This window comes from Arachis stenosperma, chromosome 8 (genome assembly GCF_014773155.1).
Source record: "Arachis stenosperma cultivar V10309 chromosome 8, arast.V10309.gnm1.PFL2, whole genome shotgun sequence".
Classification (NCBI taxonomy): Eukaryota; Viridiplantae; Streptophyta; class Magnoliopsida; order Fabales; family Fabaceae; genus Arachis; species Arachis stenosperma.
The window spans coordinates 48325896-48468962 of NC_080384.1; the positions used below are offsets into that span (position 1 = coordinate 48325896).

The window sequence follows — 143067 nt, forward strand, 5'->3', positions numbered from 1 at the left end:
GATAAAAACATCTTATGTAAAATATACTAAATAAAGGAAGTTTTTCTCCAGAAAGGTACGCCTTTATCCTAATTTCTTAGTTATGAATTATTTAGAAAGTTTAGAATTAACAGAAGAATCTGATTATTATAGATTAACTGCTTTATTAGATAATGAAAAACAGGTTGTTCTAAAAACAGAATTAAATCTCAAATCAAATGAAAATTTCAATAAACAAAATCTTTTAAAAGAAGTTTTTAATAGAAAAAATATAATATACTATGAAAAAATTCAACTTGAAGCCCTATAAAGATAAAATCCGCCAATGGAGAACTTGAAATAGCTTTGATAAATGATGAAGAATTGAATAAACAGATTGAGAAAATTAAGGATCAACAAAAAAGATCTAAAATTGGATGGATTCATATTAGTACTATACAAGTCTTAATCAAATCTACATATATGAAAGGAATTAATTCACCAATAAGCTTAGCAATCTGTGATAAAAGAATTACTGATGACCCAATAGATCAAATAATTAGAATTGTTCATGGAAACTTGGCAAACGTAAATGTTAAATTCAATGCCCATCTTGGATATGCTATACCTTTATCAACTGAAAACCTTGGAAGATCTATAAGTTTGGCTTATAAATTTCATAGAAAGAATCTAATGGAACAAGACGATGAACCTTTTTCAATTACATATGCAATAAATTATGCTTTAACAAATAGCCATCATAGTATAATATTTAAAAACAGAGAAAGAATTTATGTTGATGAATTATTTCAGAAAATTGTAAAAACAGAAATACCAAAATATAAAGCTATTGAAAACCCAGTTCTATTATTAAAAGAACCATCAGAAAAATTAGTTTCATCGAATTTTCAAATAAGAGAATCTAAAATTAATAGCCCTTTAAGTTTATCCAAGTTAAAGATTAAAGAAGAAAATTATGAAATAAAAGAATTAACAAAAATGGTCGAAAAATTAAATGAAACCCTAAACATTAAATTATGACAATAAATAAAGAAAAAATATATGTAACTTATCAAGACAAGAAACAAGAGCTCTTTGAAAGAGAAAATCGGTTGAATTATTTACAGTTTTCTGAAATAAATCAAAGAGCATTTGAAGCTCTAAAAATAATTTATGACAAGTTAAAAAGAGAAGTCGAAGAACTAGAAAAATTAATAGAATCTCTAGAAAATAGTGATGAATCGATGATAGAATTTGCAGAAATTCTAAGATAAATAATGAAGTATACAAAGATTGAAAGACCAGAAAATAAAATAAATAGGAAGAGGGCGAAAAAATTAAAAAGTAAAATAAAGGAGTATATAAGGGAATAAATAATCTTCAGATAGAAATTAATGACCTTATAATAAAAAGGATAGAAATAAGAATAAATATAAACAAGTTGGAGTTAAACTTAAAAAATTTATAAATGCCTGAAAAATCATATTATGACTTAAAAGAATTAAAGCTGTTAAAAGAAAAAATGGAAAATGAAGTTGAAAAATTAAAAAGATATTTAGAAACAACAGAAAGTGTAGAAACAAAAGAAGTTTTTGAGGATTTAAGAAATTATATTAAAGAAAAAGACAAACAGATAAAAGATTTTATATACAATAATCCATGCAAAAAAGAATATTATAAACTAAAACAAGATTGAAAAATCAGAATTATAAATACTAGTAATACGGTCAATACTTTTTATTATGAATTGGCAAATTATTCGAAGAGTTAATAAAAATTTCGAAAAAGAAATTAAAAGAAAAGACGCCTTTTAAAAATAGGTATCAGAGCCAAGTTAACGATTAAGGGTAATACTTTCTCTTTAAGCAACACTTTTAATGACACGCTTTTTCAGCCACAAAAGGACAAAAATCTGTACAGACACATCTGTACACTAGATGGCCCCTTTTGTTAAATAAGGGGTGAATAATTAGAATATGCAGTTATATACGAAATTTTATTTTTGTATATTGAATTATAAGTAGTAAAATTTTTAAAAATAATCTAAACTAAATGTTAAACATTGTTGTGGGTATTTATAAGACGTCAATAATATTTTTTTTTTATATAATTAAAATAATATTTTTTTACATTAAAATTATCCAATATCTAAAAATTTTAGCCGTTATATACTCTAGAAACTTGAGTTCATGGTTTCTTTCTGGTCACCATAATCATAAAAGCAACTCTGCAATTGGTCAACCAATTTTTTTTCTGGTATTTGAACCAAACTAACAATTACGACCAGCCCGTACGTAGCCGCAATTTTTGAAAAAAGGAGAAAAAAAATAAAAACAAATGTAAGTAAATGTTCAATTTTTTGTTCATAAAGTTGTAGACATCATTTTGTAAACACTTTTATCAATTTTTATTTGTACCGTAATTTGACAATATTTTTTTATTAGCTATTTTGACAATCATTAGTGGCATCAATCATGCATGCTTAGGATATTCAAATGTAAATTATAGCAGAAATAATTGGGATATTGCTTTATATATAGATAAACAAATGTATCTAAACATGTACGTTGCATTGACTTTGACAACATTTTTAGTAGTTGCATATGCATAATCCTTTTCTAATTAACAAAGATACCGTTATCTTATAACTAATAAAGGAATGGCAATTCTTTGATGCTAGTTTGTACCTTCGAATTAAACCCTGCAAAAAAGTTTACAAATAACAATTATAAATATTAAAGCTCCTATATACAATAATTTAGCGATACGTTAAAAATCACTTAAACCAATTATTTAAATAATTAAAAATTGATTAAAAATTTTTAAAATGTGAAAGAACGTTTTGTTCGAAAAGAACATTTAATCAACAAATTATAATACAATCAAACGAGATATATAAGAAAACTCCCTCCACTCATTAGACAAAAAGAAAACGAGTAGAGAAGCCTGAAGAACATAGAGTTTTTAATATCATATTTTTTAAAGCTAAAGCTAATAGAGTTTGTACCAAATACCAACCTTATCCCCCAAAAAAATCTTAGAGAAATCTTAAGTCATACATCATTATTAAATATTTGAATATTGAATTTCTACATCTAACCTTGAGATATTGCCAACAACTCAGCAAAACAAGATCAACACGGAACAAAGACATAGTAATACTAATACTAATATGGTGGTTAATTTAAATAAAAATATTTTTATATAAAAAATAATAATTAAAAGATTTATACGTATTAAAATAATAAAAATATTTATAAAATTGTACAGTATTTTTAACTATTATTTTTATATACGGAGTTTTTTATAATATTTAACCTAATTACTTAAAGATAAGGTTAATTGAACTAACTGTTGAAATTCAATGTTGATCAAAGAAGCAGAGGCATTTGCAATGGCCTGGAATGCAGTGGTGGAGAGGACCATGGAAGTTCCATCCCTGGAAGGCCTAGAGACCGTTGATTGTGCGCGATCGACGATCTTGATCTGGATCAACTGGCCAGGAATGCAGGTTCTAGGTGCGGCTGCACTGATGCACCTCACCTGATACTGCCTACCACATGCAGCACCATTGTCCCATATGCCTTCTCCTGCTGATGCAAACATGTTGCTCGATGGAAACTCTGATGCGTCTTTACCGTAACATGCTGTGGCTGACCACATACACCCATCAGATCCTTTTCATCATTAAAAAGGGAAATTAAATGGGAGAGTGGAACTTACGTAAAAAGGGAGGACCGTAGTGAGAAGCAGTGCCAACATCACAATGAGAGAAGTGAATGAAAATTGATAAGAAAAAAACGAGGGCCTGGAAGGATAGAAGATGAACAGAAACCTTGTGCTTGTGCATAGGCGGCATAGCTGATGAAATAATGCTGTGAAACCATTTAAGATATCAGTTATAGAATAATTGTTATCTCTGTATCTAGAAGCTAGAATTGTATATCAATAATTAATACTTCGTTTTTAACGTCAAGGAAGAGTAAAATAATAGGAGAGAATATAAATAAGGAGAATGCCGTAAAATGTCTTTTTGTAAATATATTTATGTGTTCCATTATTATTTGATGTATTAATGAATAGATTATTTTTGAATTTCTTAATAAACTAGAATAAAATCGAATTTTTTATAACAATAATAATAAACTTGTTCATACCCTGGCCCAATGTTAAGGGCCCAAGTCCAATCGAAAGGCCTGATCCAATAGATTAAGCCTAGCAAAGCACCCACCTCCATTCAAGAGGTCGGTGTCAACCCCGACTTGGTACGAAGAAGTCGGTTGTGAGATTAGCTGGCAGATAAATACTCATTCAAATGGGTAACCGCCCCTGAAATCTCTCTAACCACTTCATAAAGCCATATCTTAACCTCCCTAAGATAATGGGACGGTTATTATCCTAAAGATACGGCACTACTCCAACGGTGGTTATTGGCTCACCACTATAAGTACACTGACACACCTCAGGTATTCCTAAGTCCAATACTCTCTAAGACCTGCTTGCACCCTTGCTAACTTAAGCATCGGAGTGTCCTTGCAGGTACCACCCCCCATTCCCACGCGAGCACAAGTCGGAAGGAGTTTCCCGAGTTGCGGACACACCCGAAAATCACTTCCATCACACACTTGGGCCGCCAAACGCCGTCCGTATTATTAATCTCCGGTTACCTACCGTAACATTGGCGCCGTTGCCGGGGACCCGAGAGATCATTCAACGATGGCGGATAGATCCCACGAAGAAGGCCATGCGGAAATAGATTCTGAGCAAGAGAATCTAGACGTAGGCCATGGCAATGAAGACAATGATCAACACCGAGAGGGTACCTCCGGAGTAAAGAATCCGAAGGTAAATTCCTCAGATGGACGTGAATCAGAAAAAGGCGGACCGTCTCATGTAACCGAACTAATGAGTTTGGTTCATAGTCGCCTGGAACAATTGGAACAAGAGCGGGAGAGGCAAAAGGAAACCGAAAGGTACCTTAAAGAGGAGATGGAACGACGAAAAGAGTTAGAAAGAAAACTCTTACAGCTAGAATCCTCCCTCAAAAACTCCCGCGATGAAGGAGAAGATCGACTCCCGGGAGGAGAAGATCCCTTCAGTGAGGACATAATGAGGGCGAAAGTTCCAGGGAACTTTAAAAGCCCTGATATGGACCTCTATGATGGAACTACGGATCCAAAGCATCATCTTAGCAACTTCAAAAGTCGGATGTATCTGGCTGATGCCTCCGACGCTACGAGATGCAAGGCCTTCCCGACCACTTTATCGAAAGCAGCAATGAAGTGGTTCGATAGCCTCCCCCCGAGATCCATTACTAGTTTTGAAGACCTCTCAAGGAAATTCTTGATGAGGTTCTCAATTCAGAAGGATAAAGTAAAACATGCACCGAGCCTCCTGGGAGTGAAACAGGAGGTCGGAGAGTCTTTACGAGCCTATATGGAAAGGTTCAATAAGGCATGTTTAGAAATCCAAGACCTGCCCACAGAGGCAGTAATAATGGGGTTAGTCAATGGACTTAGAGAAGGCCCCTTCTCACAGTCCATATCCAAAAGACACCCCGTTTCTCTGAGTGATGTACAAGAAAGGGCTGAAAAGTACATCAACATGGAAGAGAATGCAAAGTTAAGAGACCCGAGTTCACGACCTGGACCTGCTCCCTCCTCTAGAGAGAGGGAAAGGGAAGTCAGGAAGAAGGAAGAACCCGGTCTCGAAAGGCCCAGAAAGTATCACTCTTATACTCCTCTAAAGACTTCTATAGTGGATGTATACAGAGAGATCTGCAACACTGAAAGGCTGCCACCCCCAAGACCTATTAAAAATAAAAAAGGGGGAAGTCGCAGCGAATATTGCGAGTACCATAAGATATATGGTCACTCCACCAACGACTGTTACGACCTCAAAAATGTGATAGAAAAGCTGGCTAGAGAAGGTCGGCTTGATAGATATCTCATGGAGAGGTCGGACACCCATGGAAAGAGAAAGCGAGATGACATGGACAGAAGAGATCCGCCACCACAGACCCCTGAGAGGCACATCCACATGATCTCAGGAGGATTTGCGGGAGGTGGAGTCACCAAATCTTCTCGCAAAAGACATCTCAAAAGAGTCTATCAGGTCGGGGATGAGACGCCCGACCTCCCCACAATATCATTCACAAAAGAGGATGGGCAAGGGATAATCCCCGGGCACGACGATCCCGTGGTGATAACCATGATCCTAGCCAACGCCAACCTCCACAGAACCCTAGTAGACCAAGGGAGCTCGGCGGACATCCTATTCAAGCCCGCCTTCGACAAACTAGGGTTAGACGAGAAAGAGCTGAGAGCCTACCCCGACACCCTATATGGGTTAGGGGATACGCCAATAAAGCCACTAGGATTTTTACCCCTTCACACAACTTTTGGAAAAGGGGAAAAATCGAGAACTCTAAGCATAGACTTCATAGTCATCGATGAAGGGTCAGCCTACAATGCCCTAATTGGCAGGACTACCCTTAATCGTCTTGGAGCAGTGGTATCAACTCCTCACCTCTGCATGAAATTCCCAACTCCAGGAGGAATAGCCACGGTGAGGGGAGATCAAAATTGGCAAGGAAGTGCTATAATGAAAGTCTGAATCTGAGAGGGAAGGGCAAAGAAGTCCACACCATAGAGCTAGGCGGCACAAGAACCAGAGAAGAGCTACGACCTCAACCGGGGGGAAAAATCGAGGAGATACAAATCGGGGAGGAGGAAGGAAAGAATACCTACATAGGAGCCAACCTAGGGGAAACCCTGAAACAAAGGTTGGGTGAACTCCTAAGAGCCAATTCCGACCTCTTCGCCTGGAAGGCCTCCGACATGCCCGGGATTGATTCCGAGCTCATGTCCCATAGGCTCTCGGTTTATCCAGGATCCCGACCTGTACAGCAAAGAAGGCGCAAACTCAGCCCAGAGAGGGCCTCCATAGTAGAAGAGCAAGTACAGGCGCTCCTGGAAGCCGGCTTTATCAGAGAGGTCAAATACCCAACATGGCTAGCAAATGTGGTGCTAGTCAAAAAGCAAAATGGTAAATGGAGAATGTGCGTCGACTACACCGACTTGAATAAGGCCTGTCCTAAGGACCCTTATCCTCTACCGAGTATTGACACCCTGGTAGACTCCAGCTCAGGGTACCAATACTTATCATTCATGGACGCCTACTCGGGATATAGCCAAATCCCGATGCATGAACCCGACCAAGAGAAAACATCGTTCATCACACCAAAAGCCAACTATTGTTACGTGGTCATGCCATTCGGATTAAAGAATGCAGGAGCCACGTACCAAAGGCTGATGAACAAAGTGTTTTCCCCCCATCTAGGGAGCTTAATGGAGGTGTACGTCGACAACATGTTAGTAAAAACCAAGCAAGAAGTCGACCTCTTAACCGACCTCTCACAAGTCTTCAACACTATAAGGTTGCATGGGATGAGACTAAATCCCGCAAAATGCGCCTTCGCAGTAGAAGCAGGAAAATTTCTAGGGTTCATGCTAACACAAAGAGGGATTGAGGCCAATCCCGACAAGTGCAGAGCCATCCTAGAAATGAAAAGTCCGACTTGTTTGAGAGAGGTTCAACAGCTCAACGGCCGACTTGCAGCCCTCTCCAGGTTTTTGGCAGGATCAGCACTAAAATCCCTTCCATTATTCTCCCTATTAAGGAAGGGATGCCAGTTTGAATGGACTCCGGAATGTGAGGAGGCGTTCCAAGAGTTCAAAAAATTCTTGAGCCAACCTCCCATCTTAACCCGACCAGCACCGGGAAAAGACCTCGTCCTATACTTATCCGTCGCAAACAGGGCTGTCTCATCAGCCCTGATCAGAGAAGACGAGGTCGGGCAACACCCGGTCTATTTTACCAGCAAGGTTCTACAAGGTCCTGAACTAAGGTACCACAAACTAGAGAAGTTTGCTTACTCCTTAGTAATAGCCTCAAGAAGGCTAAGACCTTACTTCCAGGCTCACACAATAAGAGTCCGTACGAACCAGCCCATGAAGCAAATCCTTCAAAAGACGGATGTTGCAGGGAGAATGGTTCAATGGGCGATAGAGCTCTCCGAGTTCGATTTGAGATACGAAACTCGGACTGCAATTAAAGCCCAGTGCCTCGCCGACTTCATCGCAGAATACGCAGGTGAACAAGAGGAAAAACCAACTACATGGGAACTCTATGTAGACGGGTCCTCCAACAAAACAGGGAGCGGCGCAGGCATAATATTGGTAGATGGAAAAGGAACCCAGTTAGAGGTCTCCTTAAAATTTGAATTTCCAGCTTCAAACAATCAGGCAGAATATGAAGCCTTGATTGCAGGATTAAAGCTAGCAGAAGAAGTTGGCGCCACAAAGGTGACAATCTATAGCGACTCACAAGTGGTGACTTCCCAAATAAGTGGGGAATATCAGGCAAAGGACCCCAATATGAAGAATACTTGGAAAAAACCTTGGAACACCTTGGGCACTTTGCGGAAACCGAGATCAAACACATAACTCGGGATCTAAATAGCAGAGCTGACGCCCTGTCCAAGTTAGCAAGTACCAAACCCGGAGGGAACAACAGAAGCCTGATTCAAGAGACCCTACAAGAGCCCTCGGTATCAAAAGCAGAAGATGAACGAGAGGTTCTTGAGGTAGTCGGCCTAAACCTCGGATGGATGAATCCCTTAGTCGAATACCTAAAATTCGACATCCTCCCCAAAGAGGAGAAAGAGGCTAAAAAGATCCGAAGGGAAGCACAACATTATACTTTGGTGAGAAATGTCCTTTACAGAAGAGGGATATCAACACCATTGCTGAAGTGCGTACCGACCTCAAGAACCACCGAGGTGTTGGAAGAAGTACACAATGGGATTTGCGGAAACCATCTCGGAGCAAGGTCGCTAGCCATAAAAGTAATCCGAGCAGGATTCTATTGGCCGACCTTGCAGAAAGATGCTACCGACTTTGTGAAAAAATGCCAGCCATGCTAGATGCATGCAAATTTCCACGTAGCTCCACCAGAAGAGCTCATTAGTATAACTTCCCCCTGGCCCTTTGCAAAATGGGGGATGGACCTGTTAGGTCCTTTTCCCCAAGCACCAGGGCAAGTTAAATACTTAATCGTGGGAATAGATTACTTCACAAAGTGGATAGAAGCAGAACCATTAGCCACTATCACTGCTCAAAGAAGTCGCAGGTTCCTCTACAAAAACATCATCACAAGGTATGGGATACCTTATTCCATCACCACAGATAATGGAACCCAATTCACCGACGCCACCTTCAGAAACCTGGTAGCCAGCATGAAAATCAAGCATCAATTCACCTCGGTAGAACACCCACAAGCCAATGGGCAAGCCGAGGCAGCTAACAAGGTCATACTGGCAGGTTTGAAGAAAAGATTACAGGAAGCAAAGGGAGCTTGGGCCGAAGAGCTCCCTCAAGTACTGTGGGCTTATAGGACAACTCCCCAATCCGCCACAGGAGAAACACCTTTTCGACTAGTGTACGGCGTAGAAGCCATGATTCCCATAGAAATCAGTGAGCAAAGCCCAAGAGTAATTCTCCATGATGAGGTCGGAAATGTACAGGGGCACAAAGAGGAGCTCGACTTGCTCCCCGAAGTCCGAGAGAACGCCCAGATAAGAGAAGCAGCATTAAAGCAAAGAATGGCTACCAGATACAACAAAAAAGTCATTCGAAGAACATTTGCTGAAGACGACTTGGTCCTAATCAGAAACGACATTGGAGTCAACAAGTCGGGGGAAGGAAAGCTCGCCGCCAATTGGAAAGGGCCATACAAAATCAAAGAAGTGTTAGGGAAAGGTTATTATAAAGTAACCGACCTGGATGGCACTGAGTTACCAAGGTCGTGGCATGCTTGTAATATGAAAAGGTACTACAGCTAGAAGCGAACTCTACTCCCTGATGTACTCTTTTCCCAGCTTCATGATTTTTTCCCAAAAAAGGGTTTTTTCTGGAGAGGGGTTTTTAACGAGGCATCATAGTAGAGGCTAAGGGAAATATACTGTCAAGACCCTTAGTAGCAAAAAGGTACCTTCCCGATTAATAAAGATCTTTTTCATTAATATATTTCTCTTAAATATCCTTCTCTATTTTTATATAAGTCTTTCTACGAAACGCGCCGACTTAAGCTCGACAAAGCGTGAAAATCCCATGAATCGGCCTAGATGGTCGTCAGGATAAAACGACGAGGTACAAGTCGGTGTAAAGAGGTTATACAAGTCGATCGTAAAAACTCGTGAACTAACACGACTCATAAGTCGGAAAGTGATCCCGAGTAGAGAAACTCGGAAAGCTTCGATCCACAGATCGGAACATAACACCGAGTAGAAGAAAAACGCATCGCAAAAATAACCTAAGTCATAAAACTCACCAAAGCAAAGTTGAGTATAAAGGATAAACAAAAGAGATTGAGAAACCTAGAAGAAGTTTAAAGGTTGCATACGAGCCTTTGCACGAAAAGGCTCGAGAAAACAATGCAAGCTAACAAAAGGTTTTTTCCGAAAAGATCAAACATATCCAAAACAGAAAAGCATGCATACGCGCAAAGTAACTTAAACCCTTATTCAAAAAGGGGCACCCACTTTGATTAGAAAACCCTTATCCAAAAAAGGAAATTTATTTTGTTTAAACCCTTATCCCAAAAAAGGGCAACAAACAGAATACTTTGTTTACGGCCTCAAAAGGCCAAGAAGCAAATTGTTCAAACACCACCAGCAAATAAATAGAAGTTTAAAAAAGGGGGGACCCACAGGCCGGGCCCCCATATAACCATAAAATTAAAGAAGTCATTTTTTGGAATCACCACCACCATGAGGAACATCACCAGGGCTGGAAGGAGGAGCTAAAGAGGAAGTCGGAGCAGGAGTAGAAGAACTCGGAGCATCTTTGGAATGAGGAGGAGACTCTATAATCCTCTGCCCCCGAGTCTTTAGGTCTGACTCTGAAAGGACCTCGGGAACAGGAGGATCAACAATGGCGCCATCAATCACCACTTTGTCAGGATGTAATGGAGAAAGATCCAAGTCGGGGGCTATAACCCTGACCTGCTCTAGGAAAATTCTCCAAGACTCCTCGGCGCCATCGGCGATAGAGTCCTCCAAGTCAGCATAAGCAGTCCGAGAGTTCAGCAAATCCTTCTTCACCTCCACCATATCTTTAAATAGGCTTTGGTAACTCTCCTGGGCTGCCTTCCTTAAATTTACCTCCATAGTACATTGGGCTCGCAGCTCGCTCTCCTTCTTCCGGAGGTCGTCTCTCTCCTTCCTTAACTTATCCCTCTCCTCCTTTAACTCCTTCTGATGTTTTTCAAACATAAGAAGCCTCTCCTCCAGCTCCTCGACCTTTGGGGAAGTCCCCAGAGAGCTAAGAGGAGTCTTCTCAAACATGTCCAAAAGTTTGCCACAAACTCCCGCCGCCCTAAAACTTTCTTCGGTCAGAGTGGCAAGGTGTTTCCGAACAGAAACATCATCCATATTGATAAGTGGATAGATGTTCTTTCGGACGAAGGCAAGAGCCTCCGCCCTAACACCACCTTCCCAAGAAGGGCCAGACTCTGAAGTCTTGCGCTTCTTACTCTCTGGCTCGGAGAACGGTTGGGCAGAAGGGAGTGGTCGAGCCAAATTTGAGGAGGAGGAAATAACAATAGGCTGAGAGGGAGTACCCACATTTCTAGGAGGAGGAGGAGGAGGAGGAGAGACGACCGCCTTGGAACCCCCGGACCTGGCTCGAGACTTTGCCTTGGCTTCCTGCACCCTCTGGTAGGACTCTTGAGCATTTTTCTTTGCCATATCTACAAAAGAAACAACCAAGTTACAAGTCGGTAAAATACAAGTCGGTAAAATACAAGTCGGTGAAATACAACTCGGAAATAGGAAATGCATGCGCTACCTATGCAAGATTGAACAAATACCGACGTCCCCTGGAGGATTTTTCTCGTATCCAAGTATGGGGCCTTCCCCCATGCTTCTCGGAAAAACCCTACAATGGCCGCCTTCACCTCGTCTAGGTCATCTAGACCAATTTTTTCACAAGGGGTGGCCGGCAGCCAATAAAGGGGAAAGCGGGGGGATGAATGCTCGTCCAGAAAAAAGGGGTGGTGACCCTCTACAGCTTGAACCTTGAAGAAGAAGTTTTTGAAGTCGTGGAAGGATTCATCAAAAAGGGTGAAAATCCTCCGACCTTGAATGGCTCGGAAGGATACCCATTGTTGCTTATTATTTAGCCCACTAAAGGGCTTAGTCATATGGAAAAGATAAAGAAGATTCTCAAGGAAGTCGGGAAGTCCAGAGCGTGGCTTATAAACTGGTAGATCTTCAAGAAACCCCAGGAATTGGGATGGAGTTGAGTAGGGGCAACCTTACAGTGGTGCAGAACGGATATCTCAAATCCGAGAAAGGAAGAAAAACACCCAAACGGGTGATCATGCATTCATACATAAAGAAAAAGTGAGGGGTCGCCTCATCAACTCTCCCAAAGCAGACCCGGTCTTCAGGACCCGGGATTATCAATTCATATTTGGGCTCGTCCTCGTCCGAAGTACAGAGCCTATGGTGAGTACGAAGGTGGTGACGAACTCAGCGTCGACCAACGGTTCCTCCCCAAGGACCGTATCGTCAACCCACTGAGAAAGAATGTCTACAGAAGCCATTTTTTATGTAAAGAAAAGTGGCAGAAAACCTACAAAAGGGAAAAAGGAAAAAAGAAAATCAAAAAACAAGGCCACTAAGAAGAAAGATTCGAAACTAGAATCTACGGGTCAACCTATCTACTCGCCAAACAAATCATGCAAACAAAAATGACATGGGAAAAGCAGAACTAACCTTTAGCCGAAAATGAAGGTTGGAGAGAACTGAAGTCTTCAAACACAAGAATGCAACACAAATAGGATAAGGAGAAGTTTGAAAGATTGCAGAAACGGAAAATGGAAAGAGAGGGAAAGTATTTATAAATAGGCTAAGGGGCATAATGGTAAAAACGAGGCAGTCATTAATGCGACTGCACCGTTACCAAAGTCCTCAATCCCTAAATGATCCCTCAACGGACACGACGCTTGAATTGACGTAACTGTCAGAAACCAAAAGTCGCGAAAATCACGTCGGTTCTCACCATCCGTATTCTTTCAAACAAGTCGACTACGAACCCGAGTTGAATACTTGAACCCAAACTTTAAAGAAAATTTGGGCTCAAGTAGGGGCACTGTTCATACCCTGGCCCAATGTTAAGGGCCCAGGTCCAATCGAAAGGCCTGATCCAATAGATTAAGCCTAGCAAAGCACCCACCTCCATTCAAGAGGTCGGTGTCAACCCCGACTTGGTACGAAGAAGTCGGTTGTGAGATTAGCTGGCAGATAAATACTCATTCAAATGGGTAACCGCCCCTGAAATCTCTCTAACCACTTCATAAAGCCATATCTTAACCTCCCTAAGATAATGGGACGGTTATTATCCTAAAGATACGGCACTACTCCAACGGTGGTTATTGACTCACCACTATAAGTACACTGACACACCTCAGGTATTCCTAAGTTCAATACTCTCTAAGACCTGCTTGCACCCTTGCTAACTTAAGCATCGGAGTGTCCTTGCAGGTACCACCCCCCATTCCCACGCGAGCACAAGTCGGAAGGAGTTTCCCGAGTTGCGGACACACCCGAAAATCACTTCCATCACACACTTGGGCCGCCAAACGCCGTCCGTATTATTAATCTCCGGTTACCTACCGTAACAAAACTCAATTATAATCAGATTGGTCGAACTAACCAATTTACATAATTCATTGAACTATGGATTTTTTTAAAAACAAATATTAGGGATATATTTATCTTTTTATTAAAAAAATTTAAATATGATTCGATTTAAATTGTGTAAATCGATCGGATCAAATCGGGTCTAATAATTATAATGCGGATAATTAAATTTATTACAGTTGTTATAATAAACCGATTTTGTTCTAGTTTATTAAAAAATAAATTATTAACCGATTTAATAAGGATGTCCAATAATATCATAATACATCTAAATGTTTAAAAAAAAGATATTTTTAATATTTTTATAGAAGTGATCTCCTATAAATAATTAAGTATAGCTGTTTCGAAAGAAATTTGTTACAATAGGCTTTTTGCATTTTCTTCTAGTGGCTAACTATTTGTATTTGCCAATTTCTTACTTTATTATGTGTTTTGTTGTCTTTCGAATTTAGTTGTTTTTCAGTTTTTCCCGTGTTTTCTTGAAAAATTTCATATCTAAATTATTATTATTCCTAATTTTATTTTAAATCAATACATTTTTAAAGAAAAAATTGTCGTCTTATTTCTTATTTAAATTTAATATTGTAAAAATCGAACTTGATATATATTTTAAAAATCGTATCGAATTAATCGATGCTAAATCAATGGTGTTATATGATTAAGTCATCTTAATATTAAGTTCAACAAAATTGATCTAATGATAATTTATTAACATGATAAAACTAATTAAAAAAAATAAAAATACATAAACAACTTGATTAAACTTAATTTAAAAAATAACTTACCGTTTGTAGCATTTTCTCAATAAACCATAATGCTACTTCAAACAAAGCATACAGATAGCCATCTAAGTATATCACCTGTCATGCCTTTTTTTTATTGTGTATCTAATTAAATCATGAATGTGTATCAATTTTATTAATTAAATAATAAAAAACTGATATATGAATATATCTAAAAGCTACAACCAATTTATTAGACAGTGGTTGTTTACAGAGACAGGACACTGATACAGGAATATAAAAATATAAAATTGTGTTTAGCAAAAGAGATATAAAAAGAGACAATGTGTCTAAAAATACTAAATTAATGTATTTGTATCTATCCTGATAAAAAGGATACGGAGACACTAACAAAAAACACAACTTATTTTTTATTTTTTTCATTATTTTTGTTAATTTTTTATAAATATATTTTTTATTATTATATTTTTCATCTCAAATTTTTTTAATGAAAAAAATGAGAATAAATTAAATTTTTTTTAATTTATTTTAATTTATCAACAAACAGAATACAAAAATATAAAATTTTGTATTTTTGTCCATTAATATCTTATCTCATTCTATTCTTAAAAATAAATATAACCTTATAAAAATGACGGATTCGAATGTGCTCTTCGGTTAAAAAAAACTGTGAAGTCTAAGATTTTCACATTCCTTCCGTGACCCACCTGTCTCAACTCTCAACTAAAAACAAAGTCAACCCTAAAAGAAGGTCAAAGAATTTGTCGGCCAATTCAATGCCAACCAGGCAACCATTACGGACACCATTATTCAAGCCAATCACATGTATCCCTTTTTAATAAGGAATGAATTTCAATATGGATTTGGACCCTACCCTAACCCTACCCGCGAGTTGAAAATTTCATTAAAATTTTACCCTATTTTATTCGCGAGTTGAGAATCTCTCAACTCTAATCCTACCCGTACCCTAAAATTCTAAATCCTACCCTACCCTACTCTACCCGCAGAAATATCAAATTTTTTCAAAATAAATATAAAATTCAATTATTTCGAATTTTATACGTATTAATAACATAAAAAATAAAAAACTAATGCTCTAAATTATTAAATTAACTAACTAATTTAGTGGTTGCTTATTTATTATAAGTCATTACATAAAAAAGGTTGTGGGTTCAAGTCTCACTTCCTTCACTATATAGAGAAATTTTTATAAAATATGTGTTATATGTGAGGTGCGGATAGGGTAGGGTACGGGTTACCCTACCCTACCCGCAGGCATATCCGGACCGTACCCTACCCTATCCGAACGGGTTGGACCGGATTGGGTACCCGCGGGTAGGGTATGAATTGCCAGCCTTACCCTTAAAGTGCAGATAGCAAAATCCTTATAATTTTTAAAGTAATTAGTTCTGTTATGCAAATTAAAATTATATAAAATTAAAAACTTTGTTTGCATATATAAGATAAATTAAAGAATTTTAAAAATTTATTAAAATAATATTTTTATATAAAATTAAAGTTCTGGTTGCTTTTTTTACAATTAAATTTTTAGCATCCTAAGATTGTCAAACAGTATAAAAGGAAAAAAAAATCTCCGTTAAATTATCTTGCAAAAGAATTGCCTTGAAGTAAGCAAGGATAGGCGTATATAATGCAGCAATTTAAGGACATACTTTCAACTAGAAAAAGAAAATTAGGCACACAATAATCAATTATCCAATTCAAAATACTTATGCAAAGGACAAATTTTAGTATAGTTTTCTTTAGGGTGTTCACCATCCAAATCAATTCAATTAAAACAATTAGTCACCAAAAAAATTCAATTAAAACAATTCATGTAATTTACAGTAATTAATTTTTTTTTACTAAAAACATTGGCCACCTAACATTATTTGAACTAGAAAAAGGTCAAACCCAAAATGAGTTAGATTGAATTGAGTTTTGTTGCTAAGTGCTAACAAATTGTATATATTGGATTGAATTTTGAGAATTAAAGCAATTATATTCAATCCAAACTGAATTATATGATATAATTATTAGGTAAAATATATTTTTCTAGCTCTAAAGCTTCCGAAAATTTTAAATATGTTTCGGTTATAATTTTAGATATTAAAGTATTTTTAAAATTTTTCAAAAACTTTAGAAATCGAAAAATATTTTTTAACCTATCATTATTTTAGCATGAAACTTATATTAATTAAACTTAGTCTCACATTTTATCTTCTAAACCTTAATTAAAATTTTAATTTATTTAAAAAAAATGATCAAGCCGATTTTGCTGTCCTTTGGATTGAATTAAATTCGATTAAAAGTTTTAAATAATATATATTTTTTTAACTTAAAAAACAATTCAAATCACACCACAAAAGTTTCCACTTTCCGGCTATGTCCCCTAATACTAGGAAGGGGACGGATTTGGTGTGCCGAACCGCTTTGGCACACCAATGCACATGATGTTTATGTTTGGCTGATTGGTGCGTCATTTGAGGATGGCCGTCGGATCTCTCTGTTTTTTTAATCCAATGGTACAGATTATTCTTTCTCTTTCCTCCTATGATTGGTTAGTAGTGTAGGTGTGTCAGAGAGATTAGTTTACAAATTTAACTTTGTAGGTGGTTATTTTTGTTACAATTAAAAATTAGTTGGGTTTATATAGAATTAATTTATCATGTTTTAAGAATTAAATTAATGGCTGTTTAGTGAGTCTGTTTATTATTAACCCGGGACAAATATTATTACGTTGAAATAAAATGTTGGTGATTATCAATTAATATTAAATTATTTTTAATTTCTAAAATTTTTTGTGTATAAAACTTATATTTACCGTCCAAGACTATAATATCAATACTTTTAAAGGAAAAAAAATCTATTATGTTTTTTTAGTTTTTACAGATTAAAATTTTATTGTATTTTTTTATATTAGTAGATTATAGGATAAGTATGTTTTGGTCCCTCCGTTGAGGTCGGAATCGAACCCGTCCCCGATGTATATTTTGATTTAAAATCGTCCTTAACGTGTTTTTTTCGTATTAAAATCGTCTTTTTTAATTTTTATTCCTAAATTACCCTTCCTTTTTAATAAAAAAAAAAAAAAAAAAACACACACACACAGACCCCACCCCCCCCCCCCCCTCCCCACCCTCACCCACCCTCACCCTCACCTCCCCTCCCCTTCCCTTCCCTTCCCTTCCCTTCCCGTCTCCCTTCCACCACCATCCACCCCCCACCCCACCTCACCCCCGGTAACACACACACACACAGTCCCCACCCCCCCTCCCTCCCCTCGTCTCCCTTTCCCCCCTCCCCCACCCCGTCTCCTCTTCCCACCCCCACCCCCGTCTCCTTCCCGCCCCCACCCACCCCCGGTCTCCTCTCCCGTCTCCCTTTCTGCCACCCCCACCCTACCCTACCCCCGGTCTCCCCTTCCCCCCTCCCCCACCCCCGGTCTCCCCTTCCACCACCATCCACCCAACCCTCACAACCACAACCACAACCACCAAAACCACCAACCACCACCACCAAGACCACCAAAAAGCAGGAAACAACACCACAACCACAACCACAACCACCACCAACCACCACCCCACCAAACAGAACAGAACAAACCAAACAAAAAAAACAAAAAAGCAGAAACAAGGCGTGAGGCAGCAGAAGCGAGGCGGAGGCGGCGATGTGAGGCGGCGAGGCGGAGGCGGCGAGGCGTGAGGTGGCAGAAGGGAGACGGGAGGGAGACCGGGGGTGTGGGGGTGGGGGAGACCGGGGTGGGTGGGGGAAGGGGAGACGGGAAGGGGAGGGTGAGGGTGTGAGGGTGGGGGTGGGGTGTGGGGGAAAAAATTAAGTGATCACCTCAAAACATAAACAAAGAAATATAATAGAAAGCAAAAATAGATTATAAAGAATAGAGAGCAAAAAAAAAATAAAAAATAACCCTACTTTATATGAATTTGTAAAAAGAACCCAGGAAAAACATTAAATTTTATTTTGGCGCTTCCTGGCTCACCGATGCGCCAAACACCAAAATGGCGTTTTGGTGCGCTAACTGGGGCAGCGTACCGAATCCGTCCCCTACTAGGAAAAGGGTATTTAACAAGTGAAGTATGAATTGGACAAATCGCCTATTGTTTTGTGTCGTTGGAAAATTCTATTTGATCTCTAACGGCATATATATGCTAACAAAAGATGCAGCCGTCTTCTAGAGTAATCGAAAACTGAGCTGTAGTCTTTTCTTTAATTTATTTAAGACAAAAAAAAAAACTGAGTTGTTGTTCTTTTCAACAAATATGGTTAATGATTTAAAATACATTGACATAGTCTAAATTAAATTAAAGATCTTAAATGCAGGCAACGGCCCGCTTGTAGTTGGAAGTTGAGACCTGCATGCATGCCACCACTCTTATTATCAAATCGAAAATATTTGATAATAAAAAAATTAATAAAAAATAATTATAATTTATTTATTTAATATTTATTAATTTTAACAATAATTAATAAAAATTAAATAAAATAAGTTTTGACTTTTTTTTATTTTTCTAACATTATCGTTTCTAAATATACCTAATACTATAATTACTTAATTAGCATGAGTTTAATTAATATGTGTTTTACAAGAATAAGTAAAATTTAAGGGTTAAGTACGATTTTGGTTCCTACTATAGAAATCGAAAATTTATTTTGTTTCTAATCTTTTTTTCGCTATAAAATAGTCTCAAAGATTTTAATTTGTTTTAAAATCATTCTTTTTATCAAATTTTTTATTTTTATTATTAAATTATTCCTAACTAAAAAAATTATAAAATTAAAAAAAAAGAAAAAAAAGAAAGGGACGAGGGGGGAGAAAGAGAATTGGGGACGGGGTTATTTCCAGAGAAGAGGGAAAAGAAAAAGAAGGAGAAAAGAAAAGGTCGCCGTCGCCGAAGCTGCTCTACGGGCGCCGCCGCCTTCGCCACAGCCGCTCCTCCTTTCTAATGTATTTATTGTGTATTTATTAATATAAAAGATTTAAAAATTTCTACTAACAATAACCTTAATATATGCGCTAAGAAGGATACCTCATAGGTCATAGCTAAACCCAATTAGTATTATTAGCACAATAAAGTATCAGAGAGAACATTAGTTAAAAAAAGAAAAAGATTTATAAAGAAATCAATGTAAGAGTCATGAAACTAAAACTAAAAGTTTAAAGATTTATTTTTATATTATATGTTTTTTTTATGTTGAATTTTTTTTTTATTTTGGATAAAAGGTCAAAAATATATATCAAAATAAGTCAAACATAAATTTTTAGGTAATAAAAATTCTAATATTATGTCATAAAACTATTTATTTATAAAATTTAAATTAATAAAAAATATATAAATAATTATATTTGTAATGTAGGTAAGATAAAATTATAAAATTAACCAAAACTGGCATAATTTAATGTAGAAAAAAAAGCATAAAATTATCTCTAACATAGTTTTTATTTGGTTTTAACAGCAGTTTTAAATTGCCTCTAAATAATTTTGCGACACATGACCAACCGCAGCCGAATGAGGTGTTATTAAATTGTTTGTTGGTGATTTTCAGCGATTGCTGAAATAACTGCCACAAAATGATCCAAAAGGTCCATAAAATTACAAAATATATATTAATTAATATATATAATTGGTTGAACTACCTTAATTGAACCTCAATTCAATAGAATTTTTAAATATTTAAACTTTTTAGTTTTATATATAAGTTGGTGAATAACCGGTATAATTTTCCTGTGCTTGATTCATTGACACATATATGTATTTTATATTTTCATCCGTACATATATATGTATCGTTTTTTCTATGCTTAATTTCGTTGATACAATATCTATTCTATATTTTCATCATCATACAATAAAGAGAAGATATATATGATACATTCATTTAAAAAAAAAAGAGCCCTACACGTACCTGATTATTGGTGGTTATGTATATGATGTGATGCCTTCAAATTTATGAGACTTGAGAGGAATACAATCAAATCGCCATTCACAAAATTTTCCATGAAGAACAAGGCATTAAATAGTAATGGATAGAATAGAAGGATAGTGATTCAAGGTTTATGAGAAGTAACTGAAAAGCAATTGACTCAATTAATTTTTGGTCATTTCTTGTGTTATTAGGTTAAATTCGGCGTAAAGAAACAATTAATGTATATGAACTCCCTACGTATTTTAAAAAGAACAAGTGTACACAATCAACCTCTTTTAACAAATGATTACTTATTGAACTCCTTTGAAGCAACCTTCTCGTCAATAAATAAAACATGAATTCTAATAGTCTACTATAATGGCTATGATGATTATATAAGTATTGTTAAAATTAAAATGATATTTTTTTATATTTTAGTAACATTTTTGTTTAAGTAACACTATTTAAAAAATGTTGTTTAACAATAAAAAATATATATTTTTTAATTTTAGCCATACTTTCTAAAATATTATAGTCATAGTAGTCATTGTAATATAATTATATTAAAATAATCCTAAATAAAAATAAAAATTTCATGTTACTAATTAATAACTATACTGTCAATAAATTAAAATATTAAATATTATTTATTAAATTTATTAAATATTGTTTCAAACTATAGACTTAGAGTTTGTTTGGGTGAGTTTTTAAAAAAAGATCTTTTATTGAGTTATCTTTTTTTAAAATATCTTATGAAAAAGTAAAAGTAATTTTATGAAAAAGTAAAAGTAATTTTATGTTTGAGTATCTCATGCAAAAAATCTTTTTATCTATCAATTATGTTTGGGTATAACAATATAAAAGTATTTTTTGTTTATTTATTACATGAAAAACATATTTTTTTTAAGAGAAAAAGATCTTAAAAAAAAAGATGTAAATAACAATTTCTCAAAAAAGATGTTTTTTTATTTTTCTAGTATTTTTACTTTTAGATGTTTTTTTATTTTTCTAGTATTTTTACTTTTACTATTAGAAATTTGCCAAACATATTAAAAATTAAAAAAATTTTATTAAAAAAACTTTTTTTTATCAAAATAATGGCACCCAAATAAATATTTAGCCACGAGAGAAAAAAAACATAAAAGGAAAAGCATGCTAAGAGATGAGAGAAAAGTTGGAGAAAATAAGAACTAAATTATTATTAAGGAGGAATCTTAGCCTCTCTAATACAGTAACAAATATCTAACTTTCTAACTTAACGAAGAAGCTTAGCTAATCCTAACAAACTTGGAACTAATAACTAAAATCAAATGTTGTCATCTGTCAACACTAAGCTAATAACAAATTATAAGCTTATATATATACACACTATATGTTAATAGCCCTCCTTAAACTAGCTCTGTACAAATTATACATACCTAATTTAGCACAAAGCTCTAAAAAGGGGTCCAAGATAAATTAATCTCCAAAAAAGTGTTTATACGGCTTGGCATCATCCAAAGAATTTTGACAAGTGCAAGAAGTAGTTCATAAGGGTGCTTGCTGGTATAGCATCCACTAGCCCAGAGTCTTTCAATAGGTCAATAGTGTACTTCTTTAATAGAGAGCTCTATTTTGTTTTCTTGCCACTTTCATGCCTAAAAAAATTTGAGATCTCTCAAATTTGAGCAATCTAATTTCTTCTTAAAATTTAGATTTCTTCTAAATAATCTCTTGCAAGGACTAAGTCATCTATGTATATGAGAATGCATGTGAATTCAGAATTAGTGGACTTTGTAAACAATGAATGGTCTATTGTCCCATCTGACTTGTATTTTGTTTTAAGATTCCATTTGTATTCGATTGCTTTCTTTCTCTTTGGCAATGTAGTGATCTTCTAGGTTTTGTTATCTTCTAATGCCTTCAATTATGATTTTATGGCATCTTTCTAGCAATCATAAATGATAATTTCTTCATAATTTGTTGATATTATGATGAAAAAATTTTTAGACACATTCTAATTAAGGCCGGCAAGTTTAAATAACTGTTGCATTGTAAACATTTCCAAGGGCCATACATAACCATTTGGAAGAAAATTGTTAATGTCATTAGCACTAAAATCAAATACACTTTATCTCAAATTTTAAATCCATAGAAATGAAGATGAAACAAGAAGAGAAGTTATCATATCCCAACACCTTACCGAGAGAGTATATGAAAGGAATAATGAATTGAGTTTAAAGTTAGATGAAAAAACAAATAATAAACTATATCATTTCTTATTTCTAAAATGTGAATAAAACATAATCCATTTGTTCAAAGAATACTATTTTCGATCTAGTTTTGGATCCTTACACTAAATACAAGGGAGTGGCATGGACTAAATAAAACTGGAAAAAAAAATCGGCAGCCTAATCAACATGAAAAAAAAAAAGAAAATCTACAACAACAAGAGCTGAGCAACAAGCAACAAGCAACAACATCAAAGCCTAACTTTTGAACCAGTTTTAATAATTTTGATAGTAATAACAAAAGAGTTTCAGAATCACTAACTACAAGAAGTGTCACATTCATAATTGCGATTTAAACAAACAATTCTAGCGTGTGGCATTACATTCTGTTTCTGTCTCACCATTATAAATTCCAAAGTATAAAGTGAGGCCAATAAAAAATACTTTTGTACATTAAAAATTAATTATTAAATTAATTATTATATATTTATATATAAGATAAATTATTATTTTGGTCTTTTATATTTAGATTAAATTTTAATTTAGTTTTTAACGTTTTAAATATCTTATTTCTCTCCCAAAATTTTTAAAATAGTTTAATATTGTCCTGCCGTTAAATTTGACACTAATAATTATGGAATGAGTAACGTAAATATTAATAAGGTTAATAATTAATACCTATCTTCTTCCATGTATCAGAAAAACATAAGCAAGATTTTCTTGAAATACTTTTTTCTCTCAATTTTTTTTTGGTACAAAATTTAAAATTCTAACCATCCATCATCAACGCTTTAAAATCAAAGGAAAATTTTATATTGATATTCATTGGTGGATTAATATTACTTACATATTAAAATCGAATACTATTAACTTTTCAATACGCAAATTGTTTGTGTCAAATTTAATAGTGAGACAATATTAAACTTGCTTAAAACTTTTTTTTTAATTGAAATAGGACATTTTAAAGTTTTTAAAATTGAAATAAAATATTTAAAACATTCGGAACCAAATTAAAATTCAGTCTTATTGAGTTTAAAGTAAAACAATAATAATTATTTGATAATGATAAAATATTATTGGTTGTATTAAAAGTCCAAAAATATTTATAGTATGTGATTATTGTGCAAAAAAATAAAATGCAACTAAATGAGTCCAAATTCCATTGCAAACAATCTCTTCTCCCTTCGGCCCCATAATTCACGTGTTGTGCCCACAAAATAAGGATAAAAATATGTTTTACAAGCTAAATAACATGTTTAGAAGTAAGTTTAGACAAAATGAAAAACTGATTCACCAAGCTTTAACATTAAAAAGGAAAAAGAGAAAAAAAAGTCAAATGTTAGAGCCAAAAGAAAAATCAAAATCAGATTTGGTACAGAAGTTAATCAAAGAAGTTAAGTTACTATCTTTGTGCAATCATTCTTTAACTTATTGAAGTTAACATTTTTTTTTGCAGCACATTTTCTAGTAAGAAGAAGAAAATAGAGGTTATTTTTCTCTGCTGCAAATCAAATGACACAATTAAAATTTGAAGCTAAAAAATGAATCAATGGTACAGATCTTTAAAGTCAAAAGAAAAGGAAAAAAGAGAAGTAACTAGGTCAGAATTTAAGCTAATTCTACTAACCATAAAACTCTAATGCAACCACATCTCTTTTATGCATCTCAGCTATAATTTTTTGGGAAGAAGATAAAGTCAAAGGTGATCTACTTGTTCAAAATCGGTATCCTCACTAAACTCAAGTTTTGGAAATTTTATCCTTATAAAAAAGGTGGATATTATCATAAAGATTTTATAATAAAGTTTTGCAATTCACTCATTGGAATGTATGGCAAGTTTGGTCACATTGATTCTGCAGTCAAGTTGTTTGAGAAAACGCCTCTTCCAGACTTGGTTTCTTGGAATTCAATGGTTGGCGCGTATTTGATAGTCCAACAATATTTCACCTCTTTGAAGTGGTTTAGGACGATGCTCCAGGCTGGGATTCGCCCCAATAAGTCCAGCTTAATCAATGCGCTGGAGGCATGTTCTCACTGTTTTTATAATTTATGGGGAAGAGAAGTGCATTGCTATGAGCTCAAGATGGGTTTTGAATCAAATGTTATGGTCCAGACATCGCTTCCTGACATGTACAGCAAGTGTAGGTTATTAAGTTATGTAGAGAGGGTTTTCGATAGTATATATTCGAGGAACATTGTTGCTTGGAATGCAATGATTGGTGCTTATGCTCTGAACGGTCAACCAATTCAGGCTTTTGATTCTTTGGAGAATATACTCAAGGATGATAAATTGACTGTTGATACTGTCACACTCATAAACCTGCTTCCTTCTTGTGCACAACTAGGAGCTGTTTTGCAGGGTAAGACTATCCGTGGACTTGCCATAAGGAAAGGCTCTCTATCTCATCCGGTATTGAAAACAGCTCTGCTCGACATGTATGGCGAGTTTGAAATACTGAAGTTGGTAGAAGTAACCTTCGATCAAATGATCCGTCATGAGAATTCACCCTCCTCCTTTGTATCGAAGTACTAGATCCATAACTGTCGTGCGATGCCTGTGACAAACTGCCACCACAACCACCATTTCCTATCTCCATCCAGTCAGCCAGCCAGGGATTACGGCTCCTACTTACCTCTACTGCCACCAAAAGTGTTCACGGTGATGTATTTATCGTTCAAATTGGGATTATAGTTTATCCACTCCAAGGACTAATTTGACGTCTTAAACAAGACTTATCTTGTCATCAACAACATGCTACAGCCTGACATTTCCCACCTTGGCAGTTAACGGCCCACGTCAGCAGACGTTTGCCAACTCAGCTACGGAGATGACGGAAGGACGAACGTGATCAGGTAAGGTATCTTTGGAGGACGATTTTGATTAATTTTGACTTTCGGGGACGAAAATGGAGATCGATGTATCTTTCAGGGACGAAATTGACTATTAACTCACAATTAAAACTTGGAGGCAAAGAATGAATCAATGGTGCAGATCTTTGAAGTCAAAAGAAAAGGAAAAAAGAGAAGTAGTTAGGTCAGAATTTAAGCCAACTCTGCTAGCCATAAAACTCTAATGCAACCACATCTCTTTTCTGCATCTCTGCTCTAATTTTTTGGGAAGAAGATAAAGTCAAAGGTGATCTACTTGTTCAAAATCGGTATCCTCACTAAACTCAAGTTTTGGAAGTTTTAACCTTATAAAAAAGGTGGATACTATCATAAAGATTTTATAATTGTCTTCATATAAAAATATTTTCTTTTGACCTTTGGATGATGAATTGTATGGTTAGATTGATATGTTCCAAAAGTGTTGTCTTTGTGTAAAGTGTGGCTAAATAAATAAATCACATTTTTTAACAAAGCATCTTCATGAAAAGATGTTTTTGCCATCTTCATTTGAGTAGTTACCTATAAAAAAAGGTAAATGGCTAAAAATTGAAACAAAGAGAGTAAGCACACTTTTTAGGTCTTTATAGCACTTTAGTTATACCTTCTCCTTTATGCTTTTACATTGAAATTTCTGTTATTCAATTTTATCTTTATTTCAATCAATGAAAAAAGATAAATTTGTGAAGTATCAGTACAAGTCATTACGAGAAAAGATAAAGAGAATAAATTTGGAGAAAAGCCAAATATTATGTCAATCTTTTTTGTTATCATTTATGTTTTGTTTTCATGAATTTGAGAAGTTTTCTTTGCTAAATTAGGTGAGCACTTAGTGTTGAGAGTCTATGGACTGAACTTAGCCAAATCAAACTTTGTTAGAACTTTGGTTTGTCCTTAATAGGATTAGATAGGATCCTTGAAAATTGGTGATTGTAATCTTTAAAATAGATAGTAGAAATTCTACCATAGTTATAGTAGAGACTAAATGTAGGCCACATTGCATATAGTGGTTGAATCATGATATATAATTGTGTTATTTTATCTTCTCTACTTTTTTTTATTTGCTCGTTATGAGATAAAATGAAATTATCTCCTACTTAATTAACTTCACAAACAACATAGCAACACATAGTATTAATTTTTCTTTTTTGCTTTGTTCCTGTTTCATTTGTTGAGAGACAAAATAAAATTATTTTCTGCATAATCAATAGTACAGATATCACAATAATTTTATCTTAAATTCTGTTTGAAATTTAAAATATACAAAATTAAAAGTAATCATAGATTCAACCCCTTTCTCTAGTCATTAAAAATCTTTAAATTTAAACATTAGAAACTAAATAATATTTTATCCTTATATATAAATATATATTATTTAATTTATTTTAATATGTATTTTATATTTTTATAATTTAATAATTAATTTTTTATATACATAAAATATGAGTAAATCTAATAATATGTATTATACAAGAGCATCTAATTAGTAAAAATGATAAAATATCATTTATTTATTTTATCTTTTTTTTTTATAAAATTTAAGAATAAAAAAATACAAAAAACACAAAAACAAATCAAACACATATTTATATTTGAATGTGAAAATTGTTAATTATTATTAATAGAAATAATGTTTATTTCATGGTTGTAGATTCATAGAGTAACATATTAGTAAACAAAAATCAAACACCAAAGTAACTGCTTAAGAAAAATTAGGGATCAATCTAGAATTTACTTAGCAAGGTAAAATCTTGATGAGTTGTGACACTATGCAGAAACAATGACTCCGTGGAAAGCATACATGCTTAGATTTCTTAGCTCATTGCCATTTGTTAGTTAATGGCAAGTGCCGTTCACTATTATTCCCTGCCTTCCATCTTCAAATCTCTCTCTCTCTCATCAAAATCTCAATCAACCAAAACAAGAATTTCATTCTCTTCTTCTTTTGCTTCATCCCTAACTATTACTTCATGGTTCCCCTTAATCTGAAACTGTGAACTGTGATCGTTTTTTCCTCTTTCTCTTATGGATATGGCTACTGCACCTGCGACACACTGTTCCTTTGGAATTCCCATTCACTCGCATGCCGCTTCTTCTTCTTCTTTCCCTAACAGATTGGACTGTTCCTCTTCCTCCCGCTTCCCTCTTCATCTAGAACTTTCTACGATTTCCATCTTCCCTCGTTCTTCTTCTCCTCTAAAGGTAACTTTTTTTTTTTGTATTTCCTTATTCTCAATTCTAAATGTAATTGCTGACTTGCACGCTACAATTAAAGTAAACAAGAAAAAAAATGTCTTTCCTTTGAGTTTTAGTTAATGCACCTCAAATTCATATCCCTAACTGCTTAAGGAAGTGCCTATGCTAATTAACTTAGTTTTCAGGTAAGAATTCAGTTACTAGGTAAGAATATATTGTTAGGATTCATTTTATTATGCAAATTATGGAGTGCATCATTCAAGCTGTGAAGTTGGTGATATCTGCGGGTTTGAAATGTCATGATATGGGACATAGGAACTGAATTCAATCTGTATGAGTTGAATTCTTAAATTTGGTCACATTTGACATAATAGACAGATTAGATTAGGAAACCTTTAACTTCAGTCTTCAAGAGTATTTAAACTGCTTACATTAGTTTGATTGACCTTAAAAGTTATTAACTACTTACTATAGTACATGAAAAAAGCATCGGAACATTCTTAAACTAATCATATGAAGTGTAACTCTTATATATACCACGGAGGAAGAGTGGGAAGAGTGATTCTTTCTCCATTTTAATCTATCACCACAAAATAATTAAAGAAGAGAGATAAATGACTAGTTGTCAAACAATGTAGAGTAAGAATTTTGTATTCTATAGAAGATGATAAGTTTTGGATAAGAAATTACCTATGTTATTGGATGGAGGGAGTTTAACCTAGTAAATTACATGATTGAATTCAATTCCTTGTTTTGATCCAGCTTATGGAGAATTGAATAATCTATTTTTACTATTATACCCTTCATTAATAAAAACATTGAAGAAATGCCTTACAGGCAGCTCATTGGAAATTTAGAATAACTTCTATATATAAACTAATTCTATATTGTCACCTTCCTATGCCATTCTTGTTAAACTAGTTTAATATAACTGAAAGGCGACATGATACTTTCTTGTATTTTTATTGTATGACAAATGTCGTTGCATAGATATTATTATCTAATATTATGATTAAAGTTGTAAGAGTGTTTCAAAGAAGGGAGGCAAGTCTAATTAGCTGTGTTCTGGATGAGTGAGTGATATCTGATATGTTCTGGATGTAGGGATCAATGGATCGAGTATGTGCACGGCCTGATATTGATGATTTCTACTGGGAGAAGATTTCAACACCCATACTTGACACAATTGAAAATCCTATTTGCTTGAAAAACTTATCTCTTAAGGTTAGCTATAAGATCTTAGAAAATTTATCTTTAGAATATTGGTTTTGCAATGTTCGTACTTGTCTTTTTTGACATATCGGAGCTAAATAATTCTCTTCTCAGGAACTGAAACAACTAGCTGGGGAGCTCCGTCTGGAGTTGTCTTCAATTATGTCGAGTACACAAATACCATTGAGTGCAAGCATAGCTGCAGTGGAGCTGACGATTGCAATGCACCATGTTTTTCATGCTCCAGTAGACAAGATATTATGGGATGTCGGCGAACAAGTAAGGTTTTAATTTATATGAGGGGAAAAAAAAAAGAAATGCTGATGTCCCATTCTTATTTTACTTTTTCCCACTTGCCTTTTGAGGGTGGAAAGGAGAATGCAGATCACAAATTTTGCTACTTGGAGTTAAATTTGTAACTAAACAATGAATAATCATTTTTCCCCCTTTCTTTCTATGAAAGCCAATGAATGGCCTCTTTTGGATAATGTAGCCTATTCATCATTTGCGTGCAGACGTATGCACATAAGATTCTTACAGGAAGACGATCTCTCATGTACACAATGAGACAAAAGAATGGTATCTCTGGTTTTACTTCTCGATTTGAGAGTGAATATGATGCATTTGGTGCAGGTCATGGATGCAACAGTATTTCTGCTGGACTAGGTAGTTTGTATGTCCTTTTTCAGCTTTTTCCATATTTTATTGGTTTTCTTGCTGTTCTGAGTATAAATATGTAGTTGGGTTAATAAAATACTTGTTTCCTATGAAATTAAAAGTTTCGTAGGTAAATTAATTGGTACTCAAACTTGTATCTGGTATATTTTATTTTAGGCATGGCTGTTGCACGAGATATGAAGGGGAGGCGAGAACGCATAGTAACAGTAATCAGCAATTTGACAACAATGGCCGGTCAAGTGTACGAGGCAATGAGCAATGCAGGATATTTGGACTCAAATTTGGTGGTAGTTTTGAATGACAGCCGGCATTCCCTACTCCCTAAAGTTGATGAGGGCCCAAAGACATCCATCAATGCCCTCTCTAGTACCTTGAGCAAGCTCCAGTCCAGTAAATCTTTCCGAAGATTTAGAGAAGCTGCTAAGGCATGACTTGTTTTCTCTTCCTTTGTTTTGAAAAGAATGCTATATATTTTCATTCATTGTGCTACTTGCCAGCATGCAGGGTTTATATGGCAATGACATCGCTTTTTACTTCAAAATGATCCTACTAGGGAAAGCATTATACTCTCAAATAATTGATATGTTTAATATGCTCTTCCTTTCAGGCTTCAATTTCAGTGTCTTAATTCCCTTTGCTTTAGACTCTCGTTATGTTTAAGTATATGGTAATTTGTATTCATTGTCCCAGGGTGTCACAAAACGAATTGGTAGAGGTATGCATGAATGGGCAGCAAAAGTTGACGAATATGCCCGTGGGTTGATTGGCCCATTAGGTTCTACTCTCTTTGATGAGCTTGGTCTGTACTACATAGGCCCAGTGGATGGTAATAATATTGAAGATCTAGTTTGTGTTCTGCAAGAAGTTGCTTCGCTCGATTCAATGGGTCCTGTCTTGGTTCATGTTATAACTGATGATAATCAGGGAGTAGAAAACAATAAAAGAAGTGATATAACCGACGGGCAGGAAGATGGTATGCATTAGTAGGGATCTTTTCTTGTGGTAATTTTTGGATCATCGTTAAGCCTGACAGCTTATCTTTGCCACTATGAGTGCACGTTCTAGTTCCCTTGTTCATCTTTCTCATTTTTCTTTTCCCTAGTTGATTTCACATCCTTAATTGGTTCAAAATGAACAAATATCGCATACAACAACAAATGAACAACCACAAGATAGACTATCGACATAAATCGATGGAATCTAAAAGTTCAGTAAAATCATCTAAAAGTGAAGATTTTTTAATGGTTTCTTCTAAATATTTCTTAAGATTTCCTTTAAGTGGATCCACCAAAATCTTTCCAAGCTGTTTCCTGATATGGGCTGTAACCAGCATTGAAATTGTTTATTTTCTTATCTGAGTTCAGCTTAGTATGATTTGAACAGCATATAGTTGTAAAACCATGTTCCTAATGGAAGAAAATTATAAAATTCTGTTCTTTATAGCTTTACTGTGTTATTTGTCTTGAAATTTTAGATCATACATGATTTTGCTGAAGAGGTTTTAATGAATTGCCTATGTTGACATTTCAGATTCTATAAAATCAAATTTTTTACATTATGATGTTCGGCAACGGACATATGGGGATTGCTTTGTGGAGACTCTGGTTTCAGAAGCCGAGAAAGACAAAGATATTGTAGTTGTTAATACAGGAACCATGATGGAGCCATCACTAGAGCTGTTTCGGGAAAAATTTCCCGATAGGTTTTTTGATGTGGGAATGGCCGAGCAACATGCAGTCACCTTTGCTTCTGGCTTGTCATGTGGTGGATTGAAGCCTTTCTGTGTTATACCTTCTTCCTTTCTACAAAGGGCATATGACCAGGTCAGTCCTTATTAACTACCCTAATAGCCAATTAGCCATTATCTGTTGTTGTAGACAATCAGAATTGTCTTGGGGAAAAACATATTTCTGGTTGAAATTAGTTAAGTTTTCACGGTTTGAAAAAAAATAAAATAAAAACTTTGGAACATTGAACTTGGACTATATCAAGAAATGTTTTGAAATCTAGAGCATTATGATTATTGTTACTATTAAATTTATTAATACTGTCACAAGTGAGATAGGGAGAGGACAGTGGTAATTGCACTGTATATCTGGTACATGCTTCGGCTTCCAAATTATAAGGAGTGAAGGGAATTTTACTTCATGAACCTTGAGCCATTAGTCGGTGACCTATGGCACTATTTTTGTTGTGTGAGAGTAACTATGCTTCATATATTTGTATAGGACATCGAATAATGCAAATGTCTGGGTAAAACCAAAAGGTACATTACCTTACCAGTTACCAGTAATGTGCTAAAGGAATGGTTAGTGCACATTGCATATTATATATAAGTAATCAGTATTTTAACATGTTAGTTACATATGGTATGCAGGTTGTCCATGATGTAGATCAACAGAAAATTCCGGTACGCTTTGTCATCACAAGTGCAGGATTGGTGGGCTCTGATGGTCCTCTCCAATGTGGGGCATTTGACATAACCTTTATGTCATGCTTACCGAACATGATTGTTATGGCACCGTCTGATGAAATCGAACTCGTGCACATGGTGGCTACTGCTATTCATGTCAATGATCGGCCGATTTGCTTTCGGTATCCCAGGGGTGCTCTTGTTGGGAGAGACCAAACTATATGTGATGGAGTCCCCATTGAGGTAATCAGTGACACCCTATTTTCTTTATCCATTGTGACTTGTGCCAAATCTCATTACCTGACATTAAACCTGAGGAAGCATCATTCATTTTCACACTGCAAAATTATTTCTTGAACTATAAGATAATGTGATATCTTCCTTCTTTAATTTTGGAGTGATTAATAATTTTTCACAGATTGGAGAAGGAAGAGTTCTTCTTGAAGGTAAAGATGTTGCTTTACTGGGATATGGATCAATGGTTCAGAACTGCCTTAAGGCTCATACACTTCTTGCAAAGCTTGGCATTGAGGTCACTGTTGCTGATGCAAGGTTTTGCAAGCCCCTTGACATCAAGCTTCTGAGGCAGCTCTGTAAGCATCATTCGTTCCTGATTACTGTCGAGGAAGGATCTATTGGAGGATTCGGTTCTCATGTTGCACAGTTCATTGCACTTGATGGACTGCTTGATGGAAGCATTAAGGTACTACAACTTTTATTATATTTGACAGCTGTGAATTAATTGTGTTAAGTACCTAAGCAAAGTGGGGATCACATTAAAAGCTAGCAGATATCCAGGTAGTAGCCACTCGGCTATAGGTTATCAGTATTCAGTATTCACCTTAATCTAGCCTATTGGTAGCCATTTTCATACCGCCAACAACCAAGCTCGGATACTATTTTTAAGTACCTGGAAAAAGGAGGAACCAAACTTTAAAAACTAGCTGTTAAGAGAAAAGACTACTTTCCTTAAATACATCATCAAGCATCCCATGATAGCCAAGTCCTTAGTAGTTTAATTTTGGTTATTGGGCTTTGTGGCCAACTTTTACTAACCACGTAGCCAATAGGTCCCTGTATCTTTGAAAAACCTCCTTAATTTAAAGATCATTTTGTAATTTTACATGTATTTGTTGCATTTTAAAATATCTAGGCTGGACATATTATATGGTGAGGTATATATGACTAAATTTTTTTTGGACCATTTTTATTATTTTCTGTTTCTTATTCTCTCTATCAACTCTTTCCAGTGGCGACCAATAGTCTTACCGGATAGTTATATTGAGCATGCATCACCAAACGAGCAGCTTCAGCAGGCGGGGTTAACCGGACATCACATTGCCGCCACAACATTGAGTTTGCTTGGCCGTACCCGCGAAGCTCTCCAATTCATGTGTTCTTGACCTCCATACTTGTCATTCATTTCTGACTATGATAAAGGGATATCCGATGGTTGCATCGAATAATGTTGAAAGCAAGGCTCTATTTCAGGTTTATTGATCTCTTTTGTACTTGTAATCTTGTGAGGTTTTACTTTACATGTATGATGATAGAAATAAACCACGAATGCCATTTGTAAAATGTATAGAATGCATGTCAAATAGGATGAGAAAAAGGTCATGTAAAGTGTAACAATCTAACCAATCAAGATTGAGAGTTTTTTTACAAAATTGGCTTGTTTAATATAACTGTATAAGTAGGTTAAGGCTTTTATTTTCTCTTCTTTTTTGTCCCCCTTAATATTGAGGAATGAGACTAATCATTTCTCATAATCTTCTAATTGGAGTTCTCCACTAATCTAATTAAGAACTTAGGGTTATAATGTGTTATCATGATGTGTAAGGCTATTTATTACCTCAGCAAATCCTTATAGGTGAAAGGAATTCTTCCCCCCCATCGCTAATTCTATGGTTAAAACATAAGGATAATAAAATGTGATTAACAGGCTAGTCATGAATATTGCCAAATATTGCCATAGGTTATTATTTCTTCCAACTTTTAACAATGCATTTTCTTTAAAAGTGGTCTTTAAAATAATTATTTTATAAAAACAATAACATAATTATATACTAAAAAATATTGAAAAATTACATAGATACTTTCATATTAGAGGATAATATCATATCATCACTGTCTAAAACAATGATTTTATGTTTCTATATATAATTACATATTATACTTCTAACTAACTTTTCTAATTTTATTGACATTAGAATATAATTGCTTTTGTTAATTTATCATTTTTTAGTAAGACAAAAGAAAGTAAGAATTAAGTTAGTTGTTAATTCGTATAAAATACGTGTTTTGGACCAAAACCAAAGAATGCGTAAACCAAAAAATACATATTCTAGTCAGTCATATAATTTTTTTTGAAATAACATGTTTATATATTATAAAATTTAGCAATATTAAATTAATATAAAAAATTGTATAATTCAAATTAAAAACTTAAAAATATTTATAAAAATATTTGTATTTAAGCAATATGTAAACACTAGAAGAGAAGTACAGTTTGAAAAATAGTAAGAATTTTGAATTTGACAACATTAAATTGGCCCAAGAATAATTTGCGTCCTTTAATTTCAGAAGTTAAATTTAAAAACCATTTGAATCACTCCTAATGATAATATAATAGTAACACTAAAACAAATTGTGTTATAACATATATTACTAACTGACACATCATCACTATATTATACATTCTATTATACTTTTGCTGAATTATGTTCTGGCAAATGGCACAGTATATCCTCATTATCACGGAAAATACTAGACAAATTAATTCAAACTCAACGACACTCTGACCAACCAAAATAGGAAGACTTGTGCCAATAAGTTGTGATTCAGAGGCATTTATGATTTGTCTCCCTCTCTGGATAGGATTGGGCATGTCTTGAACATAATTAACTTTTAATCTTTTATGCTTAGAAAGCTAGGATAACATGAAATCGAAAATTATGAAATATAACTCAATTGTATAAATTCAAATTTTAAGACTTGACATCTCTCTATAAATCAACCATATTTTTAATAAATTTAAAAAACGAAAAAATAAACATCAACTCTTTCATCTCTCCTTTATATATACAATTAAAAAACAGATATAAAGTTATATATTACCTATCATATTTAATGAAATATTATAAGAGAAAATTACAAAATAAAATTAAACAACTATCATAAATAAATATGGAATATTTTTTTCATAAAAAATACTAGAAACGTTTCTTAATTAATATTTTCATTATCTTTAATTGTAAACCTGATAACTAAATAGTAAATCTAAAATCTAATATAAAAAGTACAATGTATATTTTAATTCCTTATAAAATTCTGAATTTTAAGTAAAATTCCAATTTCAAAAGGCAACGAAATAAAAGTCTAGATATTGCAGATGTTCTAATTCCAATTTCAAATTTCTTTATAAACCTTCTAATAAAGTACTTCTGTAAAATGAATATCACTCTCTTCTAATCAAAAAATAATTTTACACTTTATCAGCAGGTACACCAAACCGGCACAAAACTGGTGACCAATGGCTTCTAGTCCTCTTACCTGATTGATAATTGGTCTGGTTTTCACAACTACGGAAACAACGAAAATAAAACTACAAAATTTCATGTTATCTATAAGCCATATACATCTATTAAGCAATGGCTTTCTTCTTTGGTTTTGATCTTTGCTTTTGTTTCTTATATTGTTCATATAGCTGTAGTGATAGTGTAGTCTTATCCAACTCCTTTCTCAACCTTTCATTCTCCCTGATGTCGCGAAGAAGCGTAAAATGGGAACTGAGTTTCTCATGCAACTCATCCTCATTGAATGAACTTGAAATGACTGATGCAGAACCAATGGAGGGTGATGTTGCAGGAGCATTTGTTCTTCTCTTCTTGTTATTCAATTTTATAGTGCCACTATGTTGCGGGAAAGTTAATTCCTGATCAAGAGACATTTCCATTAAAGCTAGTGTAGGAGAGGTTTTTGAGAGAATGACTTGATTCTGTGCAACACTCATGCTTGATATACCAGAGGCCATTGTTGATATAGAAGGATGATAATGCTTGGACAAAAGATTGAGTTCCCAAAGCACAGAAGCAAGAGCTCCACTTAAATTGGGATCCGTGGAATATGGTTGATATTTCTGCACATCAAAGAGGGAAAGAAAGGGGACACAGTTTAAGTCTCACACATCATTGTAGGTGTTCAATTCATAGATACTTAAAATAAGTGGAGCCGCAATTACTTTGGTACTCTTAGGAAATTAGATGGTAAATTTACTCTGTCTTATATATTATAGCATAATAAATCTAACTATATATGTATTTAATACATGAAATAAATTTCTTTACATGTATCAAGTTTGAATTAAACTCTAGGTAATTTAACTTATCGCAATTCCATTTTCATGGAACTAACTATTTGCGTAATTCTAAAGTATATTTGATGCATGTTTCAAAAGCTTATTTTTATCCAAAAATTTTAGCTATGTAATGGATTGGTTAAATGTAAGATTATTTCGAGTGTTAAAGGTGCGCAAAACAAATCTCTCATGCAATAACACATAATAGAAGATAATTTACCCTTTAGTTTCAGAAAGGTACCCGTGTAATTGCCTATATTTTTTTCTCAATGATTAACATTCCTTTCATGGATACTTCAAAATTTTATAAGACTACAGCGGGAGAAGCCATAATATGGTGACTATAGGTGATTTAAAAACTGTGAAACACAGAAGAAATGAACTTAATAAGCTTACTGGGATTGTTCCAGAAACTGAGCCCCCTCCAGTGTCATTTTCCAACAGATTTCTGCACTTCACATTCTTTTGAAGGAGATGCCTTACTGTGACCAATGCTGAAACAGGTTCAAATGAAAATCACATATCAAGTTGCTTTTTCTTTTATTTTATATCTCATTTTCACACCTTTTTTTTTGGGTTATGAGAATATTAAAACTTACCAGCCATGGACTCAGCAGATCCAAAGCACAGCGACAATGTAGCCAAACGCTTTATGAATGCAGCAGTCTTTTGCATGTCATGTTGCTTATCTTCACACAACATTATCTTCAAAGCTTCTGCTAACACCTCTCCTTGATCTCTATTTCATATACATGAAACATGAGTCAAATAGAACAACATATTAAAAAGCACGCAGAAAAATGAAGAAAAACAATTCATGGTTGTACAACAGAAATTGGACGTTGAAAGGGCCGAGCAGCTCAGTGTACAGGACACCCACTGGTGTCGTCATAGAAAAGGTCAATGCATTTCTAGGATTTGAACCAATGACTTCCAGGCCATAGGGGAGGAGGGGGACGAGAAAAATAAATAGTAATTTCAGTAGCGGATAAAGACTTCAACACTAATGAAACCAACTCATTCAAAATAGCTAGTTATTAAGCAGAGACCAAGGAATTCTTCAAACCATTAACAGTATGATTTAGTATTATGATTTTCCAAATTTATACGAAGACTCGTGCAAGCAAATCGACAGACATGCACATATGAAAAAGTACATCAATATCAGTATCCATGAACTACTGATGAAATACCCTATCTTGCAAGTGATAATTTTCATAATAGTGATAGTCAAATTCACCTTCCAGGCCTGTATTCAAGTATAAGACGGTAAAGATGGATGAAGAAGTCTTGCAAATCAACATTCAGAGCATCAAGATTATTCCTCATCACTTTAAAAGCAACAATGCAACATTGGAGACGTTCGGTCACAGTCAAAAATTTAGGACACTTCTCAGAACTGTTGCCAGAGTTACTACCATCAGAAGCAAGTACTTTGAGATGGTTCATTAGGTCCCCCATGAAGTCGAGGTCAATCAAATGTGAAAACTTTCCCAGTCCTTTGAGACAAGGAGCAAACAATGGGTGGGATTCCACTGCAGCAGATGATGCCCCAGTATTTACTTCAGGCCTGAAAAAGAAAGTGAAGAAATTATGATCCATATGAACAGAATATGACCAGCAACCACCCCAAAAATTTAATACAACATAAGAGAAAAATAAACACTGCAAAAGAAAAAGAATGGAAGTTTTTTAATTAGAAAAATAAAGCAAAGAAAATTGTAAAATATAACAATACATCAAAACTAGCAAAAAGATATACAAAGCATCAAGTTTAAACTGACATATCACTATGTTTGGATACTAAAGGGGAGTCTTGATGCTTTTCTGAGCATCATATGCAAGAAATGCTCACACACAACCCTACGTGCATACACGTATGCTTGCACAACTGAGCAAAGAATCTTCACAGGCTCACAGTGAAGTTCCCCTACAGAGGACCAGCTGCTGGCAGGGGCATATGGTACTCCTCAGCACAAGTGCAAGAAACACAGGAAAGTTCAAGTAAATAAATTTTCAAAAGATAAATAAATAAAAATAAATTGTTTGTATACCTTTTCTATGTTCTCTTTCTTATATTACACTCCTCAAACACATCTAGATGTCTCAAGATTGAAGTTTTTTAATAATCAATATTTTTTCAAGAAAAACAAGTTTCTTTTCCTCATTTTAAAAATTAAATAATAAAAAAATATCGTCACACCCTATCAATCCAATAACCGATTTTGCCTCACTGTAATACAAATACACAAACATATTATATAAATACAAACCTGGTTGCTATAAAATGCATCGTGTGCTTCAAAATGCGAAAATATGTCTCAAACACGGCAGAGAGTGTTTCAGATTGCATTTGTCTCCTCTCCATAACATCTGGGGCAAACGATGCAGCCTTGTACTCAGCTTCAACCTATAGAAAGCATCAATTCAATCTTATCTCAAACAATAACCAGAACAATCATAATATGTGATTTATTTATAAAAATTACCTCCTCTTTTGTCTTAGAGATCATTTCATGCTTACTTCTCTTTCTATCATTATCTGGCAACTGATTTGATGCCTCCATGTTTTTTCTCTTCTTATTTTTCTTGTTTTTAAATTTCTGATCCTCGTCTTTCTTCTCAGTCTTCCCAAGATCCTCATCGAATGAAAGAGACAAAAACACCTGAAGAATTATAAAACAACAAACATCACTCGACAGCTTTGTGCTGAATGAAAAACCTTCCACAAAAAATTTAATGAGTTCTGCAAAGAGCATTTATGATTCTATCACTCTATCAGTTTATAAAGAGCAGCATCAACTTATTAGAGAAAGAGAAAATTGACGACGAACAAAATTCAAACACAATAGAAGTAAAGGAATTAGCAACTCCCATAAGAAACAAAACCCATACCTCAACAGAATCAGGATGCAACTGACAATTATTAGCCTTGACAAGATCGGCAATCAATCGAACAGCCTCTACAGTAGCCTCACCACCATGTTTACCCTCATTTGTAAACAATGATTTAACTGTAGAGCAACAAAGTTTCCTGTTAAATAGAAACAAGGAAATTTTATCAGATAGATAGGAAACATAAAAGTCAAAAACACACACACCCCCACAGAAAATAGATTATTAGCAATAAAATGAATTAGCAGAAATAGTATCTTTCTAAAAGAAGATATTATGGGAAGCTTTTGAAGACAAGAATAGGTAAAACAATTATAGGCTAAACTCACCATTTTTTGAGAAATTGAAATTAGAAAGGTGCTTCGCATTCCAGAAGAATCCAAATATAATATAGAATAGCTCACAGCAAACATACAACTGTACCTTATGGCCTCATTAGTAGAGCTTATGTTTCTGACAGTAGCATCCAACAGGTTTTCCCTGAAGTTGAAATGAGGATGTATGTCGAGCAATGTACAAATACAACGTACTGCTACAAGTTGAAATAAGGGCTTCTTTTCTAAGTACATCAGCCTTTGCAGGTATGCCTGGCAACATAATAAAAAATATAAAAAAACATTTTAGTGGCATAAATATCAAACCACATTAATATCTATATAGTACTTCTAAATAAATATCCTAAATATTTTTACCACTGGGAAAAGTAGGTTCCAGAAGCAACAATGCAAGCATTAGAAGTAAAGTAATATCTGATAGTAAACTTTCTTTCATCTTAATTAGGTAATCATAGTAAACTAAATCGCACTCAAATGTGAATATGAACCTTGTATGCCGAAAGTAGAGTTGATTCATAGTAACGCATCTTTCTCACAGTCTTTGAAACCTTCATTTCCAGTTCTTTCTCAGTAGGAAGCCTTATTCGATAGCTGAGAAATCACACAAAAGTGGAGCATATATTAAGCAAAAAAGCATTAGTGTGGAAGCAGACAAAATACAGATGTTCACTACATATAAACAATGCAATGTTAGATAGAGCTATTAGGCATACCCAGGGACAATATCTTTAAATACAGCCAAGAGTGACAGAAGTCCAAGTTTAACAATGGTAGGATCATTGTCTTTAGATATCTGTAGCATATCCTTCAGAAATTTAATATTGGACTCAGGGTCTGTAAGTAATGCATTTCCCAACTCTGCAAGTTTACACTTCTTAGATTCAAAAACCTCCTCAGTTGTAAGATCTTCTTTTACCTCAGCCTGAATAAATATGACATAACATAGCAAATATCACTCGTTAATCCCAAATAGTAGCATGGAGCAGCTGACACCCAAACCAAAAATAAGCCAACTAAAATTCATGGTGTAGACTCTAAGCATGCAATCAACATCAGTATAGTGCATATCTAACTAGACAATATAGTGCCCTAACGAAATTTAAACTTCTTAAGACTTGCATAACTGGCCCAACAGCTTTGTTTTTGGGGTAAGCCAATGAAGACAAATAAAGGAAAGCAAAAGAAAGGTTTCATCACCAGAAAAAAATAATCCACCTGCACACATAAAAGAAACCCTAACTAAGAGGGCAGAGGACATCAGCAGTTTAGAATGAGCAGAAGCAAGAAGCCTGCTAAAATGAAAAAACAGTTGTAGAGAAGGAGAGGAGGCTGTGACTGAGGAAGAGACAAACAAATGAGAAAACCCTATACTGAAGCTTGATATGGGGCAAAATCACCACACAGTCCTCAATAATCTTCAGAGACAATGGGAAACAGTGGCTTTTGTTGCCACCCATGGATCACAGTGCAACCATGGAACTGAAGAGAGGCATTTAAGATGCCTTTGTCAATTTTGTCTGCAACGACACAATGCCCCAGCATTGTGGCAGCACAAAATGCCACAATTGACAACTATGTAAAGAATTTTACGCACAACGCTGAGTTCAATGAAAAAGGTGGCACCACATGTGAATATATAAAATTTATAACCAATACAAAGAAAAGCAATTACTTTTTTTTCAAACAAACATGATTGTTAAGTGGCGTGAGACGACTATTAGACATTGGAAAGAGATAACTTTAGTGCCTTACTACTAGTGATATTCAGAAAGACAGATCACTTACAAGAAAAATGTTCAGAATCAAACAAGTAGATCTACAATATATTATATAATTATAAATGCATTAGCACTAAATAAGGTCGACCAAGTGGAAGAAAATCAGAATATTGATAAAATAACTGGTTGTTGGCCATTTATTACTTTTAGTTAATTCCATAGGCCTCCTTTCTCAATTCCATTGAAAATTTGATACAACAGTATAACAATAATATATAAATAAATAAGATATGGAACTCTTAAACCACAAAAGGAGTTAAAATTGAGAATATTAGGATGACTGAGCAAATACCAGTACAGTGGCTTGTGGTGTTTGTTCCACTTCTGCTTTTGGCACCTCTTTCCCTTGCTTTTTCCCCTCCTTCCTCAACTTCTTAAGTTTGGCTCTCTTTTCAGCCTTAGTTAGCTTCACCAGACTTTTTCTATCATTTACATCCTCTCCCGTTTCCTCTTCACTTGGACCATTTTGTGATTCTGCCTTTGTAGCTGCAAAATGCAAGAACAAAATCAATTACAAAATTGTTCAAACAAAAAGACAGAAAAAGCACCGTTAAGTGACCACAATGCACCTAATTTACATGAAAGGGGTTCTAGATACCTGTCCGGTAATGGAGTTGTCCATCCAAAGACTTGATTGGAAGAACATCAACTCGGTCAACCTGTATTCCTGTTTCTTCTTTTTCCTTCTTGAGAGCATTCTTTCGCAGCCGTTTCTCATAAAGTTTCTCCAAAGCATCATCTTTAGCATCAGCAACTCGAGTAACATGCCTTAGTAATCACAAAAAACAAAAGTCACAGCCTAAGTAAAAATGTAGCAGCTCAAGCCATAAAACTCAAAATGCAAAAGCAATAACCTAACGGTCAGAAAAATTCTCCCAAGTTAACAACCTAAAGCTTATTATTTAACCAAAGATAACTGCTCAAAATTCTCGATTTTTAGTTGTGCCATAAGAAATTGCAAAAGTTCGAAATAGTCATGCACTTGAGTAATGAAGTTTTAGGGTTCCCATGGAGGAAATTCCAATAAACAAAGGTACAAAAGCAAGCATTGTAAGTATGGGAAAGGAGGAGATTTGGAAGAAAGAAACGTACTTGGTGATTGATTGCGTGTCAAGGGTGGAGAATAAGGAAGCGTAACCGCGATTCTCATTGACGAACTGGAGGTCCTCATCGGAGACCTCGACCTCGTCGTCGGGAATCTCCGGCGGGAGGTCCGGTGGAAGAACTATCTTCTCCTTCTGCTTCTTCTTCCCCATTACGGTTGCGTTGCGTTGACCGCGTTGAGGGTGATAAACAGATAGGACTTGGAACTTGGAAGGATAGTGAAAGGGTTTTCCTAGGGTTTAAAACTGGGTTTTAGTATTTGTTTTTACGATAATGCCCTTGCTCAAAGAGAATAAGGTATGATTCAATTTGGACCAAACTTTGCACAATCATATGCTTGTTTAATTTCCAGCAAATCAGCCAATATATCATTCACTAGACCCATCACAATATTTATTTACAAATAAAGATGTTTCAAAAATTCAATGTCAACAAATCAGCGAATCTATTTTCATTCGTATACTTGCTTTTACAACACTAAAACTAAATATGTAGTTCCTTTTGCTTCCTTTGCCTTCTATGATGCATAAATTGTGTATTCACTAGCTTTCTCATTTGTATAAGAGAAAAAGACAAATAAATTTTTAATTTTATAATTCAAAAACATATAAGTTCTTAACTAATTAAAAATATAAAAATGTCCTTTATTTTTTAAAATGCGATACATTTAGGTTTTTTTATCTAAAATATATATGAACAAATAGGTCTTCCGAAAAAATTTAGATGTTTCGCGTTTTAAAAAGTGAAAGACGTCTTTAAATTTTTAATTGGTTAAAAACTTATTTGTTTTCTAAATAAATAAAAGATTAAGGACCTATTTGTTTTATTTATTTTCCTTGTCTTTTTTGTTTAAAAAATCAGATAAGTTTGTATACAATTAAACATTTCATACCAACCACATAAGTTATAACTTTGCCATTTAATACCAACCACAGAAGTTATAACTTTGCACCTCCCCCACCAACTTTGGCATAACAATATTCAATCTATTAGCCAAAACCTTTAACACTACTTTGTAACGTATCATTTTGAGGTCTGTAATCTTTGAGCTCATTTGCTTCGTCAAATTTCTTAGCCAGTGCCACCTATGTTACGGTTACTTTTCCTTGGTAATTTACCGTTTACAAAGAAACTGGGTACCTCTTGAAAAATGAAGTTGAACCCATCTAATAGTGGTGTCTTAGTTGATTCACAATCCCAAACAATTTCTTTTATCTCTTTATTACCTGGTATAACTTCCCAGCTGAAGGCCTTCTTGTTTTGAAACTTGTTTAACATTCCATTTTGGATGAAGCATCTAATAAAGAGCTTCTTCCTCTTCTCTTCCTTTTCTTTTTAGCATTTCACTGGAAACGGTTTTTTCCCCCTTCTTGTATTGAAACTTGGAGTTCCAACATAGATTATTTCGATTGTACTAGTTATTTATATATACATGAAAAGTTTTATTCATTGGAAAGTTGTGGTTTGATCATTTTTGTATCATTTGTATTAATATTTCCATATTTTACCAAATTATAGTTTCAAGAGTCTAATCTAGCATAGTATTTGACACAATTAAGCACAGGTTTGTTGTTAGAATTAAGTACAATCCTCCCCCTCACCCCCCAAAAATCCCCAACAAAAATAATAATTAGGATAGTTTGCTTTTTGATATAGAACACAAAAAGAATGACAATATGGAACATGTGATATAGATGAAGCATCCACAAAAACAAGTTTGTGAATCACAGGGATGTCCTTGCGAGTTTACCAATCAATGGTTTTGAAGAACCAATGAAAATTTGATTGTGCGCTTAAACTTGAAAGCAAAATTCAAATAGATACACATCAACATTCCGCTCCAGTGTATTGAAGAAACATTCACATATGAATATGATAATTCTCAAACACAAAATTTGAAACTTGTTATAATGTAAATTTATCTATAGCTCAGATTGTGAAGTGCATAAAGCATAACCACCCAAAAACAAAACTTCTAATACCACATTGCCTCATTGACTCAACTCCATAGCAATTTGGTTTATTACATACATACCAATCATTTAAGTGCCAGACAAATTCCCTTGCAGAGATACATAGACAAAACTAGTTTCAATTTACAAATATTCCCTCATAAAGCAAATTTTCTACACTCCATTACTAGCTGCCATTGACAACCCATTTGCTTCTATCAACTTCTCTATAATCTTCTTTAATGCAGGAGCGCTCACGACACAATCTTTATCAGCAAAGCAGGACCTGCCTTCTTCAGCTGCCTTACAAAGTTGCGGATCTAGTGGAACCCTACCGAGAAAAGGCACCCCCATTTCATTGCACATTTTCAGTGCGCCACCACCACTACTATCGAAAACTTCACTGCATGCCATCAAATTCAGCATTTCCGGTGCTTTTTCTCTCATGTATCCCAATATCCATTCCGTAACATCTTTCTGCTCACCATTATCCGTCAACTTCATGAACTTAAAATCCATTAGGGGCTGGCACAGGCCACTCATATTCTCTACTACCCCAAGAACTTTCACTCCAACTTTCTTGCAGAAATTCACCTCTTTTCTCACATCAATAAGAGAGACTTGCTGAGGAGTGGTGACTATAATTGCACCATCTACTCCAGTTGCATCAAGGCATTGAACAATTGAAATGTGCTCATCTGAGGTACCAGGAGGAGCATCAACAACAAGGAAATCAAGCTCACCCCAATAGACGTCTTTCAAAAACTGCTTAATAAGCCCATTTTTGCGGGGGCCTCTCCATATAACGGCATCATCAGGATTTGGAAGCATGAATCCAATTGACATGACACCGAGGTTGGACTCCACATAGACAGGAGACCACCCAAGGTTGCTCTGATGTATATCTTGACGTTCTAGACCGAGCATCTTAGGGATGCTTGGACCACAAATGTCAATGTCAAGAAGACCCACTTGAAAGTCCATTGCTGCTAAAGCAAATGCCAGCTGGGCGGAAAATGTGCTCTTGCCTACTCCTCCTTTTCCTGACAAGACCAATATTTTATGCTTCACAGTAGCCATTCTTTCTGCGATAGCAACTAGGTCTGCAGAAACAAACATAGAAGGTGACAAAAGGTCTTAATGGTACTAAAATCAGCAGAAAAAGTAAATCTATAACAAGAATGAAAGAAAAAAAATCTAAGTTCCTACTTTCAGTCAATAATTCAATATGACCTATAATCAAAACCAAGAGTCTTGCAAACAATGTATAAAGCCCAAAAGAACTCTCACCACCAGAAAAAAAAATGTATCACTATTATGCATAAAATAGAGGGTCCAAAAAAGACATCTTTGGGATAACAATAAGTTGTTTTAGCATTGAGACACACTTCTAAGTTCTAACACCACTCTTATCCATATGTTCTCTCTTTCTTTCCCCTGTTAAGCTAAGATGTGTCCACTATATGCATTAGATTGATGGTCTTTGTGATTTGCGTGTTTAGAGTCATGACTTTTGATTATTAATAATTTTTTTCCCATCTTTTGAGTGTTTATTTTCTGTGCTATCTGCTGCATTAGTCATCTTGCTATCTTCTATCCAGAATTAACCACTATGGGGTAAATGAGGAATTGGGTAACCACAGACTTCTAGAATCTTCTAATACATCAAGACTGAGGCAATCTTATTGTGAGGATTATTAGTCGGTAGAATATATAGGATGTTCAAGTCAACAAGGCGGCAATCATGAAAACAAATTTCAATTGACCTAACCCCTTTTTAACTACAGAAAAACCATATTGAGAAACCCAAACTGTAAATCCTTCACAAAGCAGTCATCCTATACCATCAAACATCCAACAAAATAAAAGCTCCACCAAGACACCCAACACTTAATGAACCAGGATAGGGTAAAAAAAAATAGTTTCCTTAACTGACCCAAAAAATAAAAATCAAACATTTGATTCGGGTTTAAGTCATGACTCTCGAAGGAAATCATGAATTAGGTCCCTTCCATGTCACAGAATGGAATTCCCTACCAACTCACCCATATAAGAAATAACAACAGTGGGGTAAGCAAAGATAGAAATGATAACACTTAATGCGTGCAAGTACTTTTAAGCTCACAACAAGACATTGAGAAATAATTCTTAGGAAACCTGGAACTAGGAAAGTTATGACCTAGTAGTCCTTCATTACATTGAGTTGCAGTAATATTATATGCAGGAGAGGGCAGCTGCACATAATGCATAATACACCTTAGCTACACTACATACAAGCCTACCTCACTAAAATCTTAGCTGATTATCTAATAATAACAATCCCAAATTCCAGAATTATTAGGGAATGGTTCTTGAACATGCTCTATATAAATCTCCATCATATAATTAGTGAATATGAGTGTGAGAGAAAGTACCCGGGTCAGGTCCTTTGGGAGCGGTGGCACAAATTTGTTGATTGGGGCATCCTTCACATGCATCAGATTTTCCTGCAGATTCTGACTGAGGACCTGGACAATCTGTAAACGCCACAATAACTTTTTCAATTATTTAAAAAAAAAAAAAAGAAGAAAACAAGCACAGCAATACTCCAAAACATAGAAAGAGTATATGAATATGAGCATACGCTCGTTGGCATTTTCAGGAATATCTCCGTTGTCCATGGAAGCTATTCTCTTCTCTTATGTGGAGAAACCCTGTAGAATGAAAAGAAGTTAAAACTGTTTAATTAACTCCAAAACAGAAAGAGAAGTTAGATAATTAGATGGAATATGTATTAATTAAAACATAAGTGAGAGTCTACAAAGCAACAATCCCAAAATTAGATAAGTTAGATAATTGAGAATAAAGGTGTATCTAATTAAAGACCTCAAATAGCGGAAGCATAAAAAAAATCCCAAAATTATTATAATTAAGAAAAAAAATTGAATTTCCCTAAAATCTAGAAATAAGGACAAAGGAAATTACTAAGTTCTAATCAAGGTTATGAAAACCAAACCAATCATTGAACTGCTCTAACTACTGATTTTCTAGTTCAATGGTTCAACTAGTTCAACTATGGTTCAACTGAAGTAACAAAATTATAATAAAATAATATATAAAATATAAATAAACACGCAAAACATAACTATATTCTAATATAAACCTTAAAATTAATCCAAATTAAAAGTTCTACATCAACCAAAGTGTTATAATCTCATCCAAGTCCAACACAAAAGTCAAATCATCACCGATTAGGCTTGAAAATTAATTAATAAACTGCCCAAACCTACATCAATAAAACCATATACTATAGAAAGAAGCAACAAATATAAATTGATAAATGCTTGAATCTTGATGTATATAGTAACAAAACAATTTTAATCCAATTTCTATAGAATACCAGTACAGCATTCAAAGGGGTAAGGGCTAGAGAAAACAATAATAGATTTGAAGATTTATCGGTTTTCTTTCCTCAATAATGAAATACCACCAAGTGAAATCAAATTATAAGAAGAAATGCAGCTGTACAAGACAAGACAGCCACACAAGTACTGCACAACCACCGAATAATATGTATACATAGGATCTATAGCAGCTTATATCTTCCACAACTGGATAATTAGGGGATTTCGTCAAGAATTACATTCATAAATTTCAACTTTTCAGCTGGTAGGGTTAACACTAAGATGCTTATCAACAATAGGAAAAACATAATAATAGGAATAAAATCAAGTAGCAACATGGTCCGAGCACCAAGTGAAAAATCAACAAGCCTGAAAATGAAGGATGGTAGGTTTAACTATTCCTGTATTATTAACAAATTGGCAATTATTAACAAATCATAAAGAACAATAACAGCAACAACTACAAGAGCTGAACAATTAATAGCAAAAAATTTAATTAAACAATCAGGAACAATAACAGCAAATAAATTCAATAACTACAGGAACTGAACATCTATGCAATTAACAAGAAGAATCAGCAACAACAAAAACAACAAAGTACTAACAGAGGCTGAAGAAGAAGAATTAGCAACAACAAGAACAATTAACAGAGGCCGAAGAAGTGGGAAGGGGAGGAGGTTCAAACTAATCACCACGAAACTAGTACCCGTATGAGCCTTTTCTTACTTGGATGGGCAACACAACAACTAACAGAGGCTGAAGAAGAAGAATCAGCAACAGTAACAACAAGAATCATTACCAGAGGCTGAAGAAGAGAGCCTGAGGGAAGCACTGCTGGAGGCGACGCGACGTGAAGAGGACTACGAAGACAAGGCGATGAGCGCGACGGAGGAAGACCACGGCAGGAGACGAGCGCGACGATCGGCTGGACCAGATGGGATGGCCGTAGCTGGAGAAGAAGGGGATGACGGTCGCCGGAGGCTGGAGGCTGGAGGCTGGAGGCTGGAGGATTTGAGTTCAGGGTTCTAGACTTCTCGGGAGACGGAAGAGAAGGATGTGATTTTAGGTATCTATTTGGGTTCGTTTGGATTTAAATTTTTTTCTTAATTTCTGTTTTTTTTTTTTTTGTCCTGAACGATCAAAAACGGCATCGTTTAGGGGAATTTTCAAAACCGGACGGTTCGGTCCAAACTAAAGTAAAATAGTGGTCTTTTAGATTCACTCGATTGTCTGATTCAAGGTTCATTTTTTTTTGGTGACTTGATTCAAGGTTCATTTAGATAAGTTCTTAATTTTTTTTTAATTACTTTTAAGTTTTAACTAAGTTGATTCGTTTTTATTAGGAGGGTCACTTTGTCATTTTAAAAAATAGAAAGATTTAGTTTAGTCTTTAATTTATGAAAAGGTATAATATTAAATTTAAGATAATTTTTAAAATTAAATTATAATTTTAAAAAAAAATTAGTTTAGTGTTTATAGAAAAATTAAAAAAATTTATTTTTCTCATAATAAAAATTTTTATTATTCTTTTTTAAAAATAAATACTTTTAAATTTAAATTAAATACAAAATAATTTATAAAATAAATTATTTTAATATAAATATTTATTATTTAAATTATTTAAAAATAATTAATTAAACTGATTATTTAAATTAGATCTTAATCTTTGATGTTTTAATTTTTTCGCTTTCTCATTCTCATTGTCATTTTTTTTAATGATAAAAAATTTTTAGCTCACATTTTTTTATTACGGATAAGGACGGTGTGCAATTCAACTATACTTGGCCATGTGATGTATAATTAGACTATTTTATTACTTTATACAAAGATTTAAAAAAATATTAAATCAGATTATTCATATTTTTTATTGTGATTTTTTTATTTTAAAGTTCGAAAATCGTATGGTACTCCAATTTTTATTGTTAAAATTAGGTCTTATTTTTTCATTTTAACGTATTTGTACTTGTATTTAAAGTTTTCAAGAAATAAAAATGCTTTTAAAAATATTTAACGCAAAACTTTTTTAAATTTATCTTATATTATTAAAAAAATTATAATATAATCTTTTATATTAATGTTTAAATTTAATTTTTATATTTATATTATTATGATTATTTTATTTTAAAAAATACCTTATCAAACATAATTATAATACTTGTATTTAGTAAAAATTATTTTTAATTTCATTCTACAAATGTAGGTGACATAGGTTTTATACATCTGTCACCTTTCAATAAAAGCCAACTTAAATACCTTTCAAATAAATTATTACTAATTCATGCTTCTAAGCTTATCAAACTGCTACCCTAGAAATATACTATAACCTGAATATGCTTAATTTGTAAACAGGAACAAATCATAGGGTTAAAAAAACATACATAAATTCAATTATTTTATTTATTCATTAAAACGGCAAGTTATGGAATTTAAGAATAAATTACAATTCAACCATAGTATAATATAAAAAATGAAAAATTAATGTTAGGATAAACATGAAACCAACTTTCTATGATAAAAAAAAATACCTCTCATATGCAAACTTAGATAAGGGATAAATTGACAAACACCCACCTGAAACATCCATCATAGGATAAATTATTTTTTTCTTTATAAAAATTATACGCAGACAATTTGTCTCGGTTGAATTTATCATATGCCAAAAGAATATTATTTTTTAAGATGTACAAATTAAGGATGCTATTTAGATGTCTAGCAAAATTATTCCATCACCAAATGAGATTATGAACAGTATAGTTTAGGACTTTCCAACTCCGTACTCCTTCATTATTCAAATAGTACAAGCAGTTATGTTATCATAAGCAGGTTGAAAATTCCTAGAAAGAAAATTTTTGAAAATTTAGGGTTTGATTGAATAGGTTTATAAGTGATTTTTTTTAATTTTTAATTTATAAAAAAGTATAACATTAATGTCTGGTATAATTTTTAAAATAAAATTATAACTTTTTAAAAAATTATTTTGGTGTTTAAGAAAAAACTAAAAAAAATGATTTTTTTATAATAAAAAGTGTTTTATTATTTTTTCTTAAAATAAATATTTTTAGAATTAAAAAATTAAATATAAAATAATTTATTTATAAACTATTTTTAATATAAATATTTATTATTTAAACTATTTTTTTAAAAATAACTTAATTAAATTTTTTACCCAAATTCAATCCTAAAGAAAGATACAAATGATAGGATGATGAGTACCATTGTTTTTAGGTAGGCATTATGGATCAAAGTACTCGAATGGTCTAAATGGGTCATCATGGTCCCATTATTGCTAGGATCATGCGCTATCCATTAAGAATGTTATTCATATATGTACCGCGCTATAACACTATAGTTGGGTTAGTAAAATTTTTACTTTTTAAAAATAATTTATAAAAATTATCTTTTAAAAAATGAGTTTTTAAAACTGTAGTATTTACATTTGATAAAATTAAATTAAAAATAATTTTTAATAAGTATGAATACTATAATTATATTTGATAAAATAGTTTTTAAAATTTATAAAAATTATAATAAATATGTTTATAATTATAACAAAAAATAATTTTTTTAATTTTTTAAAATTTTATATAATATTTTAAAATAAAATAATTTAAAATAAAAATTTATTTATATATTGATTTATCTTTACAAATCACAAGAAATAAGACACATATCTCAAATAAATTATTTTTATGATTATATATATATATATATATATATATATATATATATATATTGTTATTATAATTTTGACTAATATTCATGCAAAAAAATTTTTTGATTGGTTTTCATAAACCAAGTCAATCTTTTCACATTTTAAAGAACAGATAAAAAACAAATAACATCATAGATCTACTGAAAAAATACAAAAATAACGCAAAAAAAAATATAAATAGATAGAAGTTCATACCTAATATGTGATAGAGATGTATTTGTGTTAAAATTTGTGAAGATTAGGTTAAAAAATAAAAAATATATAAAACTGTGTTAGAATTTATGAAGGTTAGGATGAGAAGTTAGAAATATACTAGAATTTCAATGGCAATATAGTAATGAAAAATATATTAAAAAATAAATAAAATTTAATAAGTACAAGCCAATTTTAAAAAGCTGGTGCTTTCAAAAGCACCCTTAATTCTTAAAAACTGTAAATACAAATATTTAAACTTTTTAATTTAACAAATACAAAATGAGATATTTCAAGTACCTCTTAAAATAATTTACCAAATCAAACTTATCTATAATATAAAAACAGTTATTACCATTTAATACGATGAGAAGTGCATTTTTGTTTTTAACTTAACTAAACTTATTAAAAATATTAATTAAAATATCACTCTATCCTTAGTCATAACCATTCAATATGTATTATATATCATAAAGAAATTATATTCTACTTCAATTTAGAATCCAAAATTATCTTACTAAATTAGAGGTTAGAGTACGTACTCAAGTTCATGAAAACAGTATATTGGATTTTATCTTAGTAAGATAGGCTTCACATGAAAGATCATTTGTATTTGAAAAGTATTAACTTTCAAAATTTAGAATAATTATAATAAATATAAATAATAAAATTTAATATCAAAATAAAATCATAATAATTAATTAAAAATAAATATAGATATTTATTAATATATAAAATTATATTAAATTTTTTAATTTTAATAAATATAAATTAATTTTTAAAATACGTTCTTAAATATTTTTCAAAATATTCTACAAATATAAATACATAAATTTTTTTACCAAGCACTAATTAAAATATTTACAATTTTGACAAATATATATACTATAAATTTTATAAAATTATCTTTTAAAAATTAATTTTTATAAACTACTTAACTATATTGCCTATGTAGCTTTTTTTATATAGAGATGTATAATTGGACCATCCCATTATTTTGCACGAAAAATTTCAAAAATAAAAATAAAAAAAATTAAAAAATTTATTTTTTTGTATTTTTTTTTATTTCAAAGTATAAAAATTGTATAGTCTGATTTTTCTTCCTAAAACTATCAAAAACTTAGAGGTCTAATTTTTAGATTTTAAATCAAATAGTACTATTGCGAGTCGAAATCTACCGAACCAAATCTAAATACTTTTTCAGTAAAACTATTACCAATCATGTCTTAATATGTCCACTTTTAACCTATCATGAATATTGTGAATTTGCAAAGAGGAACAACAATCATAGGTTAAAAAAGCATACATAAATTGAATTATTTTATTTAATAATTAGAACAGCAAGTTATGGAATCTAAGAACAAATTGCAATTTAACCATAATATAATATAAAAAACCAAAAATTAATATTAGGGTAAACATAAACCAAACTTTCATAACAAACATGAAAATACCTCCCAAAAAGTTTAATATTATAAAAATATTTATAATAAAATAATAATTTAAATACAAAATACTAAAACAAATAAATTTAAATATATAGAATAAAATCGTAAAACAAATCCAAATAAATAAATGTACATTAAATTAATATTAAATTTTTTAGATTTTATTTTATTCATCTATTATATGTAAATATTTATATTTATAAATAATAATTAATTATCCATTATCGACTTTTAATTCATTAACATAGTACATGATAAATTTATTATCCTCTTCAAGAGTATTCTCACTTTTAATTCTAGCCAAATATTCAATCACATTTAAAATAGATTAAAACAAAGATTATTTGTTGTCAATAAAAATTTGTTAAGAAAAAATACAAACGAAATTATCAATGAATTAAATAAATTTATCATTGAATATTTTTTTAAATAACAAATTTACCAACTAAATAGGTGTAATTCAACTCAAAATCATTGAGAGTGTCAAAACTCACAAAGCTAAATCTATATTGTAGAATAGTTGACGATCCCACCATAATCAATAATTAAAAAGAATAACTTAAAATTTAAAAAATAACAATTTAAGCTAAACAATCTAAGCAAATAACTTGAAATTAAAAAATAATAGCAAATAATAATTTATAATTTATAAATAAAATTTTAAAAAATTCTAGTGAACAACCTAAGCAAATAATTTATAATTTTTAAAAATTTATATTAACGACACCTAAGCAAATAATTAGTTCAACAATATTAAAAACTAAATATCTAACAATCTAAGAAAGGGTATTAAAATTTAAAAAAGTAACAATATAAGCAAATAATAAGTTATAATTTATAAATAAAATTTAAAAAATTTATAGAGACGACACCTAAATAAATAATTAGTTTAACAATTTTAAAAATTAAATACCCAAAAAATGTATTTAAAATTTCAAAAGGTAACAACCTAAACAAATAATAAGTTATAATTTATAAATAAAATTTTAAAAATTTTTAGTAATGACACCTAAGTAAATAAATTTTCAAACTCAATGTATGAACACCATATCAGCATAAGAGCTCACTATTTATATTTCTATTAAAAACTAAATATCCAAAAACGTATGTAAAAATTCAAAAAGTAACAACCTAAATAAATAATAAGATATAATTTATAAATAAAATTTTAAAAATTTCTAGTGACAACACCTAAACAAATAAATTTTTAAACTCAATGTATTAGCGTCACATTAGCATAATTATATTACTATAAAGATAATTATTTAACAAAAGTAATAAACATTATTATTTTTGGATGCATTTTGGATGTGTTAAAAATGATTTAGTGAGCAATATTGTAATTTTGGATGTGTTAAAAAAATTATGTTAAGAAAATATAAGCACTAATTTTGGATGCCTATCAACAATATTTTATGTGTTATCTTATTATTTTTTATGTGTTAAAAAATTATTTGTATTAAAAAAATATAAACACAAACTTAAATAAATTTTGGATGTGTACCAAAATATTTTGTGTTAAAAAATTAAAATAATATAATATTAAATTTAAAGACCGAATGAAAAATAATATTTAAAGAAAATAATACTATCAAAAATAATTTTTTTCGATTCTAAATGTGGTATATAATTATTTAATAAGTGTAGTAAACACAATTACTTTTGGATGAATTTTGGATGTGTTAAAAAATTATTTAGTGAGTAATTTTATAATTTTAGATGTGTTAAAAAATAATTTATGTTAAAAAATATTAGTACAAATTTTAAATGTGTATCAAAAATATTTTTCGTATTATCTTATTATTTTAGATGTGTTAAAAAATCATTTGTATTAAAAAAAATATAAACACAAATTTTAAATGTGTACCAAAATATTATGTGTGTTATTTTATTATTTTAAATGTGTTATGAATATATATAAAATAATAAATAATTAATTTGATTATTAATTATTATAATGATATTTTTTTTGCTCAAGAATAAAATTAACATTTACTAGTAAAGAAAGATACACGGCGATCAAAAAGAAAAAAGGTTGAAAATTGAAATAAAGAGGCTGAAAAGAGCTCACCGTAAATAAGAAATAAAAATAATAAATGAAAAAAATGCTACTTAAATTAAAAGAAGGTTTAATTATTTTATTAGTCTTTATAATTTTGTGAAATTTTTAATTAGGTTTCTGTATTTTTTTTTTAATTGTGTCTTTGTACCAAATTTTTTTTAACTGGGTCTTTACATTTTTTTCTTTTATTTTGATCTCTGCACTAATTTTTTTTAAATTGGATCCTATAAAATTAAGCTAATTACTATCAAGAGATACTTAATTGAAAAAAAAATAGTACAGGAATCTAATTAATAGAAAAAAATATATAAGGACCAAATTAAAAATTTTGTAAAATTATAAGAATCAACAGAGTAATTAAATCTTAAAAGAATAATTTTGTTAGACAATCAATAGGGGTCTAGTTAATAATAAGTTAACAAGCATTTTTGTAATGTATTTTATACTAATTAATTGTTATTAATTAATTATTATTAATTATGAATTTGAATCTCTAAATTTTAAATTTTATTTTAGAAGTAAAATATAATTTTTTATCATTTATTTTATAGGTAAAATAAAAAAAATATAAAAAATTATTTAAGAGTGAAAAATTATATTTTATTTTTAAAATAAAAATTTAAAATTTAAAAAATATAAATTTACTAATTATAATTTTTAAGGTTCACTAATTAAAAGTTATTTACAATTTTTTTTTAATGAACATACAAGTTCATATTCTTTACCATAAAAAAATAAAAATTGAAAGGAAAGTGACGTAGAGAAAGTTTGAGAGAGAAAGAGACCAAAGAGATTAGAAAGAAGAGTGACGTATCCAAAGATGAAAGGGATCAGTAAGTGTGTGATAGTGGTGCATAAGAGAGAAAATAAAAAGCAACTTCTTATTGAAAAGTAACTTTCATAGGGTTTTGGTAAGTTAGTAAATTTTGTGATTTATAATTATTAATTAATTATTATTAATATTTTTAATAATATAAAATTGTATTTAATAGTGTAGAATTATTTATTTTTTTGTTAATTAAGTGTTGGTTAAATTTAAATAAAATTATTTACCTCTAGATTGTTCTTTTTAAAAAATCGGTACATTGGAAGTGGATATAAATTTTACAGTGATGAGTATAATAATATAAAATTTAAATTAACTAAAAATTATAATAATTTCTTAAAAATAGGAGACATAATTAATTAAAAAATTAAAATAATATAATATTAAATTTAAAAGTTAAATGAAGGATAACATTTAAAGGATGAGCAGTATTTTTTTTAAAATACTTGATTCTTTTTTTTTTATTTTTTAAATTTAAAATTATCAAAATTATATATAGGTTTTTATTATATTAATAGAGAGAATTTTAATTTACAAAAATGAGAGAGTTTACACACCATTCCTTTTTATTTCAGAATATAATTGGAATACTTAATAAAGCTAATATATTTATTAAACTTGCTCAAATTTAACTTTCGTTGTTATAGTTAGCTATATTATATATCTAGTATTTGAATTAGATATATGTCTCTTTCTTTTATAGTAGTCCGATTTATTTGGTAGAGAGTATGTCGTAGTCAATTTTTAAATTTCTATTGAATTTATTTTTTAATTTTTTTTAAATTATAAAAGTCTGATAATCTTATTTCAAATTCTGAGATATATGTATCATATGCAAAATACAGATAAAATATCCAATAAATATTACCTCTATACTAATTTTTATTTATATTATACGATTTACACATATTGATAATTATTGTTATAATTAAAATGAAAAAAGGTTTTTTGAATAAAAAAAAGTAATATTAATAAATTATGTATCAAATTTCATAAAAAGTAATATATTTTAAAAAAAAGTTCTGTTTTGACTTTCCATTATTGCATTTGTCAATCAAAGTGTTATTACTTTTCAATAAAAAAAAATATAGGTAAAATATAATTAAATAGAGCTATTTTGAGGTTTCCTTTAAAACGAGGCATGAAAATGAGCCATTGTGAAAAAGTTTAACGAGTTACAAAAAAAATTTTGAACTTATATTAATCATGAGTTGAGAACGGAAATTGAATTTTATAAAATCAAATTTTCTATTATTCCTCATTCCTCAGTAGCTCAATGGTACAACGGTCAGTTAATTGGTCGTAGGTTCTAATCTTATTTGATATTATATTAAACTTTTAAATTTTAATAAGTATAAAATAATTTTAAAAAATTTTACTTTAAGTACTTTTAAAAGTATTTGCTTTTCTATAAGTATAAATACATAATTTATCAAACACAAAACTAAAAGTTTATATTTTTAAAAAGTATTAGTATGTTTTCAAAAAAATTTTCAAATTATTTTTAATTTCATATTACAGTAAAAATGGTATTTTTTAGATTTATGGACGATAAGAATATTAATCACAAATATAACACTATTTAATTTAGAGGGTAAAAATCAAATTTTCTATTTTTGGGAAGCAAAATCGGAATTTGTAGAGACAAATATATTTTTAAATTTTGGAGGTTTTAATTTCTTATTTTTATATCACCAGTACAAAATGAGCAATTAAAATTTAACTTTATGTACATTAGGAGAAGCCAAATCTTTGAAGAGCAGGAGATTGGTTCTTCAGTTTTTATTTTTTTTTTCACAATATCTCTTAATTCAACTAATGTTTTGTTATATATACAAGGTTAAATTTAAACTTCTACTAATTAGTTCGTTCTTAAGCCCTTTGTCCTTAGCTTTCATCCCAAACGAGCCTCAAAAGAGCTGACAACTAACAACTTAATAAAGAAGTCCATCTCACTAGAACGCGTGACTGACTTATCATAATTATTATGTGTTTATTTAAGTGTTATTAAATTATTAAAAAAATTAATAAAAAACAATTTTTTAAGTGTATTTAACAGAATAAATGTTCAGATTGATTCCTGAAAGATCACATGATCTCTAAATTAGTTTTCTCATTGACGACGTTAATAAAAACCAACTTGGTCGTTAAGTTACATAAGCGAAATTAAATTAAATTAAAAATTGAAAAAAAAACTTTAAAAAATTGGAAAATTTTCGCACTTCCAATCGAAAAACAAAATTGAAGGATGGTTGTTTACTCTCCCGGCGACCCTTTCATTTGAGCTATTACATCTATAGTATCCTCTCGAGTAAGGGGAGCCTTTAATTTTCTGATTGTACTTCCTCCATACCTATGAATCTGAAGATGGTGGAGTGTTGTTTTTTTCTTTTAGCCTTGACTCTTCTCCCTCCTTTATTCTGATATGTACCACCCTTTTTTCTAAGCTTTACTTCCTTTAATTCACCACCAATCATTATAGAAAACCGTACAACTTCGTTCTATGGTAAAATATTTTATGAAGCATTCTATCAAACATCTTATATGCATCAGGCTTAATCCATTAGATCTTATCTTATGGTAAAATTTCAAGACTTCAGGCAGAGAAGAGTTTCTTGATATTCTTTGAGCATGGTGTGATAAAGTACATTGAACTTGTCGTAGTCGTCGACGATATCAAAGACATACGAGACTTCAAATATGCTTTCGAACCTGCAGAACAAGTACTAATGGTAGAAGTCGTTCATAATGACAAGGGAAAAGAATTGACAGAACTCGGTGAGAGAGTTGCAGATTTCTAAGAGTCGAAGAAATCGCCTAGCCACCGACAATGGAAAAAACAAGCATTGGAATAAATGGCGTGAAGTGCAGTACGATATTCGGGGAGACAAAATGGAATCTTGAACGCTGCGGTGATGAAGGCCAACAATACGGCGCTGTGGTGGCTACGGAATTTCAGAGAAGAACACATCCATGGCTATTTAGGCAAGAGTTCAACAAAGGAAAGATGGCTAATGGGTGAGGGTTTTGGGCGGGTGGGTCGAGTTTAAATCTTTATTGGGCTAGCCCGTAAAAAAATGTTTTATTAACTCCATCATTAAAGAAGATAATGGAAGAATTAATATGACTAATTTAAAATTTTTTAAGGATAAATTTAATTAAAAAAATTTTTTAAAGATTAATTTAAAAATTATATAATTTTTTAGGGACGAATTTAATTATTTACTTGTATTTAATAAAATAAAAAATAAAATATTTAAAAATATTTAAAAAACTAAAAAATTTAAAAGTTATAATTTATATTTTTTAAAAGATTTTTTATCTAAAAAAATATATTTTTAGCATCATAAAAAAATTATTTATATTATTATACTCGATCATAATATTAAATAAAAATATATATGAAATATTTAAATATAAAATTATTTTTATAATTTTTTAAAAGATGAATCAAAAGTCTTTAGCCGTATATATCAATTATCAAACAAAAACCCTAAGTATGTGTATGTGTGCCGCTCCTATCTTCTCCTGTTTATTCATATTCAATCACTAAAACTATTATCGATCCATGACTTAATTTGTCCACCTTTTTAGCTTATCAAACTACCATAGAAATACACGGTAACATGTTGTGAATTTGCAAAGAGGAACAATCAGAGTTAAAAAAGTATATATAAATTAATTTTTTTTGTTTTTCATGGTATCCCTCAATAAAAATTAATCGGTTCTATTTAAAAGTCTGTAGTTGGCCAATGAATTGCTGCATGCATAAGACGAAATTTTAAACCCCTATAGTTAGTTAAATTTATTTTATTTAATAATTAAAACACAAACTATGGAATCCAAAAATAAATTACAATTCAACCATAATATAATATGAAACCAAATATTAATCTTAGGGTAAACATGAAACTATACTTTCATGATAAACATGAAAATACTTCTCATATACGGATGTAGACAAGGGACAAATTGTTGAACGGTCACGTGAGCCTTCAACTTCAACCATAGGATGAACTACTTCTCCTTTACGAAAATTATATACAAGCAAATTGCTCCAGTGGAATTTACCATACGCCAAAAGAATTTCATCTTCTGAGATGTACAAGGGTTCTAGCCAAATGTCTGATCGGAATATTGCATCGCCGAATGGAATCGTAAACAATACAGTCCAAGATTTTTCAACTCCATACTCCTTCATTATCCAAATAGTGCAAGCAGTGTTGATATCACAGGCAGGTTGAAAACTCATAGAAAGGAAGTTCTTGAGGACTTGCATGGAAGGGGCATAGTAACAGGAGCCAGTGTGAGTGTGATTGTTTCTAGGTAGGCATAATCGACCAAAGGACTCTGTTTCCAAGTCAAACGTAAGAATGAACCACTCATCATCCTTATCAGGAACATGCGCCATCCAATTGAGAGTGCCACTAACAAATGTGCCGCTATAACAAGATGTAAAATATGGAAACATGGGATGATCAACCGTTTTCCAAGAAGGATTTGGATCGAAGGTGCAAACTTTAGCTCTATATCTATACAGACCCGCAGCTACAGTAGATGACTTAGAACCCGTAACAAACTTATACTTGTCACGTAGGGCATCATACCCTAAGCCACAAAATACAGGTTGTAGATAATCGCCGCCGGGGTACTCGAATGGAACGTTTAGGGATACGGAACGAGTACAAGGATTGAACAACGTCAGAGTTCTATAGGGAAAACCTTCACACAAGCAAAGCAACCCGTTGCAAGATCCCTTAATGGTTTTATATTTAATATGAAGTGGCTCGATTCTAGTTGGTTGAAGCTGATTATAAAGAAGAGATGATACAGAGCAATGCATGATGTCAAGCCCCTCAGATTCCAAACTACAATACACTAATCGAGGTTGAGTTGAGCGTTGATGGTGGTGCATGATGAATTCATGGCTGGAGATGAAGGAGTTCCATGAACGGCAGACAGTCTTCAGCTGCAGGAGGAGCTTCACTGGAAGCCTCAGCAAGATTTCCCTAAACAGGTCTCCCGGAAGATTGCATAAATCGTATTCATGGTTTCTCATTCTCATTGGAGAATTAGGATTAGGATTTGGGTTTTTGTTTGTTCAATGTGATGGAATATCAATAAATAGGAGAAGGTAGGACGCGCCACACATACACACTTTTTTTTTTGTTGAATTTTTAAGAAAATTTTTTAAAGTGAATTTATTTAAAAAAAGTTTAACAAATAAAAATAATTTTATATTTATATATCTGATATAAAAATATTTTCTATTTAGTAATTATGTTTATTTATTATGTCAAAAATATTTTTTAGATATAATTTTATAAAAAATATAAATTATGGTTTTTCAATTTTTTATTTTTATTTTTTCGCATTTTTTATTTTTAAAATTTTGTTTTAAATTTTTTTTTAACAATTTCATAACACCTAAACAAATTAAACACATAGTAGATTTAATGGTTCAATAACGTTTGGACTATTAAATGATTTTAATAATAAAATATATTTTTAAGTTTTTTATAATTATTAAATAACTTTTATTTAATTTTATTTGCAAATTAATTTTTTATCTATTATTTAATTTTAAAATTTATATTTTATTTTATAAATTATTATTTTATTTTTCATCTATCTTATCTTTAAAATTTTATCTTTAATTTTTTTAATTTTATTTTGATTTAGATACCCTAATCTTATCTTTTTCAATACTAAGATTAATAATTGGTGCATATAAAAAATAAATTTTAAAATTAAATAAAAGATGAATAATTACTTTGTAAATAAAATTGAATAAAGACTATTTGTAAATTATTATTTTATCATTCATTTATCTAATATTTAAAATTTTATCTTCAACTTTTTTATTTTATTTTTATTTAAATGTCCTAATCTTATCTTTAATCATTCTAATTTTTATATTTTAAATCAAACATTGCCACAACTAAAAAATTTACCAAACCAAATTTAAATACTTTTTCAATAAAAGTATTACGATCCATGCCTTAATTTGTCCACTTTTGAGCTTATCAAATTTCAGTAAAAATATACTATAATATAATGTTGTGAATTTTGCAAAGAGGAACAATCATAGGATAAAAAAGCATACATAAATTAAATTATTTTATTTAATAATTAGAACGGCAACTATGGAGTCAATATAATATGGAAAACTAAAAATTAATCTTAGGATAGAGATAAAACCAAACTTTTATGATAACTTAGACAAGAAAAAAATTGACAAAGTGTCACGTGAGTTATTAACCACAGGATAAACAAATGTCTGGCAGAATTATTCTTCCCCAAATGGGATTGTAAACAATATAAGTCCAATTGAGAGCGCCGCCCACAAATGTGCCGCTATGACACCATGTATAATATGAAAACACGGGATGATCAACTGTTTTCCAAGAAGGATTTGCATCGAAGGTTAGGGTTTGAGTTTCATTGGTTCAATGTGATGGAATATGAATAATAGGAGAAGAAAGGAAGCGGCACACACACACAATTAGGTTTTTGTTTCATATAAAGGGTTTGTTCAGGTGAATTTTTACGAAAATTTAGTGATGGTTTTTAAAAGATTTTTTTAAAATTAAAAATAATTTTTTGTTGAAATATTTTATATAAAAATATTTTTTATTTAATAAAAATATTTTTAAAGGAGGGATATATATCTATGCATTTGTTTTAACAGGAAAAGACAAAACACCAAGAATAAAACATAAAGAATAAAGACACAAAATTTTGTGTTCTTGGATCTTATTTGGTAATAAACTAGAACAAATTATGAAAATATAATTTATTCTCATTTTTTTCATTCAAAAAATTTGAAACGAAAAATATAATAATAAAAAATTAACAAGAATAATAAAAGAAAAAATGAAAAATAAGTTGTGTCTTAGTGTCTTCATATTTTTTCTGTGAGAATTAACACAAAATACACTAATTCAATATTATATCTTCTCTGTCAAATACAATTTTATATTTCTGTGTTCTTGTTCAAATATTTTGTCTCGATAAACAAACAACCGTACTTCTAATTTGATTTGTAGTAGAAAAAGAAATCACAAACTTTACAAATTACAACTAGGATGTGAGTTGTGAATTGTTCCCAATGGAGAGAGGTCAGCATTGATAAATTTGCACTTCCTATATATGTTAAGCTTTGAACTTTTTTAACGCACCAAATTCAATTTTAAAGATCCTTCTCCTTCATAGAAGATGAGAAGTTCACTTTAGTCTTCTTTAATTTGGACAGGGTAATGTCGTTATTTATTTAGTGATAATTTTTTTTATTTAAATAAGTTAAATAAAAAAAAATTGTTTAAATAGAGGGATAGTTTCGTTTAAGATTATTTTTAAACTCTTCATAAGAGAAAAAAGTTTTATTTGATGAAGTTGTAATCTCATCACCATTTTTTTATGGTGTTTGCTACCATGTTTACATCTCTCATAATCAAACAAAAGTTAACAAGCCAATTTCAATGCATGATATTCTTTATTTTGAGCACCAACGAGTCAATAAACTCAAAATCATCTTAGTGATTAGTAACAAAATTAAACACTTCCACACAATTCGTTTTACAAATAACATCTCGTTGATCCACTTTTCAGGTTAAGAGATATTCTCTCTAAATAGCAAACAATTTTTTCTTGAAAAATACTATTATTATTCTCAATCATTCCCAAACACCCGCTTTACTAACTCTCATTACAATCTATAATAACGTAAGCAAAATCAACACTATCACCAAAAACAGGATAATTAACATCACAATTAATCTTAAAAGTACCAATTGATGTGGATTCCAAGAACCACTTAGAATAAAGTGGAGGGATATACGTTGTAATTCAAAAATACTCTTAAACTCCTTTTCTGAAACTAACGCCAAACAAATCGCTTTTTTCAAAGGCCAAGTCTCATGAAGATTAAAGATGTTATTATTCCTTACTTGCCATATTCACCAAGGTCCCGAAAAGAACCTGAATGGATGCTCTTTGCTATGATACAAGAACCAGTTCTTCAAATTCAGAGGATGACAAGAAATATCCAACTTATACCATACAAGCCGAGTTTTTAGACAATCCAAAATACAATGTAAAACTGATTTCTGACTAGAAAGGCATCTTAAACACCTATTCGATGACGACATCCCTTTTCTGAAACGAAAACTTGCGATAAAACAAGCATCCGTAAAACACAACCAAGCCAAACACTTGTATTTTTCCAAAATAAGTTGGCGCCAAAGCTAAAACCAATTCTTCTGCTCCTCCCAATCAAACAGCGGCTTACACAACCACAAGTAATCGTTGCGTGAGTCATAGACTTTGGCAACAGACCCAAACCAATATTAAACTTTAGTGATAATTTAAAAATAAAAAATATATATTCAACTTTTCAAAATATATTAATTAACTTACATTCAATAAAAGTTGTACAGTAAGTAGTATTACTTAATTAGTAATACTAAGTTTGAATAATATACTTATGTAGGTTAATTAATAGGTTATTATTATTGTTTTTTAAAAACGAAAGAAGGGCATTTATTGATGAGTGCTAATAATATTTCCATTCAAATCATTTCCAAAATTAATTCTAAAAATATCATCTAAAATTTAGCTGCCTATACAAAATACCCTAATTTTAAAACGTTGTTTACCAAATTTTATTGTTTTACAACTCTTACTAAAAAAAGAAAAGAAAAAGAAATTGTTACTACAACTTCTAGAGCTAATTCTCAAAAAACGTTGACCAAACAGAAAATTTCCATTTTTTCAACTCGTTTATATTTAATAATTCCAAAACATAATACTCCTCTGATGATAGGGAGAAATAATAATCTCCCAAACCCAAAATAATAATAAAAAAAGCAAGAAAAGTTAGCAGAAAAGAAAGGGACCCAACTTCCATAATTTGGGGATCCTGTGGGGGACCCACGCTTCCTGTGTTCCCATTCAAGGAAACGTTGTGATTCCCCTCATTAATTCTGGAAAAAAGAAAATGGGAGCTGCATTTCAGGGTATATCTACAGATTTCAAAGGAAGAATAAAATATTACAAACATGATTGGGTTTCTGCATTTTCTTCTGGTGCTAGGTACCAATAATTTTCCTTTTTTCTCCTCTTTTCTTCAGCCTTTTTTAACAAAATGTTGTGTACATAAATTATTCCTCTTCTTATTGTCTCAACCAGGCGTGGATATCCATTGCGATATTGCTCCTTTAGATGAATTTCGCAAACAAATCTTTCTCTTTAAAAGAATTTTTGAAGGCTTCAAATTATTCCTCTTCTTGTTTTCTTCCTTCTGGAAATTTTTGTTAAATTTCTCAAACAAAAAATACTAATGTACATAACAAATTAGTTATTATGCGTCTATGTATTTTATATGTTGGTTTATTTACTAGTTTTTTTTTCAAGTGTAGTGTGTATAAAATTTGAATAGGTTTTAGGTTTTGAATTGACCCTAATAATGACACTCAAAACATGAACATGCACATGCACTTTATGAAGAAAGTTTTAATTGATGTTTCTATATATGGTGTGTAAAACAGAATATTGGCACCAACATTCTACATATTCTTTGCGTCCGCTCTTCCTGTCATTGCTTTCGGAGAACAACTAAGCAGAGACACAGGTATTGAACAAATTAAATATTCATCTTTTTTCAATATTTTTAAGTGGTTTTTTTTTTTAAATATAAGAGATAACAATTTTTTTTTATTATTATATTTGCTACTAAACAGAGGGACGGTTGAGCGCAGTAGAAGCATTGACATCCACAGCACTATGTGGAATTATTCATTCAATATTTGGAGGACAACCTTTATTGATTTTAGGAGTTGCCGAACCAACTGTTATAATGTATAGTTATCTTTACAAATTCAGCATAAGCCTTCCTGCAATTGGCAAAGAGCTCTTTTTGCCTTGGGCTGGATGGTATGTTATCACACTTATTACTACAAATTCATTTTATAATATTTTCTTTATAATTTTTCCTCTGGTTTTTCCCTTTACTTTGTCGATTTTGTGTTAATTGGTTTAGTTTTTAAAAGAAAACATATTTTTAAATGATATTTTAAAAAAATATCTTAGAAAATAAAAGCATTTGATATTTTATTTAAATATATTTTACTAACAATTTATTTTAAGTAGAAGAAATTTTCTTAAGTAAAAGAATTTTTTAAGATATAAATTATAATTTTAAAAGTCATTTTAAATATTTATTCATTTGCCTTATTATTTTCTTTCCTTAATATAGTTTCTACGTTTTTTATAATACTATCTTCGAATGTAAAATTAGATGATATCAACGTTGGCTACTGTTATTTTTTTCTTTTAGATCACAATTTATTTTAACTTGTACTTGAGTACTTTTTGATACTAATGATCTATGCTATTATCTACCAAAAAATAAAAAATAAAAAAATCTTACTTGATAAAAACAATAGTGATATTAGTTAGAAATATAATAAAAGAGACGATTAACTATAAAAATAGAATTTTTGTTTCCATTTTTATCTTTTTATACCACTCTTTAAAATAGGATCTTATATTTTATAAGACATGTCTTTTTAACTTATATACGTCCATTTTTGTTGTAGGGTTTGTGTATGGAGTGCACTTTTCTTGATTCTACTTGCAATTTTTAATGCTTGTTCAGTTATCACAAGGTTTACAAGAGTTGCAGGCGAATTATTTGGCATGCTAATTACAGTTCTCTTTTTTCAGGAGGCTGTAAAGGTAATCCTCTTTCCACGGTGATAATCTATTTATAGGTATTAAATTAAAAAGAAAACAATAAAAACTTTATTATAAATAAAAATAAATTATAAATATATATGAAACTAAAATATTTTTATTCATTATTTTTTATAATATAAATGAAAGATAAATTATTAAAATAATATCTAAAAATTTATTTTGATTGATAAAAATAATTTTTAAAGATACAAACAACAAATAAATTTAAAAATGTGATAAAAATAATTAATAAATATTATATTTTTTATAATATTTTTTTTGTATTTATTAAATAATTTATTTCTTTAATCTAAATTTTTATGATAATATTTGAATAACTATTTAAAAATTGCACATAAAACACAGTAAAATTTGATCTTTAGAATTTTTTATTTTTCAAAGAAGAGTGGGCACATAAATTAAAAAAAAAAACTCACTTGACATCTAATTTTCAAATTGTAAGGATAAAAAAATATTAATTTTCTAATAATGCTTGAAAAAAGTCACATCAAAATTTGATTTCTAAAATTTTTTTATAAATATATATTTAATATTTAATTATTATCGAATTTTTAAATCTTTCATAAATTTATTTATCATTAGTAACTTTTGAAATTATTTTTGTCAACTATGCTAACTTTTGGATACTATTTTAATAGTTTAGCTATATATATAAAAAACACTAAAAAATATTAAGATTATTCTTATAATTGTTTTATTGATCGCATTAATTTTATTTAGTTCATTGATATATCTAAGGAAAATAATTGGAGGTTTTAAATTATTCTTTTAATTATTTTTTTAATTTTTAAATAAAAGATTATTGATTTTTTTTTTATGTTTTCAAAAGTAATATATATTGTTACAAATTTGAAAACCATAAAGATATTTAGAGGATGAATTAGAAGTCTTAATTATTATTTTATATTTAAATTCATATAATATAATTATAAAACATTTATTTTCAAGTTTTTTGTTTTAAAAGAAAAATGGTTATCTTCTATTTCACTTTTTATAATCACAAATAACAAATAATCAGATATTTTTTAATTAAAAAAAACTTTGGTATATGACAATATAATTTAATTTATAGTTGAGTCCTTATTATTGTTTACGAATTTTTTCAATTAATTACCTACAAAAATATATTTATAAACATTTAATTTCTTTTTAAGTTTTTGTAACAGCATAAATTTAATTAAATTTTAAAGTAACAACCTATTTATAAATTTGATAAAATTATAAAATTTTTTATTAATTCTCTTAAAAAATAATTTTTTTGATAAAATAAGTTTTAGAAAAAAGAATTGACACCTTAGACCGAAAAAATTATTTCAATCAGGCCAAATAAATCATTTGTTTGATTTGAACCATAGGGAGTAGTCGAGGAATTCAGGGAGCCAAAATCTGAACATGGAGAAAAAGCTGAATTCTATTGGCAATACATTAACGGATTGTTTGCAGTCATTTTCGCTTTTGGAGTGCTTCTCACTTCCATGCAGACCAGGAAAGCAAGATCATGGCTATATGGAACAGGTAATTAAATATTAATATCCAAATATATTTACCAATATGGATTAATCGAGTTATCAGTTCACTTATTGCTAAAGTAAGTGTTGGATGTTCGAATTCTGCCTCGTAAATACTGCTTATTGATGTTAGCATTGTGGGTGCAGGGTGGATGAGGAGCCTTCTTGCGGATTATGGTATTCCCTTGATGGTAGTGTTATGGACAGCAGTATCTTATGCTAAGCCAAGAGGTGTTCCTAAAGATGTTCCTAGAAGGTTGGATTCTCCACTTCCATGGGAACCTCAATCTCTCTATCATTGGACTATAGTAAAGGTATTAATTTCATGCAGACTTCTATATATTCATTTTCTCTATCCACAACCATGCATGTTTTCAACATTATTGTTCATATATATCTATGGAAAATGTTTAGGACATGGGGAAGGTGCCGATTCCTTATATATTCGCGGGGATTATTCCGGCAGTGATGATCGCGGGATTATACTTTTTCGATCATAACGTTGCTTCCCAAATGGCTCAACAACATGAGTACAATCTTCAAAAGCCATCTTCCTACCACTATGATATGCTTTTGCTTGGAATAATGGTAACTTTTTCTTAAGAGTAATTCTCTAAATCATTAGAATTTTCAGTCCAACACTTCAATCAATTCTAATAACTAAATTTGTCTCTAATCTTTTATGTATTTTGTTAAATAAATGAATTTCTGTCATTAGTTATTCAATAAAAATATAATAGTCTTAATCAATTCTGATAAAGTAAATGAAGTAACCTTAGTTTGTTTTCTTTATAGACTCTGATCTGCGGTCTCCTGGGCGTTCCTCCCTCAAACGGAGTCCTTCCGCAGTCTCCAATGCATACAAAAAGTTTGGCAGTTCTTAAGAGACAGGTATGCATCATTTTCCTTTCTTTCTTTCCACATCATCAACATCAAGACTCCTAATTTTTGTTACTCAAATATTTGTTCAACATCATCAATTTTCAGATGCTCCGAAAGAAAATGGTGAAAAGTGCCCGGGAATGCATTAGGATGAACAAGACCAATTCTGAGATATACGGAGAGATGCATGATGTTCTCAGACGAATGGATGCTGAGCCTACTGTAAGTATTATTGTTGGCTTAGGAACTATCCTTTCTAAAAGGCAGAGATTCAAATACAGTTATTTTGTATGAAATTAATAGTTTCAAATTATTACATGGTTTGTACATTTGATGAAATTGACATCTAACGATTTTAATTATCAATTTCATATAAAGATAATTTTACGCGAACTTCTAAAGGTTTTTGAATATAATGAATTTGGCACAGGCTAGAGAGTTGCAGAATTTGAGAGAAGCTGTAATGAACCCTGACAATAAGGATGGAACTTCTAAAGGTTTTGATCCTGAGAAACACATAGATGAGCACCTACCAGTCAGGGTTAAAGAGCAAAGAGTGTCCAACTTATTGCAGTCCGTTCTGATCGGCCTATCCGTTTTAGCAATCTCTGTTATCAAAAGGATACCTACCTCCGTTTTATGGGGATATTTCGCTTACATGGCAATCGATAGTTTACCCGGCAATCAATTCTGGGAAAGGATACTACTTCTCTTTGTCACTAAGAGCCGCCGTACCAGGCAAGTATATAATTTGTTACAATTTGGATCGAATCAGATAAGTTCATTCATACACTTTTTCATAAATAATGCTATACTTCCAAATCTTTTGTTAATCAAGTTTAACAAAGTTGGTCTAACATAACAAAATAAGTTATAACTAGCACTGGTTGGACTTAGTTTATAAATAGACTTGGATGTGTCGCATTATTCCTTTTTCGTAAACTCTTTTGATAATGGTTTTTTTTTTTTTTTTTTTTTTTTATGAGCAGAATTTTGGAAGGTTCTCATGCCTCATATGTGGAGACAGTACCATATAAAACGATAGTTACTTTTACAGCCTTGCAAATATTATACTTTGGAATCTGTTTTGGGTTGACATGGGTGCCAGTAGGTGGAATCTTGTTTCCACTACCATTCTTCCTTCTCATTGTTATTAGGGAACGCTTGCTTCCCAAAATGTTCAACCCGGACCATCTCAAAGAACTTGATTCCTCTGAATATGAGGAGGTTGAGGGTGCTCCGCAACTGGTAGGATCCATTGTCCTTCTTTTGTTCGATAAATTATTATCTCGTTTGTTCAGATGATGACATGCATAAAATTTGTTTGTTTGTTTCTTTTCCTGCAACATAAGGAACCTGACACCGAGGACAGCGGAGAAGAAGATGAGTTCTGTGATGCAGAGCTATTGGATGAGATGACAACACACAGGGGAGAGTTGAAACATAGAAACGTGAGCTTCGATAGAGGCCAACGCACCTCAGTTGATCATGTTTGAATCTGATGAATTTTTTCCTGCATTTTCTAAGATGCAGATAACATGATAAACATACCAGCAGGTAGAATAAGAAGGTGATCTTTTGTGGAACAAGAAAGTATTTAATCTTGAAATGCATTCAAAAAGAATGCATATCAAAATGTTTCAAATAAACTTTCCCTTAATTAGTTAGATTTGGAAAAGGGAGGAATAAAATTCCAATGGGTCAGATGGGATGTAGGGGAAACTGAAATGTATTATGGAAGAAAAAGAGAAGATATAAGAATCACTTTGAAGTTATTCTTTTATGTATTTATCCTTTTTTGGTTTACAAAAGTTATTCTTTTATTGTTTATCAGATGTATTAACACTTTTTTCTCTTATATAATACAGAGTTTGTTTTATTTCTTTTTTTCTCTTTGGAAATACATTTCCAAGTATATTTTTTTTCTCTTGGGACAATATTGTAATGAGAAATATTATTTATTTGGATAAACTATTAAAAAGCCACTCGAAAGTTTATGCTGCTAATACAAATAATTCTTAAAGCTACGAATGACAATAAGATTTTAAATAATTTAAAAATGCGACAAAAATAATTAATAAATATTATATTTTTATAAGTGACAAAAAAATTGTTATATTTAATAAATAACTTGTACATTTGATCCGAAATTTATGTGAAGACATTTGAATAATTATTTAAAAGGTATGAAAAAAAAAAACAAATTTTGATCTTTATAATATTTTTTATTTTTTTTTTAAAAAATATCATTTATAATATTTTTTTTGAAAATATAACTTAACATAAGTTATCAAATTTTAAAAAAATATTTTTTTTTATCTTTTTAGTAATATTCACAAAAGATCACATGATAACCTGAATTTTAAATTTTTTTAGAATATATTTAATATCTAATCATTTAAGATAATTATTTTTATCAAACAAAAATCCAAAGTGTGTGTATGTGTTCGACGCTCTATCTTCTCCTACTTATTGATATTCCATCACATTGAACAAACAAAAACCCAAACCCTAACCTTAATTGTCCAAGGGGAATGAGCCAGGATGCATGAATCTGATGAATGCGATCTTCCGGAAGACCTGATTTGGGAAATCTTGCTGTGGCTTCCAGGGAGGCTCCTCCTGCTGCTGAGGACCGTCTGCCGTGCATGGAATTCCTTCATCTCCAGCCATGAATTCGTCATGCACCACCATCAACGCTCAACTCAACCTCGATTAGTGTATTGTAGTTTGGAATCTGAGGGGCTTGACATCATGCAGTGCTCTGTATCATCTCTTCTTTATAATCAGCTTCAACCAACTAGAATCGAGCCACTTCATATTAAATACAAAAGCATTCAGGGATCTTGCAACGGGTTGCTTTGCTTGTGTGAAGGTCTTCCCTATAAAAATCTAACGTTGTTCAATCCTTGTACCCGTTGGGTATCCCTAATAGTTCCATTCGAGTACCCCAACGGCGATGATCGACACCCTGTATTTTGTGGCTTAGGGTATGATGCCCTACGTAATAAGTATAAGTTTGTTACGTGTTCTAAGACATCTATTACTGTCGGTGGATTGGGAAGTAGAGCTATAGTTTGCACCTTGGATGCAAATCCTTCTTGGAAAACGGTTGATCATCCAATGTTTCCATATTTTACATGGTGTCATAGCGGAACATTCGTGAACGGCACTCTCAATTGGATAGCGCATGATCCTAGTAAGAATCGGGAGGATGATGATCCATTTAGACTACTATTGGAGTATTTCATTCTTACCTTTGAGTTGGAAACGGAGTCCTTTGGTCGATTACGCCTACCTAGAAACAGCTTCTTTGGTCGATTACGCCTACCTAGAAACAATCACACTCTCTCAGGCTTCTTTGAGGACGTCCCTTCTTTGCATGTTCTCAAGAACTTTCTTTCTATATGTTTTCATCCTGCCTATGATAACACAGCTGCTTACACTATTTGGATAATGAAGGAGTATGGAGTTGAAGAATCTTGGACTATAGTGTTAAGAATCCCATTCAACGGTAGAATAATCACGCCGGGTAACTGGCTAGAACCCTTGTACATGTCAGAAGATTATATTCTTTTGGCATACGGAGAATTTTATCGGGCCAAATTGCTTGTGTATAATTTTCGTAGAAGAGAAGTAGTTCATCCTATGATTGATATCTCAAGTGACAGTTTGTCGATTTATCCTTTGTCTAAGTTTTCATATGGAAAGTTTTTTCATGTTTACCATGAAAGTTTGGTTTCATGTTTCCCCTAAGATTAATTTCTGGGATTCCATATTATATGTGTATTTTTGTACTCCATAACTTGCAGTTCTAATTATTAAATAAAATAATTTAATTTATGTATACTTTTTTAACTCTATGATTGTTGTTCCTCCTTGCAAATTCACAATATTCATGGTATGTTAGAAGTGGACAAATTAAGACATGTATTGATAATAGTTTTATTAAAAAGATTTTTAAAACCATACCACCTGCCTACGATAAAATAAGTGGGTTTTAATAAGTATAAATGTGTTTGATAAAATCAAATTATAACTATAATTGTGTTTGGTAAAAAAATTTAAAATTAAAAAAATTTATAACTGACATAAATATAAAAATAAAATTTTGACATTAATTAATATAAAAGTTTATATTAGATTTTTTAATTTTAATAAGTATAAGATAATTTTAAAAAGTTTTATCTTAAGTACTTTTAAGATTATAGAAGGCTTAAAGAAGAGAGGTTAAATCCATGACCTTCTTTTACTTTAATGAAATAAGTCTTACAAATTTTTAATTAAAATTTGTTTGAACTGTATAACAAAAATTTTATGAGACAATTTCATTTTATCTCATAAATATCAAAAAACAGAATTTAAAGTATTACATACATCAATTTCATAGAATTCACACAATTCTTTTCTCTCAAGTTCTCAACCAAATGAACCCAATGTCTATTTGGTATTTACACACTTATTGTAACGCTATATTAGCTGCATTTGTTTACTAGTACAGTAGTACCAAATACTAAAACAGTTACATAGAAACATAAAATTATATTTGATAAATAAAACTTAAATAAAAATATTTTATCTAAAAATATTGAATTAGTATATTTTATATTTTCTTATGTCTTTATAAAAAGGATATAGACACCAATAAAAAATATAATTTATTATTTTTATTTTTTATTATTTTTATTAAATATTTATAATTATATTATTATAATTTTTATTTTTTTTATGAGAAAAAAATAAAATTTTATAATTTATTTTAATTTATTATAAATAAAATATAAAAATATTATTTTTTATTTTTCTATTTTTGTATCGTTTTTTTATTATTTTATCTTCTCCAATTCTCGTAACCAAATCCAGTCTATTAGATCCAACTGTATAGGATTTAACTTTGCAACGTCAACGTAGGTAGTCTAGGTTTGAATTTTAATCTTCATATTAGATAATAGATTTCTATGTGTGTGTGTTGCACATTTTTTTTGGGATATGAAAAATATGTGTATTGTGTATTATTGTGAAAAATGTAGGTATTAGACATGAATATGGAAACTGTTTTTTTCTAAAATAGGGATGAAGAAATTGGACCAAGCTTACTAATCGGACAGTCTGATTAGTGTGAAAGAGAAAATTTAAATTTTGGTGAAAGTAATAGGTCCTCCAATATGTGTACTCCAAATATTTTTAATTTTTTTAAACACAAATCGGAGAATCCAATTTGTGTACTAAAAAATCAGACGATTAAATTTTTGTTCTGACATCACAGTTACATAAAGTACCTATACACTCTATATCTACGTTCTACACCATTCTCCCTTCAACATTTAAATTAAAAAATGACATTTGTTACACAATAAAATACAAGAAAGTATCATATCAACCTTATATTAAACTACTTTAGAAAAGAATGACATAAAAATTAGTTTCTATAAGATGATAATATAGAATTAGTTTACACATAAAAATTATTCACATCCAGATCTACTATTCTACACCCGTGCATTAAGCAAAAGTGAGATAGATATATGTACTTTCATAGAATATATAAATTAATTTAAAATTTAATATTATGAAATTAAAAAATTTACAAAAAATTAAATTATAAGTCAAATAATGAAAATATTCAATTAAGATTTATTGATTTGATTTCATATAATTATTTTTATATTTGTTTATAAAGTAATTAATTTTATTTATTATTTATTACTTTTTTATATTTAAATATTATATTACAAGAATTAAGTTATTGTATGCACAAATATAAATATAATATTTTAAAAGTGTTATTAATATAATTTTTATTGATAAAAATATTTATTGGATACTAAACGCTATTTTATCTTATTCATTTATTATTAAATTTAAATTTTACATATAATATGAATAATTTGTTATATATTATTACTATTTAAAAAGTATTTTGTAAATATAAAATTTATTTATTTGTTTGATTAATTTAAATTTATTTTTCAATAATAAAATCTTAAAATTTTATTTTTAAAAAATGAAATAAATTGAATCAATCTAAATCACAATAATTTAGATTTAGAAATAAAAGCAATAAATTATATACTTTAGATGAAGTTGATTTTTTTGTTTTTCCAAAACGGATTCAAATGGCATTGCAAAGACCCCCTAATTAGTGGCACCCAAATGAGCTCTAAATATTTGCAACTTATTACTTTTTTTTTTTGGTGCCTCTATTATTGGTATGAGAGTGAGTATGAATAAAAAGAATTAATTGGAGAATGCGTTCCAACATTCACATGCATCCACCCATTTTTTAAAGTTTCAATATTGTCCATTTTGGACTATTACCGTTTTCTTTTTCTCTGTCACACATGACATACCCCACCTTATACCTCTGTCTTTGTCATGTCTTTTTCTCTTCTTATAATGAAAACCTCATTAGTGATTAGCTTATCATTTTTTCATGCTCTCTCTGTTTCTCTACTCACCTTCACTTCAACTACTAGCATTATTCGTCAGAAATGGGGAAGTTGGGAACCCCATTTAAGGGAATAATTCAAGATGTAAAAGGAAGAGCTGAATGCTACAAGCAAGATTGGGTTTTGTCATTCTGCTCTGGTCTAAGGTACCGTTTTCTTTTTTCTTTTTCGTTTTTGGTTTTTTTGTCCCCTTCAATTAATCAGCAACTTCTATGGTTTGCGAATTAGATTATTGGCTCCAACATTCTACATATTCTTTGCTTCTGCTCTCCCTGTCATTGCTTTTGGAGAACAACTAAGTAGAGATACAGGTAAAATATTATAGTAATTTTAAGGTTGTGTTTGGAACAATTGAGATAGAGACACAAGACTCTTTCTTTTTAACACTACTGAGACAATTATAGTGCTTACAACTTTTTTTCTTTTTTTTTTTGGGTTTTTTCTTAATCAGATGGAAGCTTGAGCACTGTAGAAGCATTGGCATCTACTGCAATTTGTGGAATTATTCACTCTATAATTGGTGGCCAGCCTTTGTTGATTGTAGGAGTTGCTGAACCAACTGTTATAATGTACAGTTATCTCTACAATTTCAGCAAGAAAACACCTGAACTTGGTGCAAAACTCTTTCTGCCTTGGGCTGGATGGTATGATATGATAATTAACTCTACTATCCTTACTTTTAGGGCTTTCAAATAACTTTATTTTCTCATGTAAGTATCATATATGTAATTCTATTGCATATGTGTTGACAGGGTTAATGTATGGAGTGCACTCTTCTTGATTGTGCTTGGGATTTTTAATGCTTGCACTGTGATCACGAGGTTTACTAGGGTTGCGGGGGAGTTGTTCGGCATGCTAATTACTGTTCTTTTCTTTCAACAGGCTATTAAGGTATTGTTTCCTTGCTTCCTTGCATGATAATACATTTGTGAACTTGGCACTTGATAGATAGATCTTACAATTGTTTGATTTGAATGAACCACAGGGATTGGTTGAGGAGTTCGGCACGCCGAAGAATGAAAACCAGTTGGCAGAAGAGTTTCAATTCCAATGGAGGTACATTAATGGATTGCTTGGAATCATTTTCTCTTTTGGAGTACTTGTCACTTCCCTTAAAACCAGAAAAGCAAGAACATGGCTATATGGAACAGGTAAATTTCTACATATTTACCACTTTAGACCTTACACAAAATGTTCTAATCATGTATTTGTTTATCTGGTTTTTCCCCCTTAAAATACACTTAATTGTGGCATTCAACTCGATGCAGGGTGGCTACGAAGTTTTATTGCAGATTATGGGGTTCCATTGATGGTAGTGTTATGGACTGCACTGTCTTATGTTGTGCCAGGCAAAGTTCCCGAAGGTGTTCCTCGAAGGTTGGTTTCTCCGCTTCCTTGGGAATCTGCATCTCTGTATCACTGGACAGTAGTGAAGGTATTGCTAAACTATTAGTATCCAGTGCCATGTGCACACACTACTTTAAAACTAGATGTTGGTGTTCAACATTGTAAACTTCATGTGCTGATTATTTTCATTGTGGCAAATCCTTGTTTCCATCTAATAGTTACTGTAAAACCTGCAGGATATGGGGCAGGTTCCCTTTCTTTACATAGTTGCGGCAATTATTCCGGCTTTCATGATAGCAGGACTATACTTTTTCGATCATAGTGTATCTTCCCAGATGGCTCAACAGGAGGAATTCAATCTTCAAAAGCCATCTGCCTACCACTATGATATGTTTCTGCTTGGAATAATGGTATGTTGTTCTGTTTTATCCCAAATCCTGCTTCTTATAAGTTATAATAGCTTGGCTTCATGTTATTTCTATGCCGATAAAAGTATATGAACTAAACTTATTGTCTGTAGACTTTGATTTGTGGTCTCCTCGGCCTTCCTCCATCAAATGGAGTCATTCCGCAATCCCCCATGCATACAAAGAGTTTGGCAGTTCTTAGAAAGCAGGTAGGCATCATCCCCCCTAACAAAAACCCCGCCGCGTTCACTTTTTGCATCAAGTCACTTTGTCCTTGTTCTATGGATATCAACTCAACTTAGATTTGTGTACTACATTGTCAATTTTCAGTTGATCCGAAAGGAAGTGGTAAAAAGTGCCAAGGAATGCATTAAGCTGAAAAAGACAAAGTCTGAAATATATGGCAAGATGCAGGCTGTCTTTGAAGAGATGGATACAGATCCTACTGTCAGTTTTGTCGTTTGATATCTTTGCATCTGCAATCATTGTTGCAGGTATATTCAAGAGTAATTCAATGGTATTTTTTGGTTTTTGTGTAGGCCAAAGAGTTGGAGAATTTGAAGGAAGCTGTAATGAACCCTGATGCCAAGGATGGTACAAAGAAAAATTTTGATCTTGAGGAACACATAGATGACTATCTACCGGTCCGGGTTAATGAGCAAAGAATGACCAACTTAATGCAGTCCCTTCTGATTGGCCTCTCAGTTTTGGCCATCTCTATTATCAAAAGGATACCTACCTCGGTTTTATGGGGATATTTCGCTTACATGGCAATCGATAGTCTACCAGGGAATCAGTTTTGGGAAAGGATATTGCTTCTCTTCATCGCTCCAAGACGACGTTCTAGGTAAAGTAACCTTTTAATTATGTCAAAAGGAGAATATGCCAAAGATCCAACACTTTTAGTAGAAAATATGAAAAGTTGGCTGGTGTTGTTTCAAATGCAAGGCAAATGTAAGGGAAAAATGTTAGTCACCTAAGATTTCCATATACTTGAGAAGCTAATTTTGTAATCATTTTTTATGAGCAGAATTTTGGAAGGTTCTCATGCCTCATTTGTGGAGACAGTACCATTCAAGACCATAGCCGCTTTTACTGGCTTCCAGTTAGCATATTTCGCAGTCTGTTATGGAATGACATGGATACCTATAGGTGGAATTTTGTTTCCACTACCATTCTTCCTTCTCATACTTGTAAGGGAGCACCTGCTTCCAAGACTCTTCAAACCTCGAGATCTTCAAGAACTAGACGCTTCCGAATATGAGGAGATTCTTGGTGCTCCACGCGGTTCCCTTAGTATGTCACTGCAGGTAAGATTCATTGTCTATGTTGCTTGGACTACAATCCATGTGTTTTTCTTTGTCTATGTTGCTTGGACTACAATCCATGTGTTGTTCTCGTATAGTTTCGCCCTTCGATTAAGAACATGGAAATGTTTTTCTTTGTTTAGGATAAGGAACCGGGCGATAGCGATGACAGTGTAGAAGATTATTGTGATGCTGAGACATTGGATGAGATGACAACCAGTAGGGGAGAGTTGAAACTCAGAGCTGTGAGCTTCAATGATGGGAACTCCAACAATGATGGAAACCGCAGTTTCAATGTTAGAAATCGCAGCTTCAATGTTAGAAATCGCCGCAGCTTCAATGCTAGATACCGCCACAGTTTCAATGATAGATACCTCCATAGCTTCAATGGAAATGCTGTTTGAATATCTTTGCATTCACCATTTTCTAAGATGCAGAATGGGGTTTTTGATGTTATTGTAGTGTGTTTTGAAGACAGGAATGCTCAAGATTGATGTGTAGATGGTTAAGGTTGAAGATTATACTCTGTGGAACAAGAAAGGATTACAGGAAAATGGGAAAGAAAGAACTGAGTCATGTGGGGTACAGGGAAATTAAAAGACTGATATGAATATGAATGATGGTAAGAACAAAGAAATTAGAAAATACATAGAAAAAAAATGTAGAGGCTATTATTATTGTTATTAATGAGTAGTCATTCTTTTGTTGTTTATTCGACATCATAAAAATTATCATTTTATTATCAGATTCAATAGTGAGATTTCTCACTAGCAAGTATGTGATGGTGTATGGTCATTTTTTTGCTTTGGGTCATTGTTATAATAAGATTTGTAAAACTTATTTTTTGTCCAGCACAGGACAACACACTCTTCTTTATTATTGGAATAAGGTAATTCCTATTTTAATCTCTCAAATCTAATTGATAAGTTAATCTAGTTATTATTAAAATAATCAATTGTGCTTTTTATTTAAAAAAAAAAAACATGACTCCCATTAGTGTAGTACTGTATGAGCAGATTGACACATGCTTTTTTAATTGTAGTCAGTATAACATCTAAAAATTAGTTCATGTGACTTAATTAGTGCTTATTAATTTTGATTTAATTAATTTCTATTAAGTCGCAAAACTAGAAATTCCATAGGAAGGAGCCAAACAAAAACAAAATATCATCTATAAAATTATATGTTAAGACATTAGTTATATTTTATCGTATTATATAAAAGTTAAGGTTTTAAAATATATTTTAAAAATTTTGATTTTTTTAAAATATGTTCGATGATATTTCATAAAACTAAAATCATCCACAATCATATTTGAAGTGTATTTTTGAAACAATCTAATTTTTAATACAAAATTGTTTAATAGTTTATTTAATTAATAGATTGTTCAATAACATTTTGAATATTATTCATTAAATTTGAAATAAGATAATTAGAATTCAATTTATTGTATGTTCTCTCTTTTCTCTGGAAAAGTCAATATTTTTTGTTTTAGAGATTTTTAATCCAAGCTATATATATAGTTTTTCGGTTTTGTCTCTCTCCCAAAGCCCACATTAAAAAACGTACTTGTCTAAATACAAACACACACAACGCTACCGACCAAAAAAAAAAAAAAAAAAACACACACACACACAACGCTAGTTTATGTTTTTTCTAATGACTAAACTCTCAATTTTCCAAGGGTCGCTAGAGAAAAGGTTAATTGGTCAGTCTTACTCTTGAATTTTATTGTGTTTGCACAAATAAATGTTTTCTTATAAGGATGAAATAAGAACATGGTATATACTATATAGTGCTATTTTAAAACAATCCTACTATATGTATACAGAAAATTGGTCACCAAATAAGCTATCTGTATAAAATACATATTAAAATATAAAATATACATTAAAAGTAAATTAAACAATACATGTATTTATATATAAATACATAGTAACTAATTTGATGGCCAATTTTTATTGTGTAGATAGCATTTTTTATTTTCAAATGCATCCCTACTAAAAAGAATGATTTGCTAGCAAAATTAGCTTCCCTCTTCATGTATGTGCAATAATAAGATGATCACCATCTCTTATAAGATTTATATCATCCACTTCAGCTCCTTCTTTGGTCAAAATTTTGACAGCAGTAAAGTCAAACGTTTTAGCTCCAATATCTAGCAGTTCCTGAATGGTATTTGGCAGCATAACAAGCTTTCCAGCATGTTCACCCTTTTCAGGACAACTTATTGTCACTCTGCCAACAAAGTCATCCTTGTTCCACCTATTATTGTTAAATTTTTTGGATGCCTCACGCTCTCTTTGATCTGCATAGTCATAATGGAAACAAAATTCATACTCTGATAGCCAAAAAACCAAAGAAAAATCTTCATTTGTGGTCTTTCTGTTCTTGCATTTATCTAAAACCATCTTGAAAACTATATGCAAAAAATTTTGCACTTTCCTTTGTAAACATTTGTCTAAACATGCTGCAGTTTGTTTGCTTTCTAAATTTAGGGCTACTAGAGAATTCATACAAGTTTATAGCAGCAAGTTGTTTGAAGGTTAATTTGATATACTTACTATGGTTAGCTGCCGACATCATCCCAAAAATGGAATTGTTAAAATTGTTGTTTCTTCTTCTTTTAGTATTGTCAAAGAACATATCTTCTGGATTGCGTGGCGAGCGGAACTGTCCAATGTTTGTTTGGGGAATACTACGCATAGTTGGTTCACTTTGGTACCTTCCAAGGTTAGGCAAGTGCTTGCGATTTGATGGTGGAATAGCAGCAGGAATTGGACCTGTGCTCTCTCCAATCTTCTGAAACATACTTTTGATTTCATCATGGTCTTGTTGATCCGCCAAGGTCCTTGGAGTCCAGCCGGTAGCGTCTTGCAGATCAATGTTGGCTCCTTTTTCGACAAGGAACTTTGTCATTTGGAGGTTTCCTTCACACACTGCAGTGTGAAGAGCAGTGGTTCCATTGTGTGTGGGTTGTGTCACATCCCAACCATATTGACAAATTCTATTGAGCAGTTCCATGCTATTTTTCTCAACAGCAATGCATGCCAGGTGGCCTGCATCGGCAGGTTCTAACACTGCACCATGCTCCAGAAGGAGTTTCACAATGGAGTCGTTACCACTTATAAGTGCTTCAAACAGTGGAAGATTTCCTTCCTTATCTGTATAGTAACAATGTAAGTACCAAAAGAGTCATTTGCTAAATCGCATTCAATTGTCTCCCATATGATCTTAGTTTAGCACTTTTTTTTCATTCTTGAAATGTATTGGCAAGTAGCACTAAGTATTGTTTGGTATTTGTCTCAATATACATATATATAAACACTGACAAAACACAACTTTTTCTTGTTTGGTTTTGTTCCTCAGTTCCTGTGTCTCTGTATTTCTATTATAAGACACTTATCAAACGCAACTAAGTCATTTGTAGTACCGAAAGTTTCTGTGTTTCATAAATAATTGCAGTTTCAGACAGGACAGGACTGAAGAGTACCTCTGATGTTGGGATCAGCATCATATTCCAGAAGCACAGATATACACTTCTCATTGCCTTTAGAAGCTGCAATATGCTGTTACATGTGAAAGCAAAGTTGTAAGATTCTAGTGTTTTCTACTTTTCTTACATGTACGTATAATTGTGCATGCATGTATGTGAAGGTGTGTTTACTCAAAAGGGGAGAAACACTACAAACCAGCGGTGTCCTTCCATCTGGGTCGCCTTCATTTGGATCCATACCCTTCTTCAGCAGCCGTTGCAACAATATATCATCATTTCGGTTTACTGCAAAGCATGTGCTGATAGGCAAATCCAATTTACCACGTGCCAGCATGGCCTCTGTCTCTCGGAAAATAATATCCATTCCTGGTGCCTGGGATTCATGCAAATGCTGCAAAAAGAAGACATTGGTTCACAATGTCGAACCTAGAACAATTTTATTTTGATATTGTAACATTGAATTTTGATTTCTAAGGGGTAGAAATAAGCAAGTTTGTGTAGGGTGAAATGGGATGGTAGCTTAATAGTTTTGATATATGGTCTGTATTTCGTTGTTCAACAAAGTTGAATAAATTCTAAGAAACGATCGTGGAGTATGATAAAGTAGAATCAATAAAAAATGTGAAGGTTGATGAGCAAATGTTTATGTGAAAGAAACTAAAGGGCATTTAAAAAATTTAGAATCATGTACCTTGAGAAAATTGTTCATCATAATTGTCCCATCTCCAACATTGGAGTGAGCAAGATTTATAAATGTAGTCCGGCTCAAGCGCAGAAGTTGGCACAATCGTTTGGTCCGAACTGTAAACATCTGGGGCCTGTAACATAAAACTCCAACTTCTCCAACTAATTCTCCTGCCTTTATCTCACCAACTACCTATAGTTATAAACCACACATCTTCTTAGTGATAGAAACATGTTTTCCTGCTGTCTCTAATGTGGGTGATGATTCATGATGCTTAATCACAAATAAACTTGCCTGTTCAGTTCTATTCTGTCCTTTGAGAATAACTTCCTAGTGAAAGTTCAGTATGTTAGTACAGAATTCCACATGCAGTAAAAAGGAAAAGGAAAATTTAGCTAATAAAACAAAGATCTCTTATAACATTCTTCACATATATGTAATTTCATTTGTAACAATATTCAATGGGTTTGTTGAAATAGCATATAATGTTGACACAACTGGTTCTATTTCCAAATACGGTGGACTGTTACTGATGCAGTGATGCACTCTATGATCGCAAAATAAAATTTGAATTTGGGTAAGCCCATGCCCATATTTGACTCCATTTAATGGGCAAGGCTTAGTTGTAATGGAAATTGCTTCACATGCTGAAGCAAATTCATTCAGGCCGAATGACCTCAGGAAACAATAAATAAAAAAAAATCAACAAGATTAGTTATATAAATCCTTGGTCCATACACCTCTTAGAAACTGGAAATCAAACAACATACAAATGATACATTACACACCAATCAAAGCATAAATGGACTTAGGGGAAAATTGAGGGGGTTAGTGACTTACCACAGCACCAGTGACCAATACATAGAAGTCTGTTGGTGCTTCATTCTGCAAAATCACATCTTCCTTTGGAGGAAAATACTCGGGCTTCATCTCTGAGACCTACAAAATTGAGAGAGTTCAAGGTATGCACTGGGAATATGTTCATCATCATCCAATTAACAATGACTAACAAGGAGCCGATATACATGTATAGACAAAATTTTCTTTTCGCCTTTTTTTTTTTTACTTTTTGCAAATCATAAACTCATGCGATAAGCAGATTAGACCAGAAATGAGTGATATAACCAAAACACAATATATGATTCTCAGTTTGGTGTCTGAAATAGTTTCCCAATGTTTAGTCTTAAACACCGTGGTAATGAAGTAGACCAGAGAGAAAATATTACCAGTTGAAAAAGCAGATCATGTGACACCCCATTAAACAAATAGATATCCTCCAAAATTTCATAGAATAGGTAATGAGAGATGCTAGAACGAATAGCTTTCGGGAGTAATTCGATAATCTCTTGCTGCTGCAGCCCTTCTATATCAGTTCTGTACTTCATATGCAAATGTGCAATCATCTGTTCTTGCATGAGAACAGGCAATTTATTCCGTTTGGCAAAACTTGTCACAGCTTGAATTGTGTCTCTCTGATATGCACAACATGTAGCCAAAAAAACCAAACATCAGAAGTACAATCAAATTAGCAATGAACCTCTTAGGAAGATAATGATCTAGAATCAAAATAACTTCAAGAAATAGGTACACGATTCAGGACATGATGACGGATACAAATAGAAAATTAGGAAAATGTCTCCTAAGACAAAATTTGTCCAATTTGATATCTTGAACCACTTACTAAAAGAAGCCATATAAGTCTTTGAAAATATAAAGATTTATGTGCGGCTCAACAAGTAAAGGGTCAAGGCAGAATATACTTACATATTTCCTAGTTCTGCTTGTCCCATGAACGACCAAATTTGTCATGTTACCTATGAGATATGCAGTTAGCCCAAGATTGAAGAGCATATAGAAAGTATCAAAAAGAGTCTCCCTTGTGTTCGTAGGATGTAGATCTCCATAACCAACCGTTGTAAGAGTTGCTATGGACCAGTAAATTGATGCTATATAGAGAGATGTGACACTATGATCATCGACTTCCGGAAGAAGCGAAAGCCATGTTTGTCCGGTTTCACGATTCAGAGTGATAAAATGGAAAATGCAAGCAGCAAAATGAGCTGCGAATAATGTAACCTACAAATTCCAAGGCACCAACAATAATAAGTCCAATATGAGACTCAAGTTGCTTTATAAAATGGTAAAAGCAAACACTTACACAGATCAGTTTTGAGCAGCGAACCCAGAAGTAATTATAATGCCTGTCCTTCTCTAATCTAACACAAAGAAGGTAAAATGGGAGGATATGGCCTAATCAGTTCTTTACAAGATCAAAGGTAAAAATGTGCTATCAGTTTAATTTGATGCCTTTAATTGGCAAAAAGAATTACCCCTCCTCCAGTTCACAATGTTTGTCACCCTAAACCTAAAGAAGTTTTCTTTATTCAATATATAAGTCATACTCACATCTTTTCTCCTCCAAACAATATTAAGCATAATAAACAATGAAGCTTTCTATAACATAATTATTCAATAAGGGTGTGTAGGTAAACAAATTTTTTAACCAATTCTTGATTGTGAATTCCTTAGTTACTGAGAAAACAACTTGATAACTACCTTGGCTTTTAATCTAACTGCCACACAAAATGCAATTGCAGGACATATGAAACATCGAGTGTAATAATTGTTCTACGTTACCTTGCAAACAAGGCACTGACTCGGCGAAGACGCCAAAGGCGAAGCATGTTGAAGTAAGCATATTTTTTCAGGGCATCGGGCAAAAACCTATGAGCAACTTCAGAGGGGATAGTGGAGATGACATCTAAAGCCAACCATGATTTGGCATATCTCAAAGCAATTAGGCTTTTATCATCAACTAGCAAATAGGTAGTCTTGTCTAGGTATGCAACAAAGAAGGTGAGAACAATGTCAACAGCAAAGAATCCATTGACAACATTGTCAGCTATGAAGATTGCGACCATTTTTTGGTTAAGGAATGCAAATTCAAATGGACAAACCCATGCATTGTAGAACACCAAGAACACCAGAAATGTCTGCCAAAGTCTGCAACATATCAGTTACCAAGCATCAAACATGTGGTACGCACATGAAAGAAGACAGCATAATCAAGCAACTTAACTAATATTACTTCCTCCATTTAACAGAATCATATCTAAATACAATTTTTTTGTATTTAGAATTAATAGAACAAAAGTATTAATGACATAATAAATTAAGGGAAAGCTTAGTTCATTAATTATGCTGAAGAACTCTTATCCGCTGATGGGAGCTATCCAATGGGAATTGAACTATCCAATACTAATAACACCTAACGCAATATGCCACTTAATTGATTAATTAATTAAATTAAACTAAATCTAACAAGAATTTAACCTAAGTTATGCTTAAGCTTAACCATATATAACACAATGTTAACAGTCTCAACCTCACACTTGCCCTGTATATATATATCTTGAGTCTGAAACACTTCTTCAGATCTAACGAAACAACACAAAATATGTTCCTCTATCTATCCATCTATATAATATGCGTGTGTGCGTACGTGCGCACGCGCGTGTATATGTACGTACCTGTAATGGTGGTTGAAGGGAGAAACAATGTAAGGACGGAGCTTGAGTCTGTGGGAAGTGGAGCCGAGCGAGGGAAGCGGAAGACCGGCGAGGCTGTATTGGCTTCCTTCGTAATCAAACTCCGCAATGTGATCCCTCCTTTGGCTCTCAGGAAAGGTGTCTTCTTCGTCCTCGTCGTCGTCACCAACACGGGTACCACCACACAATCTTGCAAATACCTTCTTTCCACGCCTTCTCATTTTTTCTTTTTATTCCGCTTTATTTTCCGTATTTGTGCGATTGAACCACGCGCCGTGGCTTGTTTAGGACAAAATGAGAACTGCATGCATGGCGTTGTGTGGTTAGTTAGTTACGTTAGTTAGTGTCTACATTGTGCGTGGCTTAACCAACGCGAATAAAAAGTAAATAAATTGTAAACAAATTTCCAAGACTCTATTTGAAAATCGGTTGGATGATTTTGAAGGTGGAATATCTGGTGAAATATTAACACACAATATAATTAATAATTAAATCCAAAAATTATTAATTAATAAATGGATTTAGTTAAAAAATGTTTAAAAGTTATTTGTCAAAAAGATAATAATAGAAATTTTTGAAAACTTTTTATATGTTCAATATATTAAAATAAAAGTGTTCTTATAACATTAAAAAAAGTTTTAATTACTCGGTGAATTATTATAGTTTCACTTAATTTTTCATTAAATTCTTATATTTTTTTTATTAAATCTATATACCATATTAGATTTTGTAATTAAATTTTTACCAGGACAAAAACGTTGGAATTAATAGAATATTCTATTAAACATAATGAATATACTTAACACTTGACTGAATATTCTGTATAATTTAATAGAATATTTCGTTAATTTTAACTTTTTTGTCACGGTAGATATCTAGTTACAAAATTTTATATAATATAGAAACTTCTAATTGACAAAAAAAAGTATAAGAACCTAATTAAAAATTCGATAAAACTATAAGAATCGATAGAATAACTAAACCAAAAAAATCATCAAATTAATAATTATAAATAACCTATCCTCCTTACTAATAAGGAATGTTGCATTATTTGCCAATTAAACAAAGTTTAATTTTATATTAATAGCTAAAATTTAAAATTTAAATTTTAAGACTTAAGATTTAGGTTTTAGAATTCAATAAGTGTGACACTCTTTACGTGCTAATGCATTAATAAATCTTAACGTGCCTGTTAATTTATATTTTTACAAATTAAATATGTATAACAATAATAATTGAAGGTTGTGGTAGGCTTAGAGAAGGGGGGTTGAATCTATGCCTTCCTTTTCAGTTGCTGTTTTTACCCCTTTTAATCAAAGTTATAAATCTGATTCTGTTTGAACTCAGCAGCGGAAATTTATGAGACAATTTATATTTGTCTCATGAATATCAGAAAATAGAACATCACAGAGAAGTAAAAGCTAACACCAGCATATATCCTGGTTCGGTTGCTTTGTGCCATGCAACCTACATCCAGTCTCCTCCACAACTATGGAAGAATTTCACTATAGTTAACAGTATTACATACACCAATTTCACACTCAAGTTCTAACCTAACTTGACATTGGCTATGCTAACACTCAACTATTCACTCTTAGTGCTATCCCAACTAAGAATAGGATACCAACAGGTACAAGATACAAGACACTTAATCAACCTAAAGAAATCAGAAAATAACTCTAGGCTTTTTCTCAAGCTTTCTCACAATACCTTTTCTCTCAAGAAATTACAGAAAGATAAGCTTAGAAAAGTACATCACAATCAGAAAAATATGAAGGAGATTGACTTCATCAACAGCCTCTGTGCTATGCGAAAAACCAGATTAGCAAGCCTCTGATTTAGTTCTTCATACTGGCGGAATGCACCTTTGAATAGGTTACACTGTCCAGTTAGTTGAACTTCTTCAACGAGCTCTCTCAGAACAAACACCTCAAGTTCACTGGTTATCTCTCCTTACTTCAGAATGAACAACAAGCTTCTTTTTATCTCCTTGCATGTTCCTTGGTTCTTCCTCCAAGGTCAACATCTTGAGCCTTGAGCTTCACCAACCCACAAGCTCACTTTTTCTTCTCAATCATCAAAGTAGAACCTTTCCTTCTGACTTTTCCAACTTGACCGAAAGCCATGAAGGAGTAACCAAAATTGTTTTCCAATGGTCAACCAAATCTGAACCATAGAGATGCAACTTGGTCCCCAAGAATCTCTTGTGACCGTGGATTTGTAGCAGTGAAGAACAGAGATCAACTTTTTCTTTGAATGCCATTTTCAGATAGAACAGAGAGTAGGGAAGAAAGGATGAAGATCTGATGCATGCAAGATGAGATGGATTACCTTTCTTAAGCTTGATTTGTATTAGATTTTCTGCTTTAGCTTCTGTGCTTCAAGCTTAGATTTTCTCTTTCTTGCTTCTTTGGTTACTGGCTTATGGAGGAAGCTTTTCTTCTCTTTCTCTTTCTTACTTTACTGAAGTCTTGATGTGACTTGATTAGAGAGGAGAGGAACGTTGCTTTGGTTGGAGCAAGATGGTGGGAAATTGAAAACAATTTCAAGCTTGGATCGGGTTCTTCTCTTTTTGGCCCGTGGTGCCTTGCTATGCTTCTTTGTTTGATATGAATGACTTGGGCTTGTCTTTATTCACACTTTCCATTCAGCCCATTAGCTTTGTTTTGTTATTCATTCAACTTGGGCTGCCAAAATTGAATTATGGCCTGCAACATAACATAAATAATTAGCAATGTATACTTATTAATTTAACAACTCTAATTATTTATTTTGCCAAAAATAATGTTTGTCATCACTAATTAATTTAGTTAATTTCTTAACTCAACAATCTCCCCCTTGATGACAAACATGATCTAAGCAATAAGCAAAAGAGATGAGTTTGAATAAGGTTTAGAAACTCTCTTTGATTTTTGTCATTTGCTTTTATGTTGCTCCCCCTGGATTTATGCTTTTCTCTTCTTTCCTGTTTACATATGCTTCTATGGAACTAAACAGATGCTATGTACCAACCAAAAGTATAGCAAATAGTGACAGTTTAAATGGCCAAAAAAGTTTTAATACATCAGGGTCAGAGTTAAAGCAAGTTTCCAACCTCATTCACAACAGTTCACAAAATCAAACAAAGTTCACAAAAAATAATCAAATGCAACTTTAGTCAGAATGGCATATCAACTATTGCTATTGCTCCTATTACTCCCCCTTTTGTCATCAAGGGCGGATGATAAAAAGACCAACAAAAAGAAAGTCTTGTACCCTGCAGAAAAGAGTTAGAGCACATAACAAAGCACTAAATAAACTATCAAAAGTGCAGCATAGTAAAAAGTTATTACAGTCATCCAAAATGAAACAGTGCAAAAGTAACGAAGGAAACAGAAATCATGAGACAAAAAGAGAGCAGCAGCAGCAGTTTTCATGAGACAAATCTTAGGCATCAGAACCATCCCCCTCCGAAGCAGCTTCCTCTTCACCATCGGTGGCAATGTCTTCATCATTTTGAAGGTTATCAATGAAGGTCATGAGCACAGCCACCCTATCCCTCGATTTCTTCAGAAAGTTCTCATGCTTGCTAGCTAGTTTCCTTTGCTCCTTGCTCATGGCAATAAAGTGATTTGATTGGGAGACAAACTCTTGAGCAACATCCTTAACCACATTTAGCAGAGCCGATTTCTTTCCAGTGGAGATGGATGTTCCCTCAGTGGAAGGAGCAGGAGAATCCTCAGGGACAAAATCATCATCTTCATCATCTAGGACAACTCTTTTAGATCTAGTGGGTTCTTTGTTCTGTTTCACTGAACCACCTCCCTTTAGATATGAATGTCTATTTTCATATTTCTCATTGGTCAAGTCAACACCAAAATACTCAAAAATACAAGTTAGAAACATGCCATAAGGAAGAGCTTTGTCCTTTTCACTTATAACAGAGTCAAACATGTATCTAACCATCAAATATGCAAATGAAATTTCAGTTTTGGTGAGAATGGCATATAAAACAAGAGTGTCAGTGTATGAAACCCTTTGATATGAACCACTTTGAGGAAGTATAATGTGGTTGACCATTCGGTGCAACTGAGCACGTTCATATCCTAGGACTTTGTGTGTGGGTGTAATGCCATCTATTAAGGAAACATGTTCACAAATGCTAGCCAGGGCATCATTGTAAGAAACACCAACTCCTTCATCCCACTTAACTGACGTGTAAGCACAAGGCCCAACATCAGTATACTTCAAAGCTTCACTGATGGTCTCATTGTTTAAAATGATATCTCGGCCTTTGACATACGAATGAGCGGTGCCTTCATGATAAGTCATGTTTGCATAAAATTCTTTGACCAACAATGGATAAACAGGTTTTTTGAAGTCAAAAAGGTGATTCCAGTCCAGAAAAATTAAGTTGTCAACAAAAGAAAAACCTTTTCTTTTCAAAGATGGCAGATCAGCGAGAAATAAAGAGCATAGGGTACGATACTGGATGACTCCCTCATAAAAATCATTATTCATGGCAGATTTGAATCTATAGGGATTATAGTTTGAATGAGCGGTCATAAAATGGGCTTTGTGATCAAATGGTCCAATTTCTGGTTCTTTAACATTTTTGAGAGGGACTCGAGTGTTACCTCTCTGTGAACGCACAGGAACTGACCTTGCCCTGGGTTGTTGTGGCTCAGGAACAGGTTCCTCCATCGCCGGATGCTTCCCTTTGGATAAGGATGGCTTTGAAGAGCCAGGTTTTGAAGAGGCAGGTTTGGAAGGCGTCGCCTTTGGTGGTGGAGTTGGTTTGGCAGAGGCAGGATATCTTGGAGTGTTCTTGGTACGAGCCATGGGATCACAGCGAGGAGGAGAGGTAGGAGGAGAAGGAGAAGGGGTAAAAGTTCGGTCTTGAGAGCGAGTGGAAGGCTTTGTGGATAGTTTGTAAATCTTCTCACGAGGAGTCCTTTTTGCAATGACTTTCTTACTCATTTGGTTAGATTCAATCTTTTGAGGGAAGAGAAGCAGTAAAGTGAGTGGGAAGAAACCGAAGAGAGTGTGGAGAAGTTATAGAGGGAAGAGAGGGAGTGTTGGTAACCGTTCCCAAAAAGTGGATTTCTAAAACCATGCAACTGCATCACCATTTGAAAAGACTTGACAAGACATGACCTCATAAAAGAGAAGATCTTATTTGATTTTTAAATTAAAACAGGAAGTTAATTTTAAATTTTGAAAGGTAAACAGAATTCAATTGAAACTCCTTTTGGACCAAAGTCAAAAATTAAGTTTAAAAAAAAACTTTTTCGGCAAAAAAAAAACTTTTAATGAAAACTTAAACACACAAGTAAGAATGTAACATTCACATTGGGCCCAGATGTGGTTTGAATTAATGGAACATATAGGACTACCCAGATCTGAATTGAGGTTGGCCCAGATTGATTTTTCACTTGCAATAAGCCCAGAACACGCTGTCTTGAAGGAAACACTCATCATCTGCCCAGAAGTGTCTCATACTTGACCAAACATTTAAGGACTTTCCAAGGAAGCAGCATAAACCAGAAGTGCTCTTTCTATCAACTCTATCACCAGCAAAATCTGCATCACAATAACCAACTGCAGAAAAATCATCAATCTTAGGATACCAAAGACCAAAATTGGATGTGCCATGAACATATCTAATGATTCTCTTAACTGCCGAAAGATGTGACTCTTTTGGTTTGGATTGGAACCTAGAACACAATCCAACACTTTGCACAATATCGGGTCTAGAGGAAGTTAAGTACATAAGAGAACCAATCATTCCTCTATACCTCGTCTCATCAACATCTTTTTCATTTTCTCCCTTATCTAATTTAGAATTTGGGTGCATGGGAGTTCCCATGGGTTTGGCATTTTCAAGGCCAAATTTCTTAACTAATTCCTTGGCATACTTTTCTTGATGAATGAAAATACCATTTTCAGTTTGTTTAATTTGTAGCCCAAGGAAAAAATTAAGTTCACCCATCATACTCATGTCAAATTCACTTGTCATGAGCTTTCCAAATTCAGTACAAAGGGATTCATTTGCTGATCCAAAAATAATGTCATCAACATATATTTGGACTAAAATAAAAGAATCATTAGAATTTTTGATAAATAGAGTTGTATCAGTGGTGCCTCTTTGAAAACCATTTTTTTAAAAGAAAAGAGCTAAGGCTCTCATACCAAGCTCTAGGAGCTTGTCTTAAACCATAGAGAGCTTTAGACAATTTAAAAACATGATTGGAAAGCTTTTTATTTTCAAAACCTGGAGGCTGCTCCACATATACTTCTCTATCTATCACACCATTCAAAAATGCACATTTCATATCCATTTGGTATAATTTAAAACCACAAAATGCAGCATAGGCTAGGAGAAGTCTTATGGCTTCCATTCGGGCAACAGGGGCAAAGGATTCATTAAAGTCTATTCCTTCTTCTTGGTCATATCCTTGTGCCACTAGCCTTGCCTTGTTTCTTGCAATGCTACCATCTTCTCCCAACTTGTTCCGGAATATCCACTTGGTGCCGGTCACTTTCTTTCCACTTGGCCTTGGAACCAACGTCCACACTTGGTTCTTTTCAAACTCAAGAAGCTCATCCTCCATAGCCTTAATCCAAGGGGGGTCACTAAGGGCTTCCTTGACGTTTTGAGGCTCCATTTGTGAGAGGAGGGCAATGTTTGAACCTTCATTTGCCTTTCTAGTGGAAGACCTAGTTTGCACTCCATGAGAGACGTCCCCAATTACAAATTCTTCAGGATAATTCTTCAAGAATCTCCATTCACGAGGTCTGGTGGACTTGGAGGCCGATTCGGTCACCAATGGATTATGTATGTTGCTGTCAGTAGAATTTCCTTCAGATTCATGAGACAAAATGGAATTGTCTCTTGAATTTTCAGCATTTGCTGTTTCTGGTTCAGCTTGTCCAGAATTTTCTTTTCCATGATTCTGAGCAGCTTCATCATCCTTCTGAGCTTGATTTCCTGCATCACCATCTTCCAAAATGCTTTGCACCAAGTTAGTATCACAAAATGTAACATGTATGGACTCTTCAATAATTCTAGCATCTTGATGATAAACCCTATATGCTTTACTAGTTGTGGAATATCCTACAAACAAACACTCATAAGCCTTTGGATCAAATTTTCCCAAATTTTCTTTGTTATTCAAAACAAAACATTTGCATCCAAAGATGTGCAAGTAATCTAAGTTTGGTGGTTAGCCTTTCCAAAGTTCATAAGGGGTTTTCTTCAAAAATTTTCTTATGATTGTTCTATTCAAAATGTGGCAAGCCGTGTTAATCGCTTCAGCCCAAAGGAATTTTGGAACATTACTCTTACAAAGCATAGCTCTTGTCATCCCTTGTATGCTTCTATTTCTTCTTTCCACAACACCATTTTGTTGTGGTGTCCTTGGACAAGAGAAGTTGTGAGATATTCCAAGTTCCTCACAAAAGGATTCAAACAAACTATTTTCAAATTCAGTTCCATGATCGCTTCTTATAGAAGAGATTTTCAAATCCTTTTCATTTTGAATTTTCTTGCAAAAAGGTTCAAAGGCCGAAAAGGCATCATTTTTGTGTGCAAGAAATAAAACCCAACCAAACCTAGTATAGTCATCCACAATTACTAAACCATAATGTTTACCACCTAGGCTTTGAGTTCTTGTTGGACCAAATAAATCAATGTGTAGCAACTCAAGTGGTCTTTTAGTAGAGATATCTTCCTTTGGTTTAAAAGAACTTTTTGTTTGTTTTCCCATTTGGCAAGCATCACAAGTGATGTCTTTGTCAAATTTTATCAAAGGAAGACCTCTTACTAATTCTTTCTTTACAAGTTTGTTTATTTGAAACATACTTGCATGCCCCAATCTCTTGTGCCATAACCACTTTTCAGAATCTTTAGAGTGGAGACAAGCTACATTTTGATCTTTTAGTTCATCAAGAGTAAGTCCATACATATTATTGAAACGCTTGGCAACAAAAATCACTTCATTTGTCTTTTCATTTACAACACAACATTCAAGCCTTTTGAAAACAACTAAATATCCTAAATCACACAACTGACTTATGCTCAAAAGATTGTGCTTTAAACCACATACCAAAAGCACATCATCAATGAAAGTAGATTGCTCATTACCTACTTTTCCAACAGCAATGATTTTACCTTTACCATCATCTCCAAAGATCACAAAACCTCCATCATACTTATTTAGTTTGATGAAGTAGGTTGACCTTCCTGTCATGTGCCTTGAACATCCACTATCCATGTACCACATATCTTGTTTGTTCTTGGATGCTAGGCAAATCTGCATGAAGAGTTTCAAGTAGCTTTAGGTATCCAAACTAATTTGGATCCTTTGAAGTTAATCCATCTTGGTTGCCCAAGTGCATTGAAATCACAAACAACATTGTAAACTTTGTTTCCTACAACTCTCTTTTCAATGAAGCATTGTGCATATGAGTGACCAAATTTCTTGCAATTAACACAATGATTTTCTGATGTGTGCCGCTGAAATTGAGGTGAGTTATATTGCTTGAAATGATTAAATGGTTGGAATTTTCTGGTTTTTAGAGGAGATGCATTTCTTTTGACAAACTAATTTTTTTTATAATTATTCCTCTTTGTAAAAATGTTTTCACCAGAATTTTTTTGAATATTTTTACCTTTCGAAGATGAGGTTTTGTTGTAAAATGGTGGTTTCTTGAAAACATCCTCATTTTTCGAAATGTAACCCAAACCTGGCCGGTTTGAACTCGGTTCAGTTTTTGGTGAATGCTCAGTTTCACTTGTGTATACTTCATCAAATTTTTCTTCAAATGTTGGAGCATTTTCAATACCAACTTTGTTTGGTATAGTTTTGGTATTTGATGAAGAAGCCACAAACTTTATAGTGGAAATATTAGAAACTGCATCTTCCTTGGCTATGTAGCCCAAACCAGATTTTTCAAACAATGGTCTTTGATTTGCAAGTAATTTGTCCAAGTTACTAGAACCTTGAGCAAATTTTGCTAAGTCACCATTCAGCCTTTTAATTTTGTCATTTAATCTTTCATTTTCAGCAATCAACTCATGAGAAGGATCCACAATGTGCTTTCCTTTTAATTTTTCAAGTTCAGATTTTAGAAATCTGTTTTCTTCAATGATGTCCAAAGCACATTCAGTTTCCTTCACTTTTTCTTTTAAAAAATTATTTTCAGCTCTTAGCACATCTCTTTCGGATCTGCATTCATTGTATTTGTCAAGCAGTTTTGAGGTGTTTAAGGTAAGATCATCAATAATAGCATGCAAGTCCTCAATGGTCAAATCATAATAATTTATCTCGTCAAGATTGTTGTTTCCAGCCATGAAGCAGTCTTTGTTATCTCCTTCTGATTCTTCTTCTTCATTTGAGTCATTCTCAAGATCCTCCCAGGCTGCCATGAGTACTCTCTTCCTTTTCTTCTTTCCTTTGTCCTCCTTTTTGAGCTTTGGACAGTTTGACTTGAAGTGTCCAGCCTCCTTGCAATGATGACACGTGGTGGACGAAATTGTGATCCATGTTCTAACTATTTTGTATGAAATCATTATTATGGCATCAGTTGTTTCACAACTCCGTTCAACTAACCAGCAAGTGTACTGGGTCATCCAAGTAATAAACCTTACGCGAGTAAGGGTCGATCCCACAGAGATTGTTGGTATGAAGCAAGCTATGGTCACCTTGTAAATCTCAGTTAGGCAGATTAAACCAATTGATTATGGATTTTCTAAAATAAATAATAAACAGAAAATAAAAAGGGATAGAATACTTATGCAAATTCATTGGTGGGAATTTCAGATAAGCATATGGAGATACTGTATGGCTCAAGGACGCCTGCTCTTCTACTGCTTCAACTCAATCCTTCTTACTCCTTTCCATGGCAAGCTGTATGTAGGGCATCACCGTTGTCAGTGGCTACATCCCATCCTCTCAGTGAAAATGGTCCTCTGCGGCTGTCACTCGCATGGCTAATCATCTGTCGGTTCTCAATCAGGTTGGAATAGAATCCATTGATTCTTTTGCGCTTGTCATCACGCCCAACCTTCAGGAGTTTGAAGCTCGTCACAGTCATTCAATCCTAGAATCCTACTCGGAATACCATAGACAAGGTTTAGACTTTCCGGATTCTCATGAATGCCGCCATCTATCTAACTTATACCACGAAGATTCTGTTGGGGAATCTAAGAGATACACATTCAAGCTCTGTTGCATGTAGAACGGAAGTGGTTGTCAATCACGTGCGTTCATAAGTGAGAATGATAATGAGGGTTATCTAATCATCACATTCATCATGTTCTTGGGTACGAATGAATATCTTGGAATAAGAATAAGAGAGAATTGAATAAAAGAAAATAGAATTGCATTAATACTTGAGGTACAGCAGAGCTCCACACCCTTAATCTATGGTGTGCAGAAACTCCACCGTTGAAAATACATAAGTAAAAGGTTCAGGCATGGCCGAATGGCCAGCCCCCATGGTCTGAGAACTATGCATTCAAAGATGTCAAATACAATAGTAAAATGTTCTATTTATAATAAACTAGCTCCTAGGGTTTACATGAGTAAGTAATTGATGCATAAATTCACTTCCGGGGCCCACTTGGTGTATGCTTGGGCTGAGCTTGATCTATCCACGAGCTGAGGCTTCTCTTGGAGTTGAACTCCGAGTTATGACGTGTTTTGGGCGTTCAACTCCGGATCATGACGTTTTTCTGGCGTTTAACTCCAGACAGCAGCATGTACTTGGCGTTCAACGCCAAGTTACGTCGTCAATTTCCGAATAAAGTATGGACTATTATATATTGCTGGAAAGCCCTGGATGTCTACTTTCCAACGCTTTTGAGAGCGCGCCATTTGGAGTTCTGTAGCTCCAGAAAATCCATTTCGAGTGCAGGGAGGTCAGATTCCAACAGCATCAGCAGTCCTTTTGTCAGCCTTTTTCAGAGTTTTGCTCAAATCCCTCAATTTCAGCCAGAATTTACCTGAAATCACAGAAAAACACACAAACTCATAGTAAAGTCCAGAAATGTGAATTTAACATAAAAACTAATGAAAACATCCCTAAAAGTAGCTTGAACTTGCTAAAAACTACCTAAAAACAATGCCAAAAAGCGTATAAATTATCCGCTCATCACAACACCAAACTTAAATTGTTGCTTGTCCCCAAGCAACTGAAAATCAAATAGGATAAAAAGAAGAGAATATACTATAAATTCCAAAATATCAATGAATATTAATTATAATTAGATGAGCGGGACTTGTAGCTTTTTGCTTCTGAACAGTTTTGGCATCTCACTTTTTCCTTTGTAGTTCTGAATGATTGGCTTCTCTAGGAACTTAGAATTTTGGATAGTGTTATTGACTTTCCTAGTTAAGCATGTTGATTCTTGAACACAGCTACTAATGAGTCTTGGCCGTGGCCCTAAGCACTTTGTTTTCCAGTATTACCACCGGATACACAAATGCCACAGACACATAACTGGGTGAACCTTTTCAGATTGTGACTCAGCTTTGCTAGAGTCCCCAGTTAGTGGTGTCCAGAGCTCTTAAGCACACTCTTTTGCTTTGGATCACGACTTTAACCACTCAGTCTCAAGCTTTTCACTTGGACCTTCATGACACAAGCACATGGCTAGGGACAGCTTTGATTTAGCCGCTTAGGCCTGGATTTAATTTCCTTGGGCCCTCCTATCCATTGATGCTCAAAGCCTTGGATCCTTTTTACCCTTGCCTTTTGGTTTTAAGGGCTATTGGCTTTTTCTACTGCTCCTTCTTTTTCTATATTCTTCTTTTTTTTTCGAATGCTTCTTCTTTTTCACTGATTTTTCTTGCTTCATGAATCAATTTCATGATTTTTCAGATCATCAATAACATTTCTCTTTGTTCATCATTCTTTCAAGAGCCAACAATTTTAACATTCATAAACAACAAGATCAAAAGACATATGCACTGTTCAAGCATTCATTCAGAAAACAAAAATATTGTCACCACATCAATATAATTAAATTAAATTCAAGAGCTATTTTCGAAATTTATGTACTTCTTGTTCTTTTGAATTAAAACATTTTTTTCTTTTTAAGAGAAGTGAAGGATTAATGGATTTTATTCATAGCTTTAAGGCATGGTTACATACTAATGATCATGAAATAAAGACACAAAACATAGATAAACACAATACTAAAAACTGAAAACAGAAAGAAATAAAGAACAAGGAATGAATCCACCTGAGTGAAGGTGGCGCCTTCTTGAAGGTCCAATGGTGCTCTTTGAGCTTCTCTATGTCTCTTCCTTGCTTCTGTTGAATGATTCCTAGTAATTTTGGTGTTCCTCCCCTTAGTTGCTTCCAATATTTGTGTGGAGGACAACTTATCCCCTGAGGTATCTTAGGGATCTCTTGATTTGCAGCCACATGTTCTACCACTGAGCTATGATGGCTTATATTAGTCTTTCCATCTCCCATGACTCAGAGGTGGAAGCTTTTTGTCTTCCCTTTGAGGTTTCTCTGGCCTTAGGTGCCATTAATGGTAATGGAAAAGCAAAAAAAAGCTATGCTTTTACCACACCAAACTTAAAGAATTGCTCGCCCTCGAGCAAGAGAAGAAAGAAGAGAAGAAGAAGAAGAAGAAAATGGAGGAGAGTGAGGGGAGATGGATTCGGCTATATGGGTGGGATTGGGTGGGAAGGAGAAGTTGAATTGTAAAGGTAGGTGGGGTTTATGGGGGAGAGTGGATAAATGTGGGTGGTGAATGAAAAACAGAAGGGATGACCATGAATGGAGAGGGAGAGGGCGAGGTAGGTGGGGATCCTGTGAGGTTCACAGATCCTGAGGTGATCCTGTGGGGTCCACAGATCCTGAGGTGTCAAGGAATTCCATCCCTGCACCAAATAGGCATGTAAAATGCCTTCGTGCATCATTCTGGCGTTTAAACGCCCATTGGTGCACATTCTGGGCGTTCAAAGCCCATGTAAAGCATGTTTCTGGCGTTGAACGCCAGTTTCATGCTTGTTACTGGCGTTCAGCGCCAGTTTTTCCTCTCTGGGCACATTCCTGGCGTTCAGCGCCAGAATGTTGCTTGTTTCTGGCGTTCAGCGCCAGAATGGTGCTCTGTTCTGGCGTTGAACGCCAGCCAGATGCACCTTACTGGCGTTGAACGCCAGCCTGTGCGTCCTCCAGGGTGAAAATTTTTTCTTCTGCTGTTTTTGATTCTGTTTTTAATTTTTATGATTTTTTTCGTGACTCCTCATGATCATGTACCTAATAAAACACAAAATAACAATAAAATAGTATAAAATAGAAATTAGATAAATAAAATTGGGTTGCCTCCCAACAAGCACTTCTTTAATGTCAATAGCTTGACAGTGGCTCTCATAGAGCCACAAGGTGATCAGGTCAATGTTGTATAGTTGCCAACACCAAACTTAGAGTTTGGATATGGGATCTTAACACCAAACTTAGAGTTTAGTTGTGGCCTCACAACACCAAACTTCAAGTTTGACTGTGTGGGCTCTTCTTGACTCTGAACTGAGAGAAGCTCTTCATGCTTACTCTCTTTTGTCACAGAGGGATGGCCATGTGCCTTAAACACAAGGTAGTCCCCATTCAATTGAAGGACTAATTCACCTCTGTTGACATCTATCACAGCTCCTGCTGTGGCTAGGAAAGGTCTTCCAAGGATGATGCAATCATCCTCTTCCTTCCTAGTGTCTAAGATTATGAAATCAGCAGGGATGTAAAGGCCTTCAACCTTTACTAGCACGTCCTCTACTATTCCATAGGCTTGTCTCAATGACTTGTCAGCCAGTTGTAATGAGAACAAGGCAGGTTGTACCTCAATGATCCCCAGCTTCTCCATTACAGAGAGTGGCATAAGATTTATCCCTGACCCCAGATCACACAGAGCTTTTGCAAAGGTCATGGTGCCTATGGTACAAGGTTTAGACTTTCCGGATTCTCATGAATGCCGCCATCTATCTAACTTATACCACGAAGATTCTGTTGGGGAATCTAAGAGATACACATTCAAGCTCTGTTGCATGTAGAACGGAAGTGGTTGTCAATCACGTGCGTTCATAAGTGAGAATGATAATGAGGGTTATCTAATCATCACATTCATCATGTTCTTGGGTACGAATGAATATCTTGGAATAAGAATAAGAGAGAATTGAATAAAAGAAAATAGAATTGCATTAATACTTGAGGTACAGCAGAGCTCCACACCCTTAATCTATGGTGTGCAGAAACTCCACCATTGAAAATACATAAGTAAAAGGTTCAGGCATGGCCGAATGGCCAGCCCCCATGGTCTGAGAACTATGCGTTCAAAGATGTCAAATACAATAGTAAAATGTTCTATTTATAATAAACTAGCTCCTAGGGTTTACATGAGTAAGTAATTGATGCATAAATTCACTTCCGGGGCCCACTTGGTGTATGCTTGGGCTGAGCTTGATCTATCCACGAGCTGAGGCTTCTCTTGGAGTTGAACTCCGAGTTATGACGTGTTTTGGGCGTTCAACTCCGGATCATGACGTTTTTCTGGCGTTTAACTCCAGACAGCAGCATGTACTTGGCGTTCAACGCCAAGTTACGTCGTCAATTTCCGAATAAAGTATGGACTATTATATATTGCTGGAAAGCCCTGGATGTCTACTTTCCAACGCCTTTGAGAGCGCGCCTTTCAGATTCCAACAGCATCAGCAGTCCTTTTGTCAGCCTTTTTCAGAGTTTTGCTCAAATCCCTCAATTTCAGCCAGAATTTACCTGAAATCACAGAAAAACACACAAACTCATAGTAAAGTCCAGAAATGTGAATTTAACATAAAAACTAATGAAAACATCCCTAAAAGTAGCTTGAACTTGCTAAAAACTACCTAAAAACAATGCCAAAAAGCGTATAAATTATCCGCTCATCAACACGTCACCTTGCTCAAGTCTATCTTGTGCTCCTTTGAACTTGAGCCCTTGTATTTGCCTTTGCTCTTCAACATCCTTCTAAATCTCCTAGCAAAAAACAAAAGCTCGTCATCTGAAATACCATCACTTGACTCACTCTCTTTCGGTTCTATTTGTGACTTAAGGGCTATTCCCTTTTTCTTTGAGTCTGTGTTTGTGTGTGTGGCTTCATAGGCAAGGAGTTTTCCTCTCAGCTCATCATAGGTTATGGGACTTATGTTGTTACTCTCGGTTAAGGCAGTGGCAGTGTTTTCCCACTCTTTTGTGAGGCTTCTAAGGAGTTTTCTCACCAAGGTTTGTTCTGCATAGTTTGTACCCATAGCATCAAGGTTGTTGATTATGATTGAGAATCTCTCAAACGCTTCATCAATGCTTTCTCCATCCTTCATGCTAAACATCTCGTACTCTTTTCGCAGCATATCAATCCTCGTTTCTTTGACTTGTTTAGTGCCTTCGTGTGTAACCTGGAGTTTTTTCCAGATTTCTTTGGCTGTCTTGCATCTAGACACCTTTCGGTATTCTTCAAAGCTGATAGCACAGTGAAGAAGGTTGATTGCTTTAGCATTCAGCTCTATCTTCTTCTTATCATCTTTATTCTATTCAGCTTCTTCTTTTGGAGTCACCACTCCATCAGCACTTATTTTTGTTGGGATCTTTGGACCGCTCACAATGATCTTCCATAAATTGTAGTCAATGGATTGGATGAAGATCCTTATCCTTTCTTTCCAGTAGGAATAGTTCTTCCCGTTGAAGAAAGGTGGTCGGTTGTTTGACTGACCTTCAGTGAGGGTGTAGGCAACTGTGGTTGTGCCCAAGTTGTTCGCCATTGGATCTTTGCTCCAAGCGGTTAAGCTTGATTCTTGAGACCTTAGCTCCTGATACCAATTGAAGGTTGTGGTAGGCTTAGAGAAGGGGGGGTTGAATCTATGCCTTCCTTTTCAGTTGCTGTTTTGACCCCTTTTAATCAAAGTTACAAATTTGATTCTGTTTGAACTCAGCAGCGGAAATTTATGAGACAATTTATTTTTGTCTCATGAATATCAGAAAATAGAACATGACAGAGAAGTAAAAGCTAACACCAGCATATATCCTGGTTCGGTTGCTTTGTGCCATGCAACCTACATCCAGTCTCCTCCACAACTATGGAAGAATTTCACTATAGTTAACAGTATTACATACACCAATTTCACACTCAAGTTCTAACCTAACTTGACATTGGCTATGCTAACACTCAACTATTCACTCTTAGTGCTATCCCAACTAAGAATAGGATACCAACAGGTACAAGATACAAGACACTTAATCAACCTAAAGAAATCAGAAAATAACTCTAGGCTTTTCTCTCAAGTGTTTCACTCAGCCTTTTTCAACTCTTGGCTTTTTCTCAAGCTTTCTCACAATGCCTTTTCTCTCAAGAAATTACAGAAAGATAAGCTTAGAAAAGTACATCACAATCAGAAAAATATGAAGGAGATTGACTTCATCAACAGCCTCTGTGCTATGCGAAAAACCAGATTAGCAAGCCTCTGATTTAGTTCTTCATACTGGCGGAATGCACCTTTGAATAGGTTACACTGTCCAGTTAGTTGAACTTCTTCAACGAGCTCTCTCAGAACAAACACCTCAAGTTCACTGGTTATCTCTCCTTACTTCAGAATGAACAACAAGCTTCTTTTTATCTCCTTGCATGTTCCTTGGTTCTTCCTCCAAGGTCAACATCTTGAGCCTTGAGCTTCACCAACCCACAAGCTCACTTTTTCTTCTCAATCATCAAAGTAGAACCTTTCCTTCTGACTTTTCCAACTTGACCGAAAGCCATGAAGGAGTAACCGAAATTGTTTTTCAATGGTCAACCAAATCTGAACCATAGAGATGCAACTTGGTCCCCAAGAATCTCTTGTGACCGTGGATTTGTAGCAGTGAAGAACAGAGATCAACTTTTTCTTTGAATGCCATTTTCGGATAGAACAGAGAGTAGGGAAGAAAGGATGAAGATCTGATGCATGCAAGATGAGATGGATTACCTTTCTTAAGCTTGATTTGTATTAGATTTTCTGATTTAGCTTCTGTGCTTCAAGCTTAGATTTTCTCTTTCTTGCTTCTTTGGTTACTAGCTTATGGAGGAAGCTTTTTTTCTCTTTCTCTTTCTTACTTTACTGAAGTCTTGATGTGACTTGATTAGAGAGGAGAGGAACGTTGCTTTGGTTGGAGCAAGATGGTGGAAAATTGAAAACAATTTCAAGCTTGGATCGGGTTCTTCTCTTTTTGGCCCGTGGTGCCTTGCTATGCTTCTTTGTTTGATATGAATGACTTGGGCTTGTCTTTATTCACACTTTCCATTCAACCCATTAGCTTTATTTTGTTATTCATTCAACTTGGGCTGCCAAAATTGAATTATGGCCTGCAACATAACATAAATAATTAGCAATGTATACTTATTAATTTAACAACTCTAATTATTTATTTTGCCAAAAATAATGTTTGTCATCACTAATTAATTTAGTTAATTTCTTAACTCAACAATAATAAATACGAAATTAGCTTAAATGATAAATCAATATTTTATAAAAAGAATTTTAGATTTTAGTCTTTAAAATAGCAAAATATTTCTTTTATAAATTATATATAATATATTTTAGGTTTAATTACTCTGTTGGTCCTATAGTTTCGCGAAATTTTTAATTAAGTCCATGTACATTTTTTTTAATTGAATCCTTGCACCAAAATTTTTTTTAATTGGGTCCCTACACTTTTTTTTTTCCTTTTATTTGGGCATCTGCACCAAAATTTTTTTTAGTTGGGTCCCTATAAAATTAAGCCAATCATTGCTAAGAGGGACTTAATTGAAAAAAAAAATTAGTGCAAAGACCTAATTAAAAAAAATATAAAAACCTAATTAAAAATTTTGTAAAACTAAGGATCAACAGAGTAATTAAACCTATATTTAAAAAAAAATTGTGTATCAAACCCTTTCTATTTCTCTTTTATAATAGATTTTTTTCTAAGGCAGAAAAATATTCATTAAAATAGCAAAATGAATACAATAAATTTTCGGTCCTATCTTAGACAACAAAAGCCAAATTCAGAATTGGGGGATTTCTAAAAAAGTCCTGCAAGAAAGCCAATAGAATATTTGTACAATGTGTACAATGGACTATATGAATTAAAAAATAAACATCATTTATACTATCCAGAATAATCATCCGAGTACTAGGGATAATAAACATTTCATCCTAAAAGTTTAAGCTGATTTTAGGGTTCACCAAGGATCAAACTCTTGACCTTTCGGATCTAGAGCTCTGATACCATGTCATGATACCACTCATCCCAAAAATTTCAACTACTGGAAAAAGATAACACTAATGATTATATCTTTAATACTGAATCGGACATCCCTAAACCTCCATTGTACACATTGTACAAATATTCCATTAGCTCTCTATACTTTTTCTTTCTAAAATATCCTTATAACTAAAGGAAGGAAGTTAGAATAAATGACCATTTGTACCCATAAGAGATGAAAACGCTGACATTTGTACCTATCAAAGCTCGAAACTAATCTTGTACCCATGAGAAATGTTGTCCGTGTGACAAAAATACCCTAGTTTGGATCTGAGCTTGGTTCGTAGGTTTCCGAACCTATGTAGCACTTCCACCCCCCCAAGCCATACCTGAGCCAACCATTCACCATCATCATCTTCATCTTCTTCACCATCATCCCCATCCATCACTATCTCTTCCCAGCCACCATAACCTCCACTCGCCTTTGGGAACGCCTTTGGGAACAGAAAGAACCTTCTGGAACCAATCAACCTCACCCCACAGTTCACCATTCTTTTTGCTAACTTGAATCTCAGCACACCAAATGTCCATGTCTTTTCCATTCCCACCACCACACTCCCACACCACAACCAACTTCCCACCCAAATCAGCCATGGTAGAACCACACAGAAACCGAGGCAACCCCTTATGCAACCCCTTCAACTCTTTCCATACCCCACTCCACATCGAACTCTTTAATCTTCCCCAAGTAATCGTAGCAATAAAGAATATCATCCACCACGCACGCCCTCCCTCGCCACCCGAGGTCTAGCTCCGTTCCCACGCTCTCCCAAGCGCCGCATCGGGGATCCAATGCGATGCAGCCGCGATCCGCCATGGCGTACCCCTTGTCGTCCACCACGGCGCTTGCGTGCATCCACTTCTCCCGAACCTCCGCGGGGCTCGCCATGCGCTCCCATTTCTCGGCCGCACCACCTGGCCCTACGGCTCCGGCATCTGGTCCAAGAAGGAGTGAGTGCTCCCCGATATCGACAGCGGGTCCTTTTCTCCTTCACTTTGATTTTTTGTGTTACTGATTTATTGAGTGCCTGATTTTTTTTCAAAGTTTGAATTTTTTTTCCATAATTGATGAAGAGGAGAATAAGTCTGGGGAAGAGATAGATGAAGACGAGGGGGACGATGATGATATTATTTTCCTTGAGAATTCTTACTACTTACTGGGCTGGCTTGGTTGACCGGTATGAAGAGATGGTTGAGAAGTACTATTCCGGATTTGGAGTGCGAAAGAGGAAGGGGAGGTGGAGAAGGTGAGGATGAAGAAAGAGCGGTTGGAAAGTATGAGAGTAAGGAAGGTGTCCTTGATGGGGTCAGAGGTGGTGGGGAGGGAAAAGAGAATGGCTTTGTCGGTGTGAAAGACGGAGTGGATGGTGAGGGAGCAAGTGTCGAGGAAGAAGGGGCAGAGTCGGGTTTGAAGAGTGAAGAGTGGGGTTTGGAGAGAGAGTGTGTGTGAGTAAGAGAGAGGGATTGAAGATAAGGGAGGGAGTGCCACGTAGGATCGGAAACCCACGAACCAAGCTCAAATCCAAGTCAGGCACTTTTGTCACACGGAAGGCATCTATCATGGGTACAAGATTAGTTTCGAGCTTTCATGGATACAAATGTCAGCGTTTTCATCTCTTATGGGTACAAATGGTCATTTATTCAAGGAAGTTAATTAAAACAACTGAGGGAAAAAATTAAAAAAAAAAAACAAAAAACAAAAAAAAAAGCAAAAAAAGGGAAAAATTATGCTAAGTCTTGTTTTTTGTCTAAAACTCAGTGCAACAACTTCATGGCTTGCTTGAAGACTTGTTGAAAAGAAACGATTTTGTTCTCAAAGATCTTTAATTTTCTGGCTCTCCAATTCATCTAATACAATATCGCTGTAAACATCAAGTTCTTCATCTTCTGGGACGTTTGGTTCGATTGATTTGCCATCTGCAATCACCACTTCCAGAATAGCAGAGTTCTTGATGTTTAGCCCAAATGTCTAACCGGTGAAATTAAAGTTACTATGTTTGGTTTGCGATATGGCATTGGATCGAGTAGTAATGACTAATGAGTGACCGATTCTCTATCTTCTTCACACCTAGGGTAGATATTGGGCATACTCTAGAACCTTTTATTTAGTCTTGTTGCAATATCTAAAGCAAAATTTGTTGTTATTGTGTGTTCATCTCATTGTCCATTGTTGTTAATGAGTTGATTAACATATTCTCTAGTTGAGCATTAGGAATTTAGTTTTGCATGATAGCAATAGACAATGAGTTTCTGATCCAAGAGTCTTAAAAAATTTTCACTGAGTTCCCTCGACTGAATTTTCATAGCAGTCCTTTCTCTAAAACCTTCCTCCCTTTAAGTAGGCTCCTCCTCAGTGACCCTTTGATAAGTCTCTTATTAGTCTTCTCATGCACTCGCCTACCCATCTCTTCTAGTTCTTCCATAGCCCTCCTTGGATTAGAAGTGGAGAAAAGTTCACTGGTGTATCCCTAAGCAATGTGTTACATATCTTTTGGATCAGCTTTGTAGAAATCCAAGTTGTCTTGGAGCCTGTGTATCTTATTCTTTTGGTTTCTGTTTTAAAATTTTGCATAAAAAATTTTGTATTCTAGTCCTCCTATTGTAGTCATTGCACCCTAGATTTCTCCTTCCAGTATCTGTCATCCAGCTTATAGGTATTTGTTAATTCAACCTCTAAAACTTGAATTTTCCTTTTCTCTGCCAAATTTCCCTTTTGCCATCTCCACTTCCAACTTTATCTAATTTTAATGATTCTTTTTTTGTGAGTTTGTGATTATTACTCCGCTGCCAATTAACAAGTAGATGCCTACACTTTTTAACTTGCAAAATAGCTTGTACGTTGGTGAGCCATCCTTTGCAACTACCATGCTTCCTTTACAATTCTTGTAACCCCTTCATTATCTTATCACCTTTCTTGAAAATAAAACCTTTGTTTAGCTCTTCTCTCTTCACTATCTGACTAAAGTAAAAGAGGACAATAATCTGATCCCATATTTTCTAGATGTATAATTTGTACATTTGGATAGTCTAGTCTCAGTTCAGTAGAAGTTAGGTATTTATCTAATCTTTTTCGAATAAATTTTTTCTCGTATTGCTTGTTGCTCAAAGTAAATTTGCTACCCACAAACCCCAAATTCACCGAATTTTCAGCACTAATGAAGTTGTTAAATGCCTTAATAGAAGATGCTAAATTCATTCTCCTTTTTTCTTTATCATGATAAGTTTTTATTGCATTAAAATCACCTATGATTATAGAGTAAGGGATGCCTCTTCTGACAATCTCTAGAACCACTTTGTATGGATCTTTTCTACATTATTATCACTGTAAAGTATAGTTATAAAAACCAAACCGAATGTGAACCGATAAGAACCGGTAAAATTTGGTTAAAACCAGTGAGAATCGATGAAAATCGGTCCAATCAAATTGGTTTATTATTTTAGAATTTTTTTTCCAAAATGTTGATATCGAGGTTCAGACTAGGAACCTCATGACTGATGCACTCTCCACTTGCCACTCTTCTATTATGTTTCCTACTATTACATATGACAAAAATTATTATATAGTAAACATTTAATTAAATAATTTTATAAATATCTAATTTAATTTAATTTAATTTTTTTATTTTTTAAATTAATTATATTTTATTTATTTTAATGCTAGTGTTATAATTAAAGTTATATGTTTTGATGTTAATATTGAAATCTATTGATATTATGGTTAGATGATAGGTTTTGTGAATTAATTGTTACTGTTATTGTGTCAAATTAAGATATTATTGTAATAATACTCACAAATTTTATGTTTATTTTTATATTTATTATTTTTAAAATTTGAAGATATGTATTTTAAATTTGTTATTAATTACACTGTTATTGTGAAGATATGTATTAAAAATTTAATTTTAAATCTTTGGCTATTTTATATTTTTCTTTACATAAGACCAGTTTTATGGTTCAACCAATAATTTTTTGATTGAACCAATTTGACTGGTTTAATCACCAGTTTGATACTGACAACTATGCTGTGAAGGTGAACTGCAACGACATCTCATTGTTTCTGAAGGGAGGGGTCAATCCACTGAAAATGAATGAAAAAATCTTCACTGTGTTGAACTGTGGTGTCTGCTTCATCTTTTTAAGCCAATGTTAATTCACCCACCGTGTCTCTAGAATTCACACAAAAGAACTTGTTAAAACCCACCACCTTGCACTTCTTCGTTATTGTCGAGGTAATATTTTTTTGTTACACATAAGAACATTATCTCAGAGTAATAGGATTTCAAATTCCTTGCATGCTATGAACTGTCAGAAAATTTTTCATACTTGACAGTTCTACATCATCATCTTCATGGATTTTCGGGTGCCTTTTGTTGGGTGGCACCTTCCCATTAGTAGCAGCTTTAGACTTCTCCCGATACACTTTCTTCTGACCGTCACTCCCTTTATTCTCCTAATTTCTTCTCTTCTTACTTGTAATATTTATCATCTATTTTTTTGGTAGCTATTTCAATTTAGTCCTCCTTATGCTTGGCTAACCGCTTTGATTACTATCTTCACAAAATGTCCAATTTTCCACACCCTCCAATCCTCTAATTGTTCCCCCTTCAATCATGTTTTTTTGGTATTGGTTTTCTGCGCTAGTATTTTCATCTAAGATTTTCAGCAAAGTTCCATTTTGGTTGGATCCTTTGTATTTTTGGTTTGCACCATCTTCAATGCCATCCTTAGCCTTCTTATTTTTGTTCTCACCCATTGATAGTTTTGCCATCTTCCTAAGTAGGCTCACTCTGTTGGACCAACCATGGAGAGCTCTCGAAAATCGGGAAGACTTCGGAAAGGAATCAAGTGAGAGAACATAAGATGAGATGAATTTGAATTAGCATTTTCTTTTGAGGCTTGCTCTCTCCTACCATCCTATTCTGATTTTAGCCACTCTCCCTAAAAAGAGTCATCCAGCTACTTACTGCAGGTTCTCGTTTCATGTCCCAGGTATCCACAATAATTGCAGAAAGTCACAATACGTTCACATTTGAGTGCCACTTGAATGACTTTGTTATTGGGCCTGCTATTCAGGTGAAATGCCGCAACAGTTTTAATACGTTAAGATTAATCCTAGCTTTCACAATTCTATTTTCTTTACCTTTAACTTGAAAAAGGTCTACATCTAACATTTCTTCCACTACACTTCCAACTTTTCTATCCGATTCTCTTATTTTGTAATGTTTTGGCAACTCAAAATTGTATCCATATTGACACACAAGAGAAATTAACATCTGTTATTGGATCATTCGCATTCCATCTCTTAAGATTTAGAATAAAATTTTTGAATAATCATAAAACCCCTCTCTCGGTACATGTTACATTCATTTCCTTATCAAAGTAAAATTGAAAAAGAATATCTCCATGATTTGTCATTCTAAATCCTTTAAGATGTCAACAATCGGTCTGCAAGTAATTTTTCTATGAAACTCTTCTCGTCCCTCTTTATCCCATCTTGGATGTCTTGCTTTTGTGCATATCTCTTCTATATATTTTATATTTTTTATATTAAAAATAATCAATAAAATTAAAAAAATACTAAACAAAAATATTACGCAAAAAATATGCAAACATGATTGTCTTGGCATTTATGGGATGACAATGCAGTGGATTTTTACCTTATTCGACTCCATTTTGCATTACAATAATGGATCCGCTATGGAGATAATGAACTATTTGTACAATGTGTACAATGAGCTATCAATGATCAAACTCTTTACCTTTCGAATCTCGTGCTCTAATACCATGTAATGATACCACTCATCCCAAAAGCTTCAACTGATGAAAAAGGGTAACATTAATGATTATATCTCTGATACTCCATAAACCTCCATTGTTCACACTGTACAAATATTCCATTAACTCCTCATACTTTCCTTACAATAATTTGCGTAGAATTCGCCTTAGTCATATTCACAAATAATAAAAAATAAAAATTTAACCCGATTTTGTTGGTATGCGTCCCCGCTCTTATAATTATTAAAATTTAACAAATGAAATTAAATTTTAAAATTTATATAACTATTATTAAATATATAACATAAATTAAAATAAAAAACTTAAAAATAATACAATATTAATAATTATTTTACTAATTATTTTATGTAATATTATATATATTATATATACAACAAAACGAGTAGAAATAAGTATTGCCTTAAATTCAACTTTATTCCTGTTAAAAATCCACCCAAGTACAGAATGAATAATTAGTAATTACACATTTCGAGTGGATAGAGTTAGAGTAAATACCTGCGAATTTGAGTTATATTATCATCATATATAATTATATATATGGTAAAATTTCAATGAATATTTTATAATTGTCATGATGTGACCATTAAATGATAAAATTTTGAATTTGATTTTTATATATTATAAAAATATTAATTTTATTTAAAAAATAACAAAATAATTAAATCAATCTTTTTAAATTAAAATCATTATAAAAAACTGTTTTTGACACGTTTATTAGAGTACTTGGATAATATATGTGTGTGTGTGCACGCCGAATTGAATTAGGTTTTCTCGAAGAAACAGAAACCATATGCCTAATATTGAGAAGAGTGAAACGCTATGATGATCTTCCAGAACAGCTGATCAGGGAAATCTTGCTGAGGCTTCCGACAAGGACGCTTGTTTCCTTAAGGAGCGTCTGCACTTCATGGAGAAACCTAATCTCCGCCCCCGACTTCACCTGCAACCACCTTCGCCGTTCATACTTACGCGATCCAAGTTTGACTCCGCCACAAATTGCTTATCACCGTAGCTTCCCATCCGTCGGTATCAGAGTTCTCTCCGTACAGTCAATGATGGAGAATCCCTGTACCGGATTCACATTCAAATCGCCGGAAATCAGCGGTATAGCCCACTTTTGTGGCTTTGGTTACGATCATCTCAGTGACACCTACAAAGTTTATGGAATTTTTAAGAAGGAAGGGCCATCTGGTATGGAGTCTAGTACCAGAATTTATACATTTGGGCCAACTTCGTCATGGAGAAGAATTGATGATATCCCATTATTCCTATTTCGTGTCATAACTGACATGCCTTCTGCTTTTGATAATACTACCGGGGTTTTCTTTAGTAGTAAGAAAGCATGCACTATTAATTGGAGTATTAAACATGTGGTTCTTTATTTTGATTTGGGTAAAGAGAGTTATGGTCGTTTTCCCCTGCCTGTTAGGGAGTCAGGTTACTGCACCCACTTATGTGTCTTGAGAGACTGCCTTTCTGTTTGTTATGAGGATGCGAGAACACGACGTTGGATTATGTGGCAGATGAAGGAATACGGAGATCCTCAATCTTGGACTACATTGGCAATGATTCCCTTCCACCCGCAACTCCCTTTGATGGGACATCCTTTACGACCTCTCTACATCTCGCAAAGTGATGTACTTTTGGCCCTTTCTTCAAATTTCCAAATGGTTTTATATAACTTAAATGATGGCAGCTTTGATTTTCCTGTGATTGACAGCCCCAGTGATAACCATCATTCTTTGTTTGTTTTCCCCACATGGTCTTCAAAGCAATTCATCCCAAGTGCTGCTGCGCTTCATGAAACCCAAACCCAAGCCTATTATCTCTTAAAGCCTGTGTGCACCTTCTCTTGGTAAAGCCCTTCTACCACTACCAACTTTGTTATTAATGTTATCAAATTTATTTATCAGAGTACTATGTTTATGTTTCAATTGGAATTTACTGCTTGAGGATAATTCATTTGATCTGCTTCCTATTCTAGTCCAATAATTCCTTTAATACGTGATGTCAAATTGAACTTGCTCTTGGTATCATTGTTACTCCTTGCAAATCATTGATCATAGTAATTTCATATCAATACTATTGTTTTGTGGAGAAGTAGGGCATGCCGGGATGGATATGTGGAAATGACCATCATTTACTTGTTTCATTTTGTTAATTTAAGGAGAAAATCATTTGAGGGGCTAACGTGAGTTACGAAGTGAAAATTCAGGGTTTAAATTGAGTCAATTGAAATTTAAAGGATCAATTTGAGATTCAATATAGATTTCACGGGCTAATTTTGAATATTAACTCGTTTCTTCTCCTTATATTATGCTGCTTGTTGTTTGCTTCTTGCTCTGGTATACATAGCATGATTGTCTTATTATTACTTGGAGTTGGAGATTACATTACTATCTCAAGAAATATAAAATGTGATTTGATCATTTATTCAAGAACAATATTGTTTAAATGAAAGCATAATTGAACATTTTAATTTTGATAAGGTGTAGCATTGGGCCATTAGACTACCTTTTGTACTATATAGCAATGAATTTATATCGTTACATATTTAGATTACAAGGCCATAATAAGTGTGCAGTTATTTTGTTATGGATGTTACAACATTTGGGGAATTTTACCCCAGATCTATCTTGTTGCTCTGTCATCTGTCTAACATTATATATACCCCAAAGTACATTTGACACTTTAACCCAATTTTTCCAATTCAACATGTTGATCTGTACTGCTATCTTATGATTTATGGTTCAATAATGTTAATAAAATCCTTCCCACCCAGCATCACCAATAATTAAAGCATTATTTTTCATTTTTATGGCCAATAGTGATTCTGGGCAGGACTGCACATATTTTTTCACAACAATCAAGTGTTATTCTGATTGAAGCTTTGGGAGGTTTACCTCTCTACCAACGAACAATTCCTTGAGTGCATTAAATTTTGAATGAAGCTATTTTGAATTGAGAAACATTGGTTAAAACCATTCTATTTGTTTCACTAACATTTCTTCATTGGAAAAGCTAAGCTTCTTAGTTTTGCTTCCTTGTACGAGTCACATTTTTTTTAATATCACCTTGCAAGTGTTTCCTGATAAAATATGTAAAAACTTCAATCAATGATTTTGTTTTGTATCAATTAACTGCTGTGAAAAATCAAATCCTTTTTCCCTTATCCTCTTTTCTTAATTTGTTTCTAATGGATTCACTGTCTTGGCTTCGGTTTAATTTCTAATATGGACAAAAACAAAAGGCAAATTCTTTAGTGTGTATAAGTTTGGTGTCGAAATTGTCGAACTTACTTTACTTTTTATATTTTTAAATTAAATATTAATTTTTATCTTCTTTTAGTAAATTAGGTAAATATATATATATATAAGCACTGTAGTATGCACCAAAACAAAATATATTATTCGTATCCTTTTATTCCAAGAGATTGAATAATTTCACCATGGTGCAGAAAGGACTTTATTAATTTTTTGCTTCACAATTGTCCTTTCATGTGATCTGTTTTGCACTCTTACTTTACCATCAAAATTATTTCTTGGTGGAAGGGTAATTTTGGAGAAAAATCTTAGTAGACAGGATTTATATGAAACATTTGACAAATTTAGGACATTGAACTGTACATTTGAAAATTTATAGTGTCGAAATCTACAATTTTGTTATGGATTAATTATATTTTTGCCATATTTTTATAAGAGATAATACTATAAAAACTTATAAATTTTTAAGAACTTATTCCATATATATGTATTTTTGATAAAGTATTCACTTAGTACAAGATTGTTATTTGTTTATTTTTTATTCTCTTTTAATTTTAAATAAAAAGTTATATAGATAACTGACATTAAACTTAAAATTACAACTTATATTTTAACTATATTACCTAATCTAAATATAAAATTTAAAATTTGCTAATCCTAATTCTCAAGAATTGGAATTGAAATGAACATTTCTATGCTAAATATCAAGTGTGGTGTCCAATTGTCCATACGCCTCAAGAACTGTGTATGTGAAAAAAGTAATGAACCTGAAATGATTACACCAATAAATAAGTCACATGCTTGTTTTAGAGAATGAAGAATTTCCTCAACAAGTCACATGCTTTTGTTTTTGCTAATCTGATATTAGGTAATTAGATGGACGTGTAAAAAAAATTTAATTTAATATAGCATTAAAATTAAATTTTATAAAATATATTCAAAACATATAAAAGAAAACACAAATATATGGACACTTGTGCTTGAGATATGAAAGCATATATGCAACATGAATGTATAACTTAAGCAATTTTCTTTTCTCGTGTTCATAAGATTTTTAAGAAATTCAAATTTATTATCAACAAGAATCTAAAGTTTAATTTTGATAAATTTAAATTTTATATTACATTTTTTAGAATGATCTCTAATATAATGATATTTTACCTCCATATGCTATTATGCATAATTCTAGAATGATATATATATGAGACTATGAGTCTTAGCAATCCAAATGGCATATTTAATTTTTTCTTCTTTTTCTTTTTCATCTAAGGCAGGTTTATATAAACAGTTATCAACACACTCTTTGCAGATTATTTGTTAGTAATATATAAGCCCAAATTGAAGTGTCAATGAGGATGCTATCACGGTTCAAATAAGAACTGAGTTTGAAACACTAGTTGTCGCCGCAATCATCTCAAGTCGCTGCACATGGCATGTTTCTTACAATTGATAAAACAAATTGATTAGTAATTAACTATATGGATAATCTCCCACTTACAATTAACATGAGTTGTTAGTTGCATATGCTAGACCCTCCAAATCAAACTAAAATACAAAAATATCCACTCATAAGTTCATGTATATTATAGATATTTTGATCAAACCCAACTATTTGAAGTTCAGTTGGTTATATACAAGAGTATATAGGAGTATTTATCTAACAGTTTAAACTTTTAAAAAAGAAAACTCATGACATGATATTAGAGTATTTTTTTAAATTATATATGTATATATAAAATCATACACTAAATCAGTATATAAAATATAAATTAAAAATTAATTAAATAACATATATATTAGAAAAAGTATATGAAACCAAAAAGTGATTAGCCAAAAAATAAACAACTTAACTAATTTATAATTATATTTAATTAATTTTATTTGTTTTTAATTTATAATATTTGATATTAATTGTTTCTCACCTCAAATTAAAATTCTAAATGATACGTTGGAGAATTAGGGGCGGGGATCACGGAACTCTGCTTCCAACAATCCTGATTGTTAGTATATAAAAAAATTTATAAAATATATAAAAGAACATCCATTTAGTATGAAAAAAAAAATTCTAAACTTAATAGAAGAAGCATCCTAATGCCTAGCATAAGCACTATCCATATAGAGGTTTTGGATTCATCCAGAAACATTTGGCTGGTTTTTGGCTGATACCCTCTTGGTTCTCTAACATTGTTGTATATATTAGGGTAATTTACGTTTTTAAATTGTTTGAATTCCAATTTTACGTAAATACATTGTTTCAAAAACGGATACGTAAATACATTGTTTCACTATTTTATATAAACCGCTAGTACCAGCCGCGGATTATGTGTATTTTTGGTTGATCATAAACCGCTGCTACCAGCAGCGGTTTATGTAGGTTGGTGTGCGTGCATAAACCGCTGGTGCCTATAGCGGTTTACGTTTAGTATGTGTCAATGACTCCCTATATAAACTATGGAGGGGCCAAATATAGAGAGGTAGAGTTTTATTCACAAATGGATGGGGAGGATAGTATTAAAAAAATACAATACTCAAAGTATTAAATTATATAAATCAAGACTATTTTTTTTATTCTCATCTCTTTTACAATTTATAAATAATAAAATAGTTTATTTTTAGCCAAAAGTTCACTAAATCATATATTTTTCTCTTTAACAATCACTTCATTCTCTTTTATTTATATCAACCATACAAGAGATACTAGGAGAGTTTGAAACATGGGTTGTGTTTTTTGCTGCTGATTTACATTTGAGGTTCTAGCTAAACGAATTTTTTTTATTTGTGCAACTTTATTGTTTTATGCCAAAAAATAAAAATTATTTGTATTTTATAGTTGATTGATTGGATAAATAATAGTGATAACATCATAATTTTGATGAATAAAATAAAAAATATAAATATGCATGTAATAATTTTTTATTTGTATTTCTTATTAAAATGAGACTAAATAGCAAATCAAAGAGTGAGTATTGACAGAGTACTAAAATATATAAACTAAGACTAATTTTTTTTATATTCATCCCTTCTAAAACTCATGAATGATAAAATAATTTATTTTTAGTAAAAAATAGTGAATTTTTTCACTAAAAATAGCAAATCAAATAAAAAAAATTTACTATTTTTTACTAAAAAAAATATTTTATCATTCATGAATTTTAGAAGAGATAAAGATAAAAAAAATTAGTCTTAGTTTATATATTTTAGTACTCTGTAAATATTCCCTCTTTGATTTGCTATTTAATTTCATTTTAATAATAAATACAAATAAAAAATTATTACATGCATATTTATATTTTTTATTTTATTCATCAAAATTATGATGCTATCACTATTATTTATCCAATCAATCAACTATAAAATATAAATAGTTTTTATTTTTTGGCATAAAACAACAAAGTTGCATAAATAAAAAAATTCATTTAGCTAGAATCTCAAATGCAAATAAATCAGCAGCAAAGAACACAACTCATGTTTCAAACTCTCCTAGTATCTCTTGTATGGTTGATATAAATAAAAGAGAATGAAGTGATTGTTAAAGAGAAAAATATATGATTTAGTGAACTTTTGGCACCAACCTACATAAACTGCTGCTGGCAACAGCGGTTTATGACCAACAAAAAATACACATAATTCGTGACTGGTATTAGTCTGTGCAATTGTAAACCGCTACTGCCAGTAGCGGTTTATATAAAATAGTGAAACAATATATTTACGTATCCGTTTTTAAAACAATGTATTTACGTAAAATTGGAGTTCAAACAATTTAAAAACGTAAATTGCCCTATATATTAATATATAAATACATAATAATTGATTTTTTGTGTGTACATAACATTTTATTTTTACAAAAGAAAAAATTAGCTTTAATCTTTGTTACCTCATTTTTTCCCATTAGTTGTTGAATTTCAGCATTTGTTGGATGACTTGTATATTGTTTACATTTGTTCAAGCCTATGAAAATAAAATTTTGCGGGTTAGATATAAAACTATTATATATTTGTACTTGACAATTTAAAATTTGGTTTTGCTAGATGGACAATGACTTTTGTAAATAATGTGAACAATGGGTTTTAGAATTGACCAATAAAGTAAAAAAAACACTCAACTTCTAAACTACCTCTTAAACCTTAGGATAACTAATTGCACATTTAGTGAATTGAACATCCAATAATTGTTAACTGTGCATGAGTAAATCAAATCAAAAGAAATAACCATCCAATTAAAAATAATGAATATAATCATCTGTATATCTATTAAATTGAACATCCGACATATCAATTGTTTAGTATTTTCATTGTCTACCAATACTTTTTCTTTAAAATTTTGGAAAAAATATTATCTGCAGAATCAAAAGAGTCATCATCCAGGGAATTAGTGATATATAATATGGTGTTAAGGGACCTAAAACTAAAAGGAGCATGTGACAATTATGAGCTTTTGTCTCCTATATATATATACGAACCTACACCAGTAAACTTCCAAGATTCAATTAGGGTATTATTTTAGTGCAAATAAGGGCATTCTTGCTATTTTATTCGAAATCTTAGTGCTGTTTGGTAACAAAGCATACATATAAGGAGCCAATGCCCATTTCTTCTACATACACCTACATTCCATTCAATACTCTGCATTTGTTTTCTCCATTCCCTTTAGTTTCTAGGCTATAATCTTGTTAACATTGGTGTGTTAGGTTGCTACTTGCTATCATGAGAAGACTCTCCCTTTTGTTAGCTTCGTTGTGCGTTCTATACCACGTAGCATTCTCTTTTAACGACGGTAAGATACATACTATTCCGTCTGTTTTAAAATAAATGAAAAATGAGTGCAATTAATTTTATTTAAAGTTGATAGTGAGAGTCATTGAATGATTTAACAGTTTGATTAAATTATCATCTAACCGTTCTTAATTATTAACTTTATATGAAATTATCTGCACCAGAGTTTCTACCTTTAAAAGAATATTATTTTAATTACATTAATATGCTTAACAATCAATGCACTTGTATTATATCAAAATACAATACTTTTAAACGTACTAATTCAGTAAATATGATATTTGTTTATTTTGATAAAGTAGCTAGCTAGAGTAAATATGTGTATATATGCTTAAATTAACCAACACAAATGTATGTTTGTCTACATATATATCAACTAGTTTATAATTAGATTATTTAGATGATAAACTCTGAGGTAGACACAAGTTTAACACTTCATTTTCAGATTATTTTTTCACCAGTTGATCTCTAAGAAACCAATTGATGCAGGACAAGTGGCAAATGGAAATTTCGAGCAAGGTCCGAAAGCATCGGACATGAAAGGCACGGTGGTGACGAAGCGCGACGCCATACCGGAGTGGGAGATCTCCGGCTTAGTTGAGTACATAAAAGCAGGTCAAAAACAAGGTGACATGTTGCTAGTAGTGCCAGAGGGTGCACATGCAGTGAGGCTTGGCAATGGTGCTTCAATTAAACAGAGAATCATGGTCATAAAAGGAAATTACTATTCCATAACGTTTGTGGTGGCTCGCACGTGTGCACAAAATGAGAGACTCAATGTTTCTGTGGCACCAGATTGGGTTGTGTTACCTATGCAAACGTTGTATAGTAGTGACGGTTGGGATGCTTATGCTTGGTCTTTTCAAGCAGATTACTCTCTTGCTGAGTTGGTTATTCATAATCCAAGATCAAAGGAAGAGGATCAAGCTTGTGGACCACTCATTGATTCCGTTGCTATCAAAGCTCTCTACCCTCCTAGACCAACTAAAAGTAAGTTTATTTCATTTCTATAAATTAATTTAGATGAAAAGTGAGGTGCAGCCAATTTCACGTAAAGTTAATAACTGAGAGTCGTCAGGTAAAAATTTAGTCAAATCATTTAGTAGCTCTCAACTATTAACTTCATGTAAAGTTAACTCATAACTGCACTTGAGTTTTCACCGTTAATTTAACACTAAACTCTCATTTTCGTATCACTAATAGATGAAACATGAAATTATTATGGAATAGAAATTCTAATATGTTTGAGATTTTTTTAAAAAAAAAAGTTATGTGTATATACTACAAAATCAGCTTTTGTTAACAGGTTCTTTACAATCTTGCTATGTTGTACACCTTTTATAACAAACACAATTTTGATATTAGTATTTTTTTTTAACAACTAAACAGCTGATTTTTTTGTTTTATTAATTAAAAAAATAATTTAAATATACAATTAATTAGTAAGAACATATTTTTATGCAAGTGTTAATAGTGTTTGATGTATTAATAATATTTTTTTATTCTTTAATCAGTATTTTTTAACATCATCGTTATTTTTGACAAACTATATTTCTACATTTATTTTATATATAGTAGTTGATTTTTTAGTATTTATGGAGTACAACTCTTTATAATGATGAATGAGGAATTTTTTTGAGAAGTTAATACTGGGAAATAAATATATTTAATAATAACCAGATTTATTAATTTAAACTTTGATAAAATACTTTATTTTTCATATTTATTCTGAATTTACAACTTTCAAATTATATAAAACTACTTTTGTATATGTTTACTCATTCAAAAATACTATACGCATATAAAAAATTAGCCACCAAATTAATCAATACTAATTTTTTGTATATACATGATTGTTATCATTAATTAATTAGTTATTATTATTAATTTTTTTTAATACACGCATTGACCTCACAAAAACACAACGTTGTTATTTTATATGAATATCGTATTATTTGAGATTTATTGTCAGCATCCATGCATGCATGGCTGTTATGAGGAGAGTATTAGTCAAAGTCTCAAAGATAGGACACAAATATAAATATAAAATAATAGTGATGCACAACACAATATACAAGGGATTGTTTTATACTAATGCCTATAGGCTTAGCCATACAACTAGTTATATATTATTACACTAATTACCTGTCCTGGCAATAATAAAAGCCAATTATGGGTTTGGTTTAACAATATAATGTACACACACCTTAATAGGTAGATTTATATTGGTTGTTTGGATCATTATATAACATATATTTAGGAAAGCCAACAAGTAGTATGAAAATTAAAAAATCATCTCTTAACACAAAAATAGAACTGCGTTTTTCTCCATTTGGTTACAATTATTTGTATAACAATATAATACGAGATTATAAAGAACAAATAAAACATATACTGACTTGGTTAATTAATTAACATGTTTGTTTTACTCATTATCCTATTATTTAATAATAGATAATAAATTAAGGAGACGATAGTTATATATGTCACCATCTTTGCAAAATGTTCCTCATTGTTTTCTTTCATTAATTAAGCTTTTTTTCCCATGGTTTTTGAGGATTAAACCCAACCGATCGCTTCAATTGAATTAATTAAAAATTAATTATCATAATAGTTCGGTTTAATAATTGAAAATCAATTATTAATAAATCAATCAAAAATTAAAAATAATAAAAAATTAATAAATTAGTTCAATCGATTTAATTTTTTAAGTGTTAACTATTTTAAGATAAGAAAATTCAAAAAATTCTTTTTTCATAAATATTTTATATATAAATATATTATTTTATTATATCCAATTCAGTTTTGATTAAATATCAACTAAATCTTTAAATTTTTGAATTTTTGATTTTATTCGGATTTTTAATACCTTGATTTGTCTAAGTCATTTTAATTTTCAATATGTATATATCCTCCTTAAATGATATAGGTTTAATTACTTTGTCGATCTCTATAATTTTACTGAATTTTTAATTAGGTCCTTATCCTTTTTTCTTTTCGATTGAGTTCTTATACCTATTAAATTTTGTAATTAAATCTCTGCCATGACAAAAACTTTGGAATTAATGGAATATTTCATTAAACAAAATGAATATGCTTAATACTAGATTGAATATTTTGTACAGTTAAATAAAATATTCCATTAATTCTAACATTTTTGTTATGATAGGGACTTAGTTATAAAATCCGATATAATATAAGTATTCAATTAAAAAAATATAAAAACTTAATTAAAAATTTGGTAAAATTATAGAGAAAGACAAAATAATTAAACCAATTATATATATAGTTCGCTTTTTACAATTACTGTCAAATTTGATGTGATCCTTCTTTATGGGTGATACTACATACCCTTATGACCTTATCCATCAATAGTAATAAAACTTTGAAACCAATTCATCATACAAAATGAATTACTCAATTTTTTTATATTTTTAATAATTAGTGCATGTTCTAATAACTACAATATATTTGGCACTGAACAGTTAACATATTAAAGAACGGTGGATTTGAAGAAGGACCATACATATTCCCAAACACATCATGGGGTGTGCTAATTCCACCAAACATTGTAGACCTAAGTGACCACTCTCCCATACCAGCATGGATTGTAGAGTCCTTAAAAGCAGTGAAGTATATAGATTCTCAACACTTCTCTGTCCCACAAGGAAACAGAGCAGTGGAGCTTGTAGCTGGAAAAGAAAGTGCCATTGCACAAGTTGTAAGAACAGTTGTTGGCAGAACCTATCTCCTTACTTTTGATGTTGGAGATGCTGGTGATTCATGTGAAGGCCCAATGGTTGTTGAAGTCTATGCAGCAAAAGAGAACACAAGAGTGTCTTATGAATCAAAGGGTAAAGGTGGCTTCAAACTTGGGTTTCTCAAGTTTAAGGCTATTAGCACAAGAACTAGAATTGTGTTCCTCAGCTCCTTCTATACCATGAAGAGTGATTCATCTTTATGTGGCCCGGTTATTGATGATGTCAGGTTGATTAGCGTTCATAACTCTTAAATCCTAAATTTGAATATATAATTTATCATTTTCAAGTAAAAGAAAGTTTATTTAAGTGTGTGATTTTTAGTTTTAAAATGCAGAGATAAATATAGACAAGTTGTATTAGTTGAAAGAGAAATAATATTTATATTATTTTTGTTTAATATGTACAATAGTTTTAATAGTATTAGTAAGATAAGAAAAAAAATGCAACAGGTGTTTGCCTTTTTTTTATATATCTTTTTTAAATATGCATAATAGATACGGCACAATAATACGTTACTCAATAAAATTTGAGTCAAAGTAATTTTATGTTAAAATAATTTTGTGTCGATGTCATTTTAATCAACATCGATAAAGAAGATTCAATTGAAGACAGATGTGTTATTTTTGTCAAGTCATTTTGTGTTGAGAAGAAGATTCAATTCAAGATAGATATAAAGCATAAAAAGAGTTAAATATCTTGGTATCGATTAGGTTCATTAAACTCGAACTTCTCACATATTTTATTCGAAATGACTCAAATTTCTCACCAAACTTAAATCAGCTAAGTTCACTCGCTGTAGGTGGGTCTCCGACTAAAATGGGACCCACATTTAAAAAAAGGATAAGTATTGTTTTTGTCCCTAACGTTGAGGGTTAGAATCAAAATCGTCTCTAACATAATTTTCGATTTAGAATCATCCATAACATTTTTTTTTGTATTAAAATCGTTCTTTTTAATAAAATTATTCCTAAACTATCTCTACTTTAATAAAAAAATTAAAAAATTAAAAAAACAACGCGTGTGTGTGGGGGGAGGGGGGAAGGGGAAAGGACGCAGGGGTGGGGGTGGGGGTGGGGGTTGGGGGAAGGGGAGGGGGAAGGGAAAGGGGGGAGGGGGACGGCGGTGGCGAAGCTTGGAGCCGACGTCGCCGTCGTCGTGGCCGTCGCCGTTGGGGATCGCGAGGGAGAGAGGAGACGCGAGCCACTGCCGCCGCCCCGCTGCCTCATCTACATCGCTTTCTGCTTCTGCTTTCTTATTTTCCTGCTTTCTTACTTTCCTACTTTCTTGCTTCTGCTTCCTTGCTATCTCTTTCTACTTCTTGGTTTGGTGTTGGTGGTGTTGGTGTTGGTGGTGGTAGAGGAGGTAATTGTGTTAGTAGTAGTGAGGATATTTTTGTCCGAAAGAAATTAAAAGAACGATTTTAATATGAAAAAAAAAATGTTAAGGATGATTCTAAATCGAAAATTACATTAGAGACGGTTTTGATTCTGACCCTCAACGTTAGAGATCAAAATAATACTTATCCCTAAAAAGAATAAAGAAAAGAAAGTGGATTTAAGTTACGGAAAGGAGAGAGAGAGAGAGTTTGAATCTCCCATTTTTTTAAAAAGAAAAGAAACAATTGGGGAGAAGAGAGAGCCATCGACGAAGGAGAAGAGAGGAGAAGAGAAGGGGGATGGCATTTTCAATGTGCTCCTGTTGAATTGGTAAATTTGCTTTATTTTTTTATGAAATTTTAGTATGTTATTTCTGGTATAAAGATAAACATTAGGATATAACTTGCTAGTTGTATTATTTTTTTTTTTTGTCTGATTTAAGATATTTACTTTTGTGAAAGGTTTATGTTGATTCAATCAGTTTTAATTATGTATTTTGTTGATTGTTGAGATGTTCTAATATTATTAGGAAGGCTGATTGTGTACCCATTATTTGATATTAGAAGATTTTATTATACTAGATTCCGTGAGTTTTTTGTCCCTCTTTTAAAAGTTTTTCTACGATTAAAATTTCGATGTTTAATTATTTAATTTCTGCCATTTTATTTACTGCTTGAAATATTTTTAGAGTTGTCTATTTAATTACATAAATTACAAAATAATTATTTTTTATGCTTCTGCTGTTAGACAAATTCTTATTGAACCTCAATTTTTCTAACATACCCTAAACTCTCAACATTAAATACTAATCCAACTTAAGATCATGATACAAAATAAAAATATACAAAAAAAAATACTATAAGATGAATAGTGAGGATTGGACAGCTCCCAAACATTTATGGGTACACACCATAAAAGTTCTTCCTTTTGTTGCAACTTCTCTCTTACCCAAAAAGTGCTTCTCACTTTTGTGTAGAAGAAGCTAGTTTTTATTTTTCTTGGTCCTGGGGAAGAAGCTAGTTTCCTTTTTTTTTTTTTGGACATGGCCTTAGGCCAGAAGAACTAACCCGGACCACACAATCCGAACTCAACTCGACCCGAAAAACTACCCACACAGAGACCCGTCCCCTTACAAGCTAGTTTCTGATTCTCTGTCTTTGTTGGAACAAGGAGGGCTGCAGCATATTCGATCAGCCCATGTGCCCTTTTTCCTTTAGTATATTGTTTGGTCAGATGTGGGTAGCAGTTAGTGGATCAAGTAGTGCAGCAGCTTAGTAGTCAAGTAGTGTAGCCCAATCACTCAGCCCATTTATTATTTCCAACTATAATGTGGGCCTACAACAACAAAACACACATCACAACAATTTTGAGCTTTTGATCCAATAACTAACCATGTTTATCATCATAAAAATTTCATTGATTATTTCTCTAAACTCAACAATGTATATAAATTTTTTATTAATATTTTAGATTAATTTATAAAGAAAAATTTCGCCAAACATTGGGTTCTTAATGATTAGAGTTATGTTTCTAGAAATATATTCCTCTAAATGTGTGTTTATTGGTTATGACTCTCAATATAAAGGATGAAGGATACAAGTGTTTATCTTCTAATAACAAAATTTGTTTTTAGAAATGTGTTTGATGAAAATTACTTTCTATATTCTGAATTATTTTCCTAACATCAAGTTGATTCTAAAACAAATACTGATAAGATTATTCCTTCTATTGGTTTACAGATTCCTGCATTAAAATCTAACTCTTACAATAAATCTATCATTAACAATGACAAGAATAAGCATTGTGATTCTACTATTGAAATTAATAAGGATTCACAGGTCATGCAAACAAGTAGTTCGACTATTGCGTCTAACACAAGCAACACTATAAACAATGATTCTTCGGATAATACTGTTGGTGCTACTAATCTTTTAATGTCTTTCTAAGTCACAGAATCAAGTCATTGTTCAAAGAATGATGCCTATTTGAGGAATTAAAATTCAACTCCCTATATATACAGCATCAGAATTACGAACTGCAACTACACAACCTGGTAATATTGTGCCCAAGAACACTCACAACAAGCTTATTCGTTCTAAAACAGGTACCATCACTCCTAAACTCTTACACACTACTGTTCATAAAGAATTCACAGATGAACAACCTCTTAAAACTGCTAAACTTGCTTTACAAATACCACACTGGCATAAGGCTATGTTTGATGAGTATCATGCCTTAATAAAAAATCAAACTTGGACTTTGGTTCCAAAACATGAAAATGCTAAGATAATAGGTTATAAGTGGGTTTTTTCTATAAAGAGACATTTTAATGGTAGTGTTCAAAAGTATAAAGCTATGCTTGTTTCTCAAGGATTCTATCAAGAAGAGGGATTTGATTTCAAGCATGTTGTTAGTCCAGTTATTAGACCTACAACAATTAGAATTGTGTTAAGTTTTGCTCTCTCCAGAAACTTCACTATAAGGCAATTTGACTTTAACAATGCCTTCTTAAATGAAGATCTTTATCAAGTAATTTACATGTCTCAGCCTATTGGCTTTGACCAACAATCAAAAACTCATGTTTGCAAATTAAATAAAATCCTCTATGGCTTGAAACAAGCACTAAGAGAATAGTTTCTAAAATTGAGTGCAAATCTTCATCGAAAAGCAGCTAAGAGAGTGCTTAGGTACTTAAAGGACACGAAGGATCATGGCTTGCTGCTACATAAATATGATGATTATAGGCTTTATGGATTTTCAGACAGTGATTGGCAACAAACTTTGAAGACGGAAAATCTATCTTGGGTAATTTATTTATTTTGGTACTAATCTTCTTTCTTGGTCTTGTAAAAAATAAACCACAATCAGTAGATCTTTCACTGAGGTAGAGTTTAGGAGCTTAGCTTCTTGTGAAGGAAAATTAGTTTGACTGCAAAATCTGTTTCAGGAGTTGGGTGTTTAGATGTCTATTCCACCAACAATTTTCTTGTGATAACCTTAGCATAGTATTGCTAACTGCAAATTCGATCATGTATAATAGAAACAAACATTTTCAATTAGAAAGCTTTAGAAGGGAGCATTGCATGTTGTACATATTTCAGAAACAGATCAAATTGCTGATCTGTTAACCAAGCCCCATATAGCAGCAACGTTTGAGAGATTTAAGAGCAAACTTCGAGTAGGTCAAATACCTGACTCGAGTTTAAAGGGGGTGTGAAGGATAAAGATGTAATTGAAAAGTTGGAAGAGTCAAAGTCATAGTTAGTTAAGTTAGTTGAACAGAATCTATTTTCTATCTTTCTCGGTTTTTTGGTTTTCATTGCTAACTATGTATGCGTATATATATGTGTAGTTAGTACTCGAGAAGTGTGTGTTAGAATTTAGTTTTACTCAACAATAATATTGTCTTCCAGTAAACTACTATTTCTATCCACAAAGGTTAAAAATATTGACATATTTACCTATAAAAAAAAGGAAATTACCATTTGTACCTATAAAATAAGGGTTTCGCACAATAAAATTATTCAAACACTAAAAAATTACTTAAAATTGCTAAATTACTCTTATCTTTACTATCACTTTTCTAATCTCAAATCCCACCACCACCCCCATTACCCAACTACCTTAAATGAAAGATTTTCTAACCATAATCCTCTTCACCTAACCACCACCCCTGTCCCTCCAAAAGTCACACACGGAGACATTACACACATACCCCCAACCGAGGAAGAAGAAGAGAAGAGGAGGGGGAAGGAGACCGCATTGGCAACGCGGGGACTCGCCGCCGCTATCGTATCATCGTCGCCATTGTTGAGGGAACCCGAAGAGGAGATGAGAGCCAGAACCGAGAAAGGGGGAGCTGTCGCCGTCGTGGCGCGTTGCTGCTGCCGGCTCCGTCGCATCAATCACCACCATTGATTGAGAGCGCGCGCAAGATATCAGAGAAGGAGGAGAGGGCGACGGCGCCGGTGGGTGTCACTGTCACCATCGCCGTCAACGCTGTTCAGTGAGTGAGGAAGAACCGTGACGAAGAAGGAGAGCAGGAGTCCGTCGCTATCACGGCCGAGTGAAGGTTTGGTTGGTTGAGGTGGCGGAAAAGTGTGATGCATATTTGAAGTTATTGGGTTTGTTCCCAAATATGGAAACGGATTGAGACATGTATATTATGACAGTCACATCTGCTATCCCTTCAATGAAGTTACAACAAGACATGGTTGAAGTTTGTGTTTGTCCTTTGTTTGTACTTGAGTGATGGTGGTAGTTAGGATTTAGGGTGGTGGTGAGAAAGAGTTTCTATGGTAGTAAGATTTAAGATTGGAAAAGTGGTGGTGTAGAATAAAAAAAAGGATAATTTGAGAATTTTAAATAATTTTTTTAGATTTAGATAGTTTTATTAACAGAAGTATATATTTTATGGATATAAATAATAATTTTTTTATAGATAAATATATCAATATTTTTAACTTTTATAAATAGAAATAATAATTTATTCTATTGTCTTCTGTTTCTCTCATTCATAACTTTTGTTTTTATTCTCTTCTTTTCTTTACTTCTTTTGGTTCTTATTGTTCTTATTGGATAAGAAATTTTTCTAAGATTGCATTACGGAATTTATTGTTCTAAGATTTAGTAAAAACAAATTACGTCATATATGTTTATTATTTTAAAGTGTAGGATTAGAGTGTGTTTAGAAAGTATCAAGAACTATTTTTTTCGACTTTTAACTTATAAAAAATCACATTAATATTATTTAATATTATTTTTAATTAATATTTTTAATTTTTTAAAAAATTATTTAACAACTTTTGAATAAGTAAAAAATGTCTTTTTTCTTTTTGTTTTTTCACTCTTATTTATTAAAATATCTTTAAAATAAGTGCTTTAATAATAAAAATCAATAGAAATTCTTACATTTTATTTTTTTATTTAATTAAATTATTTATCTAAACTGATACTAAATAAATGAAAAGGATTTTATTTCCATTGTTGTGCTCATGCCTACCATTGCGAAATATTTATTTATTTTTCATTAGCTTTTGCGTTGTCTCATTTTTCACAATAAAAATTTAAAAAATGATATAATATTTTAAAAAAACTTTTGTTTAAAATTACAAATATGATTATAAAACAAAAAAGTACCTTTTAAAAATATTTACAAATATTTAAAATAGCTTAAAAACAAAGCTAAGTTGGTTTCTCATGTGTAAAAAAAAAAAAAAAAAAACCCGAAAATAAGTAAAAATAACCTTTTTTTATTTGTTATTATTAATATTTTTCAAAATAGAGCAGCGTCCGATTGACGCTGAGTAGAGGAATTGAAACCCTCTAACTCATACATATATATATATATGGTTATAAACCCTCGTTGTATTTCCATTCTGGTTTCTCGACGCTACACACCACAACACCAACAAATTAATACTTCATCATCTTCTTCTCCTTCGCATACTCTCATGGTACTCTCCCTCTCTTTCTCTCTGTGTCTGCGTTTGATTACGATTCGTGAAATTTTAAATTTGATCTTCTTTTTCATCATTTCCATGTTTTCTTGAATGCAGGCTTTGCCGAATCAGCAAACCGTCGATTACCCTAGCTTCAAGCTCGTTATCGTCGGCGATGGTGGAACAGGTTTCACTCTTATTAATATCTTTTTCTTTTAGCTTTTTTTCCGACCTAAAACTTGAGACCTAGATTAAGCGTGTTTAAACGAATGTGTAACTGAAAGGAATGTTGGTTGTGACTGATGCTTATAATTTCGTAGCTCGTTCTTTTGTATTTGAATTGAATCACGTTATTAGTAGCTAGATGAATACGTTATTTTTCGTTGTTGCTTTTTTTTTTATCTAAAGGTTTTTTTGGTTCATATTAATATTATTATTTTTAAAAGATGACTTTGCTTAGTGCTTGAATGATGTGTGGCTCTTTGTCTTCTATTAAACTATGTAGTGTTACCAATTGATTGGGATTAACTTATTTGGAATTTCAAAAAAAAATTTCAGGAAAGACCACATTTGTGAAGAGACATCTTACTGGTGAATTCGAGAAGAAATATGAACGTGAGCTAGCTAGTTTCTTATTTCTTATTTAATACAATGATTTAATTTAAGAATATATGTAATATTAAATGTTTTTTTGTTGAACAGCAACCATTGGTGTGGAGGTCCACCCATTGGATTTTTTCACAAACTGCGGGAAGATTCGTTTCTATTGCTGGGATACTGCTGGCCAAGAGAAGTTTGGTGGTTTGAGAGATGGATATTAGTAAGTTCTTTCTATCGGTATCTCTCTGTATGTGAAATTTAATCAACATCCAATGGAGTCTGAATAGTGTTAAAATTGTTTTTTTGTAAGGTTGTGAAATTCTATGTTGCTTTTTAATGCTTAGAAGTAAATTTGAAGATTTTGGTGATTGTCTGGCTAGCATGTACGTTATATCCATTTGCTTGTGCAAGGAATACTTTCACAGTTTGTTGTCTGTGCTTTGGAATTACATTTTCTGTGGTGACTTGATATGGTCATGCTGTGGTATTTAGATTTGAACTATTAGTTGATTTTACATTCTCTTTTTTCTTCATCATAATTGATAAATTAGAATTTGTTGATTTCTTGGTCATTCTTTATTCTTCTATCTTCAGTTTAGCTGTTATACATGCCTATTATTTTATGTCCACATTTCAATGAATATTTTATTCGTGTTGAAATTTAGCTTTTAGGGAATGGTATTGAAATGTTAATATTTTTTTTCCTACCAAAATATTTGTATAGCTTTTGCTTTCTCCCTTCCATTCTACCAGTACGGATTTCTTTCTGTTTAGGTATGGGTTTTGTTCCCTTTGTGTAGTGTGTTTAACATAGTGTGTTATATTTCAGTATCCATGGGCAATGTGCGATCATAATGTTTGATGTCACTGCTCGGTTGACTTATAAAAACGTCCCTACTTGGCACCGTGATCTTTGCCGGTATGTAAATGAACTCTGTTAAACCCTTTATCTGCTTTGTTTATTGTGATTTAATGCCTAGTCAGAGTACCTTACTGAGTGCTTTCTCTGCACATCTGATTTTCAGGGTCTGTGAAAACATCCCAATTGTTCTCTGCGGTAACAAGGTTGATGTGAAGAACAGACAAGTGAAAGCAAAGCAGGTTACCTTCCACAGGAAGAAGAATTTGCAGTACTATGAAATATCGGCCAAGAGCAACTATAACTTTGAGAAGCCTTTCCTTTACCTTGCCAGGAAGCTTGCAGGGTACATACCTGTGGTTTCTACTTTCTATAAAATAATAAATGATCAATCTTTAAGTTTATTTTTACTTATATGTTGTTACTTGTGTCAATTTTGCAGCGATCCCAACTTGCATTTTGTAGAATCACCTGCCCTTGCTCCTCCAGAAGTTCAAATCGATTTGGCCGCCCAACAACAGTAAGCTTTCTGTCATCATAAAATAACCAACGGATTTTTTGAAATTCAGTGTCAAAAATATATACGGTTTAGGATTAACCTTTTTCAAGTTTCTCAAAAATAAGTTTTCAAAATCCATTAGTTCTTTCGTAGTAGTCTTGAAGTGGGCTTCTCTTGTCTTTTTTTCAATTCCTATATTTATGATTGATTTATGGTTTTGTCGGGTTTTGCAGGCATGAAGCCGAGCTTGCTCAAGCTGCTAACCAGCCACTTCCCGATGATGATGATGACACATTTGAGTAAGAGCTTATGTCCCCGGATTGACGATCTTTGTGAGTTGCTGGTATTTGTGTATGCTACAATTTGAGTTTGATGGGTTGTATTATTGACCGTGGATGATGAGTATTTCAGTAACAGAGTTAATCGTTTATGATATGTGTTCTGCTTCAATTTTCAAAACCCGTATTAGTTAGTCGTCCACATCTTTTTTTTGTCAAAGCGATGAAGATAATTAGAAAGTGAGTTGTCTCATGAATGCATTAGTCTCAACTTATTTGGCTAGGAAATCAGTTTTTACTTTGATGCAAGTTCAGAAGGGTATCCGAAAATATTTGGCGTGCGTTAATAAAAAAGACTCTTGAGAGATGTGAAAGACAATAATTTTTCGAAGATTTAAAATTTGACAAGAACACACAAACTAATCAAAGACTCTGAGAGATGTGAAAGACAATAATTTTTCGAAGATTTAAAACTTGAGAAAAACACACAAACGTGGAACCTTAACGTTAGAGTGAATGGAAAACGCTGATCAGAGAGTTAGAGTGAATGGAAAATGTTGATCTGACAATTGGAAGAGCTTCCGGCAAGGAGGAGAGCTTGCATCTACAACAATGGTGTTTTCGCATTTCGTTCTCTATCAATCTTGTATCCCACCTGTTACTTGTCTTTCTCTCTTCCTCTCTAGATTGAAGAGAAGACTGAGAGAAATAGAGGAGAGAAGAGAAGATCAAGCTCACTCTGGCTCCTCACGTTCTGTTCAGCAACGATGGGAAAGCTCCCTCCTTCCTCCTCTATTGTGCCATCTCAGCGTCCCTCTCAAGGTTATCTTCAGGCTTCCTCCCCCCGCAACCACGACAACAACGGTGACGGTGAGCAGCAGTCCTCCCTTTGCTGGTGTCCTCTTCTTCCGCTTCTCTCCTTGTCGGAAATGGCATTGAAGCTCTTTGTCGCCATCACTGAAACTCTTCCAATTGCTATATTAGCATTTTTCGTTTATTATGACGTCACACTTTTACATTTTGATATTTTTGTCAAATTTTAAAATCTTTTGGAAGTTATTTTGTCTTTTGCGTCTTTAAGAGTCTTTGTCAGCGTTAAAATCTTTTGAGAACCAGTTTGGTTGTTTACCCTAGAAATAATTTTTGAGTTACTTTAAGTTGAATTTGAATAATTTCTTAAACAATTAGTTTCTAGCTCTTCATCAGATTTGATTTTGTAATTTAAATAAAGATTTAAATTATCTGAGCCTTTTTTTGAAAGTTAAAACAAATTCACGGGTTAATTGAGAAATGATCACCTGATCGATCAAATTCGAGATAAAATTTTGTAAAAAGATATGTTAAAACCAGAAAAAATTGAGTAAAAAGTCTATAAATTAATCGTAGTAACTTAGTTTTTAAACACTTAGCTGTTTTAAATGAAAAAATATTTTTTAAATAATTAAATTTTTTTAAAATATATATATTATATATATTATTTATATCTTATCTAATTTCAACTGAATTTTAATTGAATTTTTTAATTTTTAAATTTCTTACTTTATGTTTTCAAAACCTTGGGTATATATCATACAAGCAAACGTTGTACAGTTTGTCGTCCCTCTTGTGGCATTACCCAATTCTCCTCTGAGTTCTCTCTACGCCACCAGATTAAAGTAATCCTTATCACACTCCCAATCCTCTTCTCTCTACGCCACTTGATTTAAGTAATTCTTTGCACATATATGTAAGCTGTGGTTTCTGCAGTTGTTAAGATGTTCCTAATCACTTTTAATAGTAAAAATCCTATAAAAACCTCGTGTTTGGCGACTAAGGTAGTCCTAATATTTGCTACAACAACTAAGGATTTCCAATTCAAATTTCCAATCCGTTTCACACACTTAAATTTCCAGCATAGCCGAAAGACACTGATAATCTAATCTGGTTTACCCAACTACAATTTAGAGAATTAAGGTAACAAGTATTGACCGAGAGCCAGAGCAGCTCACTTTTAAGTTGGTTTCATGTAATGCCAGGATTTTTTTTTAAAAATAAATTAACAAAAAAATTATTCTGATTTAGATTTACGATTTGAGTAGAAACAAATAAATCGTAGGACAGATCCACGAATTGCGAACAAAATTTTTACACGTATCATGAAACACAATAATGATTTACCAAATGTAAATTGCAGATATAAACATTTATCACATAAAATCGGCTATTTAATATAAACATGTTAAAACTGATTTTTTATATGTTAAAAACTATTTTATATATATATATATATAAACCAATTTAAATTTATTTTTAAAACCAGTTTACTGTATAAGAAAATGGTTTGATGCAATTTCTAAACTATTTAAAATAGTTTAATGTAGTTTAATGTAGTTTTATGAAAGAACTATACCATAAACATCCCTAATCACAAACAATTCGCATAAGCACCGGCAATTAAGTTGAGCATAAATGTTATTTCTTGAACTATGCCACTACCAGAAAAATTCAAAGAAAACTAGGAACTATTGAATCAACAGCAGTTAAATTTAAATTTAACATTACAACTTTTATCACTCAATTCTAATTCAAGTGACAGAATCCCATTTTACATTCTGATACTAAAAATTCAAAATAAATGTAAACTTAAAATAGTTTCTGCCTCATTGTCAATCCTTAGCCAGTTATCCAGGTATAGTTCACTGAAATTAACATGGGTTCTTATTCAAAAATTGAAATATTTCCAGTTAGAGAGCATTAAAACCAAGAAAAAAATTAATAATAACTTATAAGATTGAGATTGGCATCTATAACTATACAACTCAGTTCAGGCAATGGCATCCAATTTCTCTTACAAAATTCCATTATTAACAATTTCTAGTAATGGCATCCAACTTATCTTACAAAATTTCCATTAGTGCTTCAATTCCAATCCAAGTGTACAGAAGGACCAATATTGACCAACATAACTAATATCATCCATATTCTTTCACATACACAGTCATCGACTCATGGTCTCATTCGATCTGAAGATAAAATTATGGTAGAGTTCTTTCATAGATACTTTGCTTAAACAAAGAGGTAGTTGGCTTTCAAATTAACGACTCAGCAATCTTAAAAAAAATAGAAACAATGTCAACAATGTGCACGTCAATAGCCTGGGGGATGCGGTTGAGTGGAAGGAACCCATTCTCCCTTTACCAAATGTCAAGGGCTTGAATCTCACCTTAAGTATGAAACAACTTCAAAACTCTAGACCAATTGTCCCACTCATCAAGGTGACCACAAGCTTGACCATGGATAAGCCAGTTGTGAAAAAAAAAAGAAAAAAAAATGCACATCAATTCAATACGTTAATTAGACTCGAGCATTACAATAAATCAATGAACATACAAGGTTAGGTGCAATAACAAAGTATTTGCACTCAGGTGACGATCGAGAATTGAGCTTGGAAGCAATTGTCCGGAACTCTTAGCTGCATTGAAGATCAAAGAGAAACAACCGAGAGTAATGTAAACGGAATGAGACCCTACCATAACGACAAATGAAAATCCAAACCAAGTGGATCAGCACACACTATGGGGTGAGATTGTTTTACATTGGAATAGCAATTAGAGAAGTTAAGCTGCGTCCAGCAATTGAAGCTAACCTGGCACGCATGCCACTGCCCCCCGCGGGGGATCTCAAAGCAAGGGGGGGGGGGGGTGAAATTCATATCTACTATATACAGTTTGTACTGATTTCACCAAAAAGTTTTACCACAAACATCCAAGCAGATGCTGCGCGCCTCAACACATGTAGGGAAGAACCAACTAGCTCTAGGTTTGAGTGGCATTTCGCCCTTAACCACAGCTCATCAGCTGAATAAAATAATATAAATAAAATAACAGTGTAAATGCTAACTTGTATGTTCCAACAAAGTAGATAGCGATCTTCCACATTCTATATGCCAGATTCAAGTTCAACACAGCTGTTTCAAATTCAAGCATGCCCATGAGAAATGTAGCCACACACAAGAAAGCAAAAATTATGATTTCGACAAATTGATGGAGCATCCAGCTACCAGAAGTAAGATATCATGTAACATCCTACCATCTTACCTACATTTCAGTTGACAGGACCGTCTCCACTCACATAGCAAGATAATCAATCTAAAAACGAAGCAAATACAAGAAATGAAGTGCCATATTTGAGTAAGAGCACTACAAGATAATCTTTCAATTGATGCTTATGTCAGCAGCATTATGAAAGTTAATGTTCTCATGAACATGTCAATTCTATGCATACCTGAAATATACTATACTATTTCAAAGGCAGAGAAGCAACCATAGAAATTCCTTATCTTGGAAGGAAAATTATTGGTAGATGTCACCGATTAATTGCGGAGTGAAAAGTAGCAAACCTAACATCATGTTTAGCCATTGGAAGCAGGGCAAAGCCTCCCACACTGGCCCTGGAAAATGTAGCTGATTCATCAATAATATTCACAGTGGAAAATTTGATGCAAATAGGGAGCTGATAAGCTCATCCAATCCAAATTAAGCATAACTATAGACTTGAAGTTGTGCAATTACAAGCTTTAACCAAGTTTTCAAGGTCTCAAGTCATTAACAATTGTTTCGCAATGAAATAATATACAAGAGAACAGGAAGTAAATGAACAGTTGAAGGCGACAAATCATAGCAATTGAGGAAATCCACAACTTTTAATGTTGAAAACAATAACAAGAACATCAAAACACCCACAAAAATACAAAAAGGTTGGCTCCATAATTTGATATACTCATAATGATTATAATTATTAATACAGAAAGATTAACAATCAGGATCTAATGCTGTACATTTAAACAGTTAAGAGTAAAAAATCCTAACATGACATCCCTTGTATGAATATCTAAAAATTCTGACCAACTGAAGCTAAGTTCTTTATCTCCATCAAATGTTCATCATTAGAAATATGTAGTGATATACGAAGATTAGTCAATAACTCTTCTTGTTCCCAACTTAAAGAACCAGAAGCATATATTGCCTCTAGAGTACTGCGATAGGCATGCAACTCTACCCTATGAATTCCTTCTGCTACATCCTCCTCAGGAGAAATTGGACACCCTTTATCCAAATCTCCAACATTTAAAGACTCTGCGTCACTAGAAAGGGTATCTTCATCATGGCAAGAACCTGCTAACATATTACTGGAACTTCTACTTGTACTACTACCTATCACACTACAACTGCCAACAGAACTCAGATCATTACAAGAATAATCTGGCTCCGCAATTCTTTCAAAATAACATGTTGTGACATGGGGAGGTTTCTTCCATGTTTCACAATATTGGTTGGTACCATTAATAATGGAATCATACATGCATTTTTCACCCATTTTATTTTGTGGGTAAGCAATAACATCTACCTTTTGGGCTGTCGGAACCACTTTGGATCTTTCATACCCACCCTTATTTATAACAGCCCTCATCTTTTTGGGATAAGCATCAACAGCAGAATTACCATATGGAGACAGTCTCTTCAGTCCTGTAGATGAAGCTGCAAAAGGCTTGTAGAGAGCACTAGCATTTGTACTTGAGAAACAATCACTTCTATCTTGCTGACTTTTTCTGGTACCAGGTTGTTGAACTTCATGCATCACCTTATAACTGTTTGAAATCAAATTGCAGCTAGACTTCCCACCTCCCGAATTACCAAGATCCTGGAACAAGCATAAAAGAACATAAGAACAAGGCATCCCAAAAAAAATTCACAGGAACCATGGAATAAAAACGATCTCAACTCTCAAACAATATCAATTACATATATAAAAGTTTAAAACTATTTAAAAGGATTAGAAGATACAATCTAACAAGTAAAATAGGCCTCTCAGAGAATATAGCTAGTTAGGATAAAATAAACAATAAAATAAGAAAATTTGAATTTACATATATAAAAAGGTACCTGTTGATTAATGATCCATTGATCATTTATCCATGATTGCCGCACCCTCATGCCATCTTTGTGAACCTTCATCTGCTTGCAAGATGACAAGCACCTTACCAGGTAGAAATCCCGACCTAGGACCTTCAAAACAGTAGCCACTTTCCAAGAACCAGCATCGTAAACCTCCACAATATCACAAGCTTTCCAGTTCTCAACCCCTTCAATAAGAGGGGGGCAGGGTCTGATGGCCTTCCTTTGAATTCTCTGCACACCTGCCTCACTTGTCACAGTAGAGCACTCGTACTGGACGCTGTAAGTTCGCCCATTACCAGAGATAATTTGAGCACATCGAAATTCGACACATGGCCCCTCAGTGCTGGCAAGAACCTCCACTTTATTTCCCTTTTTTAATCTCATGGTGTTTGTTTCACAATTCAAACTCAAACCTGTGACATTAAAGAACATTTGTTTTTATTAGCACCATAAATAAATAAAAGTCTGTGCACTTGTTTGATGCATTATTTAAAGGATTATCACCGATTTTCTTATCATGTTTGACTGCATAAAAAATCATCAAAAACACTTTTCAGCTATGAAAAAGCAATCACAATTCATGAAACAAAATGATAGATCGATCGAATGAAACCATAGATTCCAAAAACAATCTAATAATAATAATAATAATAATAATAATAATAATAATTCCACTACAATCTATAATCAACAAACGCTAACATACACTGAATCAAATTCGAACAACTTGGCCACAGTGAAACACACAAAATCAATCAAAATAAATAAAATACCGAAAATCTAAACATGAGGATAAAACCACATTTACGAATGCAAACTACACAAATACTCTACATGTAATCGGCGAATATTTAAAATAAATAAATCGGTAAATGAAATTAAAAATTCATGCAAGAAGCTACTGCGAATCGAAATAACAAGATTAATTAAAATCGAAAATAAAACATAAGTATAAAAAGTGTAATCAACCGAAGAAGATCATGCTGACCTTGATCGACGATTAACTTGGTGAAATTGATAATAAGCTTTGAATTAAGCGTTGAAGAAATCGCTATGGCTGTTTGGAAGCGAAGAATGAATGGAAGTTTGGGAATTGGAAGAACGTAGAAAATAAGGTTTTCTGAAAAATAAAGAGAAAATAATAATGAAAATAATGAAGGAATGAGGATTTCAAGAAAGAATAAATATGAATGACGGTGGAAAAGGGGGAGAGGTATTCGGTTAATGGGCCTAACAGAAACTACAAACTAGTTATCTTTTTTTTTTTTTAAGCGCAAGTCCTTTATAAACAAAAGTTTAACAAAGTTAAACAATAAGATTTAAAGCTTGTTTGGATGTGTTTTTAATAAAATATATTTTTTTAAGATTTTATAAAAAAATATAAATAATTTTATATTTAAATATCTCATACAAAAAAATCTTTTATTTATTAATTATGTTTGAATATAATAATATAAAAGTACTTTTTTATTTATTTATTACATAAAAAATATTTTTTTTAAAGAAAAAAATCTTTTAAAAAAAGATGTAAATTACAGATTCTCAAAAAAGATGTTTTTCTAATTTTTCTAGTGCTTTTACTTTTACTACTCGAAATTTGTCAAATACGTTAAAAAATAATTTTTTTTATCAAAATAATGGCACATAAACAAACACTTAAAATGTATTATTTATAACCGAATAAATTCTATTTTATTATTTATTTATTTTACTTTTAAAATTTTATTTTTAAATTTTATAATTTTATTTTAAGTTAGATATTCTAATTTTTTATCTTTTTTAACAATTGATAAATAATCTATTATGAATTTATTTTTTAATTACCCAAATCTTTAATTATAATCATTTATCAATCTTCTTATTATCAATTTTTTCATTATTTTTGTTTATCGTTTATCCATCTTTTTAATATTTAATTTTTGTTCATTGTTATGCTATCTTTGTAATTGCAAAAATTACAATCTGTAGATCAATCTTTTCATTATAGTAATCAATTTCTTAATATCCAATCAATTTTTTTATTGAATTGATTAGATGAATAATAAAATAATAATTTATAAAAAAGATGCAAAAAATTTATAATGGCATAATATATAGCTCAGAACATAATTCAATTGATTGTGTAATATTTCTAATCGATTAAATTTTTTAAAAAAAATAATCTTGTATAAAGACTATGCCATTTGAGTTATAATTCGTTGATAAGAAAAAATTATTTTTCACAATTATTAAAAAATTTTAAAAATATATTTTATTACTAAAATTATTTAATAGTCCAAACCTTATAAAATCATCGAATCATTTGCTAACTTAGTTAAGGAAAGACTTAGATATAACATTATTTTTGAAATAAAATAAAAAAAGAGTTTCTTTTGACCAAAATTTATTGTTTAAAATATTTTCAGTTTAATTAATGTATATTGAAGGTTTAAATTTTAAAATTAAAATTTAATTTTAAATAATATTATAAAATATTTTACATAATTATTTAGTTATATCTATTATTTTAGATAATTCTTTAAAAAATATTTTTTTTGTTAATATAAAATTATATAATTAAATATACTTATAAAACTACTTTTTCACCGAATCAAATTTAAATTCTTAAAACTACTTCACAATATCAATCAATTAAATTTCAAACTCTGGATAAAATTCAAATATTGAAGGAGAAAATTGAATGCATGTTGTAAAATAACTAAATAAATAAGGAAGAAGTAACAAATATAAAATATGGAAATATAATTAAATAATTCAAATAGTAATATTCACTAGAATTAGTATATCAATATAGTAGATATAATTAATTATTATAATAAAGTATAAGAGGGAGAATAGTATGAAAGAGAGAAGCATATTATAAAAGAAGAGAGAGAAATGCTTTATTGCTTGTCTTTTCATTCAGAGGCTTAAGCCTCTATTTATAATGAAACATTTTCAAACTACATTTAATAGAGTCATCCTTTGGTAAATAGAATTTCATTGGAAATGGGCATCCACATCAGAACTTATCACAACACTCCCCCTTGGATGCCCATTTAGGATTATTGCCTCGTTAAAACCTTACTAAAGAAAAACCCAGTGGGAAAAAAACCTTAGTGAAGGAAAAAGAGTACAATATCCTTTAGTGATGGGGACTGCCTCATTAAAAACCTTGTCAAGAAAAATCCAATGGAAAAAAAACCTGACCAAGGAAAAAAGAGTACAGTCTCCCCCTCTTGCCGACATTATTTTATATCTCGAAATCGGCGCATCCCAATCTGATGTACCAATCTTTCAAAAGAAGATTTTGGGAGTGACTTTGTGAATAAATCTGCCAGATTATCACTTGAGCTGATCTTTGATGTATCCGCCTTTAAGCTGAGCAATGCATGCTGTATTATCTTCAAACAAGACAGTTGGAGCTATCTTATGATCAATCAATCCACATGACGACAGAATATATTGAATCAGGCTCCTTAGCCAAAAATACTCGCAACTAGCTTCATGAATCGCTAGTATTTCAGCATGATTAGAAGAAGGTTGCTGCTATCGTCTCCATGATATAGCTGTTCCACCATATGTAAATAGGTATCTTGTTTGAGATCTCCCTTTATGTGGATCAGACAAGTATCCAGCATCTGCATAGCCAACTAGTTGTGACTTGGATCCATAGAGATAAAACAATCTCATATCAACCGTTCCATGAAGATATCGAAAAATTTGTTTGATTCCACTCCAATGTCTTCTGGTTGGAGAGGAACTATACCTTGCTAATAAATTCACCGCGAATGATATGTTAGGTCGCGTATTATTAGCAAGATACATTAGCGCTCCAATGGCACTAAGATATGGTACTTTAGGACCAAGGATATCTTCATTTTCTTCTTTAGGACGGAATTGATCCTTTTTCACATCCAAAGATCTTACGATCATTGGTGTACTTAATGGATGTGACTTATCCATATAAAATCTTTTCAAGATCCTTTCTGTGTATGTTGTTTGATGAATAAAGATCCCACCTTTTATATGCTCGATCTGCAAGCCGAGACAAAACTTAGTTTTTCCAAGATCTTTCATCTCAAACTCTTCTTTTAGAGTTTTTATAATTGTTGGAATCTCTTCAGGAGTCCCAATGATATTTAAATCATCAACGTACACAGCAATTATAATGAACCCAGATGTAGTTTTCTTTATGAAAACACATGGGCAGATATCATCATTCTTGAATCCGTTTTTGGCCAGATACTCAGTAAGACGATTATACCACATTCGTCCAGATTGCTTTAGACCATATAAAGATCTTTGCAATTTGATTGAGTATAACCCTTGCGAATATTCATTGGATGGTTTAGATATCTTTAGTCCTTCAGGGACTTTCATATAGATATCCCGATCTAATGGGCCGTACAAATAGGCTGTTACCACATCCATTAAATGCATATGCAGTTTATGATATACAGATAAACTGACCAAATAACGTAATGTTATCGCATCCACTACAGGAGAATACGTTTCTTCATAATCTATACCGGGCCTTTGTGAAAAACCTTGTGCCACAAGTCGGGCTTTATAGCGCACAACTTCATTTTTCTCATTTCGTTTTCTCACAAATACCCATTTATATCCAACAGGTTTTACATCTTCAGGTGTACGGACTACAGGTCCAAAGACTTCACGTTTTGCAAGTGAGTCTAATTCAGCCTTCATGGCTGCTTCCCATTTTGGCCAATCATTTCTTTGTCGACATTCTTCAACTGATCTTGGCTCAAGATCCTTACTTTCATGCATGATATCTAATGCCACATTATATGCAAATATTTCATTGACAATTGTCTTATTTCGGTCCCATTTTTCTCCTGTAAAGACATAATTTATTGAGATCTCATCATTTTCACAATTTTCAGGTACCTGAACGTCTTCTGGCGTTATATCAGAATTTTGGACAACTGCCGGTGTCTTTACTATGTCTTTTTCAACAGGAATTGTATTTACCTCTTTTCTCTTTCGAGGATTTTTATCTTTGGAACCGATAGGCCTGCCACGCTTCTGGCGTGTATTTGCTTCTGTGGCTATTTGTCCTACTAGGACATCAATTCGAATTGGGGCATTTTCCGCCCTGCCACGCTTCTGGCGTGAATTTGCTTCAGTGGCTACTTGTCCTACTGGGACGTAAATTCGAATTGAGGCATTTTCCGCTGGTATATAAGATTTGGTTATCCTCTTTGTATCGAAAAATGCATCAGGCAATTCATTTGCTATTCTTTACAAATGTATAATCTTTTGAACTTCTAGTTCACATTGCCCTGATCGAGGATCTAAATGCATCAACGATGATGCATTCCAATTAAGTTCCTTTTCAGGAAGCTTATTCTCTCCCCCTAATGTTGGAAATTTTGATTCATCAAAATGACAATCCGCAAACCTGGCTTTAAATACATCTCCAGTTTGTATCTCAAGATACCTCACTATAGAGGGAGAATCATATCCAACATATATTCCCAATTTTCTTTGGGGTCCCATTTTGGTGCGATTAGGTGGTGCAATGGGAACATATATTGCACACCCAAATATTCTTAAATGGGAAACATTTGGCTGCTGGCCAAAAGCTAATTGCATAGGAGAGAATTGATGATAACTTGTTGGCCTCAAACGAATAAGTGCTGCGGCATGTAAAATAGCATGCCCCCAAACCGAGGTTGGGAGATTTGTTCTCATAAGTAAGGGTCTAGCAATTAATTGGAGGCGCTTAATAAGTGATTCTGCTAACCCATTTTGTGTGTGA

At 32.6% G+C, this 143067-nt stretch overlaps 13 protein-coding genes across 20 annotated transcripts; 6 read left to right on the plus strand and 7 right to left on the minus strand.

The window, feature by feature from the left end:
- Positions 1–2451: 2451 nt before the first annotated feature.
- LOC130944788 (putative EG45-like domain containing protein 1) lies at positions 2452–20470 on the minus strand. 5 transcript variants are annotated; one of them, XM_057873322.1, is made up of 4 exons: positions 14512–14585; positions 3682–3833; positions 3311–3605; positions 2452–2659 (listed from the first exon to the last, which is right to left on the minus strand). In XM_057873322.1, the coding sequence occupies exons 2-4, from the start codon at positions 3815–3817 to the stop codon at positions 2653–2655; spliced, it is 438 nt and encodes a 145-aa protein (XP_057729305.1). In that variant the 5' UTR covers positions 3818–3833; positions 14512–14585; the 3' UTR covers positions 2452–2652. The 5 variants fall into 5 exon arrangements, with proteins under 5 accessions (XP_057729305.1, XP_057729306.1, XP_057729304.1 ...); XM_057873321.1 differs by having other exon boundaries at positions 2455–2659; positions 3311–3611; positions 14512–14576; XM_057873319.1 differs by lacking the exon at positions 14512–14585 and adding an exon at positions 20394–20470 and having other exon boundaries at positions 2456–2659; positions 3311–3611.
- LOC130944787 (uncharacterized) lies at positions 10639–12184 on the minus strand. The gene is made up of 2 exons (XM_057873318.1): positions 11868–12184; positions 10639–11769 (listed from the first exon to the last, which is right to left on the minus strand). Exon 2 carries the CDS (start codon positions 11765–11767, stop codon positions 10766–10768), a length of 1002 nt encoding a protein of 333 aa, XP_057729301.1. The 5' UTR covers positions 11768–11769; positions 11868–12184; the 3' UTR covers positions 10639–10765.
- A 6873-nt stretch (positions 20471–27343) lies between the features above and the next one.
- On the plus strand, positions 27344–33658 carry LOC130946364 (probable 1-deoxy-D-xylulose-5-phosphate synthase, chloroplastic). The gene is made up of 10 exons (XM_057875090.1): positions 27344–27691; positions 28790–28909; positions 29012–29176; positions 29413–29563; positions 29732–30000; positions 30266–30548; positions 31106–31398; positions 31953–32231; positions 32407–32691; positions 33239–33658. The coding sequence occupies exons 1-10, from the start codon at positions 27515–27517 to the stop codon at positions 33389–33391; spliced, it is 2175 nt and encodes a 724-aa protein (XP_057731073.1). The 5' UTR covers positions 27344–27514; the 3' UTR covers positions 33392–33658.
- A 1725-nt stretch (positions 33659–35383) lies between these two features.
- LOC130946735 (nucleolar complex-associated protein 3) lies at positions 35384–42697 on the minus strand. Its single transcript, XM_057875576.1, has 13 exons — positions 42449–42697; positions 41955–42124; positions 41649–41842; positions 40292–40500; positions 40067–40169; positions 39667–39830; positions 39244–39382; positions 38838–39014; positions 38622–38758; positions 37589–37918; positions 36948–37087; positions 36745–36842; positions 35384–36129 (listed from the first exon to the last, which is right to left on the minus strand). Exons 1-13 carry the CDS (start codon positions 42610–42612, stop codon positions 35635–35637), a joined length of 2520 nt encoding a protein of 839 aa, XP_057731559.1. The 5' UTR covers positions 42613–42697; the 3' UTR covers positions 35384–35634.
- A 1716-nt stretch (positions 42698–44413) lies between these two features.
- LOC130944906 (cytosolic Fe-S cluster assembly factor NBP35) lies at positions 44414–48847 on the minus strand. 2 transcript variants are annotated; one of them, XM_057873493.1, is made up of 4 exons: positions 48595–48847; positions 47036–47105; positions 46827–46928; positions 44414–45515 (listed from the first exon to the last, which is right to left on the minus strand). In XM_057873493.1, exons 2-4 carry the CDS (start codon positions 47070–47072, stop codon positions 44587–44589), a joined length of 1068 nt encoding a protein of 355 aa, XP_057729476.1. In that variant the 5' UTR covers positions 47073–47105; positions 48595–48847; the 3' UTR covers positions 44414–44586. The 2 variants fall into 2 exon arrangements, with proteins under 2 accessions (XP_057729476.1, XP_057729477.1); XM_057873494.1 differs by lacking the exon at positions 48595–48847 and adding an exon at positions 48400–48415.
- Positions 48848–59930: 11083 nt separating this feature from the next.
- Positions 59931–61094, minus strand: LOC130946098 (F-box/kelch-repeat protein At3g23880-like). Its single transcript, XM_057874777.1, has one exon. It carries the CDS (start codon positions 61092–61094, stop codon positions 59931–59933), a length of 1164 nt encoding a protein of 387 aa, XP_057730760.1.
- A 3939-nt stretch (positions 61095–65033) lies between these two features.
- LOC130946099 (probable boron transporter 7) lies at positions 65034–70679 on the plus strand. The gene is made up of 12 exons (XM_057874779.1): positions 65034–65128; positions 65584–65666; positions 65776–65968; positions 66634–66772; positions 68149–68308; positions 68449–68615; positions 68716–68889; positions 69097–69192; positions 69289–69417; positions 69614–69921; positions 70173–70478; positions 70556–70679. Exons 1-12 carry the CDS (start codon positions 65034–65036, stop codon positions 70677–70679), a joined length of 1974 nt encoding a protein of 657 aa, XP_057730762.1.
- A 1048-nt stretch (positions 70680–71727) lies between these two features.
- On the plus strand, positions 71728–72939 carry LOC130946100 (F-box/kelch-repeat protein At3g23880-like). Its single transcript, XM_057874780.1, has one exon. The coding sequence runs from the start codon at positions 71728–71730 to the stop codon at positions 72937–72939; it is 1212 nt and encodes a 403-aa protein (XP_057730763.1).
- Positions 72940–75618: 2679 nt separating this feature from the next.
- Positions 75619–79600, plus strand: LOC130943583 (probable boron transporter 7). Its single transcript, XM_057871515.1, has 12 exons — positions 75619–75778; positions 75861–75943; positions 76084–76276; positions 76385–76523; positions 76618–76783; positions 76901–77067; positions 77216–77389; positions 77500–77595; positions 77717–77833; positions 77926–78233; positions 78417–78696; positions 78837–79600. Exons 1-12 carry the CDS (start codon positions 75675–75677, stop codon positions 79095–79097), a joined length of 2088 nt encoding a protein of 695 aa, XP_057727498.1. The 5' UTR covers positions 75619–75674; the 3' UTR covers positions 79098–79600.
- A 1132-nt stretch (positions 79601–80732) lies between these two features.
- LOC130946101 (potassium channel AKT1-like) lies at positions 80733–86643 on the minus strand. Its single transcript, XM_057874781.1, has 12 exons — positions 86405–86643; positions 85512–85877; positions 85033–85090; positions 84639–84950; positions 84101–84346; positions 83715–83813; positions 83169–83204; positions 82881–83066; positions 82386–82580; positions 82187–82262; positions 81258–81857; positions 80733–81001 (listed from the first exon to the last, which is right to left on the minus strand). Exons 1-12 carry the CDS (start codon positions 86641–86643, stop codon positions 80733–80735), a joined length of 2682 nt encoding a protein of 893 aa, XP_057730764.1.
- A 24617-nt stretch (positions 86644–111260) lies between these two features.
- LOC130944172 (protein DUF642 L-GALACTONO-1,4-LACTONE-RESPONSIVE GENE 2-like) lies at positions 111261–122657 on the plus strand. Of its 3 annotated transcripts, XM_057872359.1 has the most exons (5): positions 111621–111850; positions 111948–112373; positions 118469–118554; positions 119043–119543; positions 122039–122657. In XM_057872359.1, exons 2-5 carry the CDS (start codon positions 112033–112035, stop codon positions 122563–122565), a joined length of 1455 nt encoding a protein of 484 aa, XP_057728342.1. In that variant the 5' UTR covers positions 111621–111850; positions 111948–112032; the 3' UTR covers positions 122566–122657. The 3 variants fall into 3 exon arrangements, with proteins under 3 accessions (XP_057728341.1, XP_057728342.1, XP_057728343.1); XM_057872358.1 differs by having other exon boundaries at positions 111261–112373; XM_057872360.1 differs by lacking the exons at positions 111621–111850; positions 118469–118554 and having other exon boundaries at positions 112252–112373.
- A 6319-nt stretch (positions 122658–128976) lies between these two features.
- LOC130944173 (GTP-binding nuclear protein Ran-3-like) lies at positions 128977–131539 on the plus strand. Its single transcript, XM_057872361.1, has 8 exons — positions 128977–129146; positions 129249–129318; positions 129690–129746; positions 129834–129951; positions 130561–130650; positions 130757–130936; positions 131033–131110; positions 131323–131539. The coding sequence occupies exons 1-8, from the start codon at positions 129039–129041 to the stop codon at positions 131390–131392; spliced, it is 771 nt and encodes a 256-aa protein (XP_057728344.1). The 5' UTR covers positions 128977–129038; the 3' UTR covers positions 131393–131539.
- A 2279-nt stretch (positions 131540–133818) lies between these two features.
- LOC130944535 (uncharacterized) lies at positions 133819–138464 on the minus strand. Its single transcript, XM_057872886.1, has 3 exons — positions 138292–138464; positions 137289–137716; positions 133819–137046 (listed from the first exon to the last, which is right to left on the minus strand). Exons 2-3 carry the CDS (start codon positions 137685–137687, stop codon positions 136237–136239), a joined length of 1209 nt encoding a protein of 402 aa, XP_057728869.1. The 5' UTR covers positions 137688–137716; positions 138292–138464; the 3' UTR covers positions 133819–136236.
- Positions 138465–143067: the final 4603 nt, after the last annotated feature.

What these genes read in the sequence shown, in the direction of transcription:
- LOC130946098 (XM_057874777.1), bottom strand. Translation starts at nt 61,094, where the DNA reads ATGAGAAACCATGAATACGATTTATGCAATCTTCCGGGAGACCTGTTT.
- LOC130946735 (XM_057875576.1), bottom strand. Translation starts at nt 42,612, where the DNA reads ATGGGGAAGAAGAAGCAGAAGGAGAAGATAGTTCTTCCACCGGACCTC. An exon ending in ACAACTCCATTACCGGACAG is followed by an intron (nt 41,843 to 41,954) that starts GTATCTAGAACC and finishes TGCATTTTGCAG; the next exon opens with CTACAAAGGCAGAATCACAA. An exon ending in ATCTGCTGAGTCCATGGCTG is followed by an intron (nt 36,843 to 36,947) that starts GTAAGTTTTAAT and finishes AACCTGTTTCAG; the next exon opens with CATTGGTCACAGTAAGGCAT.
- LOC130944535 (XM_057872886.1), bottom strand. Translation starts at nt 137,687, where the DNA reads ATGAGATTAAAAAAGGGAAATAAAGTGGAGGTTCTTGCCAGCACTGAG. An exon ending in AATGGATCATTAATCAACAG is followed by an intron (nt 137,047 to 137,288) that starts GTACCTTTTTAT and finishes TGCTTGTTCCAG; the next exon opens with GATCTTGGTAATTCGGGAGG.
- LOC130946101 (XM_057874781.1), bottom strand. Translation starts at nt 86,643, where the DNA reads ATGAGAAGGCGTGGAAAGAAGGTATTTGCAAGATTGTGTGGTGGTACC. An exon ending in ATGATCTGCTTTTTCAACTG is followed by an intron (nt 83,814 to 84,100) that starts GTAATATTTTCT and finishes TCAATTTTGTAG; the next exon opens with GTCTCAGAGATGAAGCCCGA. An exon ending in CAGATGGAAGGACACCGCTG is followed by an intron (nt 82,263 to 82,385) that starts GTTTGTAGTGTT and finishes CACATGTAACAG; the next exon opens with CATATTGCAGCTTCTAAAGG.
- LOC130946099 (XM_057874779.1), top strand. Translation starts at nt 65,034, where the DNA reads ATGGGAGCTGCATTTCAGGGTATATCTACAGATTTCAAAGGAAGAATA. An exon ending in GCATTTTCTTCTGGTGCTAG is followed by an intron (nt 65,129 to 65,583) that starts GTACCAATAATT and finishes TGTGTAAAACAG; the next exon opens with AATATTGGCACCAACATTCT. An exon ending in TTTTTCAGGAGGCTGTAAAG is followed by an intron (nt 66,773 to 68,148) that starts GTAATCCTCTTT and finishes TTTGAACCATAG; the next exon opens with GGAGTAGTCGAGGAATTCAG.
- LOC130944787 (XM_057873318.1), bottom strand. Translation starts at nt 11,767, where the DNA reads ATGGCAAAGAAAAATGCTCAAGAGTCCTACCAGAGGGTGCAGGAAGCC.
- LOC130944172 (XM_057872358.1), top strand. Translation starts at nt 111,571, where the DNA reads ATGATGGAGAATCCCTGTACCGGATTCACATTCAAATCGCCGGAAATC. An exon ending in CCTGTGTGCACCTTCTCTTG is followed by an intron (nt 112,374 to 118,468) that starts GTAAAGCCCTTC and finishes TTGGTGTGTTAG; the next exon opens with GTTGCTACTTGCTATCATGA. An exon ending in CCCTCCTAGACCAACTAAAA is followed by an intron (nt 119,544 to 122,038) that starts GTAAGTTTATTT and finishes GGCACTGAACAG; the next exon opens with TTAACATATTAAAGAACGGT.
- LOC130943583 (XM_057871515.1), top strand. Translation starts at nt 75,675, where the DNA reads ATGGGGAAGTTGGGAACCCCATTTAAGGGAATAATTCAAGATGTAAAA. An exon ending in ACAACTAAGTAGAGATACAG is followed by an intron (nt 75,944 to 76,083) that starts GTAAAATATTAT and finishes TTTCTTAATCAG; the next exon opens with ATGGAAGCTTGAGCACTGTA. An exon ending in TGTTTCTGCTTGGAATAATG is followed by an intron (nt 77,390 to 77,499) that starts GTATGTTGTTCT and finishes TATTGTCTGTAG; the next exon opens with ACTTTGATTTGTGGTCTCCT.
- LOC130944788 (XM_057873321.1), bottom strand. Translation starts at nt 3,817, where the DNA reads ATGCCGCCTATGCACAAGCACAAGGTTTCTGTTCATCTTCTATCCTTC. An exon ending in CTACGGTCCTCCCTTTTTAC is followed by an intron (nt 3,612 to 3,681) that starts GTAAGTTCCACT and finishes GTATGTGGTCAG; the next exon opens with CCACAGCATGTTACGGTAAA.
- LOC130946364 (XM_057875090.1), top strand. Translation starts at nt 27,515, where the DNA reads ATGGATATGGCTACTGCACCTGCGACACACTGTTCCTTTGGAATTCCC. An exon ending in TATGGGATGTCGGCGAACAA is followed by an intron (nt 29,177 to 29,412) that starts GTAAGGTTTTAA and finishes ATTTGCGTGCAG; the next exon opens with ACGTATGCACATAAGATTCT. An exon ending in GATTTAGAGAAGCTGCTAAG is followed by an intron (nt 30,001 to 30,265) that starts GCATGACTTGTT and finishes TCATTGTCCCAG; the next exon opens with GGTGTCACAAAACGAATTGG.
- LOC130946100 (XM_057874780.1), top strand. Translation starts at nt 71,728, where the DNA reads ATGCATGAATCTGATGAATGCGATCTTCCGGAAGACCTGATTTGGGAA.
- LOC130944173 (XM_057872361.1), top strand. Translation starts at nt 129,039, where the DNA reads ATGGTTATAAACCCTCGTTGTATTTCCATTCTGGTTTCTCGACGCTAC. An exon ending in CTCCTTCGCATACTCTCATG is followed by an intron (nt 129,147 to 129,248) that starts GTACTCTCCCTC and finishes TCTTGAATGCAG; the next exon opens with GCTTTGCCGAATCAGCAAAC. An exon ending in GATTTGGCCGCCCAACAACA is followed by an intron (nt 131,111 to 131,322) that starts GTAAGCTTTCTG and finishes CGGGTTTTGCAG; the next exon opens with GCATGAAGCCGAGCTTGCTC.
- LOC130944906 (XM_057873493.1), bottom strand. Translation starts at nt 47,072, where the DNA reads ATGGACAACGGAGATATTCCTGAAAATGCCAACGAGC. An exon ending in TCCTGAAAATGCCAACGAGC is followed by an intron (nt 46,929 to 47,035) that starts GTATGCTCATAT and finishes TGGCGTTTACAG; the next exon opens with ATTGTCCAGGTCCTCAGTCA. An exon ending in TCCCAAAGGACCTGACCCGG is followed by an intron (nt 45,516 to 46,826) that starts GTACTTTCTCTC and finishes TTGTTTCTGCAG; the next exon opens with ACCTAGTTGCTATCGCAGAA.